The sequence below is a fragment of the Marmota monax genome, unplaced genomic scaffold, assembly GCF_021218885.2.
Source record: "Marmota monax isolate L192 unplaced genomic scaffold, Marmota_monax_Labrador192_F-V1.1 WCK01_AAM20220418_F8-fsc00024, whole genome shotgun sequence".
Lineage (NCBI taxonomy): Eukaryota > Metazoa > Chordata > Mammalia > Rodentia > Sciuridae > Marmota > Marmota monax.
In genome coordinates, this window is record NW_026695224.1 from 19,077,898 (window position 1) to 19,180,000 (window position 102,103).

The window sequence follows — 102,103 nt, forward strand, 5'->3', positions numbered from 1 at the left end:
CCTTTGACCTCCTGAGTACCTGAATTGCAATAAGTGTACCATCACGCTTGGCTTTGGCTATTTTACATAAAACTTATGTGGAGCATTTCAAAAATCACTCTTTTGGACATATGCTTTTTTGTTTTATTTTATTTTGTTTTGTTTTGTTGTTGTTTGTTATTCAGTAAAGCCCTGAGATTAGAATCCTCTGGGCCAAAACACTGAGATTGAATACAATTTGTTTTTTCTTCTTTCTCTCTCTCTTTCTTTCTTTCTTTTTTGATGGAGAGGGTACTGAGGATTTATTCCAGAGGTGCTTCACTACTTACCCCAGCCCCAATCCATTTTATATTTATTAATTTTTAAATTTGAGACTGGGTTTGCCCAAGATGCTGAGGGATTTACTAAGTTTCTAAAGCTCACCTTGAACTTGGAATCCTCCTGTGTCTGCCTCCCAAGTTGCTGGGATTATAGGCATGTGCCACTGCTCCCAGCTCTGGCTTGAACTTTGAAGGACAATGTCTAGCTATCTCCCAAAATCACGATATCATTTTTTATCTCATCACCCAAATATGAGGGTGATAGATGCTCCATATTCTCACCAAAACTTGCTTTTAGGGGTTCTTAAATCTGATCTCTCTCTCTCTCTCTCTTTCTTTCTCTAGATCATTACATATATGTCAGTTTTCCACCCCACCCCTCATATGCCCTAATTCTCTGAAGACTCTTTTTCATTTCACAGTTTTACTGTTAGTTTGGGGACCTTCACCAAGAGGTAGACAGCAACTTCCAGGTAGGAAGGAGCACTGTGTTGTCCAGTTGACATAAAGGAGCTTATAACACGGCTATGAACTGGGAGGAGCTGGAATATCTCAACTTCCACAGCCCCAGCTATAAATTTGGTCAAGAGAATACAGACAGAGAGAGCATCTGCCTGGACAGGAGCTGGGACAGTGGCTTGGACCTCAGTGTATTAGATGGAAAACTTTGAATCAACAACACACCTTGTTCTTTAGGTAGAAGTCAAGGAGAAGCTCAGGACACAGCCATCTAGGAATATTTTCACTCCTAGGAAGTAAAGGATACCAGTAAAGACACTTGCTATCCTGGTGTGTAGGAATGAACCCAAGCTAGAGTGAAGAAACCAAGGCCTGTTAGGAGAAGGTACTGAAGGTCATCTGAGGTGGAGCCCCACACCCCTTCCTCCAGGAAGTCAGGCAGAGCAGGCACTCCTGTCTCCTGCTGTATTCCCTATGTCCTTGCAGGATTCGAGAAGATTTGACAACTCCTGGTTATGGGCCTGTCTCCCCAGCGGCACGAGATGCCCAAGAGAGCCCTTCCAGGTCCACAGTGCTAGAACCAGAAAGTCCTCAGAATGTTTATCAGGTGCATAAATAACAGTAAACTCAACCTCAGAGGGAGCTGTCCTCAGGGGAAGCCACAGGGTAGGAGGAGGGACAGTGGAGGGGGGTGGGTTCTTAAGAAGTGTCACAGTTGCAGTCACCAGTGTATTTCAACAGAGCAAGCAGGACCGAATAGGGACAGGTTTACACAGACCCTCAGACCAGGACTACAAGGACCTTGGAGGGAACTCAGGAAACTATGAATGCTGAGAGGAAGAAGGACTTCCCAGTACCACGGGCACAGTCACACTGCCCAGTTTGCTCAGGCAGTCCCCGTCATCCCCCAAGGTCATCATTCTCACCTGTGGGGATCTTCATTTTGTGTCCCCTCAGAGAAGCCCTCCTGGATCCTTCAATTATGCTCACTGCTCCCTCCACTCTTCCCAACACCCTCATGGGCCAGTGTTATGGTTTAAAGAGGAGGTGTCCCCCAAAGCTCATGTGTGAGACAATACCAGAAAGTTTAGGGGTGACATGATTGGGTTATGAGAGCCTTAACCCAATCATTGAATTCATCCCCTGATGAGGGTTCACTGGGTGGTAACTATAGCCATGGAGGGTGGAGCTGGAGGAGGTGGGTCACTGGGGCGGGCCTTGGGGGTATGTATTTTGTCTTTGTTGAGTGGAGCTCACTCTCTCTCTGCTTCCTGGTATGACGTCTTGAGCAGCTCTCCTCCACTACACTCTTCCACCATGATATTCAGCCTCTCCTTGAGACCTAAGCAATGGACCTGCTGTCTATGGTCTGAGCCCTCTGAAACCATGAGCCCCAAATGAACTTTTCCTTTTTATGTTTTCTTGTTTGGTCTTTTGGTCACATTGGGGCCCCCAACCTGTGTGGACAGCTAAACTTAAGGTCACTTGTGTGAATTTCTTGGGACACCAAAAAAAACACAGACACATAATTTACCTTTAAATTAAGCTTCAGGACTGTTCTTCTGCTCTCAGCCTCAAGCTCCCCAAATGGGAGAGCAAGGAAAATTCACGAGAAGTTGGCAAGAGAGAGTGAGCACATTTGGAAGTGAGCTTTTATTGGGAGACCCATAGTCTTAGAAAGTTCCATCCAAAAAAGGTCAGGAGAGCAGGGTTAGGAGGACAGGTGAGTGTAATTCAACCCAAGGGGCTACAGGATGGCATGCTATGTCTGAAGACACGTCCTTTACCTTCAGGACCAGGGCAGGAAGCCCCATTTTAGCTACAAGAGTGACAGTCAGAGCCCCTCCTCTCACAGGAAGGAGAATGTGAATCATTCAGCAAGACCGCCTCCCATATATTCCCCTTTTTTCTTTGAAAAGGTAGGTAATGGGTTGCTTTCTCAAGTCCCCAAATCCTTGTTTTGAAAGCTTGCCATCTACAATTAAAATACAAGAGAGAATTAGTAGCAAGGGGAACAATACAAGAATATACCATGAAGAATGTTTAAGAATGTTTCCAGGGTTAAAGCCATTCAATTCTTTTAATATTTGATCAGCTAAAGAAGTAGGATCTGAAAAAAATCAATCTTACTCTTTTGTATATCTTGAATATGATGATGGAGCTCCAAAAGATCCAAGCTGTTATTATTATTTTGCCAAATACCCAACAAATGGTTTTTAACCTTCTCCCAATCCCATTGGGAAGCATTGTATTTGGTAGCGGTAACACACACATACTTATAGCTAGCATGATATTTAAGTCTTTCCTTGAATTTCAAAGCCGAAAGTTCATTACCAATATTTATGACAGTAGCCTCTGAGGCATTTAGCTTAGTCTCAATCCTTTTATCAATATTTATTTGATTATGAAGGGCCTTGGAAGTATTCTGAGCCAAATTATTAAGAAAAGTTGCATGTTGAATATTTTGAGATATGGCTACCAAAGCTGTGACCATTGAAGCAATAAAAGAAACCAAGGCAACAACTCCCACTATTATGAGCCCAAGAGCACGTTTAGGTCTTGCTAGCTGGGTGTGTATTTGTTGTAAGGCTTGAAAATCAGCATCAGCATACCACGGCTCTGAAATATTACCTGGCAATAAGACAAAAGAGGGCTGATGGAGTATCAACATTCCTTTTCCTCTATTATATCTGGTGATACACATTAGTTAAATTACATTTATTACATGTTATAAGATATCTATCATCTTTTCTTTTGACTTTTACATTTCCAGTAATTGAAACATAAGGAGATTGAACATACACCTGTAAGCCATAACAAGAACCTTCCTTACAGTTCTTGCTTACAAAGTCTGGTAAAGATTTGTCAGTAAAATGTAAGAATTCTGAGGCATTCAGTAAGCGCCAAACATCTTTTGGAATGCCACCTTTTCTGAAGGTCAAGATATTGCTAACAAATCCTCCAGGAGTCATGGCAGTACTCTTGCACAACTGCCTTTTGTCAATTTTAGGAGACCAGTCCAAAATATACCCTCTATTTCTAGACACCTTATGTTGTATTTGAAAAGTATTTATACAATCCATGCACTTAGGGAAAGTGCTAATTTCTATTTGCAGAACAGTTAGGACAATGAGGTATTTGTGGATATTCTGCTGAGATGACTCGTTTGTTATGAGGAAGTCCCATTTTAATAACTGATCTGATATAAGGTTTTTGAGTCTCCAGTAACAGTGTTATTAGTTGGTCCAGGTCTCCCAATTGCTGTCTTTTCCTCAAATGACACTTTTAGATAGCCAGCATGTTTATCGTGGGACCAACACAAAGGTAATTGGGCACTATAGCCAGAATAATTAAATCCAGTCACATGGTTGGGAGTAATATGAGTGTCTGTAAATCCTCTCATCATATATGAGTCATTAGTAAATAGTGGGATGGATTCTACAGTTCACACTTCTGGGTGTACTACAAGTGGATCTGGAAAATATGTCCAATAAGTTTCTCCCTGATTCCCTTTTACCTGACAGCTCAATAGAGCTATTATTGAAGCAAGCATCATCATTGGAGATTCAACTTTTCCTTGCTGTCAAATCATTCATGCAGCCTGCAGCATCAATTTCTTCAGGTCCTTCCACAAGATTAGCTTCTTCATTCAGTTTCTTGGAGCCATCACTCTTCTTCTCTTCCTTTGAGATTTCTTCTTTTTGAGGGAAGTCTTCTCTGGGTCGATCTTCGGTCGTTTGAATCTTGGTTCTATGTCCTCCATGCCTGATGGCATGTTCAGGTACCCAAGTAGGATGAAAAGAACTTTCTGGAAAAATACAAGCATGTCCTCTGCCCCACATAATCACTGGTTCTGGTCCTTTCCATTGACCTGTCTGTAAGACCTTCCACCAAACTCAGCCTAAAGGGTCTGTTGCTGTGGAAGACATGTCGTTCAGCTATAGTGTGACCTTCTGAGTCACAACTTAGAAAATTTAAAACAAACAGAACATGAATGAGGTTATTTTAGGGAGTCATAGTCCTATTTCCCCCTTTTGGTTTTTGTAATTGTAGCTTAACAGATAAATGAGCTCATTGTACAATAGCTTGACCTTGAGGGTTATAAGGAATATCTGTTTTATGGTCAATATGAAACTCTTGGCAAAATTGTTGAAAAGAAGAACTTACATAAGCCAGTGCATTATCAGTTTTAATCTGTTAAGGATATCCTAATATTGCAAAAGCAGCTAAACAATGAGAAATAACATGTTGAGTATTTTATTTTGCAAAGATAAATCTAGATAAGTATCTATAATTACATGTACATAACATTGTTTACCAAATTGAGGAATATGAATTACATCAATTTGCCATAATTGATTTGGTTTTAATGCACAGGGATGGTAAAGATGGAGTGTGTATAACACACTGGGAGCAGTGACGTACAATTTGACGAGCTTGTTCTCTAGTAATATTAAATTTTTTACATAAGCTAGAAGCATTTTGATGATGCAAAGAATATGAAGCTTGTTCACAGTCATATAAAGATATTTTCTGACAAACAGCAACTAATTTATCAGTCTTATCATTACCTGGTGTTAGAGGCCCTGGAAGATTAGTGTGGGCCCGTATGTGGCCTATAAAACATAGATGCCTTTGCATTTTTACTGTTCTTTCCAGGATAGGAAACAAACTGAATAACTCTTATGATGATGTATATCCAATAATTAAAGTTTTAATACTTTTGTAACACCGACTGCACATAAGCTGTCAGAATAAATATTGATGGGCTCATTTGTAAAACAACTTAAATCACAAATGAGAGCTTGTAGTTCTGCTCATTGGGCAGAAGCATATGAGGTTTGTATTACCTCTGTATGAACATGACTATAAAAACCTGCTTTACCTGAACTTGAGCCATCAGTGAATACTGTTAGTGCACCATTTATTATTGGTTGTGTATGTACAATCCTTGGGAAAATGAATGGCTTTATTAACGTAAATTGAATAATTTTATCATGAGGATAATGACTATCTGATCAGGAAAATTAGCAAAGGCTACTTGCCATAAGTTAGAAGTTTGAAAGAGCCAATCATTCTGTTGAGCAAAAAATTGAATGATTATAATATAAGGATCCAATCCAACTAGCTGTAAAACTCTTGTTCTGCCCTTTATGACTAATTGAGCAACAAAATCTTGAAAAGGAGTTAATGACTTTTGAGGAGAGTGGGCTAAATGAATCCACTCAATAACTCCCAATGTTTGCCATATTGCCTCCGTAGGAGCATGAGCAGTTGGAAATAACAATAACTATATAGGCTCTTGTGGATTAATTCTAGTAAGATGAGCATTTTTAATAGCAATTTCAACTTTCCTCAAAGCCATTTTCACCTATGCTGTGAGCTGAGGAGAAGGAGTTGGAAAACGTTTTCTCTGTAATATCTGGAATAAAGGACTTAAATCTGAAGTAGTTAGCTTTAAAGATGGCCTCAGCCAATTAATATCTCCTAATAAGTTTTGAAAATCATTAAGGGTGTGCAGCTCCTTGACTCTTATTTGTAAGTTTTGAGGACGGACTGTATGTCCTTCAATCACACGACCTAGATATTAAAAAGGAGATGTCCTTTGTACCTTCTGAGGTGCTAAGCATAAACCCATTGTTGTGAGTGAAGTCTCTAATTGGGCAAAAATTTTTAAAAGTACATCTGAATTAGCATGAGCTAAGAGTATGTCATCCATAAAATGAATAATATATGCATCAGGGAATTTTTCCTTCACAGGTGTGATTTTTGACATAGGGTAGGACTGTTACATATTTCCTGAGGCAGTGTTTTCCAGCAATATCTTTTAACTAGTTCTTTAAAAATTAATTGCTGGGACACTAAATGCAAAAATTTTACAGTCCTCTGGGTGTAAAGGTTTAGAGAAAAACCAATCCTTTAGATCTACTTCTATCAAATTATAATCTAAAGGAATAGCTGTGGAAGAAGGAAATCCAGATTGTAATGCTCCCATGGGCTCTATAACAAGGTTAATAGCTCTAAGGTCTTGTAATAATCTCGAAGTACCAGATTTTTTTTAATTACAAAGATGGGTGTGCTCCAGGGGCTAAGCATAGACTCTAAATGACCAGTTTGAAGCTGTTCTTCAACTAATATATGAACTATTTTAAGTTTTTCCCCGGTTAGGGGCTGCTGAATAACCCGGATTGGCTCTTTTGTGAACCAATTAATTTTCTATGTTGTTTTGGGGGTTGGGGAAAAGGTAGCACTCCTGTACCAGGCAGCTAACAGGTCAATCGGGGATTCAAATGCTTCTGAATTAATAGTTAAGTGAAAATGCCCATAAAGTTTATTAGGACATCCTCTGATCTCATTGGAAAAAAGAAACAATCTCTGAATTCATTCGCATTTGTGTGGATGTTGGTCCCACACAATTACAAGGTTTCACACTTGCCTGCCGTGTCTTTAAAGTAGGTACTTCAGCCCCAATCCCAGAGATGCCATTCTCATGGGCAGTGTTTTAATTGTGATAGGACTGAGCATTTGGCGTGGGACTGCGAATCTCCGCGCAACAGAGCAGAAACCTTTCCGGGTTCGCGGGGGCAGCATTATGGAATAAAAAGCTGCATGGCTAGGGGGGATAGGAACAGATATGGTGGCGGCCATTCTGACTTCACTTCCACCTCTTTCAGGGCCAAAAAATGAAATACGAGCCTTACCCCAGGCCCGCCAAATAATCTGGGCGGAAGAGGAGTTAGATTCGAAGGCTTTGACAGCCTTCATCACAGCCGACCATGGCAGATTGTCATTATTACCAGTCAGCTCCACCCAAACAGTACTTTTACGACCAGCCATGGTAATAGATTTAACACCTCAAATGGGATCATAGCGAGTTACTACTGGAATCCCTAGGCCATTACCCCTAGGTACTATAGGCTTAATTTTGGGACAAAATAATTTTAAAGAGGGAATACAAGTAATACCACAAGTTGTTGATCCGGATTTTAGAGATGAGCTAACATTCACTGTAAAATCAGAATATGCCATTCGGCTCTTTACTAAAGACATACTGGCGCAATTAGTACTTTTACCTTGTTGCTCCACGGACAGACTGCTTAAAATCTCAACTTCTGGGTTCCCGGACTGAGTGTATTAGGCTCAATTAATCTGGCAGGAGCACCCCCTACTGGAACTTAAAATCAATCATAAAAAATTTTGAGGTCTTCCACTCCCTGTTTTATCTGATTGAAAGCTAAATTTGTTTGATCCCTGGAAGATATTTGGAGCCAGGCTCTTTTGGTACATTCAGTGATCTGATCATAAATGGCTAAATCATAATTTAATTGTCTCTCTAGGTCCACAAATTATCTAGTTCCTGTTAACATTTATAAGGGAGCTTCAAAACCTTGTCTCCTGTTTCTCTCAGCCTGTTCAATACAATAATCAGCCCAGTGAAATCGCCAAAGGAGATAATCACCCCCAGAGAGGCAAACCTTTGCCACTGAAATCCAATCATTTTGGGGTAAAGGCTCCTGGCATAATGAATCTAGCAGGCTTTGCACAAAAGGTGAGTTAGGGCCATAGGTTCCGCAAGCACTTTTGAGCTCCTTTAGAGTCTTAAAGGGACCTACAGCGTGCTTGCAGACATGCGGTTTTGTTCGTTAATCTGTTCAAAGACTGGAAAAAGCTGAAAATCTGTAATGTCTTCCCCACTTCCTGCACTCTTCTAAGGCCACCATTGTAGCGGCCTAAGCATGGCGACCATCAGTTCAGAGTAATTACTGAACCCTGTTCTCCCTCCCAGAGGAGAGCAGCCGAATTCAGATGGTGGGTGCCTGCCCAGCTAAATGTAATTTAGCAAAGCCCTCCTCTAGGTCTTCCTCACCTTTGGACTGAGGCCCCTCAGATTATGACTCTTTTTCATCTGTATATTCCTGTCCGTCTTGCTCCTCTCCATTTTGAATTTGACTCACAGAAATCCAATGGGGACTAGTCTCCTCTCTGGAACACGCCCCTTGATGCTCCTCTAAGCTGCTGAGTTTGTCTGGCTCAGGGGAGACTGAGCTTTTGATTTTAGGTCTTTCCCCAAGGCAGCTTGTCTGTGACTGGCCTTACTGCACATTGAGCGAAATTTGACTCCACTCTCAGTCCTGGTGGGGTAAGAGAGAACCGCTTGGAAGCAGCCTCAGGCGGTTTCTCTTGCTTCAGACTCCCTAATTGCTCTCTGAAGCCCTTTCAATAGGTCCTCAGGGGACCACCGGTCCTGATCTAGGTCATCAAAGAGACACATTTCTAAAGCAATCCAGTCCTTTTGAACACTCTCTATTGTACTTTTAGACAGCTTAGCAGAGAGACATCCTTTATATAGTTTTCTATCTAGTCTCTCCCAACTATGTAAATTTGTTACGTTTGTTGACAAAACCATGGGCACACCTCGATACCCCCTTTCAGGAACTAGGCTAACTGGGTCCTTTTGACTTGCTTTCCTCTCAGGTTGATTATTGTTTCCAGAATTGTTAAATACATTTCTTTATCTAAAGACATGGAATGGCCCAGGATAATTCTTTAACGTACTTGGCTCTAAAACTGTCTGCTTCCTCTTTGACCCCTCAAAAAATTATAGTCCACTAAATTTCTATAGCATGCTCTCTCAATCAACCTGGAAATTCACCACCTAGTAGTCCCTTGTTCAGGGCGCCACCTGCTGCCCGCAACCTGACGAGCAGCTGAACTTAAGGTCACTCTTGTGAAGTTTCTGGGACACCAAATAAAACACAGACACACATTTTACCTTTAAATCAATCTTCAAGACGGCTCCTCCGCTCTAGGCCTCAAGCTCCCCAAATGGGAGAGCAAGGAAAAGTCACGAGAGGCTGGCGAGAGAGAGAGAGAGAGAGAGCTCTTTTGGAGCTGAACTTTTATTAGGGGGAACCCTCATTTTTAGAAAGTTTTATCCAAAAAAGGTCAGGAGGGGCAGGGTTAGCAGGACAGGTAAGTATAATTCGACCCAAGCGGCTGCATAAAGGCACACCTACATCTGAAGACCTGTCCTCTACCTCCAGGACAGGGGCAATGTCCAGGTCACTACAAGAGTAACGGGCAGAGCCTCTCCACTCACAGGAAGGAGAATGAGAATCATTCAGCAAAACTGCCTGCCACATCGTATCACTGAAACAAATTTGAAGAAAAGAGCCAGTGGCTGCTAGGACAGTAAATTAGTGACTCCAGGGATGAGGAGTGTGTTCCTGAGATCTCAGAGCACCTCAGAGGGGCACAGCCCTGTCCTGCCCAGTAGCCACTGGCTCTGTGACCTCTGTGGATTCAGCATAGCTCTCCTGTAGTGCCCAGGTTTCAGGATACCATTTAGTGCTCCACCTCCTCCCTGCAATGTCCAAACTCCAACTGGGCCCAGTTCCTGCTCTGAGCTGACCTTTGAAACAGAGCAACCATAGCAGCACAGAAACAGCCCTAGGAGCCTACCATGTGGCTGCATAAACTTCATGGGTATCTGGGCACCATGGCCTGTGGGGTCCTGCTGCTCCTCCTCCAAGGCCAGGGTGAGGCTCCAGTTTGGGTTTGGGGGGAAAGTTTGAAGTCTCATCAGCCAAAGGGTGCAGAGGTAGAAACCGAGGCTGCAGGAGGGGGCAGCTGGCAAAAATGATAGAGGACAGAGGGTATGTGCAGCCACCCTGGGCTTCCCTAAATGCCCATCATGGCTTCCCTGAAGTGTAGACAGGGTCAGATTGCCTGAGGACACCACCACCAAGGAGAAGGCAGGGGATGAGGGGAGACTGAGGAACCCCAAAGAGCAGGGCCAACTTCCCTGTCTCTGGACAGGGCATTCGGGACACTGAGTGCTGGCTGTGCTGGAGCTCCAGCTGCCAATGGGAAAAAACAACATCATCTTAGTGACACCTACCTGCTGCCATTTGGCTCTAGGTCATGCCTTTGGCCAGAGGGGTGACCTGACCTTCTCAAAGGGGCTCCACGCAAGGTTACTAGTCTTAGGGGAAATACAGAAAGCCCCAGGCACTGTGTCCTAAAGGGGATCTGGGATGTCACTGGATTCCTCTCACCTTACACACCTGAACGAATAAAAGGGGATGACATGGCCATTAGGGCAAAGGTGAAGGGGCTCTGAGCCTACAGGCAGCATCCAGGCCCTAATCAGAAGTTAGGCAAGGTTGGCAGGATCCCTTGATCCTCTCCCTAATAGGCTTCTAATGTGTGGTCCCCCTTATCTCCTGCTACTCCTCCCCACTATGCCCAGGAGGAGTCCACACTCACCTCTCCCCCATGGCACACCCACAGAGGGACTTTCCCACTTCCCTGCTGTTGACCAGGCTCCTCTCAAAAGACACTAGGACTTTCTAGACAAGGAAAACTGCCCAACATCACTGATGGCTGCCATTATAAATATTGTCTTGGCTTCACCCATCAGAAATATTCATTAACAAGTCACAGGAGAGCACAGATTTGGGTTCCATTCTCTTCTGTCCCCACCAGTCCTGGCTCCTTCACAGGAACCATCAAGGACTCAGGGTCTTACACACAATGCCCAGGACTTTATGTGTGTGTGTGTGTGTGTGTGTGTGTGTGTGTGTGTGAGAGAGAGAGAGAGAGAGAGAGAGAGAGAGAGAGAGAGAGAGAGAGAGAGATTTTTTTCTCATGCCTGGTTTCCATCTACATGACCACAACTCACCCTCTGGGGCACCATGCTTTCCCCTTCCTAACACAGGAGTCACCTCACACTCTTACATGGTGCAGCTTCCTCCACCATGGAGTGGAAAGGATGATGTGCTATTGACTTAGCAAGTCTTGATCAGGGACATTTTAGCAGACTTTGTCCATTCTGTCACAACACACACCTGAGGCATCTGGGACTGCTGTCTGTGTACATTACATGAAAAAAAAAAAATATCACCCAGTAAGGAATTCTGTGTAGGCAGCATATTTACTGGGAAGTGGAGCGTACTGCACGCGTTCCCTACCCACCACTTTATTGGTAATGAATGAAACCAGGGGTTGCTTTACCACTGAACCATATTCCCAGGCCTTTTCATTGTATTTTGAGTTGCTTAGGGTTTTGCTAATTTTCTGAGGCTGGCCTCAGCCTCCTGAGTCGCTGGGATTACAGACATGCAGTGCGTGAGGAGTGTGCCTATTGACTTGGAACATATCTTAGTTCCATTTGGTTTGCTCAAACAATATAATTGACCTGACATTGGATGATGTATAAAGGAAATAGATTTATTTAGCTCACAGTTTTAGAGCCTGAAAATCTCTGATCAGGTGACTCTCTCTGATTCAGGCTTGGTGAGGGATTTTCAGTTGTCATAACATAGCAATGGCATGACATCATAGGACTTCATGGGAAAGAGATCATATGGTGAGAGAGGAGCCAATAGGGAAGAAGCAGACTTGCTTTTAAAAAAAAATTATTAGTTATTGATGGACCTTTATTTATTTGTTTGTTCATACGTGGTGCTGAGAATCGAACTCAGTGCCTCACACATGCTAGGCAAGCACTCTACCACTGAGCCACAACCCCAGCTCCAGACTTGCTCTTTTATAAAAACTCACACTCACCTCAAAGGAATTAATCCATTCCTGTGAGATCTAATCCACTCTGAAAGACTAGCACTAATCCCTTCACAGGGCAATCTTTTATTATGTTTTTGTCAATTTTTATTTACATATGACAGCAGAATGCATTACAGTTTTTATTACACATATCTCTCCTTGTATACATAGTATATTTACATCAATTCATGTCTTTATACCTATACTTGGGATAATAATGATCATCGCATTCCATCATCATTAATAACCCCATGCCCCCTCCCCTCCCCTCCAACCCTTCTGCCCTATCTAGAGTTCGTCTATTCCTCTCATGCTCCCACTCCCTATCCCATTATGAATCAGCCTCCTTATATCAAAGAAAACATTCTGCATTTGTTTTTTTGAGGGGGATTGGCTAATTTCACTTAGCATTATCTTCTCTAAATCCATCCATTTACCTGCTAATGCCATGATTTTATTCTCTTTTATTGCTGAGTAATATTCCATTGTGTATATATGCCACTTTTTTTTTATCCATTCAACTATTGAAGGGAATCTAGGTTGGTTCCACAGTTGAGCTATTGTGAATTGTGCTGCTATAAACATTGATGTGGCTGTGTCCCTATAGTATGCTGCTTTTAAGTCCCTTGGTATAGACTGAGGAAAGGAATAGCTGGGTCAAATTGTGGTTCCATTCCCAATTTTCCAAGAAATCTCCATATTGCTTTCCATATTGGCTGCACCAATTTGCAGTCCCACTAGCAGTGTATGAGTGTACCTTTTCCCCCACATCCTCACCAACATTTATTGTTGTCTGTCTTCATAATAGCTGCCATTCTGACTGGAGTGAGATGAAATCTTAGAGTGCTTTTAATTTGCATTTATCTAATTACTAGTGATGATGAACATTTTTTCATGTATTTGTTGATTGATTGTACATCATCTTCTGAGAAGTGTCTCTTCAGGTCCTTGGACCACTTATTGATTGGGTTATTTTTTTTTTGGTGTTTAGCTTTTTGAGTTATTTATATACCCTAGAGATTAGTGCTCTATCTGATGTGTGAGAGGTAAAAATTTGCTCCCAAGATATAGGCTCTCTATTCACCTCACAGATTGTTTCTTTTACTGAGAAGAAACTTTAGTTTGTGTCCATCCTATTTATTGATTCTTGATTTTAATTCTTGCATCACAGGAGTCTTATTAAGGAAGTTGGGGCCTAATCCCACATGATGGAGATTAGGGCCTACTTCTTCTTCTAGTAGACGCAGGGTTGTATTCCTAAGTCCTTGATCCATTTTGAGTTGAGCTTTGTGCATGGTGAGAGATAGGGGTTTAATCTCATTTTGTTGCATATGGATTTCCAGTTTTCCCAGCACCATTTTTTGAAGAGGCTATCTTTTCTCCAATGCATGTTCTTGGCAACTTTGTCTAATATAAGATAATTGTAGTTTTGTGGGTTAGTCTCTGTGTCCTCTTTCTGTACCATGATCTACCAGTCTGTTTTGGTGCCATGCTCTTTTTGTTACTATTGCTCTGTAGTATAGTTTGAGGTCTGGTATAGTGATGCTACCTTACCTGCTTCATTCTTTGTGCTAAGGATTTGCTTTAGCTATTCTGGGTCTCTTATTTTTCCAGATGAATTTCATGATTGCTTTTTCTATTTCTATGAGGAATGTCATTGGAATTTTGATTGGAACTGCATTAAATCTGTATAGTGCTTGTGGAATTATGGTCATTGTGATAATATTAATTCTGCCTATCCAAGAGCAAGATAGATCTTCCTATCTTCTAAGGTCTTCTTTGATTTCTTTCTTTGGGTTCTGTAATTTTCATTATATAGATCTTTCACCTCTTTCATTAAGTTGATTCCCAAGTATTTTTTTCTTTTGAGGCTATTGAAAATGGGGTAGTTTTCCTCATTTCCCTTTCTGAGGATTTGTCACTGATATACAGAAATGCCTGTGATTTATGGGTATTGATTTTATATCCTGATACTTTGGTGAATTCATTTACTAATTCTAAAAGTTTTCTGGTGGAACTTTTAGGGTCTTCCAGGTATAGAATCATATCATCAACAAATAGTGCCAATTTGAGTTCTTCTTTTCCTGTGTGTATCCCTTTAATTTCTTTCATCTGTCTAATTGCTCTGGCCAGTGTTTCGAGAACAATGTTAAATAGAAGTGGTTAAAGAGGGCTTCCCTGTCTTGTTCCAGTTTTTAGAGGGAATGCCTTCAATTTCTCTTCATTTAGAATGATGTTGGCCTAGAGCTTAGCATAGATGGCCTTTAAGATGTTGAGATATGTTCTTGTTATCCCTAGTTTTTCTAGTGTTTTGAACATGGAGGGGTGCTGTATTTTGTCAAATGCTTTTTCTGTGTCTATTGAGATAATCATATGATTCTTATCTTTAAGTCTATTGATATGATGAATTACATTTATTGATTTCTATATGTTGAACCAAACTTGCATCCCTGGGATGAATCCCCTTGATCAAGGTGCATGATCTTTTGGATGTTTTTGTATTTGATTTGCCAGAATTTTATTAAGAATTTTTGCATCTATGTTCATTAGAGATATTGGTATGAAGTTTTCTTTTTTTGATGTGTCTTTGCCTGGTTTTGGAATCAGAGTGATATTGGCCTCATAGAATGAGTTTGGAAGTGCTGCCTCTTTTTCTATTTCCTGAAATAAATTGAGAGTATTTTTATTAGTTCTTCTTTAAAAGTCTTGTAGAACTTAGCTATGTATCTGTCCAGTCCTGGGCTTTTCTTGGTTGGTAGACTTTTGATGGCATCTGCTATTTCATCACTTTAAATTGATCTGTTGAAATTGTGTATGTCATCCTAATTTAATTTGGGCAAATTATATGACTCTAGAAATTTTTTGATGCCTTCAATATTTTCTATTTTATTGGAATACAAGTTTTTAAAATAATTTCTAATTATCTTCTGAATTTCTGTAGTGTCTATTTTGATATTTCCTTTTTCATCACATATGTTAGTGATTTGAGTTTTCTTTCTCCTTCTCTTTGTTAGCATGGCTAAGGGTCTGTCAATTTTATTTATTTTATACAAAGAACTAACTTTTTGTTCTGTCAACTTTTCAATTGTTTCTTTTGTTTCAGTTTCATTGATTTCAGCTCTGATTTTAATTATTTCCTTCTTCTGCTGCCTTTGGTATTGATTTGTTCTTCTTTTTATAGGGCTTTGAGATGTAATGTTAAGTCATTTATTGGTTGACTTTGTCTTCTTTTAAGGGATGAACTCCATGTGATGAACTTTCCTCTTAGAACTGCTTTCATAGTGTCCCAGAGATTTTGACATGCTGTATCTGTGTTTTCATGTACCTCTAAAAAATTTTTAATCTCCTCCTTGATATCTTCTGTAACCCATTGTTCATTCAGTAGCATATTATTTAGTCTCCAGGTGTTGGAGTGGATTTTATTTCTTATTTTATCATTGATTTCTAATTTCATTCCATTATGATCTGATAGAATACAGGGTAGTATTTCTACTTCTTTATATTTGCTAAGAGTTGCTTTGTGGCATAGTATATGATCTATTTTAGAGAAGGATCTATGTGGTGCTGAGAAGAAAGTATATTCTCTCATTGAAGGATGTAATATTCTATATACGTCAGTTAAGTCTAAGTTATTGATTGTATTATCGAGTTCTATAGTTTCTTTGTTCAGCTTTTGTGTGGAAGATCTATCTGGTGATGAAAGAGGTGTGTTAAACTCACCCAAAATTATTGTGTTGTGGTCTATCTGAATCGTGAACTTGAGAAGAGTTTTTTTGATGAACATAACTGCTCCATTTTGGGGGGCATATATATTTACAATTGTTAAATCTTGTTAGTATATGGTTCCCTTGAGCAGTATGTAGTGTCCTTCTTTATCCTTTTTGGTTGACTTTAGTTTGAAGTCTACTTTATCTCATATGAGGATGGAAACCCCTGCTTACTTCTTCAGTCCATGTGAGTGGTATGATTTTTCCCAACCCTTAACCTTCAATCTGATAATGTCTTTTTCTATGAGATGAGTCTCTTGGATGCAGCATATTGTTGGGTCTTTTTTTAATCCAGTCTGCTAGTCTATGTCTTTTTTTTTTTTTAAGAGAGAGCGTGCGCGAGAGAGAGAGAGAGAGAGAGAGAATTTTTTAATTTTTATTTTTTAGTTTTCATGGATACAACATCTTTATTTTATTTTTATGTGGTGCTGAGGATTGAACCCAGCGCCCCGCACATGCCAGGCGAGCACGTTACTGCTTGAGCCACCTCCCCAGCCCTAGTCTATGTCTTTTGATTGGTGAGTTTAGGCCATTAATATTCAGGGTTCTTATTGAGACATGATTTGTATTCCTAGCCATTCTTATTTATTTTTGGTATTTAACATGACTTGATTTCTCCTTTGATAAGATTTTCCCTTAGTGTAATCCCTCCCTCTGCTGATTTTCATCATTCTTTTTCATTTCCTCTTCTTGGAAAGTTTTGCTGAGGATATTCAGTAGTGCAAGCTTTTTAGTTGTAAATTCTTTTAACTTTTGTGTATCATGGAAAGTTTTTATTTTATCATCAAATCTAAAGCTTAGTTTTGTTGGATATAAGATTCTTGGTTGGTATCCATTTTCTTTCAGAGCTTGTTATATGTTGTTTCATGATCTCCTGGCTCTGAGGGTCTAGGTTGAAAAATCTGCTGAGATTCAAATTGGTATGTGGTCTGATTCCTCTCTCTTGTGGCTTTTAAGATTCTATCCTTATTCTGAATGCTAAGCATTTTCATTATAATGTGCCTTGTTGTAGATCTGTTGTAATTTTGCACATTTGGTGTCTTGTATTTAGTTTTCCAATTCATTCTTCATGCTTGGGAAATTTTCTGAGAAGAGATTGTGCATTCTTTTGGTTTGAAACTCAGTGCCTTCTTCTATCCCAATAACTATTAGATTTGGTTTTTTGATGCTGTCCCATAATTCTTGGATGTTCTGCTCATGATTTCTTACCATCTTCACTGTGTAATCAACTTTATTTTCCAGGCTCTATACTTTGTCTTCATTATCTGATGTTTTTTCTTCCAAGTGGTCTAGTCTATTGGTCATGCTTTCTATTGAGTTTTTATTTGATTTATTGAATCCTTCATTTCAAGGATTTCTGACTGGTTTTTTTCGGAGTCTCTATCTCTCTTTTAAAGTAATCTTTTGCTACTTGTATTTGCTCTCTTATCTCATTATTGGAGTGATTAATTTTTGCCTGTATTTGCTCATTTTGATCATTCTTTAATTCACAGATCATTTTAATTATGAACCTTCTGAACTCCTTCTCTGACATTTCATCAATTTCGCTGTCTATGGGTTCTGTTATTATAGAATCTTGGTTTCTTTGGGGCACTTTCCTCCCTTTTTTTCATGTTGTCTATGTGTCTTCCTTTCTTGCAGTGTGGATCTGAGGTATTACAGTTTCTACCCTACATTCTTGTAGTACCGGTACAGATTCTCTCTACCTCACCTTCATATTGGGCTTCCGGACCCTGCTGCTATCCCTCAATGAATGCTACTGCATCCTGGGTCTGGGTCCTGTGTAAGTTGGAGTGGGTGGATCTGGGCTGCTGGGATTGACCTCCCATGGTAGTCTACTGGTCGGAAGGGATGGTGCTGCACCAGAGGCTAGGCTCTGTCTGGTGTCTGCCCCAGCAGGGGAGGGGTGAACCAGGCCTACTGAGAGCCTGGTTCCCCCGTGGGCTGGTGTGGGGGTCTGGGCTAGAACTCAGCTCCCAGTAGTCCACTGGTGGGAAGAGTTGGTCCTGCACCAGAGACTAGGCTCTGGAGAGGGTCTGCCCCGCCAGGGGAGGGGTGGATTGGGCTTGCTGTGTACCTGGGCCTGGCAGAGGCTGGTGTGGGTGGATCTGGGCCTCTAGGCTTGACCCCCCCCCCCCCAGTAGTCTGCTGGACGGAAGGGGTGGTGTTGCACAAAGACTAGGCTCTGGCGGTGTCTGCCTTGCCAGAGGAAGGGTGAACCAGGCCTGCTGAGACCCTGGATCCCACGTGGGCTACTGTGGGTGGTCTGGGCTGAATCTCGGCTTCTGGGGTAGTCCACTGGTCAAAAGGGGAAGCCCGTGCCAGAGGCTAGGCTCTGGCGAATGTCTACTAAACTGAAAATGGTGGACCAGGCCTGCTGTGTGCCTATGCCCCACAGAGGCCAGTATGGGTGAATCTCCAAAGGGAAGTCTTGAGCCAATAACTAGGTACTACTTCTGAAATGGACCACCACGCTGGGGACCATTCATCCATGATAGAAACCTCTGGAAGGTAAATCATATCCAAACCATGCCATTCTGCCCCTGCCCCCCCAAGTTTCATGTCTTTCTTTCAATGCAAAATGCAGTCATTCCATGCCTATAGTCTTCAAAGGCTGAATCCTTGCCAACATGACTCCAAAGTGCAAAGTTCCAAGTCCCATCTGAAACTCAAGGCAAATGACTTCCAAAGTTACACGGTTTCAGGATACAGCCTTGAAACAGGTACAGGGCAGATAGTCCTGTGGCAAAAAGGAGGAATAGCAAGTAGAAAGGGCTCCCAGACCCCCAGCAAGTCTGAAAACAACCAAAGAAGACACTAGATCTCCAGACTCCAAGTCCAGCCTTCTAGACACAGGGCAGGATACTGGTCCCCAGGGTCTTAGGCAGACCTGCCCCGGGGGTGATGCTGGTTGCAACCCACATAGCTGCTCTCTTGGGCTGCATGCCATGGCCTGTGGCTTTCCTAAGCTGGCTTTGCACACTGCTACTGGCTCTAAACTTCTGGGGTCTCAAGAGCAATGGTCCCACTCTCATGGCCTCACTAGGCATTCTGGTGAAGAATCTTTGCAGTGACTCCACTCCAACATCTGGGCCTCCAGAACTTTCCTTTGAAACCTCAGGGGAAGCTGTTGTGACAGCAGAGCCTTGGATTCTCTACACCTGCAAAATAGCTCCACTTGGGCATCACCAAGGTCTGTTGCTTGCCCCCTTTGGAGCAGCATCAGGAGTCATGCCTGGGCTTTCGTGAACCATGGTTGGACAGACCCAGAGCACTTTGCTAGAAAACAAGGAGCAGAATCCTGAAACAATGCTGGGGCCCCTTCCATGGTCTTCTGGGCTCTTGAAGCAAGGGCACCCTGGAAGATTATGTGTAGGCCTCAGGTCTTCTCTCCCGTGGTTTTGAAGCAGAGAGCCTGGCTCATTCCCACCCATAGTAATCTCTTTCCCATCTCCTTTTATTCTCACCCAAACTCCCATTTTGCTCTTTAGGTGGGCAGATTGTGACATTTCCAGTATTTTATGGTATGCTTTCATTTGCCAAGTATCATTGTAAATCTCACTGAAAATTACCAAAAATAACCACACAACTCTTCTATATTTTGCTTAGAAATGTTGTTCTCTGAATCCTCTAGGTTGTCAATCTTATATTTGACCTTCCATGATGTCTTTAGGCATGAATACAGTGCAGACAAGTGTTTGCAGTGATCAAAAGGAGCCTTTCTTCTAATTTCCACAGATGGCTCCCACTTCCTTCTGAAGCCTCCTTAGGATGGCATTTACTAAGCACATTGCTATCAGCATTCTGAATATGACCACTTAACCAGTCCCTAGGAGGCTCTAGCTCCTTCCTAGTCTCTTTGTCATCTCAACCCTCACCAGGATTATTGACAATGCTCTATTTACAACAGTACAAGACTTTTCTTTCTTTTTCATTCTTAAATTTCTTTTGTTGTTGTTATACAGGGGATTTAAACCCAGGGCACTGAAACACTGAGCCACACACCCAATCCTTTTTATTTTTTTTATTTTTTTAATATTTATTTATTTTTTATTCTAATTTGTTATGAATGAGAGCAGAATGCATTACAATTCATATGACACACATAGAGCACAATTTTTCATATCTCTGGTGGTTCACAAAGTAGAGTCACACATTGCTTTCCTATATCAGGAAATTTTACCCATTCTCAATGCCCCTGCCCACCTGGCCACCTGGCCTGCCCAAATGGTTACGGGTAACTCTGAGCTTAACAGGGTTCGGAGTGACCCTCACCCAACACTGCTGGAAAGGCATGTGCACAGGAACTCCAATGGTGAGGGCCTGCCTCACTGGCCACTGACCACCTGTATCTGCAGCTGGACATCCAGCCTGCTATGGACCTGGCCCTGAAGGCCTACAGATTGCAGTTTTGGACCAAGACCTTTTCTCAGAAGATCCAGGAGCTAAGGGGCTTAGGACTTTCATACAGAGCTCTAGCTCCCTGTTCAGGGAGGAAGGGATGGGCTACGTGCAGGTGGGGTCAGCCTGTGTTGTCCTTTGTTTCTCACCCAGGACCCAGGGTTGGCTCTCTCATTCACAGAGCCATTCATCTACTCTTCATTTGTCCATTCAGCCAACACTGATGAAGAACTCAGCTCATGATGTTCATTACCCAGGCTGCCATGGGTCCTCTCTCATTAGACACAGTCAGTCAATCCCCCAGGAAGCTATGTATGCTAAGCCCAGTAGATGCCCACCGTCCTCCACTGGGCCAGAATATACTCCCCCACTGGGCCTTAATATATTCCTTCCTTCCTCCCTTACCCTTTCCAATACTGTCTCTCTCCTTTCCTCCAACCACCTAGACACTCTTCAAAGGAGGGCTATGCTTTGACAATGTTGCCCACACCTGAATATCAAAATCCCACATCTACTTCTAAGCAAGTCCCATGTATTCTCATCTCTGACATTGGCCACTAGACAGACTAGACTAGAAAAAATATTTACCTAAAGCCCTAGTAGCTTGATACATTCAGACTGCTGTAACAAATATCACCACAAAGTGGGTACATTATAAACAACAGAAAATTATCCAGAGTTTGCAAGATTATTTCCAAGTCAAGATGCCCAGCCTGGCATGGTGGCACACACCAGTAATCCCAGTAAGTCAGGAGCTTGAGGAAGGAGGATCTCAAGTACAAGGCCAGCCTCAGCAACTTAGCAAGAAACCTCTCTGAAAGGACACTCACAAAGTCCCAGGATCACACTAAACACCGGAATCCCACATGAGAGATTTATCGTCAGTAGCATGGAGCAAACTGATAAGACTGTTCTTCCTGGGACAGCAGCAACAAGCGTGATTAGGGGTTGCATCATGGGCTGGAGTGGGGTTAACCTTTTAGCAGGCACATTCAGAATCAAAGCCTGGGAGTCCCTGAATAAAATGGCTCCTAAATCAAAACTTAGGAGTCCCTAGATAAAAATGGCTCCTGACCTAAAATGGCAGATCTGATGTCAATATCTCATGCCAATAATCCTCCATATTTGTTTTCATAAATAAGGGGGTGGGGGGTTGCAATGGTCATTCTCCTGTAGCTTCTTCCTCCTGGTTAGGGACACAGAATCTCATTCCTGTGAAGGGAGTCAGGGAAGTTTAGGTGCCAGGCAGAGTCTCTGGAGTTGGAGCAATCAACCATGAGTCATAGGTCTCCCTCTTGGGAGTCAAGGGCTGGTAGTCTGAAGGAGAAGTAGCTGATTGACTAACTAGTTGATGAATTTGTGTATCTGATCTTGCAGGAATTTCTGTAGTCAATTTAACAGGCATGGTCCTAGTAGGAGAAACAAAAATAAATACTAGGGGTCCCGCAAGGGGGAGAAGCTAAGGCCACACTCGACTGCACATTCCCCAAGGGTACTGTGGGCCTACTTGCTCTTTCCTCTTTTCTAGCTGCTCTGTAGTTGATAGATCTGTTCTTCCTACCCCTGACTGGTGGACATAAAACAACACTCCTCCTGTAGGTATAGGCAGAGGTCTCCTTTTTCTGTTATTAATAGGAACAATCCACGGCAGTTTTGTAGGACCATAGAAGCTAAGGAGTCCAGTTGTTTCTGCAGGGTTGGTATAGACTCGCTACCTGCTGGTTATCCCCTATCAGCTGATTAGAGAGCTGATGTACGTGGGTAATGGATGTGGTTATTCCTGCTGTTCCTGTGGCTGGGCCTGCCGTAACCCCAGGCTGGCTTGTAGGGAAACAAATTTGTGGAATAGCCCGCTTGTGTCAAGGGCTCATATGAGTAGGGACTTACCAAGGAAATCTTTAGGTCTAAAAGACCTGTATTAAATGAGAGAAGCCAATAATCTCTCGCCAGGTTTGTGAGGGCTGAGAAGTTCTTCCCATAACGAGGGTGGAGAGGACAAGGCCTTTATTTGGGAATATAAATCTTTAACATAGCCAGAGTTATCAGGAATGTAAACACAACATTCAACTTTTTAAATTTTTTTTAACTTGTAGTTGGACACAATACCTTTATTTTATCCATGTATTTATTTTACATGGTGCTGAGGATCTAACCCAGCTCCTCGCAGGTGCTAGGCGAGTGCTCTACCACTGAGTCCCAGCCCCGGCCCAATGTTTAACTATTAATGTCACAGATGTCCATCCTCTCAAGATGTAGTTAAGCTACTTAATGTCATTTGCTTCTGTAAATATCTATTTTTGTTTCTTAGGCTGGATAATCATACTAGCAAACATCAAGCCTACATGTTTAGGTTAGGAATATCTGTAGGCCTTAAAACTAAAAACTTCTGGCTTTGGAAGTTTCTCTTGATCCTTATCAGGCATTCTTGCCTAAGAATCTCTCTTTTGTAGCCTCCAGTCTTACATATTCTTGGAGGCTAACACAAGTGTATATCTTAAGTTACATTTCACTATTATTTTCTTTCTTTTTTAATGCCCAGGAGTGGCTATATTTTAGTTTACCTGTTTTTGTTAGGTGTTTAAGATCAAGCTGGTCAAAATTGACTTTGTTTCTATCTATTGTTGATATTGAGTCAGCTGAGTTCTCAGAGGGGTCACTCCTGGGGAAACTTGAGAGCAGGTCTCAGGTCTGCTAGTGCCCTTTGTGCTAGGATGGGTCCAGGTCTTGTTGACCATGTGGCTTGCCTTAGAAACATCAGGGATGACTGCCTTCTCCAATGACCCTCCTCTTCATAGAGAGTGCACTGATTGGCTTTTCATTCTCCAGTGGTCTCATTAATCTCCCTCATCAGGAGGTTAAGTGGCCCAGAGATGCAGAGCTCTTTAGAGAAGTTCCTGTTCCCTGGATTCAGACTGACTCAGAGGGCAAGAGCCGAATATTGGTTTTCTTGGCCCTTTTAATTTAACTTTAATTTTTAAGCTTTGATCTTAATCATCCAGCAACTCAGTCTCACCAGTCTTAAATTAAGAGTACTGGGCTTTAACTTTAGTGTCTATAACTTTACAGTCATTTACCCCTTTTATTTAACTGGGGATAGTATTATCCTATCTGTCCTATAGGTGATGACTTATTATCTTAAATTAACCCAGGTTGTGTGTTCTTGAAGCAATACCTCTGCAAAACATTAACAGGCAACATTTAGACAGTTTATAGGGAAAATACAAAATAAAATCAACAAGATTAATTTTAAAATTAATTTAGTTTGTGTAATAACTATCTTGAATTTTGGCTGAGTTGTATATTATATCCCCTATTTGAGATCCTAGTAATCTTAACAACAAAAATCAAACTTATAAAAAAAAAAGATGGACACAATATCTTTATTTATTTTTTATGTGGTGCTGAGGATCAAACCCAGGGCCTCACATGTGTGAAGCAAGCTCACTACTGCTGAGCTATAACCCCAGCCCCCCAAAATCAATCTTTTGAACATAACTTTAAATGAGCTGAAGTTTGGCCTACATTGAAATAATTCTGATATAGAGTCAGGTGGAAGGCAGAGCCTTATCTCAGGTAAGGCAGGACTCCTCATAAATCTTAGGTGCAGTGTTCTAGCTCTGAAACTGATCTTTGCCTCTTTCTTAAATATCATTTGAAAAAGTTTATATATGAATGCTAACACAATATGATATTACATTTTAAACACAAAGAAAGGCTAAGACATTTTAAACTTTTGTGGAAAAGTAGCAAAAAATGCTTTTGTGTTAATATTTACAATATTAACCTTTAAATAGATTAGGCTCTCATTAACTTAAAAATACATTTAAATTGTATCCCAGTGTAAAAAGTAACATAAAACTGTATATATCTTATTGATAACAGGTCCAGTTATAAAACAGTATGATATAAATAAATCCCAATAAAATTGTTATCCTTATGATTCTAAAATTGCCATACAACTTTTGTTTGGAGAACACCAGCTTTTCTTTTAAACCTTCTACCTTAAAGACATATGTGGCTGGAAGATATGAACACATTTAATAGACAAAGATAGAAGAATAGCACCACAATCACATTGATGTTTTTATATTAATGAAACAGTTGTTGTTTAACAGCTGTATAAACCTAAATTCCTTCAAGATTATTTGTTCTAAAAAGTAAAACGTTATAAGCACAGTGTTATGGGTAAATTAATATTTTAAGAACTCCTTGTCATTTTAACATGTAGATTAAACTTTGGTTTATTTCAGTACATTAATATTTGGCCTTAGGAAAAAACCTTCAATAGCTTTGACTGATAAATATATATATATCTCCAACTTACACAGACCTCTTTATCACTTATTTAAACCTTCTTATTTACTTCATCACATAAAGACTTTCTTACCCAGAAACATTTTCTTTTCCTTCTATTAAATATGGTTCCATACCTAGAACCTTCCAATTTCTCTTTCCCATCTGTTAACCCCTTTTTTATTCACTTTTGGAAACAATCCTTCTAAATTTCTGAATTTAGACAAATTATTCCATTTTAATGAAAAGAAATACTTTGTGTTATTTAAAATACTCTAATTGAAACAATTAAAACTTTTGGACCTCTTTGAATAGAGAATAACATTTGTTTACCATTTCATGAAAATACAACGTTCAAGTATATAGAATTTTACCTGTTGGGACCTTAAATTTTTAGTAACCTTGTTTTCAGTGGTGATGAAGCAATTTTAAACTTTTTTAATTCATCAATTTAAGAAAACAACAATAATGTTAACTAATGGAGTTTAAGGAGTTAAGAGTACTTTATGTTATATTTAACAGTTAACATTTTAACCTTATAAATTAATCAGATGTCTAATAAACACATTTGTGAATAATCCCATGTCAAATCTAATTTACTTATTTTTACCAAGATATCAGACAAGCATATTGAACAGTACTAGCCATTTCTCCATTGTTGAAAACTTGAAGAAAAGTCCTACAAACAATGGATATTAGAAATTTTATACACATCAATATTTTATTAGTTCTTTGACCACCTGGAGAGAGGTATGAGGTAAATAATTCTAAAGACATCTTTACTTTCACCTGTTTACCCAATTTAGATTGACCTTCTTAAATCATGTGAATTAAAGGTTCCATTTCTATTAATTTATGAGCACTCATTATATATCTGCCAATTTGGATATCATGTACATGATATACGGACGTACACACATATAGACATACAACACCTAACACAAATGTGCACACATAACACAATAGCAAAGGCCTTGTAGCTTTTTGTAGGCAAATCTTCATTGCAATGTTACAGATGTTTGAAAAGTTCAATAAAAATAGGACTAAGCAGAAAATCATTAACCTGGGTGTTTAGGATCAAAATCATGAGCTCCAAAAATATGGAATTGAAGAAAAAAAAAAGAGTCCTAGAAAAAAAAATGACCAGTTGGTAATTAGTTAAGTACCATACAATTTACTTTTTGGTTTAGTATAGTATGAGTTCAGGTAAAAGACACTTTTACTTTTTCTGTTTTTATTTTTTTTTCCTAGGGCCTTAGATCAGTCTCTTACTGAGCCTGCAGGATTCTTCCATTTACATTTCAGTGTAAGCCCTGACTTAGGTCTGGAAGGAGCTGGGTAAAACTGCTGTTCCATAACCCTGCTCCTAAACTACCTGCCTTCCTCAGGTAGGAGACAGTTGAATAGGATCATGGACAGTTGTATCCTATGATTGGGTTAGGCATTGGAATTCCTTAATGTACACTGAAGGAAGGACCCTAGCCTCCTTTCGATTGGGAAGAGGTCACTAAGAGATAAAGGGACATGTACCTGGATAACTCCTTCAGACTCTGCTACTTCAAGAAGGGAAGCAAAAGTGTGGGCTGGGTAGAGGGGGGTGAGCAAGAACAAGTAGCAGGTGGACAGAAAGTAGATGAGGGAGGTCCCAGAGGAGTCAGAGCAGAAGGTGGAGAATGGTAGGGAGAAGGTCCCTCAGTAGGTCAAAATCTGGGGTTTCAGGAGGGTCCTGAGGTCGACAAGAGAGGGTTTAAGAGGCAGCAGAACTTGGGCCAGACAGAGAACAGCAAGAACAGAGGGACAATTTGGAAGGAAGGAAACTTAAAGCCTGAGCACAGGGGGATCTCTTTCCATTTCCCAGAGCCCTCACAAAATTTTAAAAAATCCCTCAAAACTGTTTGGATCTAGAGTGCCATTATGTGGCCATTGGAATCATTGTCAAAGGCATAGAGGGGCCAAATTTGGTTCCAGAGACAAATTAGTTTCTGTTCCTTTAAGTCCAATGTAAGGTGGAGTGAGTCTACATTTGCTAAAAGACAACCCAAGGGGTGTCCAGGGGATGGCAGAGGTGGCTGCATCTATAGCAAGAGAGAGTTAATAGAGAGGAACAGAGGCATCCCTCTGTGTCTTCCCATTCTTAATGAGGAAGAGCTAGCCTCAGGGCAGCTGCTGGTGCTAAGGCCCATAGGGGTTCTTGTTGCCTGGCACCAGGGCTTTGAGCCCAAAGAGTAACCAAGAACCAGAGAGAGATCTTTTGCTAGGAGTGAGCCCTTCTGAGCCTATGGGCCCAGTTGATGGTAGGGACCAACCATAGCTCTGAAAGTCATGGTTGGGAGTGCCTCTGACCAAATGGGAACCCTGGGAGCGTGGGACATTACAAGGTCACTTCTCCAGACCCCCAAGTCATTTGAATTGACCAAAGGCAGAGGAATTTACCCAAATCAGCCAGTAGTGGATAAGAAAAAAGTCAAGCACTCAGTGAAATGGAACGTGAGTTCGAGGTGGGAGTGGCCTAGGACCTAGGATGGGATCCCAAGGCAGCTCAGGTCCCCAAAGGGAGAGCAAGGTCAATGGGAGAGCCAATCCAAGTCAAGGCACCACTGAGAGGACACTCATGAATTCTACACAGTCCAAGGACCACCTCACACACCAGAATCCCACACCAAAGATTTATTGTCAGTAGCATGGAATAAACTGATAAGGCTGTCCTTCCTGGGACAGCAGCAACAAGCGTGATTAGGGGTTGCATCATGGGCTGGGGTGGGGTTAACCCTTTAGCAGGCACATTCAGAATCAAAGCCTGGGAGTCGCTAGATAAAATGGTTCCTAAATCAAAACTTAGGAGTCCCTAGATAAAAATGGCTCCCGATCTAAAATGGCAGATCTGATACCAATATTGATCTCATGCCCATACAGTCTCAAAATTAAAAATGAACAGAACTAGAGATATAGTTCAATAATAAAGTTTCCCTGGGTTCAATCCTCAGTACTAGGGAAAAACAAAAGAAGAAGAAAGAAAGAAAGAAAGTTGCCACCAGATTGGGAGACTGTGGAGAGCTTGCTTTGAGCTTTTTCACTCATGGACGGCACCTTCTCACTGAGTCATTACATGGTATAAGGGGCAAACAATGCCTCCCATGACCTTATTGAAGCAAGAATTAAGGATAGGCAGTCAATATAGATAAGTGATAGGGTCGATGGAGAAAATGGAGGCCAGTTGGAGTCCAGGAAGTTGGAGACCACTCCTGGGAGACTGGAATGGTAATGCCTCCTGAGCACTTGGACTACCAGGATTCCCTGCCTATACTGCCCCTCCTAGAATGTGGTTCATGAAGCACCCCCTGAACAGACAGGGAGCTGCTAATTAAGGTCCCCTGGCTGCAGCTCCCATCATTCCCCATCTCTCCATCTTGGCCCTTCCAGCCCACCTGCTTCTCACCTTTAGGCCATTCCACCAGCATCTCCTGGGCCTCATCAGGAAGAAAGAGATAAGGGGGAACAGAGCAGGAAAACAAAGAAAGTCTGAAATCTCTAAAAGGTGCAGGTTGCTATCACTTCTTGGGATACCAGGATACCACCATCTATGGCCCCCTTCTTTCTCCCAGGAGAAGTCTGTATTACTACTTTTTTAATAAAACCTCCTTTATAGGCTTGCCTTGGCACTTCTCTAGTGTTCAGACTTAAACATTGGAGGAAGAAGATCTCCTCAAGTTAACCCAGTGGTATCCTATTCATCCCCTAAGGACCCTAACTCTTTTTCTTTGGTACCTGAGATTGAACTCAGGGGCACTCAACTACTGAGCCACATCCCAAGTCCTATTTTGTTGTTTTTTGTTTTGTTTTGTTTTTGTTTTTGTTTTCGTTTTGTTTTTTTACTTAGAGACAGAGTTGCTTAACACATCAACATTGCTGAGGCTGGCTTTGAATTCCCCATCTTCCATCCCCCTCTCTGAGCATCCAGAGCCACTGGGATTATAGGCATGCACCACAACGCCCAGCTAGGACCCTAACTATTAATACCATCATATTGGAGACTAGGTTTCAATGTGTGAATTGGGTGGACACAAGTTTTCAGATCCTAGCACCTACTGAGAAATGATGTGACTCCATTTTTGAAAATAAATAAATAACAGCAGCTTCTACCTCAAGGCCTGTCTTAAGGAAGGGGGCATGACCCTTGTCCTTGGAGAAACCCACAGAGCACTCCTAAGCACATACCCATCCTGCTGAGTTGTTTGTCTGTAAATAACAGGAGAGATCTGTGGCACCAGGTGTCCCTGACTCAGTTAGGCTAGGTGAGGACCAAGAGCAACCCCCTAGCAACCACCAATCAGCATGAGACAGGGAAAATAACTGGGATGCCAGATGACCCCCAGTAGTTTATGGTGGTTGATAACATGTTGGGAAACCAAGTAGTTTAGCACATACACCCCTTGTGGCTTAAACCAATCAGTTCAAAGGAACCCCCCTCTTGTACTAACCAATCACCCCTGCCCAACTTGTTCCCACCAGTGAATGTGCTAATCAATGTTAAGAGTTGTTGTTTGATTTTCCCACAGTATGGAATGATTTGTTGTGTGATGTTGTGACGCATAGAGTATCCCAAAAAAACCCATAAAATTTCACTGAACAAAAGACCAGGACTCACTCCCTGGGACAGCTGCGTCGGAAACAGTTGTGAGTCCAGGATTGAGCTTGCAATAAAGACTCTTGTGTGATTGCATCGGATTTGGCTCTTGGAGGTCTGTTGGGGTCCCACGAATCTGGCATTACACTACAACCCAAGATCTCAGCAACCAAGATTGCAAACTACTGGAAAATGTCTTGCCTATTTAAAACAACCCACGCACCCATCTATTTCCATCCCCACCCTTGTGGGAAGCAGGACTGGGTTCTTCCATTGATTCTAAAGCATGGACCAGCTGAGTATGTCCAGGAGAGCCAGGTGGCATCCTCAGGGTCCTGTCACCTGAAGTTGGCTCTTACTCTCTGTGAATCTGCAGACACTTTGAGCCCCACACTGACAAGAGTGTAGCACATCTGAGAAGATGCTTCTCTGTGCGGTGTGTCCTGGAAGAAGCTTTGGAGGCTTAGGAGGTCCAGAGAAGAGATCCTTGTCCCTGGTTCCCTGAAAACCTCTCCATCCAGTAAGGTGTCCCTCTGCCTTGCAGAATTCCCCCTGCAGCCTCCTGACCATCCCCCACTCACTATGGCATCCACATCATTGATTTTCCTTCTCCCCTCATTGCTGTCCCTAAACTTCTCTGGCCCCTCCTATAAAAACTCTCTCATTTTTTTTCTCATTGTACAAAGGTAGCAAATAATGCTCAATGTGCCTCTGGGTTCCCTCAAATATTTTTCTCTCAGACATTAGGAGGAGGTTGGATTTCTCATCCCAAAGACCTTGAGAGCCTCCTACTCCCCAACCTCTAACTGACATGCCCTCTAGGGGCACCAGTTTTTCCAGGGGAAATGCCTCCTTGTTTCCGTTCACTATATTTAAGCCCAATCAAAGACCTTCATGAATTTCAGGCAAAATATGAAAATTCCATTTTGCCATTTGGGCCACGAGAGGACAGACAAGGTTAACATTAAGCCTGTGGGAACCCAGAACAAAAAAGACTTTCCTTTTGGTGAAGACTAATGGGTGCATCCTTATAGCATTTACTGAGTTCCTGCAAGCATGCCTCTATGTTTCAATTCTGCAGAAGCACACTGTATTACCCAAGGGGGTTCCCACAATATTTTGTACATTTTTAATAGATTTTTAAATTGTTGTCATGTGGCATGTGTGTGTGTCTGTGTTTGTGTGTGTCTGTGTTGTGTGTGTGTGTGTGTGTGTGTGTGTGAGAGAGAGAGAGAGAGAGAGAGAGAGAGAGAGAGAGAGAGAGAGAATGGTGTTAGGGACCACACCTACCACCTTGGCCCACTAGGCAAGCACTATACCACTGAGCTACATCCATTCACAGCCCAGGGTGGAATAACTTATATGCAATTAAATTAATCTCTTGGGTGTACAATTTACTCACTCTGAGGTAATATGTAAGATAAGCAAACACCACCACCACAAGTTTTACCAGTTTCTTTCACTTCCTAAATTTCCTCAGGCCCCTTTGTAGTCCTTCCTTGCCCTGAATCCTGCTCTAAAGCAGTCACCTAATTGCTTGAGTTCTTCTAGTTGGCCTTGCCCCAAATATGATGCAAATGGACACTTTTAGGAATGGCTCTGTCACTTCACATACTATTTCTGAGATGCAAGCAGATCTCAGATTCCTTTTATTGGGGAGTGGCATTCCTTGTAGGCAAACACCACACTTTAATCATTGACCAGTTGATATACCTCTGAGGGACTTCCTTTTTTTGACCAATTCTAATATAGCTCTTAAGGACATATTCACAAATTATTTATATGGACCCATGCTGTTATTTCTGTTGAGGAAAGACCTGAGAGTAGAATTGCTGAGTCACACAGCAAGTGTGTGTGGAACTTTTAAGGGAAATATCAAACTCCTCTCCAAAATGACTCTGTCACTTTGCATCTCTACCAGCCATTTATGAGAGTATCAGTTGCTCCATATCCTCTTCAACACTTGGTCTGATGGTCTTAGATCAAATTGTATTTAAAGGACCTGTTGGGGGATCTCATTGCAGATGTTTGTTTTGACTTTTAGACTCTGCTTCCATCTCCCATTCCCCACTCCTCATCTCTATATATGTATAAGGTATGATACATACAAACACATACACAGATACACTCATGAAACTCTTCTTCATTTCACATTATTACTATTATCTTGTTCATTGTCAAAGCCAAGGCCTGTGTAAGATGGTGCCATAAATGGCAGAGCCCCTGGGGACCTTCACCCTAGCAGACTCCAGATTAGGAAGAAGCACTTGTTGTCCAGTCGACACAAAGGAGTTTATAAAAGGACTGAGCTGGGAGGAGGCCCAAGACCATCTATGAATTAGATCAGGAGACTCAGGGCAGAGAATTGCTGAGTCATATGGCAAGTGTGTGTGGAACCTTTAAGGGAAATATCAAACTCCTCTCCAAAATGACTCTGTCACTTTGCATCCCTACCAGCCATTTATGAGGGTATCAGTTGCTCCATATCCTCTTAAACACTTGGTCTGATGGTCTTAGATCAAATTGTATTTAAACCACGTGTTGGGGGATCTCACTGCAGATGTTTGTTTTGACTTTTAGACTCAGCTTCCATCTTCCATTCTCTCTCTCTCTCTCTCTCTCTCTCTCTCTCTCTCTCTCTCTCTCACCTCTATAGATGTATAAGGTATAATATATACAAACCCATACATAGAGACTCCTGAGACTCTTATTTATTTCACATTATTACTATTATCTTGGTTATTGTCACAGCCAAGGCCTCTGTAAGATGGTGCCATAAATGGTGGAGCACATGGGGACCTTCACCCTAGCAGACTCCAGATTAGGAAGGAGCACTATGTTGTCCAGTCCACACAAAGGAACATATAATAGTACTTAACTGGGAGGAGGCCCAAGCTCATCTATGAATTAGATCAGGAGAATAAGAGCAGAGAAAGTATCTGCCCAGGCAGGAGCTGGGGCCATGGCTTGGAGCAGAGGACACTGGAAGGGGAACTGAATCCACAACAGCCTTGCTGATTGGGTGGAGGTCAGGGAGAAGCAGTGCTCTCAGAATGCTGGCTACTCACATCTGGATAAAGCTGATTGCTCCCCAAAGTGGCTGAGAAGGACACAACACTGGGCTGTGAGAGCCTATGGTGGGTAGGGGGAAGCTAGCCAAGAATGGTTTGCAGGGGAAACTCTAGGCTGCCTGAAGTTGAGCCTCACACCCCTTCATCAGGGAATTCAGGTTGAGCAGGTCTCCTAACCCACACTGACTTCCATTCACCCATGAAGGGCTCAGGCTTTTTCAGAATCTCCCAGAGGCACCTAATCCCTGGGAGTTCCCTGGACCGGCAGGCACTCATTTCACATCTTTCCAGTGGATATGTGACTGTAAACTGGACCTAGGTCATGTGTTTTGGGGTGTCTACAGAAATGTTTTCACAAAGACTGGTCAGAATGAGAAAGGAGAGGCCCTCAGAGGATCTCAGAACATGGTCTATAAGAGATTAGGAACTACTGAAGGGCACCCAGTCAGCTATGAAGGTCACAGTCACACGTCCCTGCCACTGTGCAAGCAGTTCCCCTCACTCCAGCAAGGTCACCTGTATTTCTCCATCTCTGGAAATCTTCATTCTGCCCCCTCAGAGAAGCCCCCCAGGTTCCTCCAGTTACATCCAGCTCTCTGCTCCCTCCTCTCCTCCCCAACACCCTCATGGGCCTGTGACTGCACAGACAGGGAATAAGTGACTCCATGTGTGAGGAGATGGGTCCTGGGATCTCAGAAGGCTGCAGAGACTGTGTGACACCTTGGGAGGTGCCCAAGGGAAGAAGAAGGGTAGGGCCCTGCCCGCTGCACACTGGCTACATGACCTCTGAGATTTCAGAGTGACTCTCCTGCAGCATGCACCTTGCAGGGCACCACCCATTTTTCCCCCTCCTCACTGTCAGGTACAAATTCCCCCTGGGCAGAATGCTGCTCTGCATTTCCAGGTGAAGCCCTGGGAATACAGGAGCAGCCCTTGGAGCTGACCATGTGCCTGCATCGACTTCCTGCCTGGCTAATCCTCGTGGCCTATGGGCTCCTGATGCTCCTCATCCAGGGCCAGGGTGAGGCTGCCATGGGGAGGGTGGTAGAGACCAGGTTGGATCTGCCAAAGTGCACAGAGACAGAGCCTGAGCCTGGAGGGAAGGCACCAGGGCGGGGGAGTTGGTAGAGGAGATAGATGAAGGGGATGAGGGGCAGGAGGGTGAGCCAGAGAGGGTCAGAGCTGCCTGAGGACACCCTCATGGAGGAGTGAGCTAGTGTGAGGGGATTCTGAGGAGAAGAGTATGGGCAAGTCAGAAGCAGAAGCCTCCTGGCAAGGAACAAGGATAGGGTCCTTTCCCTCCTGTGTGTGTCTGTGGCTATAGCTACTACTCACCCTTGGATAATAATAACAGCAATATAAGAGCTTGCTGGTTACATTTGGCTCTGAGTGTTTTGACCTCTTAGCTAGAGAAGTGTTGACACCTTTTGTCGAAGTCGACAGACAAGGTTAATGGCCCTGGGGGATACAGAAGCCCCTGGTACCACTTCTCAAAGCTGATCTGAATGACTGGTGAGTTCCCTTCACTCGTGAAGCCGAGCTGGCATGGCTTGGATTGAATTCTAGACAAGGGTGATGTGCTCTGTACCTGCTAGAAGTCTCTAGGCCCTTATCAGAAGGTGTTGGCAGGAGAGTATCATGCCCAGGGAGTGTCAGCAGCCCTGGATCCCTCCCACCCCAAAGGCTCCTAGTGTGAGCATTGGACATAGACCCAACTTTCCCAGTCTAATCTGCACAGAGGAATCCAGGCTCGCCTGTCCCCTTGTACCACCACTGACAGGCTTCCTCCCTTACCAGGGTCTTTCTCAGAACTTTCTCATCGGGAAGATTTTTCTAGCTTCACAAAAATTCTGTTTTCAACAGTCTTTTTTCTTGAACTCACATCCAAAAATTAAAAAAAACAAAAAACTCAGTCCTGAGAGGGTATAGAATTGAGTCCCACAGTCTTCTGCGCACCCAGTCCTGGCTCCTCCACAGGCCCATCTAGGTCTTAAATAGGGTCCAGGTCTTACACACTACTCATCTTTGTCTCTCATCTAAATGGTCACAAACCCATCTTTTCTGGTGTAACATTGTCCTCATCTGGACACGAGGACACTTCCCACCACTACATACATACATGGGTGAGATTTCTCCTGCTGTTTCATGCAGGGCTTCTCCTCAAGGAAGCAGCAACATTATGTCATCAGACTGTGAGCAGGAATATTTAGCAGGCTTTGTCCTTTGTAATTACAAATATCAGGCATTAGTGGCCAGTTACCACATGAGTTACATGGACCAAGATCCCTCTGGCATGGCATTGTGTGGAGACAGCATGTTAGTAGGGACAGGAGTGTGTCTTTGGACTTGGAGGGATACTGGCCAATTTCCTTCTCTGGTCCTGTGAGTGGATGCTGCCCTGGCCTGTCCTGTACCAGGTAGCATCAAACATGCAGATCTTAGGGGGATCTAGTGGGAGAGAGGAGGAGGTTTGGAGTTTTTAATGTTTTCTTATGAAAACCAGCTCAGATCTACCAAACTCTAGAGTGAGATCTTGAGCCTGGGGAAGGGAAGGCTCCAGTGATGTGGGAGCTGTGGAGATGTGAACAATAGCGGGAGAACTGTGGACCTGACTGCCAATTCTCTGCACCCTGAAGCACAGAGAGGACTGGGACAGCCTGAGGGCTACACAGCACCCAATATAGGCCCATTCTGGGGTAGAGAGAAAGAGTTAGAACCAAGGTGCCCAACATCAATCTTTAACAATTATCGTGTATTGGACAAGGTAGATATATCTAATTGACTTTCCATTGCCTCCTTACTCTGAATCCCAGCCCCAGGCAGGACAAGAGTTTTATGATATGAACTCATAGCTCCCCTCCTACCATCCATTTCTACTTATATGAATGATGCTTCTTTAGTCATTTCTTGTCCCCTCAAGCATGAGATCCTTGAGGATGAGAAACTTAGATCAATTCCCACAGTCCTCCTAGTGCGTGACATGACCTGGCACAGTGAGTGCAATGGACACTCTTGACCCATCAGCCCAAAAGACATTCTGCTGGCATGAATGGAATGAATGGAACCTGGAACTAAGTGGGGAATGACTTGAAAGAAGGATCATGTGAGGCCAGGCATCAGTGAAAGCAGGGAGTGAGATTGTCTGGGATGGAGTCAGGACCTGAGGTCTGAATTGACCACTGCTCAGCCCCTGGAGTAACTGTATTCCATTGTCCCCAGGTGTCTGCAAAATGCAGATGCAATGAATCTAGGGCTGAAAGATCGTGACCTGGTCGAATGATAGTGGTGGTGCGCATAGGGACTAGGGATGGGCAGAAAGTTTCTGAAGGGAATGTTGACAGATCAGGGTCCCTCCACAAGGTGGAGCTGATGAGGGCCAACCAGGCCACAGTGCTGTGGGCCAGTAGCTGATTGAGCAGACCCAAACCGGACATGCATCTCTCTGCCCACAGCTCAAGACTCAGTCAGCCCCATCCGGACCACCCACACCGGGCAGGTGCGGGGCAGTCTCATCCATGTGAAGGGCACCGATGCTGGGGTCCACACCTTCCTGGGAATTCCCTTTGCCAAGCCACCTGTAGGACCACTGCGCTTTGCAGCCCCTGAGCCCCCTGAACCTTGGAGTGGTGTGAGGGATGGGACCTCCCACCCGGCCATGTAAGCTTATCTGGGATCTGGGAAACCTCAAGGCTGGGGTGGGGATGGGAATCTGAGCCCTGGGCCAGGCTGCAGTGGCTCCTTCATCTACACTGCACTGCAAGGCCTGAGGTGGTAGGTCAGTGGTCTTTAGCAACCTAATACACCAGCTTTGAAACCCAGGCCCTAAGTAAACAAATATATAGAAATATATCCCTCTGCATTGGGGCAATTCCCACATTCATTTTTCCAATGCAGGAGTAACTTTGCCAGGCTCCTGCCTCAGAGTGTGTAACCCAACAGGCATTAGCTTCAGGTGCTAAACACAAAAGCAGAAACACATGTCCCTGGATTTGGCTTACTCCAGGTGTTCTCTCCCACCAGGGGAGATGTGTCTGGGAGAGGGTTGGCTTGGCTCTCTGAACCTATAAAAGACCTTGACTCTAGCAGTTGATGGTACATTCTCTGAGGAGGGCAACAGTGGTGGCTCCTTGGGGACCCCACCCACAGGGCCAAGGGAAAGGGGCATGTGCTTACAGCTTAAGACTCAGTGGAGGGGTGAGGTTTTCTGAGAGCCTCCAGTTGGGCTGTGGGATGCCCCATTACCCTTCTATGAGAACTAACCTCCATCCACTCAGGCACCAGCTGTGTGGGGACACCCATGCTGTTCCAGGCCTGAATGGGGACAGGGATAAGAGGACTGTCAACACAGGCAGCCATTGTTTCCCAGTCAGGGCCCTAGAGTCAGGATTGCCCAGCCTCAGAAGGAGGTGGAATCAAGTGCTCAATAATCTTGAGGCCTTCCTGGAGGTTTGGGCTCCATCCCAGCTTCCCCGGAGCCTGTGGCCTGGAACTAAGTGGGGAATGACTTGAAAGAAGGATCATGTGAGGCAAGGCATCAGTTAAGGCAGGGAGTGAGGTTGTCTGGGATGGAGTCAGGACCTGAGGTCTGAATTGACCACTGCTCAGCCTCTGAAATAACTGTATTCCATTGTCACCAGGTGTCTGCAAAATGCAGATGCAATGAATACAGAGGCTCTCAACCTACAGAGTAAAAATTTGGCTCCCAGCCCCATGTCAGAGGACTGCCTGTACCTCAGCATCTATGCGCCTGTGCATGCCCGTCAGGGATCTAACCTGCCTGTGAGTATTAAGCCATGGTCAGTTGAAGGGTGGGAGAACAATTTTGGGGAAGATGATTAGAAGCGGGATTGGAACATGGTTCAAGGTAGAGAGCTAGCACAATGCTGTGAAGGCCTGGGATTGACCCCAAGTACTACATAACAATACCAATGACACTGGAAGACACAGGTTCAGCTGGCCACCACTGTGGTGTGAACTACCATGAAAAGTTTCTCACTATCAGCTCCAAGAAGGCCTCTTATGCAGGCAGGTAGCTGACCCAGCCATGGAGTCAAAGAACCCTGGATGCTCTCAGAAACCAAATATTCTGACCCACTGATGAACTCATCATCTTGTACCCAGGAGATCCATTCAAGTGCCCAAAGGGTGCATTTGAGATCACTAAATTCCATGACCATGGATTATTTTTTGGGCCAGATATTAGATGACACTATAAACTAATGTTCAAGTGGGGTAATCACAGAAACATCAATTTTCTTTCTTTTTTCAGAGTAGTTCTAAGAGGAATACGTCAAAGTTCTGATTCATAATTAGACCCCAAAGTATGAGAGGCCTGATCTTCCAAATTGAACTTACTCTGTCACCAGTGCCCTAGGTCATGAAGTCCTACTAGGATTCTAAGTGGGTAGCTACACAAGCCAAAGTGGTGTTCAGACTAGGGGTTCAGCCAAGACAGGATTGGGTATGGTAACTACCACATGGTATATCTCCTAATTTCCCAGGTGATGGTCTGGATCCATGGTGGTGCCTTGGTGACGGGCTCAGCTTCCATGAGTGATGGTTCTGTTCTGGCAGCCATTGAAAATGTACTGGTGGTCACTATTCAGTACCGCCTGGGAGTTCTGGGCTTCTTCAGGTGAGCCTGGGTCAGGGATGGTCAATGAGTAGACAGAGAACTACTGTCTGAGTAGACAGAAGACCATCTATTGATCATCATCCTTTCCATTTCTCAGCACTGGAGACGAGCATGCTACTGGCAACTGGGGTTACCTGGACCAAGTGGCTGCCCTACGCTGGGTCCAACAGAATATCGCCCACTTTGGAGGCAACCCTGATTGGGTCACCATTTTTGGCGAGTCTGCAGGTGGCGCTAGTGTGTCCTCACATGTGTTGTCTCCAATGTCCCAAGGACTCTTCCATGGTGCCATCATGGAGAGTGGGGTAGCCCTGCTGCCTGACCTCATCACCAGCTCATCTAAAGATGTCTCCACAGTGAGTATCCTTTTCTACCCAAGGCCAAATCTGCTGCCTCACCCTTCAACTTCAGAGCCTCTGCCACTCTGTCTGTTCCACGGGAACAAAGACCATGCAGGTGTTTCCAGAACTGGCCACCACTCCAGGGTTTCTGAGGAGCTCAAAGGTCAGAATCCACATACCTCTGGTTGATTTTGTTCTATGTTATGCAAAGCTGCACCCTTGGGGCCTTATCCTCAGAAGACCCATGTAAGCAGGTATGATGGCTCCTCTGGCTGACACATGAGCTTGAGGGAAGGAAGAATTTCACACCTGCAGCAATACACACATGGCACCCTTTGAGAATTATGGGTAACCTGCACACAGCTGAGACATTAGGCAGCAACCCCCTCCCTGTCTGGAGAGATGATTCAGCCTCTTTTTGGTGCTTTTACAGATGGTGGCCAACCTGTCTGCCTGTGGGCAAGTAGATTCAGAGGCCCTGGTGAGCTGCCTGCGGGGCAAGAGTGAACAGGAAATGCTGGCTATTACCAAGATAGGGCTGAATGGACGTTAGTGAGGAGACAGGGGTTATGGTATGAGGGAAATACAGTCCTTTCCACTGTGGAACAACTATTTCATTTCCAAAGCTTGGTCTCCTCATATTTTCATAGCCCTGGATGGGAAATTGAGACAAAAATATGCTACACCAAGTGTAGAATCTTTGAATGTTAGTGTGAGCATCATTGGTTGAGTTAGGATGGGTTGGAGGTAACTCAGGTGTCATTAGAACAGAGACTTTCCTTCCTGTCATCATGTACCTTGAATGCCCACTTAGACTTTCACTGTCATTCCTGCTGTGGTGGATGGGGCCTTCCTACCCAGGCACCCCCAGGAGCTTCTGGCCTCTGCTGATTTTCAACCTGTTCCAAGCATCATTGGTGTCAACAATGATGAGTATGGCTGGCTCCTTCCCATGGTGAGTCCCATCTCCAAACCTTCTGGAATGTGTCAGGTGGGAGCAGCTCAAGTCTTGAGAACTCCTGGTCCATCCCACCCCCAACTCTAGACTCTCCTTTCATCACACAGGTCGCGGGCCCCCCTGAAATCCAAAAGGAAATAGACAGAGAGACCACATGAGCTGTTCTACAGAGAACAGTAGCACAGATGGTAAGATTCCCGGGGTCCTGTGCCAAGCAAGAGTGCAGCCAGACAACTTCCTTTTCAATGATCCCTAGGAACAAAGATTGATCTATGTGCATTTGTGAGTGGGGTCACCCCACAGCTTCACAGCTTTGCCCTATTCCCTGACACATCCCATATCCCATCTCCAACATAAAGTGGCTGCCTCCCCATCCCAGAAACTGCTTAACCTGAGTCTCCCTGATCACCTGGACTAGATGATGTTACCTGCCGAATGTGCTGACCTATTAATGGAGGAGTACATGGGAGACAACGAGGACCCCCACATCCTCCAACTCCAGTTCCAGGAGATGATGGCAGACTTCTATTTTGTGATTCCTGCACTCCAAGTAGCACATGATCAGAGTGAGTGTATCTGAACCTGAATCCTGGCTTCCTAGGAGACAGCTCAGAGATATGGGTCCCAGGTGAGGTCTGGTGTCAGGTCCTGACACATGTCTTTATCAAGACCCTGGTCCCAGGCACCTAAAGGCCCTCATCTCAGTAAATTCTTATGGTTAGAGTAAGAGATAGATATCACACTCATTTTACAGAAGAGGGGACTAAGGTAGTGGCACTCAAGGACTTGCCTGTGACCACACAGCCAGGAAGTCCAAGACATGACTTAACAAAGAGCCTTCCAACTGCCCCTGATCCATTCTGGGCTTCCCAGCCACTGTGAAGATTCAAGCCAGAGTTGGACCTAGAAATCTTGTCACCAAGAGTGACACATCCTGTCCACTCTCCAGGTTCCCATGCTCCTGTCTACTTCTATGAGTTCCAGCATCGGCCCAGCATCTTCAAGAATATCAAGCCACCACATGTGAAGGCTGACCATGGTGATGAAATCATGTTTGTGCTTGGATCCTACATCAATGGCATCAGAGGTGAGCACTCCTTGTTCCACAGGAGCATTCTCTTGCGTACATGGTGGCAATTGCTCTCATTGTACAATGAGAAACTGTAACTTAAAGAGAACATGGGATCCAGTGTCTACCATCTTACAACTCAACAGGTTTTCCAGGGTTAGACCTTTCCCACTCCAATCTATGCTCCTTCCCCCTGTTCCCACCCCAACCATGGTGTCTAGTATAGGAAAAGAGGGTGGTGATTAAAGGCATAATCATTTCTTAAATGACTTTACAGTGTCCAAAAAAAACGAAACTGCTAGGCCAAGGAGGAGCCCAGTGTTGATTCAGTTAAAGGCTGGGAGTAGTAAAGGCAGGTTGGGCAAGCAGAGGGCCTGGCCCTAGGACTGTTGTGATAGGGAAGGGACACAAGACTGGGGAGGGGTGTTGAGTGTGGCACAGGAATGGACAGCTGGATGAGGTTGGCCAGAACCTGGACCCTTGCCTTCCTCCTCCCACAGGTGAGCTCACTAAGGAGGAGGAGCTGCTGAACAGGAGGATGATGAAGTACTGGGCCAACTTTGCTCGAAATGGGTGAGGACACCTGCACATCTCAGCCTCCCAGGGGACATGGGCCCTCTAGCTCCCCTTGTCTGAGGTGACCCCATTAGCAAATGTGTGTCCTTAATCACATCCTAGCTCCCTCCCCAACCAGAAGACCCACACTAAAAGAGGGTGCTTTGTAGGTGCAAGTTACTGGTCTCTTCACATAGTGGTCCAGAGGGTGAGCCATAGTGCTGGGCTACCATGAAAGCCAGCCTCTCACAGGGAAGGGCAACACAGGCCATATTACTCTGCCCTGTGTGGAATGACAGTAGTGAGAGGTCATTGCTTTCCTACATCAGGACACCTCTCCCCAGTCTCAACACCCCAGTCTGCCTGGCTGGCTGCCCTGTCCATAATTGAGCTGGGAGGTCAGGTCTGAGTTCAACAGAGCTCAGACTGACCCTCATCCTTCCCTGCTGGGAGGGCATGTGCACAGGAACCCCAACGGAGAGGGCCTACCCCACTGGCCACTGTTGGACAAGGACCAGCAGTACCTACAGCTAGACATCCAGCCTGCTGTGGGCCAGGCCCTGAAGGCACACAGGCTGCAGTTCTGGACCAAGACCCTGCCTCAGAAGATCCAAGAGCTAAAGGGAGCAGTGGACAAGCACAGAGAGTTCTAGCTCCCTTGTCAGGGAGAGAGGGGTGTGCTAGGTGTGATGAGGTCTTCCTGTGGTGCCCACACATGCCCACCCAAGAACCAGGGTTGACCGAATCATTCACATAGCTATTTGTCCTTACACTCCTCCATGGGTCCTCTCGTTAGACACACTCAGTAATTCCCAATGCATGCCCACCTTCCTCCTCACCCCACTTTGCCTGAGTCCCTCGCTTCCTTCCTCCCCTCTCCTTCCCTACAACCCCTTCTATTCCCTCCTCCCAGCTGCCACACCCTCCCATGCTGACAAAGAAGTTTGAGGAAGCAGAGCTGGTACTTTTCTGAACCCCTTGCCCATCTATCTGCAAGTACCCCATGTTCTCATACCGGTGGGACCTCTATAGAAAACCTGTATACCACAAGCCCCACTGTTTTACTCCATCAGGCTGCTATAACAACAACAGCAACAGCAACAACAACAACAACTACAATAATAATCTAGTGAGGCACGGTGGTACATGGCCATAACCCAAGCCATTCAGGAGGCTGAGGGAGAAGAATTACGTATTCAGTCTAGGCTGGCCACTTGAGGAAACCTGAGCTCAAAATAAAACAACAAGTCCTAGCAGAGCAGCTCAGTGGTAGAGTACTTTCCAAGCATGCACAAGGTCCTGCGTTTGATCACAGTGCTACCACCAAAATATAAACAAATAAACTCAATAAACTGGGTAGCTCATAAACAATGCAAATGTGTTATCTTCTGTGTTGAAGGTGACAAGTCCAGAATCAAGTGTTAGCAGATTTGTTGTCTGGGGAGGTCTTGCTTTGGTTTCCAGATGGCACCTTCCCACTATGTCCTCACCTGGCAGAAGGGGCAAACAAGTTCTCTTGAAACCATTTTACAGTCCTAAACCCAGTCCACTCCCAGTGATTCATCACTTTCAGACTGGTTTGCTTTCTTTCTTTTCAATCAAAGCCCAGGTAGTAATAGACTGATTTTATTAGTTATGCATTGTGTGTGTGTGTGTATGTGTGTGTGTTGTGGATTGAGCTTAGTGCATTAGAACTGAATGCACTAGAGTTTAGAGTGTGCTAGGCAAACTATTCCCAGCCCATGGAGACCCGCTTTCAATGTATGAATGTGCAGCACACAAACTTTCAGGCTAAACACTTAGATTCCCACATCTAACCCACCCAGGCTACAAACAAAATCAAAGTTCCATATCCCTGAGCCCACCTGGGGATTAAATGTCATCCATTATTAACATTTCAATCTATGGACATACTCATCTATTTCTGTCCCAAGGAGGTGACAGGCCCCATACTTATGAAAAGCAGGATTGGGCTTTTCCATTGACTTCTGGAGCCTGGGCCAGATGGGTGCATCCTGGAGAGCCAGGTGGGGTTCTCAGGGTCCTGTCTCCTGAAGTTGCCTCTTATTCTCTGTGGCTCTGCAGACACTGTGAGCCCCACACTGACACAATCACAACACAGCTGTGAAGATGTTTCTCTGTGGGGTGTGTCCAGGAAGAGGTCTTGACATGTCAGGAGGTCCAGACACAAAGCAGAAGAGATTCTTGTCCCTGGGTCCCTGAGGACCTCTCCATCCAAAATCTTTCAGAATTCCCTCTGCAGCCTCCTGACCATCCCCCACTCACTATGGCATCCATGTGTTGACTTTCCCTCTCACCTCATTGTTGTCCCTAAACTTTTCTGACCCCTCCAATAGAAACCCTCTCATCTTTTATCTCAGTAATCAAAAGTGCCAAATGAAGCTCAATATGCCCTTTTGTTCCTCCAAAGCATTTTCTCTGTGTCATGGAAAGGCTGTGTCCCTCACTCCATGGACCTTGGGACTCCCCCTGTATCCTGCCTCTCACCAACGTGCCTCCATGGGGCACCAGTTTTCCCAGGAAAGAAAGTCCCCTCTTTCACCCAGTGCTTTTAAGGCCAACCACAGGGCACCAAGGCCTTTAGGGTGGAAGATGAAAATTGCTATGTTGTCCATCTTGGACACTAGAGGGCAGACGAGGATAGCAGTAAGTCTGGGTGACTGGATCTCTGCAGAGGTGAAAAGACAGGGACTGGTGCATAATCCTTCCACTCTGTGCTGAAAACATTCATTGTGCTCCTGCTGCAAAGATGCCCCTGTATGGTTTTCAGTTCTGAGCACGCACAGGATGCTTCCCAGAGTGGGTCCTCAGAGTGTCTTTCAGACTTTCAGTAGTTTCAATAGCTCTTTTGGAGAGCTATTTTTGGGTGTGGGGGGGGTACTAGGGATTGAACTCAGGGGCACTTGACCACTGAGCCACATTGCTAAGAGCCAAGTATATGATGCATGGCATTTTTGGTCGAAAGGTGACGCCAGCTAGCCATTGAGATGATATGATTATGTTAAGATTTGCATTCATATGGATAGTGGACTCCTGCTGTTCACCTAGGCCCGATACGAGACTCCTGGAGAGTTCCCATTGGTTGGGGAAGTACAGTAGGAGGGAGTTCAGGGGGAGGGGCGCTCTCTGCGGGTCCGGGAGGAGGCCGGTGGGTGGATCGAAAATCTTCCCGGGCGCATACCGGACATTGGCGGCAGTTTCAAAAAATAAAGTTTGTTCCTGCTTGAGTGGCTCGTGATTTTGTGCCCAGCCAGACTGCGGCACCACATCCCTAGTCCTATTTTGTATTTTATTAGAGACAGGTCTCATTAAGTTGTTTTCCTCGCTAAATCGCTGAGGCTGGCTTTGAACTTGAGATCCTCCTACCTCCCTGAGCCACTGGGATTACAGGCATGCGACACCATGCCCAGCTTTAAGAGCTTTATTGTGGATCATTTCCATGAATTCAATTCACGCATTTGCGCTGCAAAGTTTGGTAAATTTTAGTAAATGTCGGAGATGTGTGACCAACATCACATCAGGTTTAGAATGCTTCTATAGCTTCAAAAAGTTCTCATGTGCCTATTTACAGTCCATCATCACCCTGACCTCTGCTCCCTGGCAACTGCCTAATTGTTTTCCATTGCCAAAGATTGCCTTTTCTAGAATATCATAGCAAAGGAGTCATTTGTGACTGTGTCACTTGCATAATGATTTTGAGATTCAAGTGGCATTTCTTCACTTTTATTGGGGAGTGGCCTTGCATGTACACATCTGCCACACTTTATCCAGTTGCCAGTTGTTGCACATCTGAGTGACTTCCATTTGTCCTCCTCCTCCTCCTTCTTTTTTTTTTCCTTTCTTTTTTTCCTTCCTTGTTAGTGGAGACTTAACCCATGGGCACTCTAAAACTGAGGTACTTCTCCATCTCTTTTTATTTTGAGTTGGGTCTCACTAACTTGCCCAGGCTGGCCTCCAATTTCCAATCCTCCTCCTTCTACCTCCTGAGTACCTGAATTGCAATAAGTGTACCTTCAGGCCTGGCTTAGGCTATTTTACATAAAACTTGTGTGGACATTTTCAGAAATCACTTTGTGGACATGTGCTCTTCTTTTTATTTTTTTTTCCCAGTAAAGCCCTGAGATTAGAATCCTCTGGGCCAAAGCACTGAGATTGTGTGCAACTTCTTTTTTCTTTTCTTTGTTTTTTTTTCCTGGGCAGGGGGGAGCTACTGAGAATTTATCCCTGGGGTGCTTCACTACGGACTACAGACCAAATCCATTTTGTATGTATTTATTTTTTATTTTGGCACTGAGTCTCCCTAAAATGCTGAGGGACTTACTAAGTTTCTAAAGCTCACCTTGAACTTGGAATCCCCCTGTCTCTGCCTCCCAAGTTGCTGGGATTATAGACATGTGCCTCTGCTCCCAGCTCTGGCTTGAACTTTGAAGGACAATGTCTAGCTAACTCCAAAATGACTATATCATTTTTCATCCCATCAAACAAATATGAAGGTGACAGATGGTCCATATTCTCACCAAAACTTGTTTTTATGGGATCTTAAACCTTAAACCTGTAGCAGCGATTTGTCATTACAGATATTTTCCTGGATTTTTACCTTCTACTTTGATCTTCTTTTCTCTCTCTCTCTCTCTCTCTCTCTCTCTCTCTCTCTCTCTCTCATATATATATATATATATATATATATATATATATATATATATATTATTATATATGTATGTAAATTTTCCACCACTACCCCCACATGCCCTAATTCTCTGAAGACTCTTCTTCATTCCACAGTTTTACTGTTAGCTTGGGGACCTTCACCAAGAGGTGGACAGCAACTTCCAGGTTAGGAAGGAGCACTGTTTTGTCCAGTTGACATAAAAGGAGCTTATAACATGACTATGAACCGAGAGGAGCTGGGAATATCTCAACCTCCACAGCACCAGCTATGAACTAGGTCAGGAGAATACAGAGAGAGCATCTGCCTGGATGGGAGCTGGGACCGTGGCTTGGACCACAGTGCATTGGACGGAAAACTTTGAATCAAGACAAGGAAAAGCCCAGGACACAGCTACATGGGAATATTATCACTCCTAGAAAGACACAGTAAAGGATACTTGCTATCCTGGCATGTAGGAATGAACCCAAGCTAGAATGAAGAAGCCAAGGCCTGTTAGGAGAAGGTACTGAAGGTCATCTGAGGTGGAGCCCACACCCCTTCCTCCAGGAAGTCAGGCAGAGCAGGCACTCCTGTCTCCTGCTGTATTCCCTATGTCCTTGCAGGATTCGAGAAGATTTGACAACTCCTGGTTATGGGCCTGTCTCCCCAGCGGCCCCAGATGCCCAAGAGAGCCCTACAGGTCCACAGTGCTAGAACTAGAAAGTCCTCAGAGCATTTATCAGGTGCATAAATAACAGTAAACTCAACCTCAGAGGAAGCTGTCCTCAGGGGAAGCCACAGGGTAGGGGGAGACCAAGTGGAAGGGGTGGGTTCTTAAGAAGTGTCACAGTTGCAGTCACCAGTGTATTTCAACAGAGCAGCCAGGACCAATTAGGGACAGGTTTACACAGACCCTCAGACCAGGACTACAAGGACCTTGGAGGGAACTCAGGAAACTATGAATGCTGAGAGGAAGAAGGACTTCCCAGTACCACGGGCACAGTCACACTGCCCAGTTTGCTCAGGCAGTCCCCGTCATCCCCCAAGGTCATCATTTCTCACCTGTGGGGATCTTCATTTTGTGTCCCCTCAGAGAAGCCCTCCTGGCTCCTCCATTACAGCCCACTGCTCCCTCCTCTCCACCGCAACACCCTCATGGGCCAGTGTTATGGTTTAGAGAGAGGGTGTCCCCCAAAGCTCATGTGTGAGACAATACCAGAAAGTTTAGGGGTGACATGATTGGGTTATGAGACCTTAACCCAATCATTGATTAATCCCCTGATGAGGGTTCACTGGATGGTAACTGTAGCCATGGAGGGTGGAGCTGGAGGAGGTGGGTCACTGGGGCATGCCTTGGGGTATGAATTTTGTCTTTGTTGAGTGGAGCTCACTCTCTCTCTGCTTCCTGGTATGTCTTGATATGTCTTGAGCAGCTCTCCTCCACTACACCCTTCCACCATGATATTCAGCCTCTCCTTGAGACTTAAGCAATGGACCTGCTCTCTATGGACTGAGCCCTCTGAAACCATGAGCCCCAAATGAACTTTTCCTTTTCTATGTTGTTCTTGTCAGGTCTTTGGGGCACAGCAGCAAAAAAAAAAAAAAAAAACAGTAGCCTAAAAGAGCCAGTGGCTGCTAGGACCGTAAATTAATAACTCCAGGGGTGAGGAGTGGGTTCCTGGGATCTCAGAGCAGCTGCAGGGGCTGTGCAGCACTTGGAGCTAACAGAGGAGTGCAGCCCTGTCCAGCCTGGTATCCACTGCAGGTTCTTCATGCCTCTCCCGTTGTGCCTAGCTTGCAGGACACCACTCATTGCTCTGCCTCCTCCCTGCAGGGTCCAAACTCCATTTGGGCCCCGTTCCTGCTCTGTGCTGACCTCTGAAGCAGAGCAACCACAGCAGCACAGAAACAGCCCTGGGAGCTGACCATGTGGCTGCACAGACTTCATGGGCAGCTGGGCATCGTGGCCTGTGGGGTCCTGCTGCTCCTCCTCCAAGGCCAGGGTAAGGCTCACATAGGGGTTTGGGATGTCAGACTCTGTGTTCCCATCAGCCAAATGGTGTAGAGGAAAAGACCGAGGCTGCAGGAGGGTAGGCACCAGAGAGGGGGGAGCTGGTGGAAATGATAGAGGACAGGACAGAGAAAAATGTGCAGCCACCCTGGGCTCCCCCAAATGCCCAGGGTGGCTCCCCTGAAGTGCAGACAGGGTCAGTCAGCCTGATGTCACCAACACCAAGGAGAAGGTAAGGATGAGGGGAGACTGAGGAACCCAGAAGAGCAGAGCCACCTTCCATGTCTCTGGACAGGGCATTCAGGACACACTGAGTGCTGGCTGTGCTGGAGCTCCAGCTGCCAATGGGAAAAAACAGCCGCTTAGGAACACCTACCTGCTACCATTTGGCTCTAGGTCATGCCTTTGGCCAGAGAGGTGACCTGGCCCTCTCAAAGGGGTTCCAAGAAAGGTTACTTGTCTTAGGGGAAATACAGAAGGCCTCAGGCACTGTGTCCTAAAGGGGATCTGGGATGTCACTGGATTCCCCTCATCTTATGCACCTGATCTAGGGTATGGCTTGGCCATTAGGGCAAAGGTGAAGGGGCTCTGAGCCTACAGGCAGCACCCAGGCCCTAATCAGAAGTTAGGCAAGTTTGGCAGGATGCCTGGGCTGTCCTGGGCCCTTGATACCCTCCATTAAAGCCTTCTACTGTGGGGCCCCCCTTATGTCCTGCTACTCCTCCCCACTCTGCCCAGGAGGAGTCCACACTCACCTCTCCCCCATGGCGTACTCTCAAAGGGTATTTCCCACTTTCCTCTGTTGACCAGGCTCCTCTCAAAAGTCACTAGGACTTTCTAGACAACGAGAGCTGCCCAATCTCACTGATGGCTGCCATTATAAATATTGTCTTGGCTTCACCCATCAGAAATAATCATTAACAAGACACAAGCACAGATTTGGGTTCCACCCTCTTCTATCCCCACCAGTCCTGGCTCCTTCACAGGAACCATCAAGGCCTCAGGGTCTTACACACAATGCCCAGGACTTTACGTGTGTGTGTGTGTATATGTGTGTGTGAGAGAGAAAGAGAGAGAAGTAGTGAGAGAGATTTTTTTCTCATGCCTGGTTTCCATCTACATGACCACAACTCACCCTCTGGGGCACCATGCTTTCCCCTTCCTAACACAGGAGTCAGCTCACACTCTTACATGGTACAGCTTCCTCCACCATCAAGTGGAAAGGATGATGTGCTGCTGACTTAACAAGTCTCTGATCAGGGACATTTTAGCAGACTTTGTCCATTGCTGTTACAACACCAACCTGAGGCATCTGAGACTGCTGTCTGTGTACATTACATGAAAAGAAATTTCCCCCAGTAAGGAATTCTGTGTAGGCAACATGTTACTGGGAAGAGGTGTGTACCACCCATGCCCCCTTTTTGGTACTGAAGGAAACCTAGAGTTGCTTTGCCACTGAGTCATGTCCCCCAGCCCTTTTCATTGTATTTTGATACAGCATCTCACTAAGTTGCTTAGGGCCTTGCTAATTTGCTGAGGCTGGCCTCAGCCTCCTGAGTCGCTGGGATTACAGACATGCGGTGCGTGAGGAGTGTGCCTTTTGACTTGGAACATATCTTAGTTCGATTTGGTTTGCTAAAACAATATAATTGACCTGACATTGGATGATGTATAAAGGAAATAGATTTATTTAGCTCACAGTTTTAGAGCCTGAAAATCTCTGATCAGGTGACCCTCTCTGGTAGGTCTTGGTAAGGGACTCTCAGGTATGTCATAACATGGCAATGGCATGACATCATAGGACTTTGTGGGAGAGAGATCACATGATGAGAGCAGAAGCAATACACAGGGAAGAGGCAAACTTGTTCTTTTATTAAAAACTCACAGTCACCTCAAAGGAATTAACCCACTCCTGTGAGATCTAATCCACTGTGAAAAACTAGCTTTAATCCCTCCACAGGGCAGTCCTGAGCCAATCACTAGGTCCTACTTCTGAAAGGCACCACCCCACTGGTGTTCTGTCATCCATGATAGCAACCTTTGGGGGACAAACCATATCCAAACCATACCATTCTGCCCCTGCCCTCCAAGGTTCACATCCTTCTTTCAATGCAAAATGAAGTCATTCCATGCCTATAGTCTTCAAAGGCTGAAACCTTGCCAGCATGACTCCAAAGTACAAAGTCCCAAGTCCCATCTGAAATTCAAGGGAAATGACTTCCAACAAGTTACATGGTTTCAGGATACAGCCTTGAAACAGGCACAGGGCAGATAGTCTGGTGGCAAAAAGGAAGAATAGCAAGTAGAAAGGGCTCCCAGACCCCCAGCAAGTCTGAAAACAACCAAAGAAGACACTAGATCTCCAAGTCCAGCTCCTAGACACAGGGCAGGGTACTGGTCCCCAGGGCCTTGGCAGCCCCACCCCTGGGGTAATGCTGGTTGCAGCCCACATGGCTACTCTCCTGGGCTGCATGCCATGGCATGTGGCTCTCCTAGGCTGGCACTGACACTGCCAGTGGCTCTACATTCTGAGGTCTCAAGAGCAGTGGTCCCACTCTCATGGCCTCACTAGGCATTCTGGTGAAGAATCTTTGCAGTGACTCCACTCCAACAGCAGGGCCTCCAGAACTTTCCTTTGAAACCCAGGGGAAGCTGTTGTGACAGCAGAGCCCTTGGATTCTCTGCACCTGCAAAATAGCTCCACTTGGGCATCACCAAGGTCTGTTGCTTGCTCCCTTTGGAGCAGCATCAGGAGTCATGCCTGGGCTTTCTTGAACCATGGTTGGACAGATCCAGAGCATTTTGCTAGAAAACAAGGAGCAGAATCCTGAGACAATGCTGGGGCTCCTTCCATGGTCTTTGGGGCTTTTGATGCAAGGGCACCCTGGAAGATTGTGATAGCCTCAGGCCTTCTCTCCCATGATTTTGAAGCAGAGAAAGCCTGGCTCCTTCCCACCCAGTTATCTCTTTTGCATCCTCTATATTCTCACCCAATCTCCCATTTTGCTCTTTAGGTAAGCAGATATGAAATTTCCAATGTTTTAAGGTATGCTTTCCTTTGCCAACTATCATTGCAAATCTCACTTAAAATGACCAAAAATAACCACATAGTTCCTTCTATATTTTGCTTAGAAATGTTGTTCTCTGAGGGGCTGTGGTTGTAGCTCAGTGGTAAAGTGCTTGCCTGGAACGTGTGAGGCCCCAGGTTCAATCCTTAGCACCACATAAAAATAAATAAAATAAAGGTATTGTGTGTGTCTACAACTAAAAAAAAAAATATTTAAAAAAAAGAAAAAAGAAAAGAAATGTTATTCTCTGAATATTCTAGGTCATCAATGTTATATTTGCCCTTCTATAACATCTTTATGCATGAATACAATGTAGCCAAGTGTTTGCAGTGATCAAATGTAGCCTTTCTTCTAATTTCCGATTTGTGGTTCCCACTTCCTTCTGAATCCTCCTTAGGATTGCATTTACTAAGCACATTGCTATCAGCATTCTGAATATGACCACTTAACCAATCTCTATGAGGTTCTAGCTCCTTCCTAGTCTCTTTGTTGACTGAACTCTCACAGGATTACTGATAATTCTCCATTTACATCAGTATAAGACTTCTCTTTCTCCTCTTCCTCCTCTTCCTCCTTTTTCCTCTTCTCCTTCTTCTTTTTTGTACAGGGAGTATAACTCCAGGGGCACTTAACTACTGAGCCATATCCCCAGTCCTTTTTATTTTTTTATTTTGATATAGCATTTTACTAAGTTGTTTAGGGCTTCACTAAGTTGCTGATTCTGAAGCTGGCTTTGAACTTGCAATTCTCCTGCCTGGGCCTCCTGAACTGCTGATATTACAACTCTGCACCATCACACCCAGCAACACAAAACTTTTCTTGACTGCTCCTCCAAACTCCTCCAACCTCTGGCTGTTAACTAGTTCCAAAGCCACTTCCACAGTTTCAGGTATTGTTTTAGTAACAATCCCACTCTTGGTAGTAATTTTCTGTCTCAGTCTGCTTTGTGTTGCTATAACAAAATAGCCAACAGAAGGTAATTATAAATAAAATAGTTATTTTGCACACAGTTTTAGATACTGAAAATCAAGATCCGGTGGCCCTCTCTGGTCTGCCTCTGTTTTTGTTTTTGGTCTGTTGTTGTGGTTGACACAACATCATCCAAGGATGATCTGCCACCTAGCAACATCCCTAGCCCTTTTTGCTTTTCACTTTTACACAGGCTCATGCCAAGTTACTGAGCCTGGTCTCAAACGCACAAAACTCCGGTCTCAACCTCCCAAGTCTCTGGTGTTACTGGAGTGCATCACTTTGCCTGGCCCTGATCTACCTCTGGAGAGAGCCTTGAAGCTATGTCATAAAATGGCAAAGACATGATATAGCAGGAGAGTTTATGAGATGATCATATGGTAGGAGCAAAGCAAGAGACTGGAGAATGGCCAGGCTGCTCTGTTAGAACAATCCATTTTCATTTTACAGAGAACTAAAGCACTCCTGTGATATCTAACCCACTCCAAAAACACTTATCATGATCCAATCATCTTCTTTTACACCCCACCTCTTTATAGTCCCACTTCCTCAATGCTGCCACACTGGGAACCAAACTTCCAGCACATGAATCACTGGTGAACAAACCATATCCAAACCATACAAGAAAGACATTACTAGATTGTCCTCTCTGGAGCCTGCCACGCCTAGCCTCAACCACAGCAGTTGACACATACTGATGCATTAGGATCCACCCTGGGCAGGGCAGCAGGAGATCCCTGAGGCTGTTCTTGTCTTTGTTTTTTTCTAATGGAACCTGGCTCAGATCTGTCAGTTTCTGCAGAGGCAAAAGGTGAGACTGTGAAGGGAAGTTGCAAGAGAGGTAGGAGCCACTTCAGGTGGCAACAACATCAGGGGGACAGTGGCCTTACTGAACACCTCCCTGCACCCTAAGGCACAGAGCAAGATGTGGTTGCACAAAAGCTACACAGCACAGAGGGATGAGCCTCATATGAGCCAGAGAGGAAAGTTAATGAACCCAATGTGTCCATCAGCCACTTTCAACAAGTATCAGGATTGGCACAACCTAGATTATCTGAAATGCACTCTGTCCTTTGCACCATTGTTTGAAAGCAACCCCAGCTATCACATCATGGGTAAATTTTTCATGAGTTCCTACTGAAAAAAAAAAAAAGAGAGAGCGGAAGATTGATACAAATATGTATATGGATATACACAGAGATAGGTAGATAGATAAAGGTATTTCCACAACAGTTTAAGTTTTCATCATAATTAAATATCTACTCAAATGTTCTAATTTATTAGAATGGTAATAAGTTTTATAATTTGCAAAGAGGTAGATTTTAATACCAACTTTGAAAAATAATTACTGCACCATACATTCTATCCATTCAATGACACACATAAGTAGTTTTTAGTTTACACTCAGAGTTCACCTCTTTCCCTCAATGTGAACCTAATCCTACCCTACATACCCTCAGTCTGATCTCTGTGTCTATGGATAAACTAATTCTGGCCATGTCATCAGAATAGAATCAGGAGGCAATTGTGGAGGGTCACAGTGGGACAGGTAGAAGGTTTGTGAAGCCATTGTTTGCAGATCAGAGTCCCTCCACAAGATGGAGCTAAGGAGGGCCAACCAGGTCACAGTACTATAGGCCAGCAGCTAATTAAGCAGACCAAAGTCTAAAGTGCATCTCTCTGCCCACAGGCCAGGACTCAGTCAGCCCCATCCGGACCATCCACACCGGGCAGGTGCGAGGCAGCCTCGTCCATGTGAAGGGCTTCAATGCGGGGGTCCACACCTTCCTGGGAATTCCCTTTGCCAAGCCACCTGTAGGACCACTGCGCTTTGCAGCCCCTGAGCCCCCTGAACCTTGGAGTGGTGTGAGGGATGGAACCTCCCACCCAGCCATGTAAGTTCTCCAGGGGTCTGGGAAACCTCAGGGCTGGGTGGGGGTGGGTACTCCTAGCCCTGGGCTCCTTCATCTACACTGCCCAGGCAATTTTCCTCTGCATTGGGATGATTCTCACATGCATTCTTCCAGTGAGAGTGCTAAGGCTCAGAGGGTTGAAGTTGCTAACTTCCCTAGGCTCCTCTCTTTGGCCTTGGCACCCAGAGAACATTAGTTGCGGAGATAATTTGTCCCAGCTCATGTTATGCCAGATGTTCTCTGCAACCAGGGTACGTACATGTGTCTGGGAGAGGGTCAGATTGGCTCTAAGAACCTATAAAATACCCTGACTCCAGCAGTACATACTCTAGAATCCTGAAGAGGGAAGCAGCAGTGGCTCCTTTGGGATCTGCCCCCTGCATTCTCTATGCCAGCCCACAGGGCCAGGTGCCAGTGGCCAAGTAATAGATGCATGTGTTTACACCTGAAGACTCTGTGGTTCCCTGAGAGTCTAGACTTGGTCTGTGGGTTGTCCTACTATGTTCTATGGGAAACTAAACTCCATCCATTCTGGCACCACCCATTTGGGGACATCTATACTGTTCCAGACCTGAATGGGGACAGGGATAAGTGGTGAATGTTAACACAGGTAGCCAGTGTTTCCCAGACAGTCCCCTAGAGTCATGATTGCCCAGCCTCAGGAGTTGGACACAAGTGCTTAACAACCTTGAAGCCTCCCTGGAGGTCTGGACTCCATCCCGGCTTACCCCGAGCCAGAGGCCTTGAACTCAATGGGAAGGGGCTTTAGAGAAAAAATCAAGTATGAACAGGACATCAGGTGTAACAGGGACCCTGAGGGGGTTTCTTGGAAGAAACCTGAACCCAAGTCTGCTTTTGACCACTGTTCACATGCTGGGTTGACTGTCTACCGTGGTTGATCACCAGGTGTCTGCAGGATGCCAAAGCAATGAACACACAGTCCCTGAAGCTGTTGAATCTGACCCTGCCTTCCATCCCCATGTCAGAAGACTGTCTGTATCTCAACATCTACATGCCTGCTCATGCCCATGAGGGCTCTAACCTTCCTGTGAGTGTCAGGATGTGATTGACAGAGGAGTGGGAGTACATTTGTTCTACAAGGTTAAAAGGAACAAGATCAGCTTGGGTCCTACTGCAGTATGAACAATGAGGAGAAACCTCTTACTGTCAGATCCAAGAAGGCCTCTTATGCCAGTGGGCCTTGACTTAAGCTTGTGTTCAAAGGGCCCTGGCTACTCCCAGAGGTCAGAGACCATGGCCACTGAATGGACACCATTCTCATTCAACCAAGTTGTTCCCAGGATACCCCCTTAGTACAAGGACTACACTAAGGTCACAAAAAAAAAATGACAGCAATGGATTGTCTTTGAGCTCTTGTGGAGAATAATTTTGATTAATGTTTCTTGGAAATTCTAAGTAGACATCCCTTTTCTTTCCAATTTGCAGAAGATTCAGGATGTAATAGATCCAGGCTTTGGTAAATGGGATGTACCATGTACCAATGGGAGACTCGGTCTTCCTGATTAAACTTGAGTCACTGGCCCATGGCCCAGGTCATGAGGTCTGCTAGAGTTTTGTCTGTGTGGGTAGCTGCACAAGTCAAAGCAGTGTTTAATCTATAAGGCAGCCCAGGAGGGGTTTGAGCTGGGTGGGAGTCATGTGGTATATCTCTTGATTTCCAAGGTGATGGTATGGATCCATGGTGGTGCACTAGTTATAGGCATGGCATCCCTGTACGATGGTTCTATTCTGGCAGCCACTGAGGATGTGGTGGTGGTCATTATCCAGTACCGCCTAGGTGTTCTGGGCTTCTTCAGGTGAGCTTGGGTCTGGATTGGTCAATGGAGGCTGAGTAGATAGAGGACCATCCAGTGATCATCATCTTTGCATTTCTCAGCACTGGAGACCAGCATGCCACTGGCAACTGGGGTTACCTGGACCAAGTGGCTGCCCTACATTGGGTCCAGCAGAACATTGCCCACTTTGGAGGCAACCCTGATAAGGTCACCATTTTTGGCGAGTCTGCAGGTGGCACTAGTGTGTCCTCACATGTGTTGTCTCCAATGTCCCAAGGACTCTTCCATGGTGCCATCATGGAGAGTGGGGTGGCCCTGCTGCCCAGCCTCATTGCCAGCTCATCTGAAGCAGTTTCCACAGTGAGTGCCCTCAACCACCAAAGCCCAGACCCACTGCCTCATCCCTCACCTTCAGAGCCACTGTTCCTCTTTCTTCACTGAAGACAACAACAGTTGAGGAACCTTGGGAAGTGCTACCTATCCAGGGTTTGCAAGGGGTTCAAGGGTCAGAATCCACAGACCTCTACCTCACAGTGGTTGAAAAGGTTCTATGATCTGTAAAGCTGAACCCTGAACCATGTGAGCAGGTGTGATGGCTCTTCTGGCTGACACCTGAGGTTCAGGGAGGGTAGAATAATTTCACACCTGCACCAATCCACACTCCCTACCCTTTGAAATATTGGTGGTGCCTGCACCCAGCTGAGACCTTGGGCAACATTCCCACTCCTTGCCTGAAGGGATGATCCAGCCCTTTTTTGGTGCCTTTACAGATGGTGGCCAACCTGTCTGACTGTGGGCAGGTAGAGTCAGAGGCCCTGGTAAGCTGCCTTCGAGGCAAGAGTGAAGAGGAAATGCTGGCTATTACCAAGGTCAGGCTAAATGAGCATGGGTGTGGAAGAAGAAGGGATGATAGCTATGGGGCATAATGACTTGGGTGCCTTTCCAACTCCCTGGAACAGTTACTTCACCCAACAGTTATTTCCAGGTATTCTGGAAATGAGGCCTGGATGTAGTAAACCAGGAATAGGATTTCTGGGGGCAGTTATGAGTATCCTGGCCAGACAGGAGCGAAAAGCACTTAGAAGACATCAGAAGTTTTCTAGGTCCTGACTGTGCTTCATGACTTTGAATGCCCCCTTCAGGCCTTCAAGATCATTCCCGGTGTGGTAGATGGGGCCTTCCTGCCCAGGCACCCCCAGGAGCTTCTGATTTCTGCTGATTTTCAACCTGTCCCCAGCATCATTGGGGTCAACAATGATGAATATGGCTGGGTCATTCCCTCGGTGAGACCTAGCTCCAAGTTTCTAGGTGTTTGGGGAACACATCCTAAAGTTCTAAGTCAATCTGAACTATAATGCACACCCTCCCCTTTCCACCCAGAGCATGGGCACCGCTCACCCCCAGAAGAAAATAGACAGAAGGACTGTGCAGGCTGCTCTGCAGAGAAGAGCAGCACAGATGGTGAGACTCCCAGGGTCCTGCAAAAAAAAAAAAAAAAAAATGGAGAGTGCTGATCAAAGTGTAGTATCCCTGTAATCCCAGTGACTCAGGAAACTGAAGCAGGAGGATTCCAAGTTCAAGGCCAGCCTTCAGCAACTTGGCAAGACCCTACCTCAAAATAAAAAAATAAGAAAGGCTGGGGATGTAGTTCAGTGGTAAAGCTTTCAATCACCAGTACCAAAAATATTGAGAGGATACCCCCAGATATCCTTCCCATGAGGCAACTTCCGGCAACAAAGGTTGATCTCTGGGTGCATTTGTGAGTGGGATAACCCAACAGCTTGACAGGTTTGCCTTATGCCCTGACCCATCCCAGATCCAATCTCTCCACCCTTAAGCTGCTGTGTCCCTTCCTCAGTGCCTGCCTAACAGGACTCTCCCCGATCCCTCTGGGCTAGATGTTGCCTGCTGAATTTGGTGACCTGTTGATGGAGGAGTATATGGGGGACAATGAAGACCCAGATACTCTTCAAGGCCAGTTCCAGGAAATGATGGAGGACTTAATGTTTGTGATCCCTGCACTCCAAGTAGCACATTTTCAGAGTGAGTATATCTTTACCTGACTCCTGATGGCCTAGGGCAGCTCAGAGCTCTGGTGTCTGGGGAACAGGAAGATTGTGATGTCTAGGTCCTGAACTAGTCTTTATCAGGCCCCTGATGCCAAGCACTTGATAGCCCTCATCTCAGTAAATCCTGAGGGATAGTGTGACAGAAAACACCCCTATTTTATAGGCAAGGAACCTGAGTTAGTGACTTGCTCAAAATCATACAGCTAGAAAGTCCAAGGCCATGACTTATTGAAGGCCCTTTGATGGCTTCAACTCCACCTTGGGATTCCCCATTTCACTGTCCAGGTTAAAGTCAGCTTTGGACCTATGTATTTTGTCATCAAGGGTGACTCAGAAGGGAGTTCCAGGTAAGGGATCACCTTATCACCTCCTGACCACCCCCATTCCCCAGGTTCCCATGCCCCTGTCTACTTCTACGAGTTCCAGCATCGGCCTAACTTTTTTAAGGACATCAAGCCACCCCATGTGAAGGCCGACCATGGTGATGAGATTCTCTTTATCTTCAGATCCTTTTTCTGGGGCAAGCAAGGTGAGTCTTTGTTCTCCAGGAAATGTGTACCAGTGGGGTCCACACAAGGAAACTAAGGCTCAGAAAGAGGATCAGGTGTTCACCATCTCACAGCTCAAAAGATGTCCCTAAATTAGAATCTGAGCCCCACCACTCCAGCCTGTGCTCCCTCAACCTGCCCCACCCCAACCATGATGTCCATAGTGGGTACAGAGGAAGGTACTTAAATGTTTTAGAAGGAAAAAGGGACCCTCTGGATCCAGATGGCCCAGGATCAAGTCAGCTAGAGGCTGAAATGAGTAAGGGCAAGTTGGATAAGGGGAGGGGCTATCCCCCAGGGCTATTGGGGTAGGGAAGATGTATTAGTCAAGCCTTCTATGATGAAATACCTGAGATACTCAACTTAAAGGAGAAAGATTTTATTTTGGCTCACAATTTCAATGGTTTCAGTTCATGGTCACTTGATTCCATTGATTCTGGGTCTGTGGAGAGACAGGACATCATGTCAGGGAGTTAGTAGTAGAACAGAGCTGCCCACATCATGACAGTCAGGAGGAGAAAGAATGAAATACATACAGGCACCAGGAACAAAATATACCTTTAGAGGCATGCCCCCAGTGACCCACCTCTTCAACTAGGTCACATCCATAGCTTTTACAGCACCTCCCAACAGTGCAACCAGCTGGGGGTCAAGCCTTCAACAGATGAGCCTTGGGGGACACTTCAGATCCAACTATAATGGAAGGGATCCAGGCCTTGGATCAATCCAGGCTATGGCTGGGGTTGTAAATGTGGCACAGGAGTGGACAGGGTTGGCCAGGACCTGGACCCTTGCCTTCCTCCTCCCACAGTTGAGCTCACTGAGGAGGAGGAGTTGCTGAGCAGAAGGATGATGAAGTACTGGGCCAACTTTGCTCAAAATGGGTGAGGACACCTGCACACCTCAGCCTCCCAGTGGGGCACGGGTCCTCCACTGTTCCCCTTGTCTGAGGTGACCTCATTAACACACATGTGGCCTTAACCACATCCTAGCTCCCTCTCCAACATGAAGGCCTGCTCTGAAAGAGGTTGCTTTGTGGGTGCAGGTCACTGTTCTCTTCTCATGGTGACCGGGAGAGGAGCCATAGTGCTGGGTTACCATAAGAGCCAGCCTCTCACAAGGAACGGCCAAACAGACCAGGTTGCCCTGCCCTGTGGAGAACAACACTAGTGAGAGACCATTACTTTCCTACATCAGGAAAACTTTACCCATTCTCAAAGCCCTGGCCTGCCTGGATGCCTGGCCAGTCCTAAACAGGGATGGGAGGTCAGGTCTGAGATCAACAGAGCTCAGACTGACCATCTCCCTGCCTTGCTGGGAGGGCATGTGCACAGGAACCCCAACGGAGAGGGCCTACCCCACTGGCCACTGTTCGACCAGGACCAGCAGTACCTGCAGCTGGACATCCAGCCTGCTGTGGGCAAGGCCCTGAAGGCCCACAGGCTACAGTTCTGGACCAAGACCCTGCCTCAGAAGATCCAGGAGCTAAAGGGAGATAAGGTGAAGCACACAGAGCTCTAGCTCCCTGTTCAGGGAGGGAGGGAAGGGCTATGTGCAAATGGGATCTGCCTTTAGTGCCCATACATGCCCACCCAGGAGCCAGGGCTGACCCCCTCATTCATGTAGCCATTCATCCACTCTTCATTCATCCATTCAGCCAACACTAATGAGGAATTCACCTCATGATGTTCATTGCCCAGGCTGCCATGAGTCCTCTCTCGTTAGACACACTCAGTAAATCCCCCCAGGAAGCTGTGGACGGGTAAGCCCAGTGGATGCCCACCTTCCTCCACCTCCACTGAGCTTGAGTTCCTTCCTCCCTACTCCCCTCTCTTTCTTTGTACCCTCTCTGTCCTCTCCTGCAAGTTTCCATACCCTCCCACTTTGAGAGAGATGTTTTACGAAGTGGTGCTGACCTAGGTTTCAGAAACCCTTGCCCACCTCTCAGCAAGTCCCCCATGTTCTCATATCTCAGAAAGCCTAAGAGAAAACCTATATATCAGAAGCTCCAGTGTCTTAGTCCATCAGGCTGCTGTTACAAATATACAATAATCTAGCCAGACACAGTAGCACAAACCCATAGTCCAAGCTACTCAGAAGGTTGAGGAGGAGAATTATCAAGTCCAGACTGGGAAACCTGGGGAGACCCGAGCTCAAAACAAAATAAAAAGGGCCATGGATGTAACTCAGTGGTAGAGTGTTTGCCTAACATGTCAAGGTCCTGGGTTTGATCACTGTACCACTACCAAAATATAAACAAATAAACACAATAAACTGAGTAGCTCATAAACAGTGGAAATTTATTGCTCTCTGTGTTGGAAGCTGTCAAGTTCAAATCCAGGTGTTAGCAGATTTGTTATCTGGGGATGTCTTGCTCTGGTTTTTAGATGGCACCTTCTAACTGTATCCTCACTTAGCAGAAGTGGCAAATAATCTCTCTTGGCCTCTTTTATACAGTTAGTAAGCCCAATTTATCACAATACTAATGATTTATCATATTGGAGATTGTTTTTTCAGCATATAAATTGCAGCACACAAACTTTCAAGGCATACATCTTAGCCACTGAAGTGGGCCCCTCTATTGTCCCTAGAGATTAAATGTCATTCATCATTAACATTTAAATCTACACACACACCCATCTATTTCTGTCCCAAGGAGGTGACAGGCCCCATACTTATGAGAAGCAGGACTGGGCTTTTCCATTGGCTTCTGGAGCCTGGGCCAGCTGGGTGCATCCTGGAGAGCCAGGTGGGGTCCTGAAGTTGCCTCTTATTCTCTGTGGATCTGCAGACACTGTGAACCCCACACTGACACAATCACAACACAGCTGTGAAGATGTTTCCCTGTGGGGTATATCCTGGAAGAGGCCTTGACATGCCAGGAGGTCCAGACAGGTAGCAGAAGAGATTCTTGTCACTGGCTCCCTGAGGGCCTGTCCATCCAGAATCTTTCAGAATTTCATCTGCAGCCTCCTGACCATCCCCCACTGACTATGGCATCCACATGATTGACTTTCCCTCTCACCTCATTGATGTCCCTAAACTTTTTTGGCCCCTCCAACAGAAACCCTCTCATCTTTTATCTCAGTAATCAAAAGTGCCAGATGAAGTTCAATATGCCTTTTTGTTCCTCCAAAGCATTTTCTCTCTGTCATGGAAAGGCTGTGTCCCTCACTCCATGGACCCTGGGACTCTCCCTATACCCTCCATATCTCCAACTTGCCTCCATGGGGCACCAGTTTTCCCAAGAAACTAAGTTCCCTCTTTCACCCAGTGCATTTAAGCCCAACCACAGGGCACCATGCCCTTTAGGGCTCAAGATGAAGATTGCCGTGTTTCCCATCCTGGACACCAGGGGGCAGACGAGGATAGCGGTAAGCCTGGGCTGACTGGATCTCTGCAGAGGTGAAAAGACCTTTTAGTTCCTTTTAGTGTACAGGGACTGGTGCATAATCCTTCCACTCTGTGCTGAAAACATTCATTGTGCTCCTGCTGCAAACATGCCCCTGTATGGTTTTCAGTTCTGAGCATGCACAGGTTGTTTCCCAGAGTGGGTCCTCAAGAGTATTTTTCAGAATTTCAGTAGTTTCAGTAGCTCTTTTTAAGAGCTTTATTGTGGATCATTTCCATGAATTAAATTCACCCATTTGAGCTACAAAGTTTGGTAAATTTGAGTAAATGTAGGAGACTATAACCGACACCACATCAGGTTTAGAATGTTTCTTAAGCTCCAAAATGTTCCCACATGCCCATTCACAGTTCGTCATCACACTGACCTCTGCTCCCTGGCAAGTGCCTGATCGATTTCCGTTGCCAAAGATTGCCTTTTCTAGAATATCATAGCACAGGAGTCATTTGTGACTGTGTCACTTGCATAATGACTTTGAGATTCAAGTGGCATTTCTTCCCTTTTATTGGGGAGTGGCCTTGCATGTACACATCTGCACATGTTACCAGTTGATGCACATCTGAGTGACTTCCATTTGGGACCTCTATTTAATAAAATGATCTGGACATTTTTAGACATGACTATGTGTATACACAGGCTTCCGGGGTTTTTTTTGTTTTTGTTTTTGTTTTTTTATGGGGGGGGGTGAAGACCTGAGAGGGCCAGGTGCAGTGGTGCATACCTATAATCCTAGCAACTCAGGAGTCTGAGGCAGGAGGACGGTAAATCTGAAGCCAGTCTAAGCAACTTAGTGAGACTCTGCCTCAAAATAAAAAATAAAAAGGTCTATGGATATAACTCAGAGGTAGAGCATCCCTGGATTTATCTCCAGTACCACAAATAATAATAATAATATTTTTAAAATACCTGAAAGTAATTGCTGAGTCATATGATAAATGTGCGTTTAACTTTTGAAAAATTGTCAAACTGTCTTCCAAAATGACCATATCGTTTTTACCTCCCATCCATCCATATATGAGGGTGCCAATTGCTCCATATCCTCACCATCAGTTTCTTTATGGGTTTTAAATCTGATTATATTGAATGGGTATGTAGCAGTATCTCATTTCCCTAGACTTTTGTTTTGTTTTTTGGTTCTGGTTTGGTTTGGTTTGGTTTGCTAGTAAAGGTTGAACCCAAGGGTGTTTAACCATCAAGCTACATCCCAGTCCTTTTTATTTTTTATTTTGAGACAAGACCTCACTAAGTTGCTGAGGCTGGCTTTGAACATACAATTTTCCTGCCCCAGCCTCCTGAGCCAGTGGGATTACGCATGCACCCCTATGCCTGGCTTCCCTAGACTTTGAAACTCTGTCTCCATTTTCTCTGCCCTCTCTTCACTCCCTCTTTCACTATATATTTGTATATTGATACACAAGTACACAAAAAAGCACACACACACACATATACACAGATATACTCCTGAGATGCTTCTTCATTTCATGTTTTTACTATTATCTTGGCTACCCTCAATACCAGGGTCTCTGTAAGATGTTACCCTAAGTGGCAGAGCACATGGGGACCTTCACCCAGCCGTGGTGTACTGCAGACTCCAGATTAGGAAGAAACATTATGTTGTCTAGTAGACTCGAAGAAGCTTGTAACACACCTCTGAGTGGGAGGAGCCCCACAGCCCAGCTATGAATTAGATCAGGAGAATCAGGGCAGAGAGAGCATCTGCCCAGGCAGGGGCTGGAGTGATGGCTTGGAGCAGAGTGCACTGGAAGGAAAACTAAATCCACAGCAGGCTTGCTGATTGGGTGGGGGTCAAAGAGAAGCAGTGCTCTCAGAATGCTGGCTACTCACATCTGGATAAATGCTGATTGCTCCCCAAAGGTGCTGATAAGGAACCCTGACAGTGCTGGGCTGTGGGAGCCTATGGGAGGCAGGACTGGAATGCAGGAGCGAAAGACAGTTTTCAGGGAACATCTGAGGCTGAGCCCCTAACACTCCTTCCACCAGGAAGTCAGACTTGGCATATGCTCCTGAGCCCAGGCTGGGTTGCCTATATCCTGGCAGGTTTGGGGATAAGCAAGCACTTATTTAATGTTTGTCAAGTGAGTAGCTAAGTGTGCTTTAACTCAGTCTCCCCCATGGATTAGGTCCTCCTTTGTTTTGAGGACATGGTGCACATCTGTAATCACAGCTACTCAGAAGGCTGAGTCAGGAGGATAACAAGTCTGAGACCAGCAAAATCCTGTCTCAAAATAAAATAGAAATGTCTGAAGGTGTGACTCAGTGGCAGACACCTTGCTTAGTCTGCATGAGGCTCTGGGTTCAACTCCCAGTACCGGGGTCGAGTTGGGGGAAAGTACTGGGTTGCTCTCTACAGATTCACTGGGCAAGGCCACCTCAGGATTCCAACTATCTGATGATGTGCTTTACTACCACTGTAGCTGTAGTTTAAGTAGTGAAAGGATAAAAGAAACTGAAGTTAAAGACCAGGCATTGTAAAGCTTCTAAGCTGCAAAGCCTGAGTTAAAATGTAAAAGACCAGGTATTGTTAAGCTCCTATGCTACACTCAAAACCTGAAATTCCTGTAGCTGTTAGGACAATTCACGGGACTGCCCAGTAGATATTCCCCCTGACCATTTAGTTGTTAAATAACCTGGGCCCTGTGCAGTTTGGCACGTAGGCATTCAGGGCCCAAACCAATCAGTTTGAATGTACCCCCCTTCTTAGGACTGACCTATCACCCCCGCCCGACCTGTTCCCGCCAATGAATGTACTAATCATGTTCAAGAGTTGTTGTTTGATTTTCCCGCGGTATATGGTGATTTGTTGAAGGGGACTGTGATGTATGTAAAGTCCCTGCCCTCCCTAAAAAAATGTATATAAACCCTGCTCAAGTTGGGCTCTGGGCTCTGGGCTGCTCTCCCTCCTTGAGTGAGCACAGAGCCCCAGCATGCTGGATCTTCAATAAACCCCCTTTTGCTGTTGCATGAGTCGGTCTCTTGGTGGTCTCTTCCTCTGTCGTTCGCCGGTCCCTTACAGTAGGCCCCACAGAACTGAAGCCCTTGGCAGATCTCTGTGATGTACACGTTGCAAGTTCTACAGGCATTCAAGGTGCAAAAGTTATAGGGTCATGATAGCTTCCTTCCAGATTTCAAAGAAAAGCCTTTAAAACCAGGCAGAAGTTTGCTGCAGAGTCAGAGTCCCCGCAGGGACTCCCCAGTGGGGAAATGCCTAATGGAGCTGAGAAAGTGAAACCAAAGTGGAGACCCATAAAGGTAGCATGCCACACCAGCCTCGGAAAGCCACCGACATCAGCATGCAACTATAAGAGTAGCCATGTGGACTGGCAAAGCCATTCACTCCTGCTGTGATGAGCACAAGATCTAGACTTGGAGACTTCTTAGAATTTAATGCCTACCCTGCTGGGTTTAAGTATTCCTATGGGCCATTTACTCCTTTCTGCTTCTCAATTCCTTCCTTTTGCTAAAAGGGACATTACATTTATCCTCTCCCTGTCTTGCCATTACATCTTGGAGGTATGTACTTGTTTTGTTTTTTGACTTTTTTTTTTTAACAGGAGCTCAGAACTGAAAGAGTTTGCCTTGAATCTTAGAGGAGATTTTACACTTGGATTTTTTAGTAACAGGAACAAAGTAAGACTTTGGAACTCTTGGGGGTGGAAGGAATGTGTTTGTATTGTGAGGGCATGAACTTTTGGGCCACGGATGGAATGCTTTGGTATGAATTTTGTTTGTCCCCCCACAAAAAAAGAAGTTCACATACTCAAAGTTTGGTCCTTAGTGTGGCAATGGGAGATGACAGACTTTAAGAGGTAGAGCTGGGCGCTTAAGAGGCTTATTCACATGCCTGTAATCCCAGCTGCTGGGGAGGCTGAAACAGGAGGATCACGAGTTCAAAGCCAGCCTCAGCGATGGCAAGGTGCTAAGCAACTCAATGAGACCCTGTCTCTAAATAAAATACAAAATAGGGCTGGGGATGTGGCTCAGTGGTCAAGTGCCCCTAAGGTCAATCCTGGGTGCCAAAAAAAAGAAAGAAAGAAAGAAAAAGAGAGAAAGAGAGAGCCTGGTATGAGCTCCTTAGGTTCGTTAGGGGCATGTCCTTGGAAGGAATTCCAAGATCCCAGCCTCTCTGAATTTCTGTTTTTCAAGATGTGATCTTTGCCTCTTGCATGTCCTATATATCACTAGGTCCTCATCAGAGCCAAGATAATGTGGGTGTCATGCCTCTAAACTTCCAGAACTTTGAGCCAAATAAATTTCTGTTGTTTATTTGTTTTTTGTGTATTTTTGTTTTCTTGGCAGTACTGGAGATTGAACCCAGGGCCTCATGCATACTAGGCAAGCACTCTACCATTGGGCTACCTCCCAGTGCCAAATCTCTTTTTCTTACAGAGTAAGTCTGACTCAGGGGGTTCATTATCATAACAGAAAATGAACTAAAACACATACAATGAAATTTTATTTGGCTATAACAAATACTAACACATGCTAGAACTTGGATAAACTTCAATATAAAACATTATGCTAAGTGAAAGAAGTCAGACCTAAGAGGTCATGCATCATATGATTCTTTTTATATAATATATCCAGAATAAATAAATCCATTGAAACAGAAGCAGATTAGTGATTACCAGAGGAAATAGAGAATGATTACTTATTAGCTTACAGGATATTTTTCTGGAGTGATGAGATTTTAATAATTAGAGAAGTGTGGTAGTTACATAACATTGGGAATACACTAAACAACACTGAATTGTACCATTGAACTACACCCTCAACCCTTCTTATTTTTTATTTTGAGACAGGGTCCCACTTAATTGCCCAGAACCTGTGATGTGATTCTCCTGCCTCAGCCTCCCGAGTAGCTAGGATCACAGGCATGTTCCACTGCACCCAGCTCAATTGTCAACTTTTAAAATTTCACCTAAATTTTCTAAAAAAATCAAATTAGTTTCCTCCACCTGGCATCAGAGCTCAGGCACACCTCTAGCAGAAAGAATGAACAGCATACCCCTTACCCAGGGGCCTACTGGCCCATTCAGAGTTGCGCTCCAAATCATTGGCCACCCTTCCTTCAGGGCATCTTGAGGAGCACACAGGGTCTTGTGAGGATCACTGAAGTGGGAGAGCTGAGTTGTTTGTGTTTGTTTGTTTGTTTTTCTTAAGCAAAAAACATTTTACTTTCTCATAGCTTCTGTGGGTCAGGAATTCAGAACTGTTTAGCCTGATGGTTTAGCCTGCTCAGCGTCTCACATGTGCTTGTAGTTAGAAAGAGTTGTGGTTATCTGACGTCTTGACTGGGACTGCAGGATCCACTTGCAAGATGGCTTATTCACATGGTTGTTGGCCAGAGGCTTCGGTTCCCATGTGTATCTTCAGGGCATGACAGCTAAAATCAGTTTGAGAGGTTCTGATGGTCTGTCTACTTCATTGCTCCAGGCCTGAAGTGAGGCAAAGAATATCATGCGGAAGAACCTACAGAGGAAAGCAGCTCAGCCCATGGCAAATAGGAATTAGAGTAAGAGCTGAGATCTGAACATAGCTGGGCTATCATATTTTGTCCTCTGCAAGGGACTTTCCCAGTTCTGCCCCTGACTTAATCAGAGCATGAGACATGAAGCTGGTCACCAGCCAAGTGGGATGGACTATGGAGGTTTAAACAACATCGCCCTTTAAATATCGACGGTGTCAAAGGTCAGGGTTCCAAAGGTTTTATGTTCTGTTGCTTCTGCCCACAATCCATTGTGAGGAGCATGAGGACAGTGGTAAATTCTGGGTCCAGTGCCCTGGTATGGGTGGGCTTTCTGTTTCTGGCATTTACTACCACGGCCACTGGTAAGATACACTGAACAGCACTGGGTTTGAGAGTGAAAATATCTGGGTTGGCAGGAAGACCAAGTGAGGAGGGGAGGGAGGTGAGTAGGGATGGGGAAGAGTGGGTGGCCAGCTCAGGGAAGGGGCACAGCTTTTAGGGATGCCGAGGTGTGTGCATACAATATGGGTAGGGGCTCTGCCTTTGCTGTGTATGTGATCCCCAGAGCAGCCATGTCCAGGGACACACTTGTCCTTTGTTTTAAGGGGACTCAGGATTTATTTTAGTTGGGTATGGTAAGAAAAGCAGATGTGCAAAGGGCTGTCACAAAGAAAGAAGTTTATTCACTGTTGCCTAGAAATAGGAGATGCACCATACCCTGCAGGGCCACCCAAGGTGGCAGAGGGAATGAAAGGAAAATGTGGACATGAACCTTTATTGTTTCCTCAAGCTGGAATAGGTAAGTAGGCTTAGCAGGCTTGAGATAGGCTAGTTTGAATAATTTCAGCAGAGTCTGGAGCATAGAGGCTCTGTCCCAAGTTGTCTGGTCCCTGGCCCTGGAGTGCTCAGGGCTAGTGGATAGTGGCCAGGATTATGAAAGTCCATTGAGGAGGTGGCTGGGGTATGGCTCTGGATAAGCTCCTATTGAATAACTTGCTTCCCAACATGTTGTGTCCTCTTTAGAAACTGGCTGACCCTGGGAGAGGCAGTCCCTCCAAGATCAACAAGGCTCCAGATGACAAACATAATATAGAAAAAAAGAATAGAATATAGAAAATAAAGACATGATTATTAGAACTTTTTTTTTTTAGCAGATGAATAATCTGAGGTTCAAGTGGACAAGTGGGCCCAAGGCCCAAGGCCCCACAGCAAGTCTGGTTTGGTGTGGAGGGAAGCAATAACGATGCCAAGCCAAAAGGAGGAAGTTGGGGGTACTCAAAGGGGTAATCAGAGGGCCCAGCTTGCAGACTGCTGGGAGGTTAACTATGGTGCTGCATGGCAGTGCTCAGCACAGAGCCTGGAGGAACAGGTGCTCAGAGAGCAAGTGTTTCCTTCACTCTGAGAGATCATCTTTCACCCCATCCTCTCATGGACCCTGCAAACTCACCCCATGGCCTCTGTGTCCTGCCCTCAGGGCCCAAAGTCACTGGTCCTGAAGTGGACACCCCACTGGGCCGTGTGCGAGGCCGGCAGATGGGTGTGAAGGGCACAGATCGCCTCGTGAATGTCTTCCTGGGCATCCCGTTTGCTCAGGCACCCCTGGGCCCTCTCCGGTTCTCAGCCCCGCTCCCAGCCCAGCCCTGGGAGGGTGTGCGGGATGCCAGCACCGATCCCCCCATGTGAGTAGCCCAGGCAGGGGTGGCCAAGCAGACAGGTTGTCAGGGGTCTATCTTCCAGGAGTTATGGGGCTGACCAACTGGCCCTCGGGCTCATCCTTGGCCACAGGTGCCTGCAGGATGTGAAAAGAATGAACAACAGCAGATTTACACTCAATGGAAAACACAAGCTCTTCTCTGTTTCTGAGGACTGCCTGGTCCTCAACATCTACAGCCCAGCTGAGACCACTTCAGAGACCAGGAGGCCGGTATACAGCCCAGAGATCCATGTCCACCCTGCCCACCTGCCATTCTGCTCCCTGCTGTTCCCAAACCACCTTGGAGGTCCTGAGAATGCCTTGGGCAGCTGGGTCCCAGAAGCTGGGGGTCACTGCTCCATGGTTATCTCTGCAGGTCATGATATGGATCCATGGAGGCTCTCTGATTGTTGGTTCTGCCACCTCCCAGGATGGATCAGCACTGGCTGCCTATGGGGATGTGGTAGTAGTCACAGTCCACTACCGCCTTGGGCTCCTTGGCTTCTTCAGGTGAGATGGATAGCCTGCAAGAAGGCATTGACTGCCCTGGAAAAGTCAACCCATGAGAAGAACTAAGGACCTAGAATAGATGTCCAGGGCCTAAATGGAGAGCCTTGCAACCCTGAGTATTGGGGCAGAGGAGGATATCTCCCTAAGGCTTTACTCTGGGGATGGGCCCAGCCAAAGCTGGAATTATACATTGAACTTGGTCCCTAGGACAAATGATATTGGCTTCCTGGGCTAGGGCCACAGTCCCAGAAGGGATTGGGGGCAAAGAGCAACAAGCCCAGGCAGCCACTTGAGAGCCAGTCCTGTCTGGCTGCCCTGCTAAGCTTGTCCACACCACATACTGGGTGTATAGGTGCCAAGCATGGCTCATAGCCAGGTGACTTTGGGAACAGAGGAAGGTTCATGATCCTGGTGGCTAATTCAAAGTAAATCTGCAATGGCCAAGGAAAATATGTCTGGGGAGTCAGTTTGAGCTAACTACTGCCCCATCCTGTCCCCTAGCACTGGGGACAAGCATGTGCCTGGCAACCAGGGCTTCCTAGATGTGGTGGCTGCTCTACAGTGGGTGCAGGAAAACATCACCCCCTTTGGGGGTGATGTCAACTGTGTTACCATCTTTGGTGGATCTGCTGGTGGTGCCATCGTCTCTGCACTCGTGAGTCATCACAGGGAGCTAGCAATTGGGGCCAGGCTGGGAGGGCTACTGTAGCCCCATACCTCTCGGCTCCTGCGCTCTTCTAATAGTCATCAGTCTTCTCCACTGCACCCAGGTCCTGTCTCCGATGGCTACAGGGCTATTCCACAGAGCCATAGCACAAAGTGGGGTCATCACTCTTCCAGGGCTCATGGAACCCAACCCATGGCCCAAAGCTCAGGTCTGCATTTTCTTTACTCTCTTACTCCATGTGTGCTGGTCCTAAGGTCTCAGAGTGAGAGATGGTCACTGATGGGGAGCTTCCTGTTGTCAGAGAGGAACAAACCAGGATGAATAACACACAGTACCTGTGGAGGCTCAAAGGAAATGACTATATTTCAGGGGCTGGGCAGTCAGGCATGGTTTCCTGGAGGAGGCCACCCCTAAATGGATCATCTCTGGCCCCCTCCCCAGGATGAGATCTTGGGGAGCACACCTCTCCCCAAGGGTGCTTGGGGAACTCTCCATTCCCAGTCACCCTGCTGCTTGAGAGATTTCCATTCAGCTTCTAGATCCGCCCCCCCCCCCCACCCCTAGACTCTCACTGACAGCCTTGCAAGGAGTTGCTAGGGGAAGCCAGAGAGTTCTCGAAGGGGAACCGCATGCACCTGCAAAGGCTGCAGGTGTGAGACAGTGAGAGGTCCTGGAAGTAGGAAGCCATCAGGTAGGGAATAGGACATGTTAGGGAACAGAGCAGGAAGTAAAGGTGCTGGAGAAGTAGGAAGCGTTGCAGAGACCTCACAGGCCGTGCAATGGACCTAGACTTGATCCAGAGGGCAGGAAGAAGCAGGGCAAAGATGAGTCTGAACTACTTGGAGTGGAAGATGGGCTGAAGGGAGCAACTCTGGAGGTCAGGAGGCCCGGGAGATGGTCAAGGAAGAGCCCAGGCAAGAGAGACCATGATGAGGCAGGGCAAGGCCAGCAATAGAGACAGGGACAAGGGGAGGCTGGGTCAGTAACCTCGCCTGGCCCCAGCTCCCATCTAAGGTAGAAGAGCAGCTGAATACTTTAACCCCTGGTGCAAGATGATTCAGGAACCTCAGCAGGGCACAGTGCCTCTTAACTGGACAACAGGAGCCTCCTGTCTATGGCCTCACCATGGAGATTTTCTCCACCTCAACTTTAGGTCCTTCCCTGTCTCCCTTGAAGCTGTCCCTAACAGCCTCACTTCCTACCTGACCCCTGGCCTGCTCCAATCGTGGCACCCCCTGCATCCCCAGACTGTGGCCTGATGGAGCTCCTCCCACTCCGCACCCTACCCCGGTCCTTGTTCCCTACCCAAACTGTATTGACACAGAAAAGAACACAGTTCTCAGAGGGGCAAAGGGCACTCATTCCATCCTCCCTCAACAAGGAATGGCATTTTGATGTCACTGGGGGCCACACAGAGCAGGGATGGGCCTCTCAGGGTTGGTGGCAGGTATCTGGCCAGGCTTGGGCCTGATCTGTAACGTAACAGCCCAGTATTCTACAAACACAACCCCTCTGTACGAGAAGGAGTAGACTGGAAGGATGGAGACGGGGGGGGGCTGAGAGGGAGGCGTGACATGTGTTTCTCCAGAATGTAGCACGCTCCTTGGCTTGCAACTCTGACTCCCCGGCCGAACTGGTACAATGCCTTCAGCAGAAGAAAGGGCAGGAGCTGATCAACAGCCTGTCGGTATGCAGCCTCTTGGGGGATGGTGACAGACAATAGCACAGAAAAGGTCCTGTCCAGCACCTATGGGAGCAGAGGGGAAGTTACCAATCTGAGGTGAGACTTGGGGCAGCTATCATGAGAGGAAGGAGATGAGGGTCCACCCCAGCCCCAAGGGTAGGCCCTGGCTGCTAGGGAAGACATCTGTTTGGAAGCAGTAGTTGCTCCAGGTCTCCTTACTCCCCGCTGGACCCTCCATCTCCTCAAGGGTCAGTCACTCAAACATGCATCTGGGTGGCCCTTAGGATTCCCATCCTTTGAGGCTTGGTCCTGACTCAGGGACCTCCTGCCTTGTTTTCTCCTGCAGAATAATATGATCTCTTCCTACACCATTGATGGCTCCTTCTTTCCCCAAAGTCCCCAGGAGCTCATAAATGAGCGGCAGTTCCACTCTGTGCCCTTCCTCCTGGGTGTCAACAATCATGAGTTTGGCTGGCTCATTCCCAAGGTGAGTGTCCTCCAGCATCTATGCCCTTCAGGTCCCTTTCCAGCCAATCTGCTTCTACCCCAATGTCCTCATGACAGTCCTGTGCACTGAGCGCTCCTTTCCTCCCATTTGGTAGGTAAGAAAGCTGAGGCTCAAAAGGTTTAAGGGACTCTCTCAAGGTCACTAAGCTTCATTTTCATAAGGCATATATTTCCTTTATGGAGATCAAGCTTTTGCCCAAAGTGGTCTGGGCAATTCCGATCCACAGAACTCTCCTGTTGGGATCTTGTCTCTACATTAGACTCTGTGAGACTAGTTAGTTTGACTCTATGCCTGAGAGACTGACTACCTAAGACTCTGAGATTTCAGACAGCATCAAGTCATGGGACATGTACTTTCCAGTCCATTCTGCACACAGAACTCCCCACAAAATATCAACATTGTGCTTTCCTCCTGAGCGTCTTATTATTATCATTCTCACTTGTCTACTCACCTCTGCAGAAGTCTTTTTTGTTTGTTTGTTGTGGTGCTGGAGATGGAATCAAGGGCCTTGAATGTGCTAGATAAAGCACTCTACCATTAAAGCTACACCCCCAGCCCAACAATTATTTTTAATGGCCGCAAACCTCCCACAAAGAAAGGGTCTCATCTTGTTTCTTCACTTCGGCATTTGGGCAGCTTATAGTTTTCGCTTCTGCAGCAAACAGTGCAGTGAACACCTTCATGTCCACAGCTTTTGTCCTCTAACTTATTCCTTTGCAATCAATCCCCAGGAGGGGCACTGCTAACAGCATGAAAGGTTCTTGTTCTCTTGACACTCAAGGACAAAGACTGTACAAGTTTCCAGGTCAATGTCCCAGACTCTGGCAGACAGCTTGCCGTCACACTATTGACAGGCAGCTGTGAGCACAAAAATGACAGAGTGCCAACCTGGTTGACTCCCAAGACCTGTCCAAGCTTGCCTATGCCCAGGATCTAAGCTGAGGTCGTTTCTCAGCTTCAGGGAATCTGAGGGCTGCTCCCTACATCTGGGGCAGGAGCTGATCACCCCCGCCCCTTAGTCATCCACAGTAGCACAGTTGTAAAATTTTCAGCAAACTCGATGTTGACTAAATATCCATGGTAAAAGCTTTAGCCATGGAAAGTAATCGATACCTCTCGTGGAAACCCCTCCACTTCTTACATAATGCCATTGGCATAGCACTTTCCAAAATTTCTACACCAATTTACCCTGCCACCAGCAACTTGAATCCACAAGTTTCCTTGCAAACTTACCAGCACTTACAGATCATCATTTTAAAAATATGAGTTTTATTGAGATATCATTTATACACCATGAAAATTCACTCCTATAAAGTCTAGTATTTTAGTATATTCAGTCTAGTTTTTAGTATATTTGCAAAGTTGATGTCACTGCTATCTTCTTTTTTAATATTTTTTAATTGTAGATGGACACAATATCTTCATATTTATTTATTTATTTATTTTATGTGGTGTTGAGGATGGAACCCAGGGCCGCACGCATACAAGGCAAGCGCTCTACCACTGAGCCACAACCCCACCCTCACCCCCACCCCAGTCACTGTTATCTTATTCCAGAATATTTGCATCACTCTAAAGAGAAGCCCAGTTCCCATTAGCAGTCACTCCTCGTTCCCCCTCCTTCAACCTCTAGCAACCACTAATCTATTTTCTGTCTTTAATCTACTTTCTGTCAAATCTATGGATATGCCTATTCAGGACATTTCATATAAATGCACACATAAAATATGTGGCTTTTTGTGTCTGACTTCTTTCACTAACATGATGTTTTCAAGGTTCATTCATGTGATAGCATGTATCAGTACTTCATTCCTTTTTATGGCTGCAGAGTCAATTATATGGATACCATATACCACATTTTGTTTATCCATTTGTCAGTTGATAGACACTTGGGTTGTTGCCACCTTTTTGGTTATTGTGCATAATTCTGCTACACAAATTTATTCATAAATTTTTGTGCAAATATGTTGTCCATCACTATAAGGAAACACTTGAAGCTGAGTAATTTGTAAAAAGGTTTATTTAGCTCATAGTTTTGGAGGCTGAAAGTCCAAACAACATTGTGCAGATTCTGATGATGGCCCCATGGCTGGATTACTAATATCAGATTACAACACAATGGTAGGAGTAATCACATGCAAGACAGGAGAGGAGGGGCTCTTTAATAACAACTGGTTTTTACAAGAACTCACCAGGAGTCCCATGAGAACTATGTTAATCCTTCCCCACAGCCCCCATGTTCCCAATAACTAGGCCTCACCTCTTAAAGGCCCACTCTTTCCCAATATTGCCATACTGGGGACTGAACTTCCTACACATGAACCTGAGGGGCAGGGTGGAGAGACAGAGACACTCAAACCACATCTACATGATCGCATATATGTTTTAATTTCTCTTGATTATATATGTAGGAGTGGAATTGCTGGATCATATGGCAAATATATTTGATCATTTGAAGACCTGCAAGACTGTATTCTAAAGTGACTACACCATTTCCCATTTCCTCCAGCAGTATATGAGGGTTCTAATTTGTCTACATTCTTGTCAACGCTTGTTTTGATTCTCTCATTTTTATTCCAACCACCCTAGTGGGTGTGAAGAGGGTGTGCATTTTCCTAAAGATGTTTGAGTATCCTCTCAGGTATTTATTGGCCTTTGTTTTTTAGTGGTGCTAGAGATTGAACTCAGGGCCTTATGCATGCTAGCCAAGTGCTCTACCGCTGAATTCTATCCGCAGCCCTATTGGCTATTTTTATACCTTCTCTGGAGAAATATCTATTCAAATCCTTTGCCCATTTTAAAAATTGGATTATTTGTCTTTTGTTGGTGTTGTTGTTGAGTTGTAAGAGTCTTTTTTATATATATTTTTGTCTAAAGATGGACAGAATTTCTTTATTTTGTTTATTTTTATGTGGTGCTAAGGATCGAACCCAGTGCCTCACACATGCTAAGCAAGCACTCTGCCTCTGAGCTACAGCCCCAGCCCCGAGTTGTAAGAGTCTTTTACATATTCTGGATACAAGTTCCTTATCAGACATTATTTGCAAATGTTTTCTTCCACTCTGTGCATTGTCTTTTTACCTTCTTGGTAGTATCCTTTGAAACACTCAAGTTTTTTATCTTATGAAGTTCATATATTTTTTATTTTGTTGCTTGTGCTTTTTGTGGCATATCTAAAAAGATGGATTGCTTGATCCAAGATTACAAAGATTTAGCCCTATGTCTTCTCCTGAGAATTTTATAATTTTAGCTCTTCCATATAGGTCTATGACTTATTTGAAGTTAATTTTTGAATATGGTTTTAGAGGTTTTGTTGCATATGGTTTTCCAACTGTCCTAATACCATGTTGTTAAAAAACCTTCTTTATCTACTGAATTATCTTGGCATCCCTGCTTAAAAATCAATCGCTGTGAAGGAGAATCTCTCAGGACCTCTCTCCTAGCTTCGGGTGGGTAGCCATGGTCAACCTTGGCTTGCCGTCCACCCTATCTTTACATAGTCTTCCCTCTGTACGTGTCTGCCTCTGTGTACAAATTTTTCTGTATTCAGGGATACCAATTATTTTCAATGAGATCCCACCCTAATGATTACCTCTGTAATCATCTTAATTACCCTTTTTTGGGGGGAAGGGGTGTTTGTTTTGTGGCACTGGGGACTGAACCCAGGGGTGCTCTACCACTGAGCCCCTTTTATTTTTTATTTGGAGATAGGGTCTCTCCAAGTTGACAAGTCTGTCCTCAAACTTGTGATCCTCCTGCCTCAGCCTCCTGAGTAGCTGGGACTACAGGCATGCACCATCACACCCAGCTTAATTTAAGTACTTTTGTTAAGACCCTTTTCTCCAAATAAGATCACCTTCTGATCTAACTGAGGGTTAGAAGACACTGTGTGCTCATTTGTGAATTTTTCATTCTTATTCTTACAAGATTAACAAAGAGCCTAGTAGCAATGAAATGAATTTTAATAACTAACATCTCCATAGTGCTTAATCTCTGTCAGGGCTACTGTGTACACTAACACACTCAGTCTTCATGACAGTCCTGGGAGGCAGGTGTGTTAGTCAGTTTTTTGTCACTGTGACAAAAATACTTGACAAGAACAACTTAGAGGAGAAGTTTATTTGGGGGCTGATGGTTTCAGAGGTCTTAGTCCATAGACAGCTGCTGGCTCCATCGCTCTGAGCCTGAGGTGAGGCTGATCATCATGGCAGAAGGGCATGGAGGAGGAAAGCAGAAGCTGGAAGCAGGAGGAGAGGGGCAGGGGAAAGATAAACCCTCCCAGGACCCACAATGACCTACTTCCTCCTACTAGATCCCACCTGCCAATAATCCATTCAGCTATCAATGAACTAGGAAAGGGGTTGATCCACTGATGAGGTCAGAGCCCTTATGTCCCAGTCATTACCTTAAAGCCTCACCCTAAACCTTGCTGCTTTGGGGATCATGCTTTTGACACATGAGCTTTCAGGAACACATTCTGGATCCAAACCACACTAGTAGGTTATTATGATTCTTTGTTTATGGATTAGGAAACTGAGGCACAAAGAATTTAAGTACCTTGTCCCAGGTTGTGTACCTAGTAAGTGGCAGAGCCGAGACTTGAACCCAGGGAGTCAGTCTTCAGTGTTCTAAATTATAACTTATATAAAGCTAACATTTGACATTTTTAACTTTGCCTGTAGCTCTTGCTATAGCCCCTGGAAGTCTTAATGTTATTCCATAAAAATATTGAAAAACTTTCTCTCATTTTCTGTGGTGCTACCATCAACCACTGCCTGCTGCATGTGATACTACTGTTCCCAGTCACCACTACCCCCCACACCAATTTGAGGTTTATCTTTTGAGGTCTTTGGACTTGTGGGTTTGTCCATAATGAGTGTATGGACACAGGGTTGTGAACACGCTCTTGCCCTGCCCAGAGCTGGGAATGGGGAGGGCTGTGGTCCAGCTATACTGAGAGGGCCTTGGTTGTCCCTGCAGGCCTGGGGTATTCTGGATAAGATGGAACAGATGAGCCAGGAGGACATGCTGGCCATCTTGAGACGCTTCTTGACTGATTCGGTGAGCAAGAAGCAGGGGGAGGAGGCTGGTAGGTATCTGATCCAGCACAGTCTCAGCTCCTATCCTTCGCCCTCACAGATACCCAACCTTCACCAAGCCCCTTGACCCAAATGCTGAATTTTTGTTCCACTGAAGGATCCCCTTAGGCATGAGTCAATGTGGTTCTCAAAGGAAAATCATCATCACCATCATCATCATCGTCATCGTCACTGTCACTGCTCCTTAATAAGTAGAACATCCCGTGTGCTGAGGACTGTGCTATCCTGAGCACAAGGATAGGCATTCATGTCCTTCATTCATCCCAGCACGTCTGTGAAGTAGGGACTTTTATTATCTCCATTTTACAGATAAGGAAACTGAAACTCGTGGTAGATAAGGGCAAGAGACAGATCTTGAGTCAGCTCTGTCTAACCCCAGAGCCTAAGCTGTTGGATGCCAGATGGAATTATAGTCAGACCCCAGCCCTGGTCACTTTCCCAGTTATCCCAACCACTCCAAGTCCATGTCTACTCTTCTGTTCTGGAAACTTCACAAACCTGCCAGGCAAAGATCACCTTTCAGAGAGGCTCAATCACCCCGTCGAAAGTCACACAGCCAAACAGTGACCACAGAACTAGGATTTGACTCCAAACCTGAGCTTATCCTACCCAGACACCATCTAGAATTTCCAGAGAAGCAGGGAGACAGGTGGCTGACCCCTGGAATATGAGCTCTGGCATTTGAGGGAACTTATTCTGGAGAGCATAGGGCTTCTTGGGAAGGTCTGTCACAGTTATGGGAACTGAGCAGGCCTGAGCATGACCTCTTGCCCCAGGATGTGCCCCCTGAGATGATGCTCACCATCATAGATGAATACATAGACAATCACTCAGATGCACAAGCCAGACGCCACAGCTTCCAGGAATTGATGGGTGACATCCTTATCTGCATTCCCACCTTGAATTTCTCAAGAAATCTCCAGGGTAAGCCTATCCCTGACCATCTGCCCCACCCTCCCTACTTGAGCCCAGGAGCTGGTTATCACAGGTAACATTACCCTGATGCCCTTTGTCTTACACCCTTCTGCCACTCCCAAAGCCCTCTTTCTCTGGGATGCAGCATCACAGTAGTGAGAGGTATCTCTGGCAGAATACCTTGCAAAGGAGAAAACAGAAGCTCAGAGAGGTACAGTGATTCATCAAAGGTCACCCAGAAGGGCTCTTCACAATCCTCAGGGGTTAATTCAACGTATGAATAATTTTGTCTTCTTTTCATACTTCTCCTGGGAGACATCTTGCTTCCATCAAGCCCGGCTGCCATTCCCTGACACAGTTCTAGAATAGCTCCAAGTTCTTAACTTGGTGACCTCCAGAAAGATGCTGAACTATATTCTGTGCCTGGCTTTCCTCATTTGTAAAATGGGGATAATCTAATTCAAAATTGTTATGAAGATTAAATAACTGATCACACATATAGCTCATGGAGCAGGGACCCAACACCTAGCAGTAGTTCAGTAATGCTTGCTGCTAATCATGTTATCTTCATCATTTGTATGATTAAGATTGATGTTTTCACAAGTTTGTGCAGCCAAGGGCAGGCCCTGATCATGCTGTGGGCACCTAACTCCGATCCTTCCCTTTTTCTACAGATTCTGGAGGCTCCGTCTTTTTCTATGAGTTCCAGCATCCACCCAGTTCTTTTGTGAAGATCAAACCAGCCTGGGTCAAGGCTGACCATGGAGCTGAGAGTGCCTTCATGTTCGGGGGTCCTTTCCTTATGGATGAGCGTTCCCTCCTAGGTACGGGCAGACAGACAGACAGACATGCAATTCCTGGGCTGCCGTGCTCCAAGGTTCCAGAGTGGGTTTGTCGGGACAGAGGTCTCCAGCCAGCTGCAGAGACCCTTGGATTCCTTCCAGGTCCCTTCTGACCCTGATCCAGGTCTAATTCCCCCATCCCCCAGCCTTTCCAGAGGCCACAGAGGAAGAGAAGCAGCTGAGCCTCACCATGATGGCCCAGTGGACCCACTTCGCCAGAACAGGGTGAGTGAATGAGCATGACTGGCTTTGAACCTGAGATTTGGGGACTGAGACACTCAGATCTGCCCCCAAGAGGGTCAGCACAAAAGGCCTTGGTTCTCATTCATTCCTCTCTCTCAGGGACCCCAATGGCAAAGGGCTACCTGTTTGGCCCCGGTTCAGTAAGTCAGAGCAATACCTGGAGATTGGCCTGGTGCCACGAATCAGGCAAAAGCTAAAGGAGGCCCGAATGCAGTTCTGGACAGAGACGCTCCCCAGGAGGATCCAACAGTGGCACCAACAGCAGAAGAGCAGGAAAGTCTCAGAGGAGCTCTGAGGCAGGCCTGGGCCTTCTAGACTAGGACCAACCCAAAGGTTATCAAAGTTCCAGGAAGGCGGCCTCTTTTTCTGCTCCTGCCAAGACACTTTAATCTAACCTAGGCTATTCTAGGCTCATGTCCCTTAAAACAGCCTCTCAAATCAATCAGCCTCTGCAAGACTGGTGTAGCACTCTTTCGAAATGTCACCAGTCTACTTCCTGCCTCTGGGCCTTCGTACAAGTTCCTGCTTCTCCCTAATCTGTCCTGCCACTGGCTTCATGGCAAGTTCCAGCACATTCTTCAAACTCTCTGGAGAACCACTTTCCCCAGGAAGCCTTTCCAGCCCTCCCCAAGCCATGTGGTCCTGAATAGGTGTTCATTAAACCACAGCCTGCCCTAGGTTCACACTGTCTGTGTCTGGGTCTTTGTCCCCACCAGAGAAGGTCTCTGAAATTGAGGATCAAACTGACCTTACTCTGTCGTCCATAACAGGATGAGGCAGGATCTGGACCCAGGAGATATTTGGAGGGTAAATGGCAGGCAGAGAATTTGTGAATGATGGCTGTTGGACTTGAACTCAGCCCCTCAGGGGCCACAGCCATGGTCAGTCCCCCTCAGGTGTTATCTGCCCTGGCCAGGAGGGTGGTTTTCAAAAGCATTTCAGGAGTATGGAAGTCCTGGGACACCAGGGGGATCCAACCTAGATGAGATTTTAGCCCCAGAAGCCTCCTATTAAGGTTAAGTCCCCTTCTCTCTGCCACCTGGTTTTGGCTCCTACATAACACAGAACAGAATTCAGCAGAGCAACTAGGCAAACTCACTAGACACAGTCTTCTCCAGTTACAGCCTTGACACTCAGGAGCTGGGACACAAGCTCCCAGCCCTAGTGCCTGGGTTCTTCCCTCTCTTCCCTGGGGGAAGATGAGGCTGGGAGGGTAACTCAGTGATAGTGTGTTTGGCATGTGTGAAGCCCTGGGTTCAATCCCCAGAATCATTTAAAAAACAAATCTTGATTTCTATATTCTCCCAATGTCTTCCCTTGCCCTACTACCCTATTTTACCTATTCCAATCCCACACCTACTCTTTCTCAGCCAGAGTTCCTGGCTATTGATGGTTACATGAAAAGCATTTGCAACTAGGACTATTATGTTCTGGGAAAACCCATTTGGGGCAGGAAGGAGAGACACAATGCCAGTGGGGTTCTGAGTCATGCCACTCCCCTGCCAAAAGCTCCCTGTGACTTCCTGTCTCCCTGAGGACAAGTTCCCATGGCATTGAAGTTCTCCTGTTCTCAACACCTCCCCTCCACCAGAAAAGTTTTCCCCATGAACTGGTAGAGAGCCTGACCAGTAAACAGGCCCCATGTGTGTTTCTGGAACTCAAAAAGCTGTGAAAACACAGACATAGACCAGTCCAGACTTGGGGGACAGGGAGGAAGGAAGGACACCTAAGCAGAAATCTGAAAAATCAGAGGGCACTCAATGTGTTGGCCAGAGTAGTAGACTACAGGGGAGAAGTGTGCCTGGAAGAGGGGACAGCAGGAGCCGGGGACCAGAGGACAAGATGTGCTGAGGGAATGTAGCTCTGAATAGGTGGAAAGATAATCAAAGATCAGACTGCAAGGGGCTCATAAGCTGTGATGGGGGTGTGGGCTGAAAGCAACGGGAAGGTTTTAACCAGGGACAAATTATGCAGATTTGTCATCTGGAAGACGGTGCTGGGGTGTAGAGGCTGGGACAAGAAGAGAAGAAAGGGGTCAGTGTGGACCTGCAGGTAGATGGAGAGGCACTGGTGGCCTCTTGACTTTGAGTCTTCAGACAGTCTTAGTGACTGATGGGTCACGAAGGTAAGAGGAGGAAGACTTCCCAGGATCAACCTCCATGAAAGTCAACAGAAGCGGCACTGGGAACCAAGGATCTGATTTTGTGCAGAGTCGTCATCCTCCAGGCCTGAAGGTACAGGCTGAATGGCAGCCGTGGAGGAACCTCATCAGCTTCCATGTCACCATCACCAGCAGGCCTCTAAGTGTGTGAATCAGCCGGTGAACACTTAGACCCTGACCGCACACAGGGAGAGAGGGGATTGGCTGGCAGCACCCCCAGCATCTGGGAAAAGCACCCCTACAAAGCTGATGCTCTGGGGACTCTAATCCTTTTGTCTCTCTATTCTCTCTTCTCTGGGTCACTGTCCCTGAGGCTCACCTACTGCCCCTCTCCTGCCTCTCAGAGTATCCTTGACCAACTGATGTTCCTAACCCAAGGACCCAGCAGCCACACATAACTGAGGGGAGAAAGTCACAGAGTTAGGGCTGGGGATGTGGCTCAAGCGGTAGCACGCTCGCCTGGCATGCGTGAGGCCCGGGTTCGATCCTCAGCACCACATACAAACAAAGATGTTGTGTCTGCCAAAAACTAAAAAATAAATATTAAAATTCTCTGTCTCTCTCTCTCTCTCTCTCTCCCTCTCTCTTTAAAAAAAAAAAAAAAAAGAAAGTCACAGAGTTAGACAGACATGGTCCTGCAGGGCATGGACTGGCTGGACCCAGAATGCCTCCATGTGACAGGGCCATAGGAAGGGCCATATGATGGTTGAGCACCAGGGGGCGTTGCAGCATCAGACGCATTCACATGAACACAAACAGGGACATGGGCCAAGCAGATGTTCACAGTGAATGTGCACAAGCCTGTACAAACCCAAGGATAAGCTTAGTACCGCACATCAGCAGTCTCATATATACATGCTCACTGATAGAGTTCCAATCCAGTTTGACCACTTACTGGACGTGAACATTTGGAAAAGTTCTTTATCCTCTCTGTTACTCAGTGCTCCCATCTGTAGAATGGGGATGATAGTGATTCCCTTCACACGTCTGCTGTGAGCATTTGAAAAAACATTGAACATAAAGTATCTAGCATGGTGTCTGACACCCAGAAAATGCTCCCTGGTTTAGGTCTGGGCACAGACTCCAATTGCACTCGGAAAAAAAAAAATCATATGGCAACGTCAACTACCACAAAAGGTGAAAAAATGCAAGGATGTTAGGGTGTCATGACTTTCATCTGGGCTTCTTCCACCTAAAAATAAATTTTGGACTTGTGGCTGTCCAGAATAGTTATCAGGTACAGCCCTATGGCATCCTGAATGGCAGGCTGAGTGCTCTATGGGAGCCCCTGACCCTTCCTGGGGTCTCAGGACAGCCGTGGTCTAAGTCCCTCCCCACTCTGCCTATAGCCAGCCACGTTGGACTTGCCACCTCCCACCTGCATACAGGTTCCCAGCCTAGCCTGCCCAGGCTCTGGGAAGGCAGTTGCGATGACAGAAACTTGTTAGAAGATGCCATCTCTGCTGCCCGGAAATAGCAGCACCCAGTCCCACCTCTCCCCCTCTCCCTGCCCTGGACCTCAAACCTCGCTCTGATTAGCTCCAGGTCTCTCATGCCTGGGGGCATTAATGCCCACTAGAGCATATCCTCAGGTTGTGGTTGCCCCTCCCTCAGCTGGACCTCCATGATTCCAAGGGCCTTGACCAGGGCCCTAGGGCACAAGGCAATAGTTGGCTGTAGGAATGGTGTGGGGTCCAGCCACCAGAAGACCTATTGAGCTGTCCTCTGAGCCCAAGCTTACACACATCCATCCCCTAGTTCTGGGCAGTCATCCTTACAGATTATAAAACTGAGACTCAGGAGAGGGGAAGCCTTTTGCCCAAGACCTTGAAGAGAGTCAGACCTCATGCTTATGTTTGTTGACCTCCAAATGGCAAGTCTTTCCCCTTCCAGAATTTGTCCTCCTGTCTAGAGTGGACTTTCCTGGTGCTGGAGTTGGAGTCTTGGAGTTTGTGATTCTAATTAGTAGCAAGGCCAGCAAAGAAGGCCTGGTTGAGGGTGGGAGATGTCATTGTAAGGCAATGGCCTCAGACTACAGCTGCTCAGCCCACAGACTTGCCACAGACTTCTCTCACCAAGACTCTGGGGTTGGCCAGTGTGCACAAGGACCACCCCAAGCTAACTTCATGGCCTCAACCCCACTAACTGGGTGTGCCGATGTGGAAGGTGCTGCGGAATGAAGGGCTAAGTTGAGCCTCCCTCCCCAAGGAGCATCCAGGTGCCCTTCATCCTGATCTCCAGGCCCCATGCCACCCCCAGCACCATCTGAGGCTTCAAGGACTAGAACACTCTGAGCTGACCATGGTTCCACTTGGATGAGGTGAGCACAATGGAAGACAAAGGGCCTCCAGGGCCTCATAGGAGACCAGGCAACCCTCAGAATAGACCAGACCCACTGGATGCGGTGGCACACGCCTATAATCCCAGCAGCTTGAAAGGCTGAGGCAGGAGAATCATGAGTTCGAAGCCAGCCTCAACAACAGTGAGACGCTAAGCAACGCAGTGAGACTCTGTCACTAAATTAAAAAAAAAAAAGAAGAAAAAGGGCTGGGGATGTGGTCAATGGTTGAGTGCCCCCGAGTTCAATCCCGGGTACCCATAAAAAAAAAAGAAGAAGGAGAAGGAGAAGAAGAAAGAAAGAAAGAAAGGAAGGGAGAAAAGAATAGACCAGATCCAGGGATCTCAGAGCAACAGGGCTGACTAGGTGGCCCGAGTTCCATCACCCCTGGCCTATTCCCGGAGGGCTAGAGCCCATCCTTTGTCAGGACCATCCACCAGGAAAGGAGTTGCTAGGAGTTGCTCTCCCAAGGGCTGGAAGCAGTGTGACTAGGGAAAGTCCCTATCAGACTTTGTTTCACTGTGACCCTCATAAGATGGCTAGGACCTGGCCCCTCCCAAACTTCCAGATCCTCATGCATGCCTCAATCCCCAGAATCTCCAGTGTACAGGGCTGTGGCCTGGCCTTCATGTGGCTAGCTTGAGGTTCACCTAGGTCTCTGCCTGAGCCTAGGGTGCATTTGAAAAGTGCCAGGTCAGAGTTCTGGGAAACAGACAGCATTGGCTGCAGAGTAGGAGGGCCTTGAAGGTACATGGGACTTCTGAAGCGAGGATTGGGACTACTCCTTGCTGAGATCTCCTGAAAAATACAGACATGTGGTAGAAATTCCTTGGTTATCTCCCAGTTGGACCAGACGCTCCAAAAGGGCAGGCTCAGATCTGAGCCTCTCACTTTGTACCCTTAAGCCAGGGCACCTCCAGGCTGTGGGCTAATCCCCATGTGGGAGTTGCTGGGAGCCAGGCTCTGGGCTGGGGCTCTCCATAAGTTTAGGCAGGTCCCTTCTCTCACAGAGGATTTAGGTTCCCTATTTACATAATAAGGATGGGTAAATTGGTCTCATGCAAGAAGCTGCAGGGGTCTGGCTCTGTCCTGTAGGGATATGCATCCAGAAGGGTACCCTGGAAGGTGATAAACTTGGTTTTGGAGGATAACTAAAAGTTCACCTGTTTGACAATGTAGGGAAGGGCATTCCAGATAGCAGAAACAGCAGGAACAAAACAGCTTTGCCCCTACCCATTTCTTTGGTGTAGTCAGTGGCAAATATATTTCTGTATATATGCCCAATAGTGTACTACATGCACATTATTTGGTACAATTGCTTTTTGAATCAGTTAAGAGTATAAAAGGGAAAAAACACACTTATACTGTCTTTTGTAACTACAACTTTTCTCTTTAAACAGGAAAATAGCTACAAACTTAGGGGACTAGGGGAACATCAGTGTCTAGGACAGGCAGAATGCCCTGTAGTCCTGTCCACTATACTTAAGGGTAACTTATCTAATCCTCACAGCAACCCTCAGAATTAGCCATTGCTGGCTCCATTTTACAGATGGGACCACTGAAGCTTAGAAATGTACTCTGTGATACGTGGATGGTGAGCAACTAGTTGACTTGAAGTCTCCATCTGTCCCACTCGGAAGGTAATCCCCATTCCACATCTGGGGCTATTTTCCCTCTATTGGAGGAAACTTTTACCCAGAGATTCAGGGAAGTAATATCCTGGCTTTCTTCTGAGAGCTGATTCTTACACTTAAGATAATATTGCATGAGGGACACCTGAACACCATCAAGGTATCCAGCCTATCAGAAGTATTTCCCATATGGGGCAGGTGAAAGGTCACTACTTCTGTGAGGAAGGTGTCAGGAGTGGAGGCAGCTGTTGACTATTGGTCGTTAAGGCCCACACAGAACCAGCCAAGAAACTGCACAGCTGGAACGGGGAGTCATTGTGTGACTTGCCCCCAGGCCTGGCAGGAGGACTCACAATCTTGTCTGCCTTCTCTACTACTCCCTTCCCCTGTCCACTCCATTGTTTGTCCTGTGCTTTGAGTCACATTCTCCATGGGGCTTGGTGCATACAGCTAAGCTAACTTTGTCAAGAGCCTGGGCAACAGAAGAAAGAAACCCCCCTCACCTCCTGTAGCCTGAGTTCCATACTCCTAGTAATGTGGCCACAGCCCACAGGGAACACAGCAGAATGAGGCAGTCAAGAGAGGAAAGTAGTGAACAGAGTAGGATGTGGTCCAGGCCAGATGGAGCTACTGGTTGGCCCTAATTGCCTGGGCCTACCCTCCCTATCCTCTCATTTCTACCTCTTTACCTCCTACCCTGACTGCGAACCTCCCCACCCATGTTCATTAATGAAAAATTTTTAAATATAGAAATAATGTTTTTCAAGAATAAAAGGATATCAAGGTCACTGTTGTCCCATCAGCAATAGGCCAACCACAGATTCCATTTTGGCACCAATTCTGCTTGTCTATTGTTTTTAGACATCTCTGAAATATTTCGGTAAGTACTTTCCATGGCTAAGCTGGTCCTATCCAACACACAATTTCAGATTCTACTTTTTTCAGATTATTGAACAACATCAGCTTTTTCTCGTGGCCCTCCATATCCTCCAGTTCCAAATCCAGAGAATCAACCGAAGGTACATTAAAAATATTCTTTAAAAAATTATGTCTGTACTACACAGATACATACTTTTTTCTTGTCATTACTCCCTAAACAATACAATCTGACAACTATTTGCATAGTATTTGCATTGTATTAGATATTATAGCTGATCTAGCCATGATTTAAAGAATGTTGGGAGGATTTAAAGTATGTTGGAGTATGTGCATAGGTTTTATGCAAATACTATACCATATTATATAAAACTGGAACATCCTTTGATGTTCTACTATCCTCAAAGGTCCTGAACCCATCCCTCAGGGACATCAAGGGACAACTGTACAATTGACAACAACTAAGGCAATAGACCTCACAGAATGGGGCTGGGGATGTGGCTCAAGCGGTAGCGCGCTTGCCTGGCATGTGTGCGGCCCGGGTTCGATCCTCAGCACCACATACAAACAAAGATGTTGTGCCCGCCGAAAACTAAAAAATAAATATTAATATTCTCTCTCTCTCTCTCTCTGTCTTTAAAAAAAAAAGACCTCGCAGAAGTTTAAAGTGATTTATTTTTGTATACCCACTAAACTCTCATTACAAGCCCAGGAGATCAATACTATTCTTATGCTAATTTTTCAGTTGAGGAAAACAGATTCAGAGAAGTTGAGTGATTGGTTCCCACAGCTAAGTAAGTGAGAACACTGGGATTCAAACTCAGGCAGTCTGGCTCAGAACCACCACACCAAGCTGGCTGCTACTGTAGAAATTTGTGAAGCATGTTATTACCAGCTCTGTATCATGTTATATCCTGTAGCTGTAACACCCCTTCTTCACCTATACCCTCCAGATGTGTTGGAGTAAGACTGCTGTCAACAAGACTTTAAGACACTCATTGTGTAAACACAATTTTTTGTGTATTTTGGACAGTCTCACAGATCAAATTTCTCGGTCAAAGGATACATACCAGTTGCAGGGCTCTTGCTCCATACTGTTCAACAACTTTACGAGAGGTCAATCATTGGTACACTCGCCATCGGAAGAAGACACCTGCTCTGCCAACAGTGAGGGTATAATAAAGAGAACACACTGATGTTCCAAACTAAGACATCCCAGGACAGGACCCAGTGGATATGAAGTCTCCTAGCCTCATCAACATATGAGATTTTCTAGAAAATGGTCTGAGAAACATGTTCATTATTCCCAGGCCCCTTGGCCATTCTAGGTTTGAAAAGAGAGTCAGGGCAGGGGAGTACCTGTACAAAGGAGAAGGGAGCAGGGAGGCCCTTAAATTCAGAGAGGAAACATGGAAGCTGAGGGGCCAAGTGATCAGGTATCTGCTCCAATCTTAGAACCTACTGTGTGCTCAAAGTTTAACTCACACTAGCCCAAGCCCAACTTTAAACCTGTGCTTAGATAAGCAAACTGGACAAGGATTGCAGGTGGGTCAGTTTATTGAAGAGCCAAGACCATCTAATGTGACCTGTCACCCCAAGGAAGAGATAATTCTGTAGGCTGGTCAGAAGTTGCTCATAACTCCTCCCTTCCCAGGACCTACAGATGGGGTCTGAGGGAAGATATAAGTGGGACTTCCTGGCATTGGCAGTCTGCAGTCACAGCTGTTATCCTACCATCACGTCAGCCTGAGGCAGGAGCTGGCAGGAGCATGAGGTGGATTCTGGGTTTGAGTCTCACCCTGTGCCTGGTGGTACAGACAGCCCTAGGTAAGACCCTCAACCCTTCCTGAGAGTGTCCGCCAGGACAGGTCCCAGCTCAACCTTTCCTGGACAGTGGGGCGGGGGCACTTAGACAAGGTCTAAGCAGATGGAGGACGGAGTTTCAGGGCACTAATCCACCCACCCAGCAGTTGAAAGTCTAAACAAGTCCTTTGGCTTCTCTGAGCCCTAAGACTGCTCTACAAAATGAGAAGGGCATCTCCTGCCTCCCCCGCCACCTCCTTACCCCTGGACAAGTGAAGGGCCTTTCTTCTTTCCCTCCTTCCCTCCTTCCTACTTCCTTCTTCTAAGCAGGAGGCCTGCTTCTGCCTCCCTCTCCCCTACATGGACCTGCTCAATTCTCCCCAGTGTCTTTCTCTTTAAAATTACTATTGTGCTTTTTACTGTGTAAAAAAATATAGCGCATTTAGGTATATTAGGTAACTTTATTTAGGTATGAGACATATACAGCAAGGTGCACATATCTTAATTATACAATATTATATTACATATAAAATAACCACCATCCCGATCAAGATCTAGAACATTCCCAACATCCCATGTACCCATTCCCAATCAATACCTTCAAAGTGAACAACAGTTTGACTTCTGTCATAAATTAGTTTTGTCTATATAAATGCATATGTTTTAATTTGAGGGAAACTTTGCTAAAACTGCTTTAAGCATTTTGCTGCCTTTTCTTTTGTCTTTTTGTTGCACATTTCTAACATAGCTGTGATATTAGCATGTATATTTTATATGCTGCCCTTTTGTTTTGTTTTGCTTTTTCACTTAAAATCTTATTGAGCTAGGCATGGTGGCCCATGCCCATAATCCAAGCTTCTCAGGAAGCTGAGGCAGAAGGATTGCAAGTTCAAGGCTATTCTGGATGACTTAGAGAGATCCTGTCTCAAAACAAAAAATAAAAAGGACAGAGGTGTAGCTCAGTGGTACAGTGTCCCTTGAGTCAATTCCCAGCAACACACACACAAAAAAAAAAAAATTCAGAAGGTAGTTTATACCTTGAGTTTACAGTTATATTTACTTTACTTCATCCCCAGATATAAATGATCCTTCCATTGTCCACTGGGTTCAGAGCAGTCTTTGTTATGCAGATATGGTGTAGCAGCCTGTAATCCCAGCTACTTATGAGACTGAGGTAGGAGGATCTCAAGTTCAAAGTCAGCCTGGGAAATTTAGTGAGAACTTCTTCTCAGAGTAGTTCTCACAAAGGAGGAGGATAAAAGATGAAGCTCATAGGTAGAAAGCTCCTGGATTCAACCCCCAGTATGGTAGGGGTGGGGAACAGAACAGTCTCTGTTTTAATATTTCTGACTATTTTCAAAGCACAGGGGTCCAAAAATGAAATTACTGACTAAAAGTATGTGAACTTTTTATATATTTTACCAAATTATTTTCCCAATGCATTGTATCAATTTATTCTTCACCAACAAACAGTGTAGGTGGATGTCCTTTTCTCTGTATCTTCATCAGAACTAGATGCCATCATTTTTTTCATTTCTCAGCTGGCAGATGAAACTCCAGGTGTTGGTTAGCACAATTCATGACTTCCAATAAGGTAGATAGTGTTTTCATAAGTGCTTCCATGTCACCTCTGAGTAGCAGAGCTGGGATCAGGGCCACTCCATGGAAGCTCTTATTTGGAGGTTAGAGTACTCAGCCCCATGGTTAGGGGGTGGGAAGTGGACAAACACCACGGGTTAGAGAACAGCTCTGATGTGAAATCTTTCTATGTGACCTTGGGCGAGTTGCTCCACTTCAGCAACTGCTTAGTACAATTTGCCTTTTAAAGCTTTGGGGAAATGAGGTGAGATATATAGTGTTGGGCTATAGGAAGGGATCCATAAAGCATAGCTATTAGCTATTCCATCATGAGTGGCCCCTGAATTCAGGGAAAATCCAGGTCATATGACAAAAACTGACCTCCTGGCTCTGACCCACAAGTCCACAGACTGGTCACTGTCCTTTTCAGGGCTTTCAGACCTCCCCAGGCTCTTCCAGGGCCAATGAGAAGCCTATTTGAAAGAGTGTTGGAAACTGTAAATGGTGGCACACATAGAGAAGAGGTGAGATGGGCCCTTGCCCTGCTGACCTGCCTCCATGTCCAAAGTGCCACCATTACAGTCACTCCCTTGTGTCCAGATATTGCTTATGTAAGATCAGAAATGGGGAGACCTCGAGATGTGGGCAGGGAAGAATATTTTGGCCACCTGCAGCTGGGAGTGTGAGAGTGTGCTCTATCACACCAATCCAAAAATCAATTGCAACAAGATTTCCTGGAGATATTTGCAAATCTAATTTCCTGATGCAATCCTGAGATTCTCATTCAGAGAGTGTGGGGCATGGCCTAGGAATCTGTATTTTTGCAACAATCCCCACGTGATTCTGACACACCATAAGGTTTACTAATTACTTACATCAGATTTGCAGAATAAGGGATGTGAGGCCTAACCAACCCTTGGCAGTAGGAGTGGGGCAGGATGAGAGATTAGAAGAGAGTAAAGTACCCAAAGGCAGAAAGAGAGTTGGATTCAACTTGGTCTCTCTCCTATCTATTCCAAGAGCTGGCTATGGTGCCAGCATGCTTGTGTGTGTGTGTGTGTGTGTGTGTGTGTGCGCGCGCATGCACACATGTGTTATATGTATGTATGTTGTGGATTGGATACACTGCAACCTATGTATAACTGTACTTGAATACCTGTGTGCATATGTGCATACAGATGTTGTAATGGAAGCTCGAAAGTATGTGTAACTTGTCCAAGGTCATGGAAAGTGTCTCACATCAGGGCTCTGCTCTAAACCTGCCGTATTGAATTTCTGCATGTTTCTTTGTGAATGAGCTGTGCTCCTGTATACCTAGTATGCACAAATTTGGACATACACATGAGTATTGATTCAAGGTTCCATATGAGTGAGAATATGTATGTTTGTGTGTGTGTATATATGTGTGTGTGTATGTGTGTATATGCATATATATACATATAAATTTTTCCCTGAAACAAGACGGGCAAATATTAGTAACAAAAAAAGAGACGTTGCCGTGGCTGGGGTTGTGGCTCAGTGGTAGAGCGCTCACCTGGCATGTGCGAGGCCCTGGGTTCAATCCTCAGCACCACATAAAAGTAAATAAAATAAAGGTATTGACAACTACAACTAAAAAATAAATATTTTAAAAAAGAGAGATGTTGCCATATTAATAGCAGATAAGCAGAAATTAAAGTAAATGACATATTTATTGACATCAAATGATTCAAAGAGAAATAGACATATAAAAAAACATGAAATTTTATGTAACTACCAACATGACTTTGAAATTTTAAATGAGAGGAAAAAAATGCTGAGAGAAGTACAAGAAAGTGAACATTGACACAATTGTTATGAATAGCTTCAAGCTTAGCTGGGTGCAGTAATACATCACTGTAATCCCAGCAATTCAGGAGGCTAAAGTAGAAGGATTGCAAATTCAAGGCCAGACCCAACAGTTTAGCAAGACCCTATCAAAGAAAGAAAGTGGGGAGGAAGTAAAGAAACAAGAGAGAGACAGAGACAGAGACAGGGAGGGGGAGGGGGAGGACACAGAAAGGGAAAGGAAAAGAAGGGAAAGTGGGGGCTGGGGATTTGGCTCAGTGGTAGAGCACCCCCAGATTCAATCCTCAGTACCAAAAAGAAAAAAAGAAAAAAAAGCTTCAGACTTTTTTATTAAAATGAAAGGCAGTAGCCGGTTCCCATGGCAGAGGGGCCAGGGTTCCATCTGTGGTTGAGAGTGGCCAAGCTGGGATGACCCTTCTCCCTTCTCTTCCCAGGTGCCTTGTACACCAAGAAGCCTCTAGTGGTCACCAAATATGGGACCCTCCAAGGAAAGCAGATACTTGTGGGGAAGACGTCCCTCCATGTCTTCCTCGGAGTCCCCTTCTCCAGACCTCCTGTGGGTTCCCGTAGGTTTGCTCCTCCACAGCCCCCGAAGCCCTGGAAAGGAATCAAAGATGCCACTAACTACCCACCTGCGTAAGCCCAAGGACTGTCAGCTGGGAGGTGGGCAGAGCCTGAGGAGGGTGGTGGGTCAGGCTTTGAACAATTCACTGAGACCACAGGCAGGCCTGGGCCCATTCTAGGCCTCGGTTTCCAAACCTGTATAATATGTTGACAGGTCCAAATGGGATTTAAGGCACTGATAATTCTATTCTAGGTTTCTCACAGGAGAGCTCCAGGCAAGGGGGAGGTGGTCCCTCACTGTATCCTAGGGCCTGCTGGGAAGCTAGGGTTTTATAAATATGTCTGAGGAGCTGTGTGCTCACTCACAGCACAGCCCTGAGTTCTCTCCTCTGGAGCTTGATATCCAAGACAAACCCACATGGCACTACCTGTCCTTGCCTGCAGAGGGAGCTTCAAGATGGGGAATGCACAGGCTCAATTTCAGTCCCTGGGTCTTGTGGCCACCTCCTGCAGGGCTCAAGGCCTGAGGAGTCACAAAGCAAGATTGGAACAATAACTGCCCTTTGAACCAATGGACTTGGAGGTTTATTCAGAACAAGTGTATTTATTGTTTATTGTTTATTCAGAGCATTGAGAAATCTATTGCCCAGAATATTCTATGGCATTCATTAACAATCTTCAGCATCAGCTGGTCAAAGCACAAGTTTAGAAAAATGTCTGTTATGAGAACTTGGATGTCAGTTACTATAAAAAAGCTACAAATCCCACCCTGGGTGACTGGTTGTTAAGAAGAGGTTCCACTGCTAGAACAGGACCAACCAACCAATGTGGGGCAGAGGTTGTAGCATGCAAGAGGCCCTGAGTTCCATTCCCAGCACAACAAAACAAAAACATTATCACTATTACTAGAATACTGGGATATTAATTGTGTCAACACTGGCTGTCAAAGTGTGAACATTGGCATTCTAACAATGTTCACAAACATGTTTTCTAATAAACATTCTGAAACATTTGGAGCCCTGAGCATCAGGGGACAGAACATGGAATGACCATTGCTAGAATCCTGAGGACTGGGGCTTAGAGATTAGGGTGTCTACTGCCTAGATATCTAGGCATCCATTGTTGGAACACTGGCCATAAGCTGTTTGAACAAGGGCTGTTTGAAACAGAGTGTCATATGTAAGAGTCTGTGGATTGCTTAGAAACAACCTGTAGGGTGCGGGTTAAGGAAGAGCAGCCTCTCTAGGAGGCTGTTGCAGACATAGGGGTTTCTACCAGTGTAGTTACAGCCAAGGTGATAGAAAATGGTCAGATTCCACATTCATTTTAAAGGTAAAATTGATGGGATTTACCAGAAAATTGGTTATGACTCACAAGGAAAGAAGAGAAGCCATGGATAATAACTAGTTTCTAGCCAGAGCAGCCAAGGGAATAGGAGTACCATTTCCCCAAATGGGGAAGAGTGGGGGAAGAGTAGGAGTGGGAAAACACAAGTTCATTTGGGACACGTTAAGTCTGGCATGCAGATAGATGTCCATGTGGAGATATGGAATAGGTGGTTGGATGAAGCGGGCCAGAGGCAAACTGATCATCAGCATGAAAATGGCAGGAGTGTTTCAATAGAATAAAGCCCTGGGCCTGGATGAGGACAATTTGGTAAAGAACAGTCAGGAAAAAAAAAAGAGAGAGAGAGAGAGAGAACTGAGGGTTGAGGCCTAGGCACTCTTATGCTGAGATCTGGGAGAAGACGAGGAACCACCAAGGAGGTAGCAGGAAAATCAGGGGAGTGAGGTATTACAAAGATGAAACACTGTTAAAGAATGGGAGGGGGAGCATGGTCAACCACACTGAAGGCTGCCAGGCCCAGTAAGACAACAGCAGGCATTTAGCAAGATAGAGGTCTTTGGGGACCATGTTGGGAGTGGCTTTGGTGGTAGGATGGGAACAGAAGCCTCTGCTGTTCCTAACCCAGTTCTTGGCTAGAAAGCCCCAACTTTCCTGGTGAGAGGCTGGGTGTGGTCGTTGGACACCGACATTAGCTGCTACCTGAGGAGTCAAGCAAGGAAGAGCAAAGACATTCTAAAGTGATAGAGATATATTACCTGCTGAGGACTTTAGAGAATCTGAGTGGGGCTGGGGTCAAGGGAGAAACCATTGAAAAATTCAACCTGGGGGTGGGGGGTGGGGAAGCTAAAATAGTTGCTGGGGAAGGTGAATGGGAAATGATAGGTTTAGATAAGCCAGGTGGAAGTATTGTTTGGAAGGACAGATGAAAGGGGACAGCAATGCTCTAGGGACAGGATAGGAGGAAGAGAAGGAGTAGGCAGACTGGGTTTCCTGAACTCAATCAAATAGGTCCAGCTCCACCCTAACAAGAATAGAAACCCTAGGGTTTGACCAGAAGGCAGAAAAGTTGAAGCAGCCAGACGTCCACACTCTTCAAATAGCCACACAATGCAGGACATTGGGCTGGGTGTCAGAACTCAGATAAATCCACTACTGTCCCTGCCCTCAGAGAGTACTTGGTCACTTGGGGAGAAAAACAACCAATGGAAATAACTCCAACAAGTACCACAGGGCTGGGACAAGAGCTGGCCTTAAACATGATTAGAGGTTTGGTGGGCAGGGCAGGAGACACTTGGCTGAGGGGGAAGAGGCACCAGGGCTTGAAGTTGGGAGGCAGGCAAGTGGCCATATGTATCTGGAGCCAAGGGTGGCTGGGAAGAAGGTGACTGAATGGGAAGGAGGGCCAGGGTCAGTTTGCTCAAACTTCATCTGAGGGCAGTGGGTAGCCAGGGAAGTTTGAAGAAGGGAAGTGACATGGTCAGACTTGTGGATTTTGTCAACCTTTCTGGCTAGAGTGTAGAGGACAAGATGGAAAAGCATAAGAGACTGGGGCAATGTCCAGACCAGAGATTTGATAGCCTCGCCAATGCAACTTCCAGGGGATGGAGGGGACAGGGTATATTCTAAAACTGTTTGGGATGCAGATGGGAAACTGAGGGGGAGTGGGGGTTGAAAAACAGACACCAAGTTTCTCTCTCCACAACACCAGCAATCTCCATCAGGAGCAAGGAGTCACTTCCATCCCAAGATGCAATGGAGAAGGATGGGCCCTGGAGTAACCCACCTATCTCCCAGGCCTGTACCCCAAGACTAGTGGAGGCCTCCAGGGACACACGCAGACACAGACACACACACACAAACACACACACACACAGTAGTTGCCTGGATTCTTGTTTTGGTTCTATCCCCTCACTGCAGACACTGGTTGGAAACATTGTACCCGCAGGTGCCTTCAGGAGTCCTGGGGACAGATAACTTCCATGTACTTAAACACGGGGAAACAATACAAGTGGCTGCGCTTCAGCGAGGATTGCCTGTACCTGAACGTGTACGCCCCAGTTCACGCACATGGGGACCCTCTACTGCCGGTGAGCACTCGGTACTCTGCTACCCACGGTCCCACTCTGCTACCCACAGTCCCACTTTGTTACCCACGGTCCCACTCTGACTTGTTTTGTGGGACAAAACCAAGTCCCACAGAAGGCAGTGTTGAGACTTGAGACACTCAGTGAATCCAGTGCTGATACCCGGCTCAGGCCTTGGCCTTCCTCGCCCAGGTGATGGTCTGGTTCCCGGGAGGCGCCTTCCTTGTTGGCTCGGCTTCCACTTACGAGGGCTCTGAATTAGCAGCCCGTGAGAAAGTGGTGCTGGTGTTTCTGCAGCACAGGCTGGGCATCCTGGGCTTCCTAAGGTGAGCTGCTCCAGGCAGAGAAGGCAGAGACTAGTGGAAGGGGAAGGGCGTGGCCTGTGGGCGGGACCACCGAAGATGGTGGCGAGGATAGTGCCTAATATTTGCTGAAAGGGGCATAACTCCATACTGTCTCAAAGGGGTGATCCTTCCTCTATGGAAGCAGGTGTGGTTGCAGAATTAGGTCTCAGTGGGGAAAGAAAGCAGGGTGGGGTTCAGGTGGAAGCCCTCTGCATCCTGACCTTCGAAATTTGGGTCTCTGATCGTGAACCCCTGGCGGCCCAGCACCAGTGACAACCAGGCCCGAGGCAACTGGGCGCTGCTGGATCAGATTGAGGCTCTACGCTGGGTTCAGGAGAACATTGAGGCCTTTGGTGGAGACCCAAACAGCGTGACCTTGTTCGGGCAGTCGTCGGGGGCCATGTGCATTTCAGGACTGGTGAGCATGATGTCCTAATGAACCAGCACAAACACAGGCTCCCAGGTTCCATAATTGTAACTTCCACTGGCACGTGCACAGATCTGCATGTACATGAACATACTTGCTTCCAGATCTGCCTTCACTGCTTCCAAGGATACCACTCTTGTCAAAGGTACCACCCCTCTTAGCAAAGGGTGTCTGCTCTGTTCAGGGATAGCACTGATGACAAAACCAAGTCCCACAGAAGGGAATGTTGAGACTTGAGACTCTCAGTGAATCCAGTGCTGATACCCAGCACTTCCTGCCTACCTACTTTCTCCCAGCACTGTATTCCCTGAACAGAGCCCACTATCTGCCCTCTGAGCAGAGCTAGAGTCACAAACCAGGCCTGGAAGTTAGGGCCTGGGTTGGAGAACCAACTTTGACCCTGACTCTGGGGTCTGCTGACCTGGGGTGTGCCTGGAAGCACACAATTCTGTGAAATGAGCAGGGATCATGTAGGGCCTTGCAGGTCACCACTGTAATAATAATACTCAAACACCTGAGCACTTTCTGTGTGCCAGGGACTCTTCTAAGCAGCTTACATATATTCCTTCATTTGAGTCCATTAATAGTTCCAAAAGAAAAGTATTGTTGTCCTTATTCTACATATAAAGAAACTGAGGCCTAGAGAAATGAAGCAACTTTATGCAAAGTGCACTGGAGAGCAGGGACAGAGTTGGATTTAGATGTGGATTTAGAGGCAGCTCAGTCTGCTGTATGGGACTGAATTAGAAGTGGGAAAACACTTGGAAGACCAACGAGATAATGGAGGTGGGCAGGAAGGATGGAGAGTAAAGGGTGGTGGCAGAGTGAGGCACACTGTCACATAGACAGGACTTAACTAGGACTTGGGGATAAGCAGAGGAAATAGGGAAGGTCCCTATTGCTGTATTGATAGTGTGGGTGCGATGATAGTCAGCTGGAGTTTGGATGCAGCAGGTGTGGGGCATATGAATTCTGAGGACAGGATAGGAAGCCAGAAATGTGGTTGTTCTCCAGACTGGGGCAATGGAAAGACACTAAGAGCTATCAACACAGGTAACTGGGACTGTAGGAACCATAGGGTCTCTCCTTTACCCTCATTTCTAATCCTATAGCAGAGAAAGACTCTTTACCTACACTAGCAGATCCTTTCCTGCAATCTCAGATTCCTTCTGCACAAACCAGAGGCAGGAAGGCATTGGCTTTAGGTCTGTGACTCCAGCCCAGGATTCCTGGCTCCATCTCAGCTGCTTGTCCTCCTTGAGCCCTTTTGGGCTACTCAGCAAGGGCCAGATAGGCACCCAAAACAGCCTAAGTGGCCTTACTTGTGCATCTCATGGATGCCCTGCTCCTCACCTCTACAGATGTTGTCACCCCTAGCCCAGGGTCTCTTTCATCGGGCCATTTCCCAGAGTGGCACTGTGCTATTCAAAGTCTTCATCACTCGTGACCCATTGAAGGTGGCCAAGGTGGGTATCTCTCTTCCCTCAGGGCTTGGTAATTGGGCAGAATGGGACATCCCTGAGCACCCATGCTTCTCTCTACAGGAGGTTGCTCACCTGGCTGGCTGCAACCACAACAGCACAAGGATCATAATAGAGTGTCTAAGGTCTCTATCAGGGGCCCAGATGATGCGTGTGTCCAGGAAGATGGTAGGTAAAGCATTCTAGCTGCTTGATCTGGCTGCCTGCAAGTTATAGTCACCAGGGAATCTATTTCAAGAGCACATTGAGGAGATTTCTTTGATTCTGATCCCCTCATCTCCCCCCATAGAATTTTTTCCACATGAACTTCCAGAAACAACCTCAAGAGGTAAGCAGGCCACTTTCTGCAACTTGAGTATTTATTGAGCACCTATGGTGTTCCAGGCACTCAGGATACTCAAGGAACTCTTGAAGTCAAGATCCCTCCCTTAGTGGAACTGATGTTCAGTGGGGAGAGACAATAAACCCTATAAATTAATAAATTATTCACCTCCTTAGAAGGTAATAATCAATTGGCCACAAGTGGAGAGGGCAAGGGGGTCAGGCATGGTGGGAGTGATAGAATTTTAAATACAATAGATAGTGTAGGCCTCATTGCACTTGATCATAGCCAAAAGGCAAAGAAACAATACTGCAGGCCTATGTCAATGAAGTGACATTTTGCAAAGATTTTCAAGAGATGAGGGAGTGAGCAATGTGGACATCTGGGGAAAGCATCACAAGTCTGAGTAGCCTGGTTCTGTCTGTCCTGTTCCCTTCTCACACCCACCTTCCTAGAGGTCACCATGGCCATTCCCAGTTTTTTCTCAAAGAGCCTAGGCTAGAGAAACCCCTGGAGGAGGATCTGCTGAGCTGGGCACCCAAGGTCAGAGCAACCCTGGGAAGACATGTGAGATCATTGCCTGGAAACACCCTGGCTTTGCAGATTATATGGTTCCTGAGCCCTGTGGTGGACGGTGTGGTGTTCCCAGATGACCCTGTGGTGCTTCTGACCCAGGGACAGGTTTCACCTGTACCCTATCTTCTAGGTGTCAACAATCTGGAGTTCAGTTGGCTCTTGCCTTATGTAAGTGAGTGGGGTAGCAGAGGATGCTTCTTGGAAAGTGTTGAGCACCAGGTTAGATCCCAGTAGCCTCTCTGGGGATATACAAGTATTTGGGAACCTCCTGTATTCCCTACACAGGGAGATCTGGCTAGGAATGATGGAGGAGAGGGGAAAGACTTGTGGCCTCTTAGAGGTTTTGAGGGCCCTAAATCCTCACTCAAGTCATAGGTTAGATGGATTATAATGTCCATTCCTAAGCCCCCAGACAACTATAAGTCCTGGGTCTCTCCTTTTCTCCCACATCTGGGTCAATTCCCCGGCTCAGAATGGGCCCTCCTATCCCCACTTCAGCTCTAGATCAGGTAGAAGTGACAGAAAGCAGAGCAGGACAGGATCATGGGCCTTTCCTGGGCTGTGTGCTCTGTCTGAGAATTCTCCATTCAAGATGGGCAAGATCTCAGACGTAACCCACACCTGGGTCCCTGTCTTGGGAGCAGATCATGAAATTCCCACTAAACCGGTATTCATCGAAGAAAGAAGTTCTCACTAGGCTGCTCTGGATTACCAGCACCCTGTTGGTGAGGAGCCCAGCTGGCAGGGGTGCTCAGTTTGAACAGAGCTGACACCCCTCTTTTATTCTTTCTTACCTCGTAGGTGCTCTCTGTTAAGAGCCTTCAGCCTGGGTCAGGGTCTTTCTTGGAGGGCCCAAAGGGGTTTGGAATGGGATTAGATAGTTGCCCATGGACAAGGTCCCTGGGGCATCCTCAGGGTCGTGGGAGGCAGTTCTCATGCAGCAAAAACAGGGGTAAAAACAAGCCAAGATGGAGGCCTTCCTGGGAAGCTCCCCATCCCAAAACTCCTGGGGGGCTGAGGCTGGATCCAAGTCACTGGTATGCCCACTTATGGCCTAGCTGGTACAACAGGCCTCAGGGTGGGTATGGCCTCCCCACCCAGAATGTCACTAAGGAGCAGATACCACTTGTGGTGGAGGAGTACCTGAACGACACCCCTAAGCATGACTGGAAGGTGTTCCGAAACCATGTGATGGACCTAGCTGGAGATGCCACCTTTGTGTACACCACGCTGCAAGCAGCCCGTTACTACCGAGGTATGGGAGGAGGTGTCCCCAAGAGTGACCACACTGTTCCCCTCCATTTTCCAACTACACTACTTTCCAATTGAGTTCAACAACTGCTCACCTACCCTCTCTGTACTTCTGGCTGGTGTAGGACTCCAAGATGCCACAGAGAAGGCAGAGAGCTATCAACTGTACGACAGGAAGGGTTGTTCCCTTCCTTGTTCCCGGAGCAAGGACTCACCCAGCCCTAAATAGAAAGCTAGTGTGTCTAGGAAGTCTTCCTGGCTGAGAGGACAAGCTTAGGAGCAACTTGACAGTCCTGCCTAAGTTGAATGGAGCTTAGGCATATGTGAGCGAGAGGTCAAAGGTAGGGATGGAAGACAGATAGTCACCGAAGATCCTTAAATGCCTGGAAAGAATGGGAAGTTCAGAAAAGGAAAGAGGAAGGCTTCCATGATCTTTGCCATAATCCTGTGAATTCAATTTTATTGTCCCCATTCTGCAGATGAGCAGTTGCAGCTCAGAGAGGTTGAGAGGCTTGCCCAGGGTGTTACAGCTAACAAGTAGTGCAGACAGGATTCAAATATGCTCTCTTGATTCTGAAGCTGAAGCTCTTTCTCCTTCTTGATACAGTGGGTGGGATACATGGGGTGGATGGGAATCCCAGGCTGGGCTTTTCCTGCAGCCCTCTCTGGTGTCCTCATTCACAGATGCTAGCTTCCCTGTTTACCTGTATGAGTTTGAGCACCACGCTCCCTCAGGCATAATTGTCAAACCTCGCAATGATGGGGCAGACCACGGGGACGAGATCCGCTTCATCTTTGGGAGCCCATTCTCCAAAGGTGCTAAATCCCTGCCTCGGTATTTATTCCCCCCATGTGTTTATGCAGATCTGCCCCTCCAACAGCTGGCCACAGGGAGCTAGCCAGTTCCTCGTATGGGATGCTCTCCCAAATGAAAGTCTTGTGCATAGCTGAAGGTTGGCACCCCAGGTCTGTTCCAAATACCACATCCCCTTCTGCCTCCAGGCTCATTCACAGATGGAGAGAAGGCACTCAGCCTCCGGATGATGAAATATTGGGCCAACTTTGCCCGCACTGGGTGAGTAGTTTGATCCCCTGACTCATCTGGGTCGTGCTAGACCTGAAGGCTGGCTGCTTTGGGTATTTGCCCCTGCATGTCCCAAAAGAACTGCACAATCAGCTGGACCAGGGTGCCCCTTCCCCCTCGACGTTTCCCAGTCAGTCACAAGATCCTAAATGTCTACAGGATGTGATCCTCTCTGTCACATGACAGACATTCTACACTCACTCTCTTTGTGTACCCATCCCCTGTACTGGGGAGCTGGAATTCAAGGATGTCACAGATGTGCAACCCATGCTCCTATAGTTCACTATATAAAAACAAAAATCAGGCACAATGACAGCTGTACCAGGTGGAACAGTAGGCACTTTGAGAATATCGAGGAGGTGTCTGATCCAACCTGGGTGGGCAGAGGAGGCTTCAGTTGGAGGTGACAACTATACTGAGCTTTGGCTGCCTCCTGACTATTTTTATATCTCCACATTCTCCAGCGCCTACCATGATACTAGACGGGTCTGCCTGAAATATCATTTGACCTCCTTAAAACCCTTTGTGGCTCCCAGGTGCCCCCAGAATAAAGTCCCATACCCATAGACTGCATGAAAGCCTCTCCATTAATCTTTCCTGTAGCTTGGCTTGGTGGCACACACCTGTAAACTCAGGGACTTGGAAGGCTGAGACAGGAGGATCACAAGTTCAAAGCTAGCCTCAGCAACTTAGCAAGACCCTGTCTCAAGAAAAATTAAAAATTAAAAAAAAATAAGAACTGGGGATGTAGTTTAGTGCCCCTAGGTTCAATCCCAGCACAAAAGAAAAAGAAATGTGATCCCTTTGCACTTTCCTTCACATACACCCTGTTCTCACCTAACCCTGTACTTGTGCTTCTTCTAAAGCCCTGGTCTTTCATATGTTTAATCCCTGAACATGCTATTCCGTCTGCCAGGAAGCCACACCCCTTCCAACTCTTTCTTAAATATCTGTTTAAACATCGTCTCCATAAAGTCCTCCTAATCTCCAATGCCCAAGGAGAAGATAAATGAGGGAAGGGTAAGAGGAGATGGAACAAAGGGAGGGGGAAGAATCCTCTCGCCTTTCTCCTCTGGAATAGGAACCCCAATGATGGGAAGTTGCCCTACTGGCCGCGCTATGACAAAGATGAAAAGTATCTGCAGCTGAACCTTACCACAGGAGTGGGTGTGAAGCTCAAGGACAAGAAGATGGCCTTCTGGAGGAGACTGCGCCAGTCTCAGAGACCCGAGAAGCAGAAGCAATTCTGAGAGTGACCATATGGGAGGAAG

General features: G+C 45.9%; 3 protein-coding genes and 1 pseudogene across 25 annotated transcripts in view; all 4 read left to right on the forward strand.

The window, feature by feature from the left end:
- Positions 1-33,424: 33,424 nt before the first annotated feature.
- Positions 33,425-42,142, forward strand: LOC124086517 (pyrethroid hydrolase Ces2e-like; annotated as a pseudogene).
- A 5,413-nt stretch (positions 42,143-47,555) lies between these two features.
- Positions 47,556-60,370, forward strand: LOC124086510 (cocaine esterase). Of its 7 annotated transcripts, XM_046434793.2 has the most exons (13): positions 47,556-47,709; positions 53,445-53,649; positions 54,574-54,715; positions 55,351-55,484; positions 55,565-55,823; positions 56,234-56,332; positions 56,606-56,746; positions 56,844-56,924; positions 57,362-57,506; positions 57,924-58,061; positions 58,892-58,964; positions 59,415-59,580; positions 59,738-60,370. In XM_046434793.2, the coding sequence occupies exons 1-13, from the start codon at positions 47,634-47,636 to the stop codon at positions 59,816-59,818; spliced, it is 1,740 nt and encodes a 579-aa protein (XP_046290749.1). In that variant the 5' UTR covers positions 47,556-47,633; the 3' UTR covers positions 59,819-60,370. The 7 variants fall into 7 exon arrangements, 6 of the variants coding, with proteins under 6 accessions (XP_046290749.1, XP_046290750.1, XP_046290753.1 ...); XR_006849818.2 differs by lacking the exon at positions 58,892-58,964; XM_046434794.2 differs by having other exon boundaries at positions 59,415-60,370.
- A 6,825-nt stretch (positions 60,371-67,195) lies between these two features.
- Ces3 (carboxylesterase 3) lies at positions 67,196-81,857 on the forward strand. 15 transcript variants are annotated; one of them, XM_046434825.2, is made up of 14 exons: positions 67,234-67,339; positions 68,129-68,260; positions 68,452-68,656; positions 68,763-68,901; positions 69,047-69,180; positions 69,682-69,835; positions 69,951-70,055; positions 71,436-71,534; positions 71,878-72,018; positions 77,020-77,100; positions 77,915-78,062; positions 78,728-78,877; positions 79,042-79,120; positions 79,238-79,821. In XM_046434825.2, exons 2-14 carry the CDS (start codon positions 68,221-68,223, stop codon positions 79,431-79,433), a joined length of 1,671 nt encoding a protein of 556 aa, XP_046290781.1. In that variant the 5' UTR covers positions 67,234-67,339; positions 68,129-68,220; the 3' UTR covers positions 79,434-79,821. The 15 variants fall into 15 exon arrangements, with proteins under 15 accessions (XP_046290778.1, XP_046290786.1, XP_046290792.1 ...); XM_046434824.2 differs by lacking the exons at positions 68,129-68,260; positions 79,238-79,821 and adding exons at positions 67,675-67,776; positions 81,349-81,857 and having other exon boundaries at positions 67,243-67,339; XM_046434819.1 differs by lacking the exon at positions 68,129-68,260 and adding an exon at positions 67,675-67,776 and having other exon boundaries at positions 67,243-67,339.
- Positions 81,858-87,846: 5,989 nt separating this feature from the next.
- The window catches only part of Ces4a (carboxylesterase 4A), a 14,729-nt gene continuing 472 nt past the window's right edge, over positions 87,847-102,103 (forward strand). The window contains exons 1-14 of one of the 3 annotated variants that reach the window (XM_046434839.2): positions 87,847-87,971; positions 91,787-91,988; positions 95,209-95,350; positions 95,540-95,673; positions 95,956-96,109; positions 97,480-97,584; positions 97,663-97,767; positions 97,889-97,927; positions 98,525-98,665; positions 99,142-99,222; positions 99,599-99,752; positions 100,433-100,564; positions 100,751-100,823; positions 101,914-102,103. The exon at positions 101,914-102,103 is cut by the window's right edge and continues 472 nt beyond it. In XM_046434839.2, the coding sequence (XP_046290795.1) occupies positions 87,914-87,971; positions 91,787-91,988; positions 95,209-95,350; positions 95,540-95,673; positions 95,956-96,109; positions 97,480-97,584; positions 97,663-97,767; positions 97,889-97,927; positions 98,525-98,665; positions 99,142-99,222; positions 99,599-99,752; positions 100,433-100,564; positions 100,751-100,823; positions 101,914-102,082 (1,689 nt within the window). In that variant the 5' untranslated portion in view covers positions 87,847-87,913 and the 3' untranslated portion in view covers positions 102,083-102,103. Of the gene's footprint in view, positions 87,972-91,786; positions 91,989-95,208; positions 95,351-95,539; positions 95,674-95,748; positions 95,764-95,955; positions 96,110-97,479; positions 97,585-97,662; positions 97,768-97,888; positions 97,928-98,524; positions 98,666-99,141; positions 99,223-99,598; positions 99,753-100,432; positions 100,565-100,750; positions 100,824-101,913 lie in introns of those variants that run through there. The other 2 variants (XM_046434837.2, XM_046434838.2) reach the window with 2 other exon arrangements.

Coding starts and splice junctions, on each gene's coding strand:
- Ces3 (XM_046434819.1), top strand. CDS start 67,258: ATGAGGACAGTGGTAAATTCTGGGTCCAGTGCCCTGGTATGGGTGGGC. Junction 67,340..67,674: donor ATTTACTACCACGGCCACTG/GTAAGATACACT, acceptor ACTGTTGCCTAG/AAATAGGAGATGCACCATAC. Junction 71,535..71,877: donor AGCTGATCAACAGCCTGTCG/GTATGCAGCCTC, acceptor TTTCTCCTGCAG/AATAATATGATCTCTTCCTA.
- LOC124086510 (XM_046434793.2), top strand. CDS start 47,634: ATGTGGCTGCACAGACTTCATGGGCAGCTGGGCATCGTGGCCTGTGGG. Junction 56,747..56,843: donor ATGGCTGGGTCATTCCCTCG/GTGAGACCTAGC, acceptor CTTTCCACCCAG/AGCATGGGCACCGCTCACCC. Junction 57,507..57,923: donor CCAAGTAGCACATTTTCAGA/GTGAGTATATCT, acceptor CCCATTCCCCAG/GTTCCCATGCCCCTGTCTAC.